The 144179-nt window shown below is 47.1% G+C and overlaps 1 protein-coding gene across 1 annotated transcript; it reads left to right on the plus strand.

Moving 5' to 3' along the window:
• The first annotated feature begins 44153 nt into the window (after window positions 1-44153).
• LOC138293843 (volume-regulated anion channel subunit LRRC8C-like) lies at window positions 44154-109814 on the plus strand. The gene is made up of 9 exons (XM_069233154.1): window positions 44154-44291; window positions 59021-59079; window positions 67875-68106; window positions 89768-90481; window positions 91675-91708; window positions 98741-98776; window positions 102776-102809; window positions 107612-107863; window positions 107939-109814. The coding sequence occupies exons 1-9, from the start codon at window positions 44154-44156 to the stop codon at window positions 109812-109814; spliced, it is 3375 nt and encodes a 1124-aa protein (XP_069089255.1).
• Window positions 109815-144179: the final 34365 nt, after the last annotated feature.

Genomic DNA, 144179 nt, shown 5'->3' on the forward strand with positions numbered 1-144179 from the left:
CTGCATCCATCAGGAACTCTTCATCGGCTCCAGGGCTGCAGTGCTAACCTGTTCTTCATCACAGTCGACCAACTCCTGCATCCACAGCTGGATGGGTAGTACCTCCTACTCCTCCTGGACTCCACTGTGACTCTTGGACTTGGTCCCCTCTCTCCACAGGTCTTCTTTCTTCAGGAATCCACTGCTGGTTTTCTTGCAGTCTTGTCTGGGTGCCTTCTTTTTCTTCTTTTCCTCCTTTTGGATGGTTTGGGAAAATCCAGTGTTTTACTCCTGCATTCCTGGTTGCTGAGGGGGTGGAATACTGTGTTACTTACCTTTGTGGTTTTCTGGTACCCCCAGCTCCCCTCTACACATTATGTTTACCTAGGTGGGGGTACCTTGTTCGCATTCCATTTTTTAGTATATGGTTTGTGCTCCCCCCAGGGTCACTATTGGTTATTGCTATTTGCACTGTTCTCTAACCTTTTCTATGCCTGTTTCTGATTATTAGTGTATATATTTAGGCCCTCATTCTGACCTTGGCGGGCGGCGGAGGCCGCCCGCCAAAGTCCCGCCGTCAGGTTACCGTTCCGCGGTCGAAAGACCGCGGCGGTAATTCTGACTTTCCCGCTGGGCTGGCGGGCGGTCGCCTTCAGACCGCCCGCCAGCCCAGCGGGAAAGAGGCTTCCACGATGAAGCCGGCTCGGAATCGAGCCGGCGGAGTGGAAGCTGTGCGACGGGTGCAGTTGCACCCGTCGCGTATTTCACTGTCTGCGCAGCAGACAGTGAAATACATGTAGGGGCCCTCTTACGGGGGCCCCTGCAATGCCCATGCCAGTGGCATGGGCACTGCAGGGGCCCCCAGGGGCCCCGCGACCCCCCCCTACCGCCATCCGGATCCCGGCGGTCGGACCGCCGGGATCTGGATGGCGGTAGGGGGGGTCGGAATCCCCTCGGCGGCGCAGCAAGCTGCGCCGCCTTGGAGGATTCAATGGGGCGGCGGTACACTGGCGGGAGCCCGCCAGTGGTGCCGGTCCGACCGCGGCTTTACCGCCGCGGTCGGAATCCCCATTGGAGCACCGCCGGCCTGTCGGCGGTGCTCCCGCGGTCCTCCGCCCTGGCGGTCTTTGACCGCCAGGGTCAGAATGACCGCCTTAGTGTATTACTTACCTCCTAAGGGTGGATTACCTGTCTAGTATTTTGTGGTGATTTGTTCCAAAAATAACGTACCTTTATTTTTCTACAACTGAGTGTTTTCTTTCATGTGCGTAAGTGCTGTTTGACTACAGTGGTATTGCATGAGCTTTGCATGTCTCCTAGATAAGCCTTGGCTGCTCATCCACAGCTACCTTTAGAGAGCCTGGCTTTTAGACATGGTGTACACTTCACTAAGAGGAGATACCTGGACCTGGTATATGGTGTAAGTACCATAGGTACCCACCACACACAAGGCCAGCTTCCTACATATATTGGATGAAAAGGGGTAATATCCAGTTATGTGGGTGAGTGTTTTACTAGATTAAGATGGCGGTATTATTTGAAGTTGGAACGCCACATGATACTAATTAATTTTACCTCACACCTGCTTTCGCTTAAGTAGGTAGAGAAGTAGTTCCCAAACTGTGCGCCGTCAATACCAGCTAAGGGCACTGTGAACCAAGCACATAGTTTGAGAACCAATGCAGGGATAGCTATAAACATCTCTCCGCTGTCACTCCCTTCCCTTGTTATACCCTGCAGTGCCTTCTCGCTAACTGCAGTGTTAATGGATGACACAGAACCATAAAACCATCTCCCAACTCCATGTTATGTAAAAGGTGCTCACCCTGAGCTAAACAGTTCAGATGTGCTACTCAAGTGGATTTCAGAAATCCTTTCATGCAATTTAACGTAAATCTTTTTGTGCAGTGTAATTGAAGTATGCATGTCAATTCTTATATCCTAGGTAAAGAAGCAAGGAAGACTGTGTTATAAAGGCTATTAAAGTTAATAACATAAATTTTGTACACATTCTCCTAAAAAAATATTTTAACGGTAAAGGAACATGCAGGACAGTGCTGTAAATGGCATTTGTCCTTCTGAGCTAGTACTGCGCATTCAGGCCCTCATGGAAGACATACTGTCACATACAACTAATTCTGCCCCTTCAAAGGGAGAACACACACCCTTCACTCGGAATAAACCACCCTACGACAAACACATTTGTAAAATGCTTATAGTAAACATTATTGTCTTGGGCACTTTGTTTTTCTTTTCAGCAGGATCCCTCAGATAGCCAGTTTATCACACAGCTAACACCTGTCTATACATGGAAGATCATAGGATATCCAGTCTAATGACTGCCTGTGAAACCGTGGCTGGATGCTCGCTAATGTACCACATTACCTTTTGCAGCTATGTACATGTGATATTTAACCAACTGAAGCAGGTTACAACAGTGCTTAGTTAAAGGCCTATAGTTCAGTGTGATCTGTGCATGAAACACAAAGCACATCATGCTTTATTAGCAGAGATTATTTCTTAGAAGTAAATTAAAGAATTTGCTCTCTTCTCATAATCTTTCTTCAATTTATTATCTCATGTGTTCAGCACTTTACTAGCAACAAAGTTTCTGCTTCCTCCTAAAGATATTTCTTCTTACTCTTGCTTCTATTCACTCATGCTTTCTGTTACTCTGCTACAAATTCCTACTCTTAACGACTTCCTTCTCCTTACTCTTAATACTCCTATTCTTCCTCCTAGTGAGTCCTTCCCACCTGCAGCAGTGGTTCCTGCTCTGACCAGCTTTTCAGCAAAGGAAGAGATCAGAACCTCAAATGCTGCAGCTTTGCAAGTGTGAGAAAGGGAAGGATGGGAGAGGGGCTTAGGGTTCAGGTAGCCATCTTGAAAGGTGCTCATAGGCTTGCACTGCCATTCTTCTCCTTTAAGGAAACCTGCCTGCTGCTGGAGAAGGGGTGGCTTCCTCAGAGTCAGGTGCATGTCTGAGGGTATATCATCTCCTTTGTGTGCTGGCTCTAAAATAGATTGAATAGGATGTTAACTCCCATTGTATTTTAGTTGTAGCTCGGCTATATATGGCACTTGGATGCCATCTGCCACCAGACTTTTCCATTGAAGGTCCTCCTGTGAATGTAGCCGACACTGCCCTTTTCAGATTGCTGATGTTAATGCCACACTTCCCAAGAAATTAAGGCCCTCATTACAACCCTGGCGGTAAATCCCGATTACCGCTGTGCTGAAGGCCGCAAACATACCGTGGCGGCGGCAGAAATCTGCTACAGGTATTACGACCCACATCTCGGAATCTGCCACAATACAGACACCCACACAAGTCCGCTACACCAAGGGTCAGTGATAAACTGGCGATACCAAAACCTACACCGTCACGCCAACAAGAATACGCCCACACTATCACAACCCACGAATCAACGCAGTGGTCTTTCAACCGCGGTAATCCATTGGCGGTACACACCGCTGCACTCAAAATACACACACACTTACAAAACACAACTACATTGGACAATTTGAAATACACACACCTGATACACATACACACACCACACCCACACACTCACAACACTATAAAACACACACCCACATTACCCACAAACCATTACAATGACATTTATTTGAAAAAGCTGAGAGAGAGAGAATAGCAAACACAACACCAGCATCGACAGGCACACAACACCATCACTCATACAACATCCACGCACCTCAAACAACACACCCCAACACAACACATCACACACCACAACAAACAGCACCTCACACATCATCCACACCACATTATGGCACCTCAAAGACACCCCAGGTTTTCTGAGGAGGAGCTCAGGGTCATGGTGGAGGAAATCATCCGGTTAGAGCCACAGCTATTCGGATCACAGGTGCAGCACACCTCCATTTCTAGGAAGATGGAGCTATGACGGAGAATCGTCGACATGGTCAACGCAGTGGGACAGCATCCAAGAACACGGGATGACATCAGGAAGAGGTGGAACGACCTACGGGGGAAGGTGCGTTCAGTGGTATCCAGACACCAGATTGCTGTACAGAGGACTGGCGGTGGACCCCACCTCCTCCCCCACAACTAACAACATGGGAGGAGCAAGTCTTGGAAGTACTGCATCCTGAGGTCCTCGCAGGAGTAGCAAGAGGACTAGACTCTGGTAAGTCAAATCTTTACTATTATATCTCCCACCCGCATGCCATCACATACCCCCCCCTCACCCTCACCCCCATCACTCCAACAACTCACATATGCCCCACTATCACAACCCAGCCATCCCAATACCAAGGACCTGCATGCAACACCTATACATGGACCCCCATCACCAAAACATGTCCAGTACAGATACCGACCCAGACCCCAAAACAACAATCACACAAGGGCAAACGCAATAATGCAAGCACAGGAGTAGAGGGTAACTCACCCAATGCACAAGATGGCACACACATATACTAAAACTATGCATTTACACCCCAACAGGACCCATACCCAACGTCACCGGACAGGAGGTGCCAGACATATCCAGACCCCCCACAGAAGAGGCCCACAGTGATGACAGCAGCTCTGTACGCCTGGATCAAGATGACCAGCCCGGCCCATCAGGGACCGCTAGACAGTCGGTTCCACTGCCACAAGCCACCACAGACCCTCCCCCTCAGGAAACACCACCACAGCACCCACCCAGCGGGCCCATGCCACTGTCCCCAGGACACGTCAATCGGCAGTGTGTCCATCAGGGACCCCAGGAAAACCCACCAACCCAAGACAATCTGGGAGCTGGGGACAGTGGCAGTGGGCACACGGTTCAGGGGGCAGAGGCACAGGACAATAGGGAACCTGGGAGGACTGCTGTGCGACAGGGGGAGGACAGGCCCAGGGAACCCACTCTCCACGAGGCACTCTCAAACATCATGGGAGCATACCACCATTCCCAGGAGACAATGGGCACAGTACTGGCCAAGTTTCAGGAGACCCAGCGGCTGCAGGAGGAACACTACCTTGCGATCAGGGAGGACATGGAGGGCCTGATTCTAACTTTGGAGGACGGTGTTAAACCGTCCCAAAAGTGGCGGATATACCACCTACCGTATTACGAGTCCATTATATTCTATGGAACTCGTAATACGGTAGGTGGTATATCCGCCACTTTTGGGACGGTTTAACACCGTCCTCCAAAGTTAGAATCAGGCCCGAAGTCCATTAACACCACCCTGGTCACCATTGCAGGGGTGCTGGCAGAACTGGCCAACACCATGAGGGACACAGTGGCACACAAATGGGCCCCTGACACTAGCCTGGACGATGAACAGCCCTCCACCTCTGCCGGCGCTAGTGGACAGGAACCACCGCCACAGGACCAACAGGCCACCAGCACTTCACCCCCTGCAGAAGGAGAATGAGCCCGCAAACGGTCCCTGAGATCCAGGAACAAGACAGATAACATTGCCAAGACCCCGCCAGGAAATAAGACCCTCCTGATTGTCACCCTTCTGTCCCACTTTGTCACCCTGTCCACCTTAAACTGCCATTGCTCCCCTTTCTATGCCCCCATGGACAATGCACCTGTGAGACCAAGAGCCTGAACTCTACCATGGACATTCTTCCACCATCACCCCAGCCCATTGCACCCCCCCCTCCACTTATTAGCGCAGAAATAAACACCCTTGAATCACAAATCAATCTGGAGTCAGTCTGTACTTTCACAAATGTGTAATAGCAACCTTTCAGAAATATAGCAATGTCAATATACATGTTCACATACCAATGTTACACAGTTGTTGGGCAGCAGTAAACATAGCAGAGGGCACAAAGTGGGACCCAGATCTGTGAAATGGAAAGGCAAAGTGACATGTCAGGGTCCATACACAGAGGTAAAAAGGCAGATTTATGCAATGTCCTACAGTAGTATGAGATGTGGGAAGCAATGCCATCCTCTTACCTGTGTCTCACTGGAAGTATTGCATGGTGATATTGTTTTGGTTGTCTATATCTTCTTCTGCCTCCTCTTCTTCACTGTCCACAGGCGCTACAAGACCAGCATCAGGCCCATCCTCCTGCAAAAAAGGCACCTGGCGTCGCAAAGCCAGGTTGTGCACCATACAGCATGCCACGATTATCTGGCACACCTTCTTCGGTGAGTAGTATAGGGATCCACCTGTCAGATAAAGGCACCAGAATCTGGCCTTCAGGAGGCCGAAGATACGCTCTATCATCCTCCTAGTTCGCTCATGTGCCTCATTGTAGCGTTCCTCTGCCCTTGTCCTGGGATTCCTCACTGGGGTCAGTTGCCATGACAGGTTGGGGTAACCTGAGTCACCTGCAGATATCGAGGGACAACTGTTAGACATCCTCCAAACATTAGGGAATCTCCCATACCCAGACACCTTTTTAAACTGTGTGGGGATCTTGGGCTCACCTATTAGCCACACACAGTGGCTCTGGATTTGCCCCATCACATAATGGATGCTGCTATTCCTCAAAATGTAAGCGTCATGCACTGAGCCAGAATACTTGGCATTCACATGGGAGACGTATTGGTCTGTCAAACACACCATCTGCACATTCATAGAATGGCTGCTTTTGCGGTTTCTGTACACCTGTTCATTCCTGTGGGGGGGGACAAATGCCACATGTGTACCATCAATGGCATCAATGATATTGGGGATATGTCCCAGGGCATAAAAGTCACCTTTCACTGTGGGCAGATCCTCCACCTGAGGGAAAACGATGTAGCTGTGCATGTGTTTCAGCAGGGTAGAAAACACTCTGGACAACACGTTTGAGAACATTGGCTGTGACCTCCCAGATGCCATGGCTACTGTTGTTTGAAAAGACCCACTTGCCAGGAAATGGAGCACTGACAGGACCTGCACTAGAGGGGGGATTCCTGTGGGATGGCGGATAGCTGACATCAGGTCTGTCTCCAACTGGGCACACAGTTCCTGCATTGTTGCACAATCAAGTCTGTAAGTGATAATGATGTGTCTGTCTTCCATTGTCGACAGGTCCACCAGGGGTCTGTACACCGGAGGATGCCACCATCTCATCACCTGCTCCAGCGGATGTGCCCTATGGAGGACAAGGGTGAGCAGAGGGTCATACACCACATAGGTTTCACAAGGCAGTTTAGCACAATCGTGAAATTATCTGTATGTGCCTTTGTCCGAATTCCTACCCTAAATAGGTGTGACGCAGTTAGTTGGCCTGCCATGTGGCCCCCTGAAATGGCAGCTGTCTGACCTGTAAGGAGGGACAAGGGGAAATGAGGTAACTGCGCTGGCGTTGTGCAGCCTCACGGTAGGCGGTCGAAAACCGCTGCACAATTCAGCATTGGTTATCATTGGGCCCTATGGGTTCCAGGAGCCAATGGTGATGTACGCCGGCGGTGACGGTACGCACCGCCGCGGACTTGACCGCCATTTTCTATCTGTTCCCTCACTTGATACCTGATCTTCAACAGGAGAGGACCTACATTGCAAGTGCTGCTGTGACCTGAGTCTGGAAGCAACAATGGCTACAGTGTCTGGGGAAAGGGCCCCTGCCTTCACTGCGGAGGAGTTGGATAAACTGTTAGATCGGGTCCCCCCCGTACACGCTACTCTGGGGTCCTCCAGACAAATAGGTGAGTGAACCGTGTGCATGGTGGATGGGACATGATTGTATGGAGTGTCATGGATGGAAGAGACGGGGGGGGACAGACCTGCATGTGAGGATGGTGAGTGTATGTTTTTCTTGGACAGGGTGGGATGTTTGTGGCCAATGTGTGAGAAGAACTGTATGGGAGAGTAACATCCTTTTTTACTTCACTATTTCTCTAGGTCAGCACCCACCAGAAGAAGGTTATTTGGCGTGCCATCGCCAAGGGAGTGCAGACCCTGGGGGTCTACCATAGACGGAGCATCCACTGCTGGAAAAGATGGGAGGACCTGCGCCACTGGAGCAAGAAGACGGCGGAGGCCCGGCTGGGGATGGCCTCCCAACATGGAAGGGGTGCCCATCGCACAATGACCCCCCTGATGTACCGGATCCTGGTGGTGGCATATCCTGAGATGGATGGGCGCTTGAGGGCATCACAGCAGCCACAGGGGGCTGAGTACACTCATTTAGCTGACTCTGCTTGCCTGACGAGGTGTCTGGGTGGGGGAGGTGGGCTGTGGGTTCCCCTAGGCCAGGGCAGACGTGCAAAGGTAGATCCATTGATTTGCATGCTCATTCCCACCTCAACCACAAAGGTGGTATTTGCCCACTACACCTAGTCAGGCTCCCATGGGTTCCAGCTGTGAATGAAATGGGTCTAGACAGAGTCCCCCTTGGGCATGTGCTTTTCCCCTGCACTGTTAGTGCATGGCTTAGTGCATAGGGCTGCTCCCTGTGTGTTGTGTCCGCCAACGGTAGTGGTGTTGCAGGCATTGACCATTTGTCTCCTCTGTCTTTCCCCCCCCTTTTTGTTTTGTCACCCTGTCCTTATGTGCATTAGCATTATCTGGCGGAGGAGCATTGGCACCGGAGCAGGAGGGAGCTGCAACCCACATGGCCCTGAAGTGTGAAGTAACAGAGTCAGAAGGCACCAGTGGGACGGAGGGCGAAGTGAGCTCCACGACGGGGACAGGAGGGGACACCAGCGACAGCGACTCCTCCTCTGATGGGAGCTCCCTTGCGGTGGCGGGCACCTCTGTGCCCACCGCAACAACAGGTACATCCGCCACCCCCCCCTACCAGCACCGCCCTCCCAGCAGCCCCTTATCGAGTTTCCCGTGCCCGCTCACCCAGGAGGGGGGGCATCTCCTTCGCCCCAGGCACCTCAGGCCCTGCCCCAGTCAGCCCTGCTGCCCTCAGTGAGGAGGCTATTGACCTCCTGAGATCCCTCACTGTTGGGCAATCAACCATTTTGAATGCCATCCAGGGTGTTGAGAGGCATTTGTAGCAAGCAAATGCATACCTGGAGGACATTCATTCTGGCGTGACGGCCCAAAAGAGAGCATTTCAGGCTCTGGCCTCAGCACTGATGGCAGCCGTTTTCCCTGTGTCCAGCCTCCCCCCTCCAACTTCCTCTACCCAGACCCAATCCCCTGTTCCTCAGCCTATCCCAAGCACATCATCAGACCAGCATGCACACTCATCAACACACAAGAGTGGACATGGCAAACATAAGCAACACACATCCCACAGGCACTCACACAAGCACCATCCCCATGCAGAAAAAGCAATATCCACTGCCTCCACTGTGTCCCCCTCCTCCACGTCCTCCTCCCTCCCTGTCTCGTCTCCACTCACACCTGCATGCACTACATCTTCATCCACTACCTCCATCACCAGCACGCCCATCACCACACAAAGCTCACGTGCAATCACCACCCCCACTACCATTCACACATCCCCTGTGTCTTCTCCCAGTGTGCCTGTGAGCCCTCCTCACAAAGTACGCAAACGCAGGCACACACCCACCCAATAGCAATCCACCTCACACAGCCTACGGCCCATGCACCTTAACCCAAAGTCAGCAAACATACACCTCCTACAACCACTACCTCTTCCTCCACTCCCAAACCCCCTCCATCTACCCATCCCAGTGTGTCTAAAAAGCTTTTCCTGTCTAATATTGACCTTTTCCCTACACCCCCCCCTCCCCCCGTCCGTCCCCTAGGGCCCGCCTTTCCAGGTCCCAACCCAGCACCTCAGCCACCACATCACCGGGCACAGTGGTGGCAGCAACTGCGGGCTTTTGGAGTGCGCCAAGCTCAGGGCTGCCAGTGTTCCACGGAGCGAGGGCAAGGACATTCCGCCACCTCCAAAATTAAAAAAGTTGCCCACATCCCAGAGGGAGAAGGCGAAAACACCTGCCACCAAGGGCTCAGGCAAAACAAAAGTGGATAGTGGCAAGACAGCTGCGCCACCATCCAAGGTGGGGAAGGGCCAGAAAATCAAGGGCAGGTCCACGTCGATGCCAACCTGCACAGCGGACAAGACTGCCACCAGCACCGCCACCTGCACCGTCACCTGCACCGCCACCAGCACCGCAGTCACTGAGCCTGCCACCAGCACCACAGTCACTGAGCCCACCACCAGCACTTCAGTCACTGAGCCCGCCACCAGCACCGCCGCCACAAAGACCGGCACCAGCACTGCCGCCGCCAGCACCGATGCCACGGAGCCCGCAGCCAGCACCGATGCCTCTGCGACCGCCGCCAGCACCAATGCCATTGAGACCGCCGCCAGCACCGATGCCACTGACACCGCCGCCAGCGGCCCTGTGACATCCTGAGCCAGTGGCACCAACGCAGACATGGCTGCCATCCCCAGTGGTCAGTCATACGAGGCTGGTGGTCAGTTCCAGGAGCCTGGGCAGCTTGCATGTTGAACCACCGTCAGTGGACTATCACATCCACTACCTCAGTCCTTCGCAGGATGAAGCACTCTGAGCACAAAGCCCCCCCCCCAGATCGAGTGGAGAAAGGTATCCACTATCTCAGTCCTTGGCAGGATGAAGCACTCTGGGCACAAAGCCCCCTCTAGAACCAAACACTCTGGGCACAAAGTCCCCTCCAGAACCAGTGGAGTATCACATCCACTACCTCAGTCCTTGGCAGGATGAAGCACTCTGGGCACAAAGTCCCCTCCAGAATCAGTGGAGAAAGGCATCCACTACCTCAGTCCTTGGCAGGATGAAGCACTCTGGGCACAAAGCCCCCTCCAGAACCAAACACTCTGGGCACAAAGCCCCCTCCAGAACCAGTGAAGTATCACATCTACTACCTCAATCCTTGGCAGGATGAAGCACTCTGGGCACAAAGCCCCCTCCAGAACCAGTGGAGAAAGGCATCCACTACCTCAGTCCTTGGCAGGATGAAGCACTCTGGGCACAAAGCCCCCTCCAGAACCAGTGGAGTATCACATCCACTACCTCAGTTCTTGGCAGGATGAAGCAATCTGGGCACAAAGCCCCCTCCAGAACCAGTGAAGAAAGGCATCCACTTGAGAGACTGTGGCTTGGCACTCCCCAGGATAAAGCAGTGGGCAACCCACCCACTTGAGAGACTTGTGAGACTGTGTCTTTGCATTCCCAGGATAAAGCAGTGGGCAACCCACCCACTGTAAAGTCTTGAGAGACTGTGGCTTGGCACTCCCCTGGATACAGCAGTGGGCAAACTACCCAATGTAAGGACTTGAGAGACTGTGGCTTGGCACTCCCCAGGATAAAGCAGTGGGCAACCCACCCACTTGAGAGACTTGTGAGACTGTGGCTTTGTACTCCCCTGGATAAAGCAGTGGGCAACACACCCACTATAAATACTTGAGAGACTGTGGCTTTGCACTCCCCAGGATACAGCAGTGGGCAAACCACCCACTGTAAAGACTTGAGAGACTGTGGCTTTGCACTCCCCAGGATACAGCAGTGGGCATGGAGCCCCCTCGCGGAGCGGGCGTCGTGCACTCATCTGGCTGAGGTGCCCCCCCTTACCTTCCCCCTGAGGTGCCTGTTTCATTTCGATCTGATGCCCCTGCAGTGTTCTTTCCGTTTGAAGTCTGGTATTGAGTGTGGGCCTCGCCCATGCTTTTTGGGCCCAGTAGTCCACGGACTATGAATGGTGCACTATCCGGACTTGTGTAGTTGGTGTACATCATTGTATATACTGTAAAGTTTTGACTAATGGATTTTTATTTATTACACTTGTTCAACTCATTTCCTTTTGTCCTTGCGTTCTTGAAGGGGGAGGTGGGGGGGTGTAAATGTAATATTGCAGCATGTATTTGTGTGTATGTTGTTGTGGGTGAGGGTGGGGGTTTCGCATGTTGTGTGTACGTGTCACTCTCTTTTCCCTCCCCCCTCCCCTGTGTTGTAGGTGCAGTACTCACCGTGGTCGTCGCCCCCGTCTTTCGTGCTCCTGGTAGAGGAGCAGGAATACCATCGCAGGGAGTATTTGGAGTTCTGGCTCCATGGCGTCCTGGTTCCTCGTGGGGTATGGAGAGGTGAGTGTTTTCCCTTCCAAGTCCTGTTTCCGCCGTGTTTTTGTTTGCGTTGGTTCCACCCCGGAAAAGGTTGTGGATTGGCCTCTCATAATAGTGTGGGCGGTACATTGTCTTCCGCCTGTCTGTTGGCGGTGACCGCCGGGGTGTTTGTTTGTACCGCCGTGGCGGTCGGAGTGTTAAAGTGGCTGTCTATGTTAGTGGTTTCCGCTATGGTCGTGATTCAATTTTTTTTACCGCCGGCCTGTTGGCGGTCTTACCACCGCTTTAATACCGACCGCCAGGGTTGTAATGAGGGCCTATATTTGTAAATTACACACTGACCCTCATATATTAGATCTTTTTAAATTTTATTTAGAACAAACCCCATGCGCATATTTGAAATAAGTTAGGTTCTGAAGAAGGTGGTGTCCTGTTGTCTATGCCACAGAAACGTATGTTGAATGTCATTTAAACCACCTGGCTAAGACACAAGAATGGAAGATTAGAAAAATAATGAGCTCCTTGTCAGGTTGATGAGAAGATTTCTGGAGGAGGAGGAATGCTTGATTGAGAGTGTGTGATCATGAGTGATTGGTGTGAAAGTGTGATGAGTGTGATTTTATTAAAATAATGAAATAATAAATATTGTGGCAATATATGCACTAATGATGTGTTGTAAACTGTAAAGTAAAACAATAAAGTGTTAAAAAATACAGTAAATTAAATAAAAAGTATTGTGGACATTAGTAGGTCAGTGTTTTTGAGGATTCATGCACAGTGAGAAATATATAGACTGGGTGAGAATATATTTCATTTTTTTTATGTGAAATGTCCCTTGTTCCCGACCCTGAAAGTTTTTTGGGGATGCCTCTTGTGACATGGTCTTTACAACAAACCTGACTGGACCCAGGTCAGGTTGTGAGTTTATAAAACGGTGAGGTTGCACAACCACACCATATAATAAACTGCATTTCCTCACAGAAGCTAACGGTTGATAGGCTACATATGCCTTCTAGCCTCCTTCATCAACATTATCAACATTATCAACATTTTTGCAGGGAAACCTAAGCAAATGGGGTCTGTAAAAGCCAAATCAACTTGTAAATAAACTGAGAAAGGAAGGTTTTGAATGGTTGTGCATGTACTATGGCCAGTCAAGTCCATTTTGTCAAGGGCTGACCACATTTACCTGAAAACTCCGTAGCTCAGCCTTGAATAGCAGGACCCTGTGGCCATAAGACCTATTGAAAATAAAGCACATATTTTGTTGACACCGTGCTCTCTCTGTCTACTAGAGTTAGGTTCAGATTTAGTGGACTCAGAATGCTCTGGGTCCTTGATCAACCAGCCATTTCCCAAAAGATGCTTATTCCCTTGGTTTCAAAAGGTAAAGCAGAACATATAAGGTTGGTGGATGGAAAGCCCTTGACTTCTAATGATTTAGTGAAAGAAACAATGCTGCTACTTTTACCTTCTGGTTTTAGGTGTTTGTCAAATGTTGTGCTTCATATCTGAATACAATAACAGAAAACTCAGGGAGAAACCAAAATTCCCGCCGTGCCACAGTACTGAAATCATAGAAATTGAGTTTTATGTTTAAGCCAAGTTCTTAATTACATAGGCCACGCTGCCATCGTAGACATCCTCCCGCCCCACAACCCACACACACACACACTTATTTCATCCCACTTAAACTCATGAGTATCGCCCTGAATCCACATGTAAACACAGATACTCTGTCTCGTAATTTGGAATAGACTGAATCTACTCTCATCCATGCAGTATTACATTAAAATACTAAAACACCTGATACCTTCCTAGATGAGATAAGTTTAAAGGTTGATATTGTAAACAAGATCAGGTGGATACTGGATACTGGAGCAAATTTTAAACAGCAAATGTTAGCTTTCTGCTCTAGCAGAATAAAATATGTTACCTCCATCACGCATACAAGAAGAACTGATGCAATGATATTAAAATACTTTTGTGGCAGGCCAGCCCAGAAACAAAAGATGTACTAACATGCAATTTTTGGAGGCGCCATCTATTTGAATATGTATCACTGTATATTTCCATCTACACAGTATGTCAAAGGGCAAAGAACAGCCATACCAATCCATTGTTAACCCTCTTACATTGCCTATGCAACCATGAAAAAAAATATCTGTGGATTATATTGTTGACATTTCAGCCTTCTATATATCATGACCAGCTTTTGAGTAGTGCATCAGGGTTTCTGTAAGGCGCTCAGGCAGTTACTGAATGTCTAGACTAATATCTCTAATACTGATCATTTACAAACCAATGAACAGCTGGATTTGCTGCATACCACAGACCGAATTCACGTATGGCAGCTCTTAACACAGCTCTCGTCATTCTTTTGTACTTAACATTTTGATATGGCAATTATTCCTCTACAGTTACTTCATGTTTCCGTTCTCTCAGCTAAACCCCTAATACAGTCGCTAGGAGAAATACATTAGACCATTATACAACATCTTCAGTTTGCTAAGACTGCATATAAGAAGTTTGTAGTCTCATCATGTCCCTGCTCCTTGCTATAAGGTCAGAGATTCTTCTTGGCTGTCTATGTGCTTCTTAAATCTTCCTGGTTACCATGGAAAGCAAACCTTGCTTTGTTGGTCTTTTTGTTATCTTGAGAGTGGTCAGTCATGTAGCTGTGTAATTTCTCCTACCTGATAGTTGGAACATCCATCCTGTTTCTCTGCTGAAACATTTAGCCAAATTACTTTTGTGTAACTTCTCCATTTCCTGCAGTGAGGAACCAAAATATGAATTAGAGGTGAACCATGACTGTAGTGACCAGAAAGGATATGGATCGGCTGCTCGCTCATGGGAACCTTAATCGTTTGTGCGTGCTTCATGTCTTGTACATGTTTATCATCAGTAATTCCCTACCAATCTAGGGAAAAGGGGCTATGGACTGGCATCCTTCCTGTTCCATCAGGGTACCTCTCTTGGTTTGAACAGCGAGATTTTCCTGAGCAATGACAGCGGAGGTGTATTACTTCGGGGTCGAGCACCACAGCTGAAACTAGATAACTTGTGCCTGCCAACTTTGGCCCTCATTACAACCCTGGCGGTTGGTGATATAGTGGCGGTAATACCGCCAACAGGCCGGCGGTAATTACTGCCAAATTATGACCATGGCAGAAAGAGCTCAGATAGACAGCCACTTTACCACACCGACCGCCAGGGCGGAAACAACAGGCACCACGGCGGTAGCCGCCTACAGCCAGACGGAAGTCAATGTTCTGCCCACCGTATTAAGACCCTGCAATCCACCACCTTTTCCGAGGCGCTACCAACGACATGAAAAGCCTGGCGGAAACACTGCACAGAAGGGAAACGACTCACCTTTGGAGAGACAGGCAACAACCATGCCGCCATGAAGCCGGAGCTGCAGATCTTCCCAATGATCTTCTATGTCCTGCTCCACCACGAACACCAACAACGGCAAAGACGACCACGGTGAGTACAGCCGCCTAGCACACAGGGGAAGGGGGGGGGAAAGAGAGTGACACACACACGCACAACACCCCCCCACCCCCAACACCATACACGCAATCAGATGCACAAGAATTTTTTTTTACCCCATACCCCTCAGGAATAATGCAAGGACAACACCAATAGATGGAAGTGAGTGTAATAATATAAATACATCAAAAATACGTACATCCAATCTAAATTTATATACATATGTACAAATCAAGGGGCACAGCCCAGTCCTCAGCGTGTGTGGGCCACACTGCCACATCACAAAGTCTAAGGCCCCACTTTTTTCCTGCAACAACACAGAGAGAACACTGCAGGGGCATCAGTTCGAAAATAGGCAGGCACCTCAGGGGGACGGGGAACGGGGGGCTTGCACCACAGCCAGCAGATGGAACAAGACCACTGGTTCTGGAGGGGAAAAGATGCCCATTGCTCTTTGTCCTGGGGAGTGCAAGGCCACAGTCTCTCAAGTGGGTGACTTGCCCACTGGCTCTGGAGGGGGTAACATGCCCATTGCTTGGTCCTGGGGAGTGCAAGGCCACAGTCTCTCAAGTGAGTGACTTGCCCACATGCTCTGGAGGGGGCAACATGCCCTGTACTTGGTCCTGGGGAGTGCAAGGCCACAGTCTCTCAAGTGGGTGACTTGCCCACATGCTTTGGGAGGGGGCAACATGCCCTGTGCTTGATCCTGGGGAGTGGCAGGCCACAGTCTCTCAAGTGGGTAACTTGCCCACATGCTCTGGAGGAGGCAACATGCCCTGTGCTTGGTCCTAGGGAGTACAAGGCCACAGTCTCCCAAGTCTGTGCCCTACCCACTGGTTCTGGAGGGGGCATCGTGCCCTGTGATCTTCATCCTGGGGAGGATGGGGTGAATGGGTGCCATGTCCACTGGATCTGGAGGGGGCATCGTGCCCTGTGATCTTCATCCTGGGGAGGATGGGGTGAGTGGGTGCCATACCCACTGGTTCTGGAGGGGGCATCGTGCCTTGTGCTTCTGATCCTGGGGAGTGCAAGGTCACAGTCTCTCAGCTGGGTGTCATACCCACAGGATTTGCAGGGGGCAGGCCGCACAACAGCCCATGGATGTAGGTCTGATGAATGTCCGCAGGCGGTGACGGCTGCTCGGTGGTAGCAGTGGTGGTGCTGCTGCTGGCGGTAGAGGGGCGAAGCTCCAGCCCATCCCCTGCAGCCTCGGACGGCTGCCCACTGCTGGTGGCGGTGCTGCTAGTGATGCTGGTGGTCGTTGTGGGGGGAAGCTCCAGCCCATCCCCTGCAGCCTCGGACAGCTGTCCACTTCTGTTGGCGGTGCTGCTGGTGATGCTGGTGGTGGCGGTAGTGGGGGGAAGCTCCAGCCCACCCCCTGCAGCCTCGGACTGCTGCCCACTGCTGGTGGCGGTGATGCTGGTGGTGGTTGTGGGGGTAAGCTCCAGCCCATCCCCTGCAGCCTCGGATGGCTGCACAACCATGGTTGTTGATGGGGGCTCCGACAGAGGCTCTGCACCAGGCCCCTTCTCCATCTTGCCTGCTAGTACAGGCCCCTTGCCCTTCCTGGCAGCAGCTGGGTATGGCTCCTTTCTCTTCAGGGCACCAGCTGGTGCAGGCCCCTTGCCCTTCCCGGCAGCAGCTGGGGATGGCTCCTTGCCCTTCCTGGCAGCAGCTTGGGATGGCTCCTTGCACTTGGGGCAGGCACCCTTTCCGTGAGGCTGGCTGGTGGCCTGGATCCTTTACCACCACAAGTTGCTGAGGACACTACTGGGCCCATGGACTGGGTGGCTGAGGTGCTTGCCTGGGTTTTACACACCCTGGCCAGATGTGAAGGACGGGGGTGGGTGGGAGGGGAGGGGTAGGGAAGAGGTCACTGGTGGAGAGGAAAAACTTCTTCGGGATATTGGGGTGGGAAGATGGAGAAGGTTTGGGAGTGGTTGTGGGAGGTGTCTGTTGTGTTTGGGTGCAGGTGAATGGGCTGGATGCTGTTGTGAGGTGGATGGCTGTTGGGTGTCTGAGTGCTTGCGTTTGTGTACCTTGGGAGGGGAGGGGCACAGACACAGTGGGAGAGGACACAGGGGACGTGTGCATGGCTGTTGGGGTGGTGTCTACCAGTGAGGTGTTCTGATAGGTGTGCTGGTGATGGCGGTAATGGCTGAGGATGTAGTGCATGCAGGTGTGAGTGGAGACACAACTGGAAGGGAGGTGGAGGAGGAGGAGGGGGACACAGTGGAGGCAGTGGATGTTATGTCTTTATCTGGATGGTGTTTGTGTGAGTGCCTGTGGGATGAAGTGTGGTGTTTGTGTTTGCCTGAACCACTCTTGTGTGTTGTCTTGTGTGCATGCTGGTCTGCCTGTGTGCTTGGGATAGGTTGGGGTTGTGAGGGAATGGGATTGGGTAGAGGAAGATGGAGGGGGAGGGTGGAAACAGGGACAATGGCTGCCATCAGAGAGGAGGCCAGAGCCTGGATTGATCTCTGTTGGGCCGCCAAGCCAGTGTGAATGCCCTCCAGAAATGCATTGGTTTGTTGCATTTGAGCTGCCAGCCCCTGGATGGCATTCACAATGGTGGACTGCCTAACAGAGATGGATCTCAGGAGGTCAATAGCCTCCTCACTCAGGGCAGCAGGGCTAACTGGGGCAGGGCCTGAGGTGTCTGGGGCGAAGGAGATGCCCACCCTCCTGGGTGAGCGGGCACGGGCAACTTGCTAAGGGGCTGCTGGGCGGGCGGCGCTGGTACAGGGGTGGTGGCTGTACCTGTAGCTCCGCCGTGGTGCTCCCCTTGCCCTCCGTCCCACTGGTGCCCTCACGGTCGGTGGACTCTGCCTCCTGGGTCCTGTGGAAGCAGTTCCCTCTATCACCTGTGCCTCTGCTCCTCTACCAGATGATGCTAATGCACATAAGGACAGGATGACAAAACAAAAAGGTGGGGGGAAAAGACAAAGGAAACAATTGATCAATGGCTGCACCAACACCACCGTTGGCGTACACAGCAACCTCACACACAGGGAACAGCCCTACGCACTATGCAGTGCACTACCAGTAAGAATGCTAGTCACCAGGGCATGGGGAGGGACACATACCGCCAACTGCAGCATACTTGGGACCCACACAGCCCTGCCCAGTAGTAGATGCCTAGCAGCTAGTTAGGAGGAATATCACTTCAGAACCCTGCCCAACATGGGACCTACTCTGCGATGTCAGGCGTAGGCTGGGGCACCCACAGACACACATCCCCCACTTGGATACCACCCTACCATGCGTAAGTTGTAATGATGGGCACTGTACTCACCCCCTTGTGGCTGCTGTGATGCCCTCATGCGCCCATCCAGCTCCGTATAGGCCACCGCCAGTATGCGGGCCATCAGGGGGTCAGGGTTCGAAGGGCACCCCTTCCTCGTTGGGAGGCCATCCCCAGCTGGGCCCCTGCCGTCTTCCGTGCCCAGCGTCCCAGGTCCTCCCACCGTTTGCGACAGTGGGTGCTCCGTCTGCCATAGACCCCCAGGGTCTGCACGTCCTTGGCGATGGCACGCCATACACCCTTCCTATGCCCCCTTGGACCAAGCACCTGTGCTACAAATAGGCTGGAACAATACCCTGGACTTTCCTCCATTATCACCCCAGCCCATTGCACTTCCCCCTTTTCTTCTTAGCACTGCAGTAAACACAATTTGAAAAAATACAAGTATGAAGAATGTCAAATGATTTAAGTATGTATTTGTTGAGCAAGGTTCAAACATTGCAATTCAACTGTACAGTAATGTGCACATAGGATAGACCTGTAGTTTGCTGCAGTGAACACACCAGGAGCTATAGTGGGGCACCAACATCTGCAAAAAGAGTTACCAAATGGTACAGTGAGTGGGCATAGAAGTGGGAAATCAAAGCCTGCCAGTGACAATCTCAAACAATAAAATGACAATGAAATGTGAAGTACCACTGTCTTACCTGTGTGTCATTGGAAATATTGTTGAATCACTACAGTTCTGTTGTCCTCATCCTCATCTTCTGCCTCCTCCGCTTCACTGTCCACAGGGTCCACTGCTGCCACACGGCCATCTCCAGCCTCCTCCTCCTGCAGAAAAGGCACATAGCTTCTCAAGGCAAGGTTATGCAGCATGCAGCATACGACGATTATCTGGCAGACCTTCTTGGGTGAGTAGCACAGGGATCCACCTGTTAGATGGAGGCACCGAAACCTGGCCTTCAGGAGGCCAAAGGAACGTTCAATGATTCTTCTGGTTCGCCCATGTGCCTCATTGTAATGTTCTTCTGCCCTTCTCCTGGGATTCCTCACAGGGGTCAGTAGCCATGATAGGTTGGGGTACCCAGAGTCACCTGCAAATATCGAGGGACAACATTTAGCCACACACTATCCCTTATGGCCCACATCATACCCATACACCAACATCCACTGGGTGGGAACCAGGTCTTCACTGTTAGACGCACACGGTACCTCTGTAGTTGGGCCATCACATTTGGGATGCTGCTATTCCTCAGGATAAAGGCATCATGCACAGACCCGGGGTATTTCGCATTGACGTGGGAGAAGTACTGGTCCGCCAGGCACACCATCTGCACATTCACTGAATGAAAACTTTTTCGATTTCTGTAGACCTGTTCATTTTGCCGGGGGGACGGACACAAATGCAATATGTGTTCCATCAGTCGCCCCAATTATGTTGGGGATATGTCCCATTGCATAGAAGTCAGCCTTCACTGTGGCCAAATCATCCACTTGGGGTAAAACAATGTTGCTGCACATGTATTTAATCAGGGCAGACAACACTCTGGTCAGCACTATTGAGAACACTGGCTGTGATATTCCTGCTGCCAAGCCCACTGTCACTTGGAAAGAACCAGTTGTCAGAAAATGGAGCACTGATAGGACTTGCACAAGAGGGGAGATTCCAGTGGGGTGACGGATAGCAGATATCAGGTCAGGCTCCAGTTGGGCACACATATCCGTGATTGTGGCCCTGTCAAGTCTGTAGGTGAGGATAAAGTGCCTGTCTTCCATTGTTGCCAAGTCTACCAGGGGTCTGTACATGGGGATATGCCTCCATCTCCTATTCATCTGCAGCGGTTGCAATCTAGGGGGTAAAAGAGTGAGGAGCGGGTCATCAACTGTACATTGTAGCTACAACAGTACAATGCATGATGTTATTTTGAAATGTATATGTGGCATTTGTCCAGATTGTACATTTGTGAACTGTGATGAAATTTTAATCCAGGGCCTGCCCTCTCCCCCCCCAAATTGCGTCCACCTGTCCTGTGTGGATGGACAGGTGGAAGTGAGGTAATTCCACTGACGTTGTGCGCTGTTGTGGGAGGCGGTTGGGAACCGCTGTGCAACGCCTCATTGGATAATATTGGCCCCTATGGGGTACAGTGGCCAATGGTGATGTACGCTGGTTGGTGGCGCTATGCACCGCCGTGGACATCACCTCCATTTTCTATCTGTTCACTCACTTGCTACTTGACCTTCAACACGAGAGGACCTACACTGCATGTGCTGCTGTGACCTGTGTCTGGAACCTACCATGGCTCGTGTGACTGGGGAAAGGGCCCCAGCCTTCACCTGTGCGGAGTTGGAGCAACTGGTGGATAGGGTCCTACCCCAGTACAGACTGCTGTATGGGTCTCCAGACCAACAGGTGAGTACACTGTGAGCACGATGCGTGGGGCATGAATGCATGGAGTGGTGTGTATGAAGGCCTCGTGGGGGAGGGGTTGGTGGATGTCCCCTGGGCGACGTGCAGCTTGTGTGCTAGGCCATGTCTGTGCAAATGGGGATGGGAAGGGGTATGGTGGACCATGAGTGTAACAGGCAGGACGGTCTGAGTAATACCTTTCCCTGTGTGTATTTTCTCTGCAGGTCAGCACCCATCAAAAGAAGGGTATATGGCGTGCCATCGCCAAGGACGTGCAGACCCTGGGGGTCTATGGCAGGTGGAGCACCCACTGTCGCAAACAGTGGGAGGACCAGAGACGCTGGGCACGGAAGACGGCGGAGGCCCACCTGGGGATGGCCTCCCAACAAGGAAGGGGTTCCTGTCAATCACTGACCCCCCTGATGGCCCGCATACTGGCGGTGGCCTATCCGGAGCTGGATGGGCACTTGAGAATATCACAGTAGCCACATGGTGGTGAGTACAGTGCCCATCATTGCAACATACGCATGGTAGGGTGGTATCCGGGTGGGGGATGTGTGTCTGTGGGTGCCCCTAGGTCAGGCCTGACCTCGCAGAATAGGTCCCATGTTGGGCAGGGTTCTGATGTGATATTCGTCCTACCTAGCTAGTAGGCATCCACTACTGGGCAGGCCTGTGTGGGTCACAGTTATGCTGCAGTTGGAGGTATATGTCCCTACCCATGCCCTGGTGACTAGCATTGTCACTGGTAGTGCGCTGCAAAGTGCGTAGGGCTGTTTCCTGTGTGTGAGGGTGCTGTGTACGCCAACGGTGGTGTTGTAGCAGCCATTGACCAAGTGTTTCCTTTGTTCTCCCCCCACACCTGCCTTTTTTTGTTTTGTCATCCTGTCCTTATATGCATTAGCATCATCTGGCAGAGGAGCAGAGGCACAGGCGCTGGAGGGAGCTGTATCCCACAGGACCCAGGAAGTAGAGTCCACTGACGGTGAGGGCACCAGTGGGACGGAGGGCGAGGGGAGCACCACGGCGGAGACTGGAGGGGACAGTGCTGACACAGATACCTCCTCGGATGGGAGCTCCCTGGTGGTGGGGGACACTTCTGTGCCCACCCCAGCTACAGGTACAGCCGCCACCCTCCCGTACCAGCACCGCTCTCCCAGCAGCCCCTCAGCGAGTTGCCCGTGCCCGCTCACCCAGGAGGGTAGGCATCTCCTTTGCCTCAGGCACCTCAGGCCCTGCCCCAAAGAGCCCTGCTGCCCTGGGTGAGGAGGCTATTGACCTTCTGCGATCCATCTCTGTTGGGCAGTCAACCATTGTGAATGCCATCCAGGGGTGGGCAGGCCAAATGCAACAAACCAATGCAATTCTGGAGGGCATTCACACTGGCTTGGCGGCCCAACAAAGGGTGCCTGCCCCAAGTGCTGCCAGGAAGGGCAAGGAGCCATCCCAAGCTGCTGCGAGGAAGGGCAAGGGGCCTGCACCAGCTGGTGCCCTGAAGAGAAAGAAGCCATCCCCAGCTACAGCCAGGAAGGGCAAGGGGCCTGCACCAACAGACAGGAAGGAGGAGGGGCCTGGCGTAGGGACTCATTCGGAGCCCCCCACCACCAATGGTTGTGCAGCCGTCCGAGGCTGTAGGGGATGGGCTACAGCTTCCCCCCACAACCACTACCAGCAGCACCGCCACCAGCAGTGGGCTGCCGACCGAGGCTGCAGGGGATGGGTTGGAGCTTCCCCCCCACAACCACCACCAGTAGCACCACTGCCACCACTGAGCAGCCGTCACCGCCGGCAGACATTCATTAGACCTGCCTCTATGGGCTGTTGTGCAGCCTACCCCCCTGCAAATCCTGTGGGTATGACACCCAGCTGAGAGACTGTGACCTTGCATTCCCCAGGATCAGAAGCACAGGGCACGATACCCCCTCAAGAACCAGTGGGTATGGCACCCACTCACCCCATCCCACCCAGGATGAAGATCACAGGGCACGATGCCCCCTCCAGTACCAGTGGGTATGCCACCCACTCACCCCATCCTCCCCAGGATGAAGATCACAGGGCACGATGCCCCCTCCAGAGCCAGTGGGCAAGTCACCCACTTGAGAGACTGTGGCCTTGCACTCCCCAGGACTGAGCACAGGGCATGTTGCGCCCTCCAGAGCCAGTGGGCAAGCCACCCACTTGAGAGACTGTGGCCTTGCACTCCCCAGGACAAAGAGCAAGGGGCATGTTGCCCCCTCCAGAGCCAGTGGACAAGACACCCACTTGACAGACTGTGGCCTTGCACTCCCCAGGACAAAGAGCAAGGGGCATGTTTCCCCCTCCAGAGCCAGTGGGCAAGTGACCCACTTGAGAGACTGTGGCCTTGCACTCCCCAGGACAAAGAGTAAGGGGCATGTTGCCCCCTCCAGGACCAGTGGTGTTGTCCCATCTGCTGGCTGAGGTGCCCTCCCTGTTCCCCGTTCCCCGTTCCCCTGAGGTGCCTGCCTATTTTCGAACTGATGCCCCTGCAGTGTTCTCTCTGTGTTGTTGCAGGAAAAAAGTGGGGCCTTGGATTTTGTGATGTGGTCCTGTGGCCCACCCACATTGAGGACTGGGCAGTGTCTCTTGATCTGTACATATGTATATACTTTTAGATTGGATGTATTTATTTTTTATGTATTTATATTATTACACTCACTTTCATCTATTGGTGTTGTCCTTGCATTATTCCTGAGGGGTACGGGTCAATATGTTTTGTTATCTGATTGTGTGTATGTTGTTGGGGGTGGGGGTGTGTGTTGTGCGTGTGTGTGTCACTCTCTTTTTCCTCCCCTCCTCTCCTGTGTGCTAGGCGGCTGTACTCACCGTGGTCGTCTTCGCCATCGTTGGTGTTCGTGGTGGAGCAAGACATAGAAGATCATAGGAAATATCTGCAACTTGGGTTCCATGGCGGCGTGGTTCTTCCCTGTGTCTCCAAAGGTGAGTCATTTCCCTTCTGAGGTCTGTTTCCGCCAGGCTTTTAATGTCGTTGGTTCCGCCCCGGAAAAGGTGGCGGATTGGATTGTCATAATACGGTGGGTGGAACATTGTCTTCCGCCTGGCTGTAGGCGGCTACTGCTGTGATGCTTGTTGTTTCCGCCCTGGTGGTCGGTGTGGTAAAGTGGCTGTCTATCTGAGCTCTTTCCGCCATGGTCATAATTTGGCGGTAGTTACCGCCGGCCTGTTGGCGGTATTACCGACACTTCATCACCAACCACAAGGGTTGTAATGAGAGCCTATATGCCATTCCAATAGTTAAAATCAAAATCAACGGTGCATTGTCTGCCCCCTTCGAATTACACCAGGGTTCACGACAAGAGTGCCCCCATTTATCCTTTCACCTTCACTCTTCCTTCTTTCCATTGACCCACTTCTACAAATGATTAACATCCCTTTAGAAATTAAAGGGCTTCAATTTGGGACAACTTCATACAAAACTGCTGCGTACACAGACGACATTCTCCTAAGATATTGTGGAAGCTGTTCCACTAACATATCACTTTGTTTCTCCCAGGTTTCTGGTTATACCTTAAACAAAGACCAAACAGAGGTACTCCCCTCAACCCACACTGTTTGCCTATACACTTGGGAGCATCAGTGCTTAAATGGCAACCCAGGTTCATCATATACCTTGGTATCTGGTTTACCAACAACCTAACTGAATCACTAAGACACATTGAAACTCCAAGAAACTCAAACTCTGACTAAAGTCAAAGACCTTAGCTATTGGACACCCAAACACTTATCTTAGTGGGGCAGACTCCAGACCCTTAAAATAATGATTACTACTTGAACCTCTTGAAATATCTATGACTACTCCCACTGTGACCTCAGATTGATCCTATGTCACCTTAATTAATGCTTACCTAAATATATTTGAAGTTCCATGGATATCTTGTTTGATGACGTTGTTGAGATTTCCTAAGATGCTGACTCACTCAACTCCATAGACGTTTAAATATCTAACAAATGATGACAGAAAAGTCTCAGGAAATTAGGTTTGCAGACATTCAAAGGTTAATTTATGCACTGTACTTAGAATTCTAAGGAACACACATTCGGTTTCTTTTGATCACACTGAAAATATTGGGTTAATATCAAAAGATTATGGTGCAAAGTTTGCATCACTCTGGAAACATAGGGTTAACACCAAAAGATCACAGTACAATGTTTACACCACTCTGCTAACATAGGGTTAATATCAAAAGATCACAGTGCAATGTTTGTAACACTCTGGGAACCTAGGGTTAATATCGATAACACAAGAGATCGGTTTTATCACTGTTACATCACAGCGTAAGTTGAGCTTAGCAATTAAACTTTCAGGCCACTCACAGAATGTTCCGTATCACCAGCACCAATTATGCAAATGTCAACTTAGCGATAACAAACATATTCACAATATATCGTTTTATGGTAATTTCACAAAATAATTTCTTTTCTGCAATAGATAGGAAGCAACAACGATAAGCTTTACTACGCGACTAACGGCGAGCATTCCAGTGACCTTAAATGCCAATGATGTGCCTTCTTGGGCTCATCATGCTCAGAAACATCCGACTTTCAAATATGAAGTCAGCAAGAGTCAAGTTTTCACAAATAAATGCTTTTCGGGCATGTGTAGTGCGTCACCACCTTTTTAGTAGTCAATTCCCTTGATCTCTTCAACTCCCCAGAAGCAGCATTCAGGATACAGGACCGAACATGAAGATCAAACGTGGAGAAGCAGAGACTCCTTTTCCGTAGCCGGTGACCATTACAGCAAGCAATTCACTCAGGCCGGGTGTGGTTTAAATACCTGCTGCATCCAGCCACACCCAGTCTGAGTCATAGGGAGCCACAACCAGTCTGAGTCATAGGGATGCAGGAGGCTTAAGCAAAACATGTCCTAAACAAACATTAGTTCCAACAAGCATTGGTCTTTGTAAATAAGCATTAGTATCTGTATAACATTCTTATAGGGAAACAACAAACATTGGTCCCTGCAAAGGCAAATGATTGGTTTGAGTTCTTTACTGTCTACATCCAGGTTTGCAGGCCTGACAGCTGAGGTAAATGGCCTCGTTCATCTTCATACACCTGAATGCGAGGTTGCACTTGAGGCCTACTCAGCAATGCCTTTAAGCCAGTGGAACTAGCTCTCCAACCACCGGGAGGACAGGTTGATACTATCTCAAGCTGCACGTCAGCCTCTTCCATGGTAAATACAGCAAAGCAATCTGAAGGTAGGGGTGCCATTTTTTCAGGACCCAGCCACTCAGACTCTGGTCACAGATGCTTCCCTCCAAGAGTCGGGAGCTCACATGGGTACTCTTCACACACAGGGTGTTTTGTTGGACAAGGAGAAGACTTACAACATCAACGTGCTGGAACTGAGAGCAGTGTACATTGCTCTGAAGTCTTTCCTTCTAGCAAACACAACCAACAGAGTCTTTGTCCAGACAGACAACACTACAACTATGCATTACTTGAACAAACAAGGAGGAACTAATTCTCACTCTCTCTCTCTCTCTACTCATATCTAGATTTGGCTTCTATCCAGGAATCTTACAATAACAGCCATCCATTTGCTGGGCGTTCAAAACATGCAGGCAGACAACCTTAGTCAAAAGTTTCTAGACAGTCACAACTGGACACTCAACGACAGCGTCTTGGAAGAAATCTTTCACAAATGGGGATATCCTCAGATAGACTTGTTCGCAGATGTCAGCAGCAGAAAATGCCAAGACTACACATCCAGATTCTCCCAGCCAGGGTCAAAGGGGAATGCCCTTTTTATAAACTGGTCAGGGCAATATCGCTACACATTTCCACCAATTCCTCTCATTCCAGAAGTGATTCCAAGCTGTATTGATCTCACGCCAGAATGATACTCATAGCCCCAGAGTGGCCTTGTCAGTGGTGGTTCTCGGAACTTCTACATCTGTCAGAGACCCCACAAGAAGCTCCTCTGCTGACAGGATCTCCTGTTCAAGTCGGGAGGACAGATACTGCATCCCAACCTCCCATCCCTGAACTTGACAGCATGGCTCTTGAATTCCTCCAGTATGGACATTAGGTTTTTCTACATTCTCATGCAGGCTAGGTGTCCTTCCACTAGAAGATTGTATGTATTCAAATAGAAGAGATATGGTGTACACAGAATAGTTACAATCCAATTTCACGTCAGGAAGATGTAATTATTCTGTATCTACTACACTTGGCTAAATCAGGGTTGAGGTTTTCTTCCGAAGGGGTACATCTTGCAGCCATTACGGCTTACAGGAAATCTCTATCTAAAACATCCTTCTTACAAATCCCAGTCATAAAGGATTTTCTTGAGGGTCTCAAAAATGTTTTCCCCTGTGAGGAATCCTTCTCCTCTGTGGGATCTAAACATTGTTTTTTCCAAATTGATGGGCCCTCTATTTGAGCTAAATCAGAATTCCTCTTTGCAACATCTCACCTCCATCCGTAAGGTAAATGAAATTCAAGGTCTGTGTTCAGAGTTACCTTACACTGTATTTCATTCCAATGGAGTTGTTATGAGGACTCATCCTAGCTTTCTTCCAAAGGTAGAATCAGATTTTCACATCAATCAGAACATATTGCTACCTACTTTTTTTACAAATCCTTCTAATCCAGGTGAGATGTCTCTACATTCACTGGCTGCCAAAGGAGTGTTAAACTTTTATTAAGATAAGACCAAGAGTATTAGAAAATCTTCTCACCATTTTGTAAACTATGGTCCCTTGAGAACATGTTTAACTTCTTCTAAATAGTCCATTTCTAGGTGTATTGTTTCTTGCATTACACTGTCATATCAGCTATCAAACAAGACATTACCTGTTAGAACTAGAGCACACGCTACAATGGAAGAACTGCTCCTGGAGCTCTGTTGTGAAATGTTCTGATTGCTTAAATTTGTGAAGCCGCCACTTGGAAATCTGCTTAAACATTAACAAAACATTATTGTTTAGATTCACATGCTGAAGCAGATACTCGGTTAGGACACACTTAACTGAGAAATCTTTTTGGTTAAACGTTGGAACTATTTTAGGCTTCTAAGCCTGCTCTTTGCTATTCTGTGCAATGCTTACTGATGATGATCCCCTAGAAGAAAAGGATAAATTGCTCACCTGTAATCCTAGTTCCCTTCCAGGGGAATCATCCTCAAAGTCATAACCAACCCACCCAACTCCCCGGATGAAAGCCATTACAGTTCTCAACAGAGTCTGTATGCAGGATTCCTTTGTTGTTTCTCTGTAAAAATAACATGTCACAAATGAAGCCCTTGCTCTGCCTATAAGTAGTGATCCCTCTTATACTACCACCCTCTGCTGGTAGGTTCCGTTTCTTGCTCTTTGCTTCCTTTCTTCATTGTGTAGGATTTACTTCTTTGACTCTTAATTTCACTTCTATTGGTATTCGTTCTGTTTTATCCTTCAAGGTGCTTCTTGTATTTCTGTTTGTTCTTGGATGCCTGGGACATGTCTGTTTCACAGATAGTTGCCACATTCCATTTATATGTCAAAGGACTCTTCTTGTGTTCTTTCAAATCCAGAGAAGGTGATTGCGTTTAGATTACTTATTTTTGTCTTTGTCTAGTCTTTCAGGTGGTTGGAGTCCACAAAATGACTCCTATCCTTCCCTTTGGCTTTCGTTTTTGCTGCTCATCTGTTTATGGTTATTATTTGTTCAAACCATTGTTTCTGCTGTTTTGAGTGACAGTTACTGTCTAGGCATTTTACTCTTTTCTTCTATGTATTTTTCTGTTATGGTTGTTTACTAGTGCCCAAAGGTGTTAAGGGGCAATTACTCAGATTAGGCTTGTACCTTGTTTTTGTGATTCTGCTGTTTGAACTCTACCAATCTATCAAGGGGCTTGTTGAGTTTCTAATGATCTTGTGGAAGCCATCTTATTTCAGGTTCCATTTTGTGACACTTAATAAGGAGCTTGTAGAACATCTGAAGACCTGATGATTTGTGCAGAGCTTTCAATGACCCAAGGCCTTGAAAAATAAAGGAAGTCCTGAAACTGAATGTACTGCTGATTTGATTCTTTTGCAGAACATTTCATAAGCCAAAATCCAATTATAGCAAAATTTCTTTTGTTGATTAAAGATTGGATAAAAGTTTGGAAAGTCCGAACTCGGGGTGATACCAGATTGGCTCTTATTTATACAAGATGTTTCAAAGGTATACCAGGTGATGTATGGAAAGCTTGAATTAATCTCAGCAACTAGCAATCGCTCGGGTCGCATCCGAGTCCATCATTTTTTTTGCCCACCATGCCACCTCAGATTGGACCCAGCCAAATGCAAATCAGTCTTGAACGTGCTCCTCATGGGAACAGTCCAGACCGAACTGCCAGCCCAGGTGTTCCCTGAACCAGAACACAAGCAACCTTGGACCGGTTTCGCCCTAGTTAGGGCTCTTCAGCTAGGTATAGCTTGGTTCCAGTGACACTGTGAACCCGGGACCCATACCTTGGCCTCGAACTATCTCTCGTGGCTGAGATTAATTTGAGCATTCTATCCATCGATTTGTTGTTTTTACATTTGCTGCTCAAAAATATAGAAACTAATTTCATTCATTGTACTTTAGGGCAGCTTCCTATAGAGGCTGTCCTCACGTAAATGTGTAACATAAAAGTCCTACTTTGAACTTTACTGCATACTTGCACTTATTGATTTATTGTTAATCCTCTACAGTGAACTTCATGTCTGGCCCTGCCTAGGGTTGGATGGTTTAGCCTAACTGGCATGGTGGTATGCCCTCTGGCCGATCCACCTCCATAAGGAACTGCTTCGGTATCAGTTCATGAGGTGAGAAATCTGCCTGTCAAAGTATCCATCAGAAGAAAGTTATTTTCCTTTGATAACAGTCCTTGTGGTAAATACTCCAACTGCCTATAGATTTGTTATAGACCCGACCGCTTCTCCACTCTGAGAGGTGGTTACTGTGTTCACAGTAAGGCACAGAATTGGCTTTGTGTGCTGCAATATATTAAATTAATCAGACTCCTCTCTTCCTGTGAAGTTGGGTGGGGTGGAGGGAAATGGACATGAACTGAGGTCAGAGGTCTGGGTGGCACCATATGGCTCTGTTACATCATATCTGGGTAGGTACTAGAGTTGACTTGGAACTATGGGGCTGTCTGTCGGTGCAAGAGAGGTGTGTCTAAATATTTCAGTTCCAGCTTGACACCTGGAGTAGATTCATGAGTGAGAAATATGCAGGTAGATAGGGAATCCATCAAAACGATTGTTACCAAAGGCACTTAACTTTTTCTTTTGCTCCACCTGGACTCCTTTGAGACAGCGGAGAGTGGGGAAGATAGGGAAAATACCCCCATACATTTCTGAAAGACTACTCTACACTTGAATCCAGAATGTTTCTGATATTTCAGCGTATAAATAAAAATATAACAACCTTCAATTCTAAATTTACCAGACTTTTAGAATTGGAGGTGTCACTAGAGAATATGGTGAAACAAACTGTAAAAAATGACGTACCCGATCGAGAAAAAAGGAGGTTGCAGGATGAAATCACAAAAAAGCAGGAGTGACTGTTCCTAACACATTCAAAGATATTCTGACGAGAGAAAGGCATCAATAGAAAATGTCTCTGGACCAGGAACTTGCTAGGTGAGAAAGGAAAAGAAGACCTGATAGGGTTTCTGGTACAGTGGATGTCAGAGGAGCCTGGAATCCAGCAGAAAGTAGTCTCGGACATACTTCCTCCTGAGGTCTAGGAATCATCACCTTAGGCTTAAAAATTACATTGGAGAAGGTTGCACAGTCAATTACCTTGAAATTGTGGGTCTTCAAAACAAACAGCTGACTACTTGAGACAGTCCGAATAAAAGTAAGCTGCAGAAAAACTGAAACACGTTCCACTTTTTCATTGAAACCGTCCAGGTCAATAAACAAAACGGAGACAAACCATCCTGCATAAACAAGAATGTGAGGCAAGTGGTGCTCAAACAACCTTTCTGTTATCTGTAAGGCTGAGCATAGGAGAGGCTTGTAAGAGATACGCTTATGAGGTGTGGAAGGTGTGCGGAACCTACGTGCAGCTATGAAAGGAGAGCAATTCACCGGTGCATTCAAAAGGCAATTTGCTGTTTGTGAGTTGTCAGTAGCAGCAGGCGGATTGGGTGTTACTCTTGATGTAATCTATAAATGGTCCACAAAAATCGGTTTGAACTGTTAGTGTGGTAGAAGATCTTCTCTTTAAAACGGCTGAGAGATGGCAACATGAATAACTAACGGACGTGAAAGCACAGGGCACACCCTCCATGTCCCCCACCACCCATCTATACTCTGTACCATACACCTCGGCCTCCAATCCTTGCGTTATCTACTTCTACGTCCGTCCTTGCTCTTCTACACTCGCCTGTTCACTCAATAAAAACATTTTAACTGGGTAATCCAGTTCAGCAACCATTCCCTTTCTCGTTGACCTAACCCTCTGTCCCACGCCACTTCTTTCGTCTCTGGTTCTGCCCTCCTCGTTGTACCTGCCCATCATCCAGCCTTGAAAACTTTTAGTTACTTCCTTCTCATTTGAAGTCAAGGATCCTAGAAAGGGATGGGGAAATCCATACAAACAACTGGTATTTTGTATCCTCCACCGAATCAATTGATGAGAGCTTTGCTTGTGAACTATTTACTTATGTTTTTTTTAACAGTGCTGTATTTGTGTGGCAAATCATACAGGAATAATAAAGTTAAACAAGTATTAGCAAAGTCAATAGGTCTGGCTTTAATATGCTAATTCAGAAACAGGCATGCACAAATCCGCACAGGCTATTTGTGCTACCTTTGTGAAACCCACTGCATTGCACCGCAAGTTCAAAGAACAAAAGACATGGTGTAGTCCAAAGAAGGCACAAAAGAGGCAGGTTGCCCAGAGAGGAGGCATATGTTGTCTGAGCATATTTGTGCATGCCTGCGCTTCCATATGTCAGAATAGTAAAGCCTGACCTGTTGGCCATACAGGTGCTTATAATTTTTTCCTAAGTGAGAGAACGTAAATGTAAAGGATATACCCAGACATGGGTCATGTGCTCTCTGTTCCATACTATTTAAGCTGCACCTCAGTGGTGAGGCTCAACAGGCCAAAAGTAGCCTGGAGTTGCTTGTGTTCCCATCCGAAAGGAACACTGTTCTTGTTGTAGTAGAAATAAGGTTGATTTACATATAATTGGTCACTGTCTGTTGTTAAATACTGAGGAGAAACCGAACATTTGTGATGAGGGGCTGGTATTGATTCAATAAATCCACTCACCCATGTTTTTGTTTTTTCTTAATAGTTTCAACTATGGGTGTTTCTACTTTGCTAGTAGTTGCCATTAAGGTTTTGTCCCTTCAGTGGTAGCAGCTGTTGTTGATTCTGTGTCTCTTGCTGTTGTGGAAATTATTGTTTTTGCAATTGTTGCTACCATTGTTGCTGAGGAGGGGATGGTTGAGGCAGTGGTTAGCGCTGTGTCACTTCTCTTTCTGCTTACTTGGTAACAGCTATCGTTCCCATAGTCATTATATCTGTGGCTGTTGCTGTGATATGGGCTGGGCTCGCAGCTGATGCTGCTGTGACCGATATTGTTGCTGCTGTGTGATGTCTAATGTGGCAGCAGTTGTCACTTCTGGATTCCTGGTGTTTAACAACTGTTGTCCCTGGTTTTGTTTCAACTTTCCTCATTGCTTTTGTCCATACATTGCTGGCAGCTGTTTGCTGTTGTTATTGCTACTGTTCCCATCCATGGTGGCAGCTGTGGCCATGATCGGTTTTCTGATGGTCGCCGGGGTGGAATTTCTAATCTCTCACCACTAGAATTTACACAGTGTGCCAATACAAATTATAAATCCAGTTGCATGTACTGCAACCTATGCACAACCCACTGAGCAGTACTGTGCAGGGAGTGTTTCTTGGTAGCAATAAGTCCCACAACATGAGTTTAGTGACACAGTGGAACTCCAAACTCTGTTTCACTAAGGAATAAAACACTCAAGAATAGTACCAAGAAATGGGACATGTCCCTACATGCTGAGAGCCCACGAAACTTCCATCATCTCTGGAAGACGTCCGCTGCTGAAGAATGTCCCGGTGCGCCTCAGTGCCCCGCGTCGCAACCCTGTGCCTGCCACTCTGAGGAGGAGCTGATGCTGCAAGCGTCAAAATGGTGGCCACCGCGCCGAAGCGATAATGAAGATAGCCCAAGACCCATGGTGCGGGTGGCCTGACTGGCAACCTGACATCGTCGGAGGCACTTGCGGTTGGAACCAACGGACCAGCACTGCAGGGAAGCATCGGGGGGCAAGCACAGCAACTCCGGATTGTCACAATGCGGCCTGGAGTGCACAGGACGCGTCAGGCCAGGCACTGTCTCCGGTCTCCGAGCCCGTTGGGACCAGCTGGTCTGCCCCGCTTCACGACCCAGGAGAACTGCGGTGGAGAGAGCCCTGGACTGGGATCGGCATTAGTGCAGGGGTGGAGAGTGGCCGCCACGCAGAGGATCGACTTAAGGCCACACTTCTGACGACCACCCTACTCAAAAGACTGAGGCGGTAGGGCAGCGCAACACCACGCTTCGCTTGGGCGCCTTAGGATGAGGCCCATAGTCCCCCCAGGGACCAGGGACTACCTCCAGTGCGAAGCAGCCTTACACCACTGTGAAGCATCTTCTAAGGGCACCAGCCGGTAAGCCCACACAGACTGGGGAGTTGATACCAGTGGTCCCCGGGTATAGGGGCACTACACAGACATAATCTGCAGTGGACGGCACCCTGCCTATCTAGCGTGAAGCGCTATTGACACTGTCTCCCTCAGCAATACCTCTGTATGGCCTCTTCCCTGGGTAGGCGCGGCTGCTGCACTTTTGAGCCCTGGAGCCTCAGGCACTGAACCTCCTCCTCGCTGCAGCAGAGTTAGGGGTGCAACGTGCACTTACACATTTCGTGACTTGCAGGAACCGTAGAATGGTACTGGCTGGCACCATGGTGGGAGACCCTGCAGGACAAGCCCACTCTGATTTCCACTACTAATACAGTCCTGTAGCCCCTTTTTGCATTCTCAAGCTAATGTCCTGTTGGGCTATTTGGAAGCTGCACCCTGCTGGGCCCAGTGAGTCTAGTAGACGGTCCAGGGGCTCTAGAGGGCCCCCCTGAAGAAGGATCTGCGGCATTCACATGACCTGAGCAGCGTGCGATCCACCGGCGGAGCACATTGGGTGCATGTTCTTGCCCAGTGGGAGCAAGGGGCCCTGCCGGAGTGCTTGGGATGCAACACTCGCTGTACTCTGATGTGAGCTGGGCTTGGATCCCTGACAGAGACTACACGACCGGACTGTGGTGAAGGGGGAGAAGGCAGTGGGACAGGTCAAGCCCTTATGAGACCCAGGCGACTAATCTGTCCCATAGACTCACTGGTCCCTGCGGAGTTTGCAGAGGCTCCCAGCTCTTCAGTGCAGATTTGTTATGACTTGTTTTTGGGATGTACTTGGATAACGTGCCGATGCACAACACTACAGGTTTTTCCATCCGCACACTTGGCCTGACCCGGGGCAGGACCTGATAAGAGGGAGTCAGTGCTTTACCCAAGGGGGTCACAACGTAGCGCTCAACACCACCTCAACACACACAATAGTATAAAGCTAATAACCCTTAACGTCTAGGGGCACAACAACCCCATCAATCGCTGTGCCATCCTCTCTTACCTAGAACAAACTGGGGCAGCTATCTTCCTCTTGTAGGAGACTCACATGGTCTCATTCGCATGGCACAGGCTGCGCTCCCGCGCCTTTCCGCATCAGCTTTTTTCCTCCGCCCTTTCAAAAACTGCAGGTATGGCCATACTGATTTCTCGTTTCTTCCGTGGCAAGGTGGATACTAAACTGACCCGAATTGGAGACATGCTCTTAGCTTACTCAGTGATTATTGGGGACTATACATTTACACTGGGGTCACTGTATGCTCCTAATGACGGGCAAGAATGGTTCATACGTCGGGTAGTTGCTGATGTAATGGCCTCCCAGGACCCGATGGTTCCTCTGGGAGGTGACCTCAATCTGATATTCAGCAATGACCAGGACCACTCAGCTCAACGATATGATTACACTGGGGCATTATCCAAGTAGGGTGCACAATGGCTTCGAGAGATGGTTCTGAGAGACCTATGGCATGAACAACACCCACAGTCTCAGGATTACACATTCTACAAAACATATGCTTGCTTAGACCACTTCATGAGGACAAAGGAGCTTCAGGCCTTGGTTATGGCTTCAGAGATCGAGCCACGTTCCTTATCCGACCATGTTGCAGTTTCCTTTGCCCTGGCTTCTCCCCCCCATGAGTCACCTTTGTCAAACATGGAGGATGTGGGAAACCCGACTACACATGCCTGAGTTAGTGAAGAGGGTGAACCAAGCCATAGTGGACTTCCTGACTATCAACAACACTGACATTCGCTTGTCACCTTATGGGAGACCCTAAAGGTCATTTTAATGAGGGAACTGCTTGCGTATAAGCGACGGACAACAAACTCTGCCATGACAAACGAGAGAGTTTGCAGTGACAAGTACAGGAACTAGTGCTTATAAACAAATGCACAGATGCCCTGAGGGTCTTGTGACTTTTGGAAGCGATGCAAGCACAACTTGTGGGGCGCAACTTAGATAAAGTTGAGTATGTGACACTCCAGCTCTGAAATGTGTTCTTCATAGGGGTGACAGATGTGTGCAACTTCTAGCCAATAGACTGGGGACACAGAGAAAAGCCACAGGAGTGAACTTCCTGCGGAATAAGGATGATTCTGACATAATGGGGGATGAGCCCATAGCCTTTTTGCCTTCCGGGACTTCTATGTGGAGCTATACACTGAGCAGACATTAGCACCTGAGGGACCAAACCTATACTGCTGGGAGGCGCATATGTGGCAGTTGTCGCCCGAACAGATGGAGAACCTATATCGTCTGATTCGGCTGGAGAAGGTTGTATCTGCCACTGCCCGACATCACCCCCTCAAAGACCCTGGGCCAGATGCATTTCTGTCTCTTTTTTGTAAGACCTTCTGCCCAACTCTCGCTCCAATACTGACCAGACATTTCAATTCAATAGATTGGCCCGCAACAATTCCACCCTCAATGTTAGCGGCCTCTGTTGTGGTCCCAAACATGGAAAGGACATAACACAATGCGGTTCCTTTAGACCGGTATCCCTCCTCAACGTGGATATCAAACTGTTCACTAGTATTTTAGCTGGATCCTCTCATGCCGGATCGGATTGCCCCAAATGAGGCAGGCTTTGTCCTGAGCAGGCAGTGTAGTGAGACGGAGATGCAATTCCCCATCCAATGAGCCGCTACCTCCATCCCCTACTTAGGGGTCCAATTAGCCTCCTCGACAAAGACAACCGTGCCCCTCAACTACCAGGCCTTGCTCCGGAAGATCAAGAGCGATCTCACTAGATGCAGGCTGTATAGACTGTCCTGGCTCAGGCAGGTGACCCCCCTGAAGGTGATTGTATACCGAAGATCCTATTTCTTTTCTAGGCCTTCCCGCTAAAACCTCCTGTAGGCTTCATACAGACCCTACAGAGGGAAATGAACTGCTTTGTTTGGGCCGAAGGATGACAGCGGATGCGGTAAGAGCAGAGCTACAGACCTCCAAAGGAAGGAGGATTGGGTATCCCGAAACTCCTGCAATATCACCAGGCATCACAGCTTTGGAATATGGTAGAATGGACCAGGAAGGAATGTGAGAAACACTGGCTGTTTATGGACAGGGCAGTTGCTGGACAACATTTGTGGAAGGTTCCCTTCTTGAAGACACCTCAACGGCCAAGGAGCATCTATTGCTCCCCCGTTACAATGGCCATGATGGAGGTATGGGCCCAGTTGGCAACATAAAAGGGCTTGTCCTTGCTTCCCTCGCAGCGGATGCTGATTATTGGCAAAAATGACTTCAATCCGAGATTGAACCAGATGGCATTTCAGCTGGGGCAACAGGTGGGATACCGGTCTGTAGGGCACATGTTTGACAGAGAGGGGCCCCTCCCCTTTGAACAGCTCTGCACTGACTATGCACTGCCAGAAACAGAGAGGATGCATTACATTCAGGTTAGGCACTCAGGAGCACAACAACCCCTTACAGTGTTTGAGAATTAGTTGATCATGAAAAAGTCAGATAAGCGTATTATGACGGTGCTCTACAGTATTTTGCACTACACCATTCCACAAACAAAATCAGCAGGACAGACGAAATGGGAGTGACATTTGACACAGAAGGAGTGAGAGGAGGTGCATTATAGAGTGTGATGCACAGCTCGTAACACAGCCAGCATTGAAACTACTACAAAGATTGCCACGTATTGGTACCTCAAGCAAGTGCGCCTGAATAAAGGTCGTCCTGCGAGGAGTGATGATTGCTGGAGGGGGATGCGGATCTCCAGGGACCTTGTTACACTTATTGTGGGAGTGCCCCAAGCTGACCAACTACTAGGAAACAATCCTTGACGACATTGACAAACGCCTGAATATGCAACTATTCCGCTTCCCTGCCTATGTCAACCTGGGCCCCCGAATCCACTCACTTTCCTGCTAAAATCATGGAGAGGATGACAGATAGGTCTGGCCTTAGAGGCAGCCTTTCAAAACATTTTGACACATTGGGGCAAGGGACAGTTCCAGACACACTAGGGATGGCTCGACCACATATGGTACATCTTGGAGATGGAGAAGCTACTCTCACAGCACAGTGACTCCTACGAAGAGCTTTAGCGTTTATATATTAATCTACTTTCAGTGGAGTGTAGGGAATTAGCCTGTTCCCAAATATCTCCCCTTATTACGCTTGACCGACATCGCTGGCCCTCCCTGACCTGATAATGCTGAGTAGAATTACTTTACCTGCAATGTATTGTGTCGTCTTAACCTGTATGCTTTAGCTGTGAGTACCTGGGGGGGTGGGGGATGGAGTGGATAGAGGGATATTGGGGGGTTATTATTCCGTTTTTAGGTCAAGCGTTAGCGTTCGGCCTGCTGTATACTAAAGTATACAATAGAGTGAGTTCCAGTGTTTTGATTTGTTAGTTGCAGTGTCCTTCAAAAATCCTTGCTTGCTAGTGGTCAGTTGTGCCTCTTTGTCCTGCCTTTTTTCACTTTGAGAGTAGCACAAAGTACTGTGTAATTACACTAGGTCCTGTTTTTCTCTTCTGTAAGGGACTTTTTTTGGGACATTTGCCTGTTTCACCTCAACAGTGTGGGTGCTTGTTCAGTCCCTCCTCCCCACCAGCTCCCTCTGTAAACATAAACCACAGCAGAGGGGGGCTTTTCCAGTGCCAGCTCACCCTCGCTCTCTTTCTTTTGTTATTTTCAGTCTGTCTGGCAGTAAAAGTCCAGTCAGTAATTTACAACGCTATGAGCTCTAACTCGACCAAGCACAAGACTATTGCATTCCAAATGCTTGTTTTTAACAGTCACTAAAATTATGTAATGCTCCTTGATTCTTTGGGTCTTCCGCCAAGGTATTTATTAGCCATTATAAACATTTTACATTGTTGCGCTCTGCAGATCTCCAGCATATACAATGTAACACATACAACGAAAGCCAACTAGGAAAAAAAATCTCCATGCCAATATTGGAGTTGGGCAAGTATGTGCAGCGGTCTGTCATTCACATAGAATTGGCAGCGCTGTTCTTCTGCAATAAACATATTGCTTGACTCGAAGATGTCTATAACGCTGACTGACAATATATGCGTAGGAAACGCCCAGTGTACCTTTTTCAGATGACCTCTGACGAAGTGAGTATGCGCGCTCTCGTCTTCCTGATTCGGTGACGCCTCTGATCCCGCCTCTTGGTGCGGACATCACGTTGCCCCCGAGGCCCCCCCCGCAGACAGTCTAAACACCCCGCTATAGGACCGATTCGCGTGGGGACACACAGTGACTTTGGAGCAGGACGACTGAGGGTACTATTACGGGTGCTGCTTCCAGGTGAGCGTGGACCTTCCATCTAGTACGCGTGCCCAAGATCACTTGCAGATGAGGGAACATGCGCTATAAGGTGCCTCCTTTTTGTACAAAAGCCATGCAGGAGTCTACCGGTGAACCACGCAATGGGAAGCACCCCACATGCTGCGATTTGTTTGGATCATGCACAGCATGAGTCGCGGAGTCAGCTAGTGCACGCCACCTGCAGCACTCCAACCACTGTGGCACCAGGCATTTGGGAAGTAGTACATGGTTTCTTTGGGTATTACAGACGTTAATGAGCATGTTTCCTCGGGTGTCCGGTGCTGCAGGGTTCCAGGTGGCGTCACATCTAAGCACCACAGAATGGCGCCCCGAAGCTGGATGTGTGCACACAAAACAGACTCCACGGGAGGGAAAGGCATGGCAGGAGCTTCTGACACTTGTTATGGCATCACTGGAGCTAGGCCTGTTTAGATGCTCTTTGTATGCTCGCTAGCTGCTTACTATGAAACTGTTGGCAGCCTTCCTAAAAGTGGTTAAGCACACTTTTTTGACGCATGGTATACGGGTAAATGACTCCACCAGTCTAACTAATCACTTCTGTTAAGATTTTTTTCTGTGTTTAGTGGATATCTTCAAACCAGAAAGATATCTTCAATAACATGGCAATAAAAGTTCTATGCGTAACTTGTAATGGTGAATGAATACATAAATAACATAGCTCTGTGTAACAATCTCTGCACTTGAATTGGAGACTCCTAATTTCTCAAGTTGCTGAAAACGAAACACACGGCGAATGAGCATCTAACACATATACTGGTGCTTCTCCTGTAGCTTCAATAACTACCTCCGGCTTCGTCAGTAAATCTCTTACAGAAGATACTTGAGTAGAACTGCAGAGTTACTAACAATTTTAATAGTCTCCTTCTATTTAATCCCTGTACTTTTACTAAAAGTTTTTACTCTACCTATCTCTATCTCTACCTACCTTTACCACTACCTACTTCTATCTACACCTATTTCACCTATACCTACCTCTATCTACACATAACTCTACCTACATATACTCCTACGTCTAAGTACACCTACCTCTCCTTCTATCTACACCTAACTCTATCTCTATTTCTACCTACCTCTACCTAACTTTACTCACCACCTACCTTTATTAACACTTACACCTACCTCTACTACCATATACACGAACCTCTACACTCACCTGTACCCACCTCTACCTCATACACCTACCTCTACCTTTCTCTATCTTTACCTACCTCTACTATTACCTACTTTATTTACCCCAGTCTCTATATACACCTATCTCTACGTTGATCTACATCTACTTTACGTACACCTTCTTTGTACCCTTCTTTAAAGCACATACATTTAAAATAAATTACAAGCACCACCCTTTAAAACGACATAAAAATATTAACTAAAGTGCTACAGTTCCTGACCCTGACTACAGCTTCAAGTCTTATGTTAAGCTATTTTTTTTTTATTTTCCCTCCTACATCGTAGGACCTGGCTGATAACTACAATTTTTATTCCACCTAATAAAGCAAACCGTCACAAAAGTAAAAAAAAAAAGGTATATGGCATAACAGCCGAAAAAACTACTTATTTGCAAAAAATATACTTTACTGGTTCCTGTTGAATTAACAGCATAGGTTTATGGACACAAACAATGTGTTTTTATATAACCAAAATAGGTGCTTAAGTAAAGCGACCCTGACTACAGCTTCAAGTCTTATGTTAAGCTATTTTTTTTTATTTTCCCTCCTACATCGTAGGACATGGCTGATAACTACAATTTTTATTCCACCTAATAAAGCAAACCATCACAAAAGTAAAAAAAAAAAAGGTATATGGCATAACAGCCGAAAAAACAACTTATTTGCAAACAATATACTTTACTGGTTCCTGTTGAATTAACAGCATAGGTTTATGGACACAAACAATGTGTTTTTATATAACCAAAATAGGTGCTTAAGTAAAGTGCCCCAAAACCTTCAGGTTTAATTTGCGCTACATATAAATTTGTTGTTTAATTTTAATTGGGCACTTCTGTTTAGGTATTATTACATACATATGCGATTAGTTAGCAACTGTAAATTATTTTTTTAAATCTGTCGGTAAGGGTTTACCATGGTTGCATTTTATGCTTCACTTAACGGCATTATAAACACACAATGTTTACTTTTTATACTCAAATTTAAATAAATTATATGCTTAGAAGAACATCAGGTGCTAATAAACGTTTTAATTGGAGGGCGCAGCATTCTGTCTGTGGGCATTTAACCACGCCCACCTCATGCCCATCACTTAACACGCGTTCGTGTGCTTGCCTTTCAAAAATCCTTTATCATCATTGGTAACTGCTTTGTTTGTCCCTCCTTCGGCAGTTTGGTTACCGCCTTGGACATCGACGCTGTTACATGAATAATTGCATGTTTGCCGATCTGTTTACTGTGAGAGAACTTCTTTTTCCTTTTGTCTCTCTCCTTCGCACTCATGGCGGCCGTGGCACTTTGAATCAGCTGTTTTACTTTTCATTTTCAATTTATGTGGCAATAAAAGTCCAGTTAGGAATTTACAATTTTAACAGCTCTAACACAAGCAAATGCGAGACACATTGCATTGCAAATGCTTGTTTTTCTTGGTATACATATGATGTTCATGAGAAGGGATCATGCCTAAGCGTACTGCAGTCGTTTCTTTACTTCTGAAATGCACTAAAGAGATTTGAACCATAAAATGTTTTTTTCAAAATCCTAACCTAGTGTATGAAATGCAGCTGTAGAGACAAATTTTTATAACTGCTTTGGTCCCGTCTGTTGTGATAGAAGTTGTTGCTGCTGAAGTTCCTGTTGTGGATGAGCAAGGACTAGGGGGCGCATTTGTGCAGGGAAGCTCTGTAATGTGACATTGAATTGGGACTACTTTTTAACCTCTTCAATATTGTAAAGACACAACCCAACAGGCTTTAGCAGAGCCATTGTGCCGTGTTATTTTTAAAGAAACAGTGTCACTCACATTTTCATGTCTTCCAAAGGCTGCAACCAGCACCTACTCCCCAGTATGTTTGACTGTCAGAGGTATTTTTGGTAGGCCTGGTAGGTGTAACAGGTAGGTTGGTTTATTAAGTTGTGCATGGTAGGTTAGGTATGGGCAGTCATAACATTTTTGTCTGATATTTAAAAGTTTGTGCTACTAAAACATTTTGTAGACTTCTTACAAATCATAGCACTGGTAATAAAAACACAAACAGGTCTGGTTATTAATAAAATACATGTTTGTGCTTATAGAGGAGTGGTTTATTATATCTGATGCAGCACAATATTTATGTTTGTTGTTTGGACTACCATGGGGATCCTGATCGGATAGGAGGAGCGTGGGTGAGGTAGGGAGTCAGAGAACGTGCCTTGCTTCTGTGCACTGCATATTTCACGCATTATTCCCTCATTCTCTCTCTGCCTTGTTATTTCCACTTTTTCGATATTTTCCTCTTCTCTCCTCATGTTTTCTTGACGTATCCAGCTAAAAACATTAGTATATACAAGTATTGGTTAATACAATTATTATACCTCTGGTAACTAATCGGGAAATTCCATGCCATCCAGATGCATAGCCTTTTTGTGGTCACGCTCTACTAACCTGGCCTAGAGGTACTCATTGCTTTATGCTGCGTGGCCTCATGTATGAATAGGCTTGTGAGCTCACACACTGCTCACCTGGCACAAAGCTTTATTACTGCATGCTGAGGCTAGCACCTCTGCAGCACAGCACACATGGCTAGATAGACCCCTTTGGTGAGACACAGGAGGCAAAGGAGCGAGCCATCTCCAGCCCACTCCACGTGGAATGACTGAACCATCTGCCTTGGGAGCTGTGGAACTGGCCTTTCTGAAAACCAGAACAAACGGCTGGATTGATCCTTTGTGTGATGTGTAACGGTGTGCAGAATCTAGCCGCACTGCAGATCAGAAGACCTGGTTACACTGACCCTTTGTGCGAGATGAGAGATCCGGAGCTCAGCCGCTCTAAGGAGTAGACCACAGGCTTAAACTGACCCTTTTTGCAAGACGGAAAGTGTTCTGGAGCCCGACATTCTTCATACCAGGACACTCTGTTTAACTAGACATACTCTTTGTGCAGTCAGAGGGAGCTCTGCAGCTTTCCTTTTTGCAGACAAGTGCACAATGCTAGATTGACTACTTATGTAAGATGGAGAAATCAGGGGGATTGCAACTCTGCAGTCAATTATACAAAGGTAGACTGACCTTTTGTACAGGACAGAGGTCTGGAGCCATTTCCTCTTATAGGCTTATCCAGTCTAGCCATATGGCTAAACTGACCCTTTAGATAAGACAAAGGAAAACGCAGCAACCAGTCCCTCTGTAGACCACTGCAGATGGCTCTAGTGACTCTTTATTCAAAGGAGCACTTCGATCCTGCCCCTCTGTAGGCCAGCAGACATAGTGAAATCTGTGTGAGAAAAAGGAAACCACAAGCCCCTCTGCAGACACGTGTGTATGGCTAGATCAACCCTTTCTGCTAGATAGAAAGAACCCTCCTGGCAACCCCTGTGTAGGTTGTTGGACTAGTCTGACTGTTTTTTAAGACCGGGGAAACCTTTGGACCTAGCACTTCTGCAAGCCATTGCTTCTAACTAGACTGTTGCTTTAGGTAAGACAGAGTGTGTTCTTGAGCCAGTCTTTATGGAGACCAGTATACCTGGCTATATCTACCTTTTTGTGCAATGAGCCAGGCTTTCTGAATACATTGCACAGGTGTAAGCTGGCAGGTTGTGTGAGCTAGATACCTCTGGAACTAGTCCCTCTGCAGAGCAGTACACATGGCTAGGCTGACCTTTTGTGTGGCACCTAGAGACTGATAGGAGAACACGTTTTTCCATTGTCTCTTTTAAATTAAAAATCATGTTCTTGAAGCCTCAGATCACTTCATTTCCTTCGTTCCAGTGGGGTTGCACAAAATAAATTGAGAAGAGTTGAATCAAGAATAGTTTTTTAATTTTAAAAAATCTGGTTGTCTATTTTAGTAACAATTAACATTATTTTTTTCTAGGAGATATGGTTACAGTAGATGAGCTGAAATATTTTGGTGATCCGCAAGGAAACTTTAAAATCCTCAAACCTTGGTGGGATGTTTTTACTGAATATCTCACTGTGTTGATGCTTATGATAGCTGTTTTCGGAGCAACATTGCAGGTAAATTATATCCTAATTTTACATTACCTGATCTTGTAAATGTATATGGGTGAGATGAGTCAGAGGACACATGCTGCATCAGCACTAATAGTCTTGGGCCTACTCCTGAACCTTGTGGGTTTGAAATTAACCCATGCAGGGGCCACGGACGGCCCATCAATTCATTTTAACGTTCTGGCTAATCTAATATGTTTTCTTACACAAGGGATCTATGTCAAGAGTCCTTTGATAAGTGTCCTGTGTCATTACTTGTAGGAGTTGTAGATTCTGGAGGCCTGTAAGACTCTACCTTCTCCACAACCAGCTCATAACATGACTAATAAATAGTATATGGTCGAAAGTGCCTACATTGTACACTGTATAGTGTTATAAAGTGTAATATTTGTGCCTAAAAAATTAAAGTGGGTTGTCTGCGTTGTATTACAAAAAAAAAAACAGTAAAGATGTTTTTTGAAAAATGGTTTAAAGTCCCTGGTGTAGTAGTCATGTGTCTCCTGACCACATTTTTTGTCAGTTGCTCACTGACAGAGTGCTGGGGTTACAACCAACATGGAATCTTTTTCCTAAAGAGTGGTTGTTGTTCCCAAGACTAAGCCATGACATGACACATGGTTATGCATTCTCGTTTTCACTTTGAACTTATACATCTGCTGGTAAAAGCCGCTGGACAGAAATCCTCTTCATCAGAAACTGCAAACCACCAAGGAATGGTCGAGAAAGGGCAGTAGAGACCAAACAGGAGAAGCCACGTGCCTGGCCTCTCCCACCTCTACTCTTTCTCCCTGTCCCACTATCTATCCTTTTTATTGTCAGGGAGGAAGCTTTTTACAGCATATATCTCTTACATCCGGGCCACAGCAGTTATACTGTGCATCCTTACTTGTTTTAGTGTGTTCTGCTTTTCTTGTGAAATGTCAACGCATTTTGCCACTGAAATCCTAATTTCAGGGTCCCATTGGGTGGGTTATTGTAAAAAACATGTTATGGTCAATTATGTTTTGATGAAGTAAAAAGCCCTAGTTATGCTGAATAAGGACACTGTGCAATCCCTGTAGGGTCAAATTGGCTCAGATACAAGTCACAGCCGAAGTGATTTTCTTTTGGGTTTATCGGTTGCTCAGTAGGCAGCACAGATGTTTTAATTTATCTTTGAATGCACTGGACTACATCCAAATGCTGGCTCAGTGGCGGCTGGTGACATTTGAAAATGGTGGGGCACAAAAGTTGGGTATGACTTATGCAGCGAGTGAAGGGAGCAAGCTTAATGGACAAACGTAGGGTCCAAGGTGAGTCCTCCTCCCAAGAAAAAAAAAAAATAAAGATTAACAAATGGTGCATTTGAAAGCAAATTAATTTAGTGAGAAAGTAAGGTTTATAAAGCAGTGGGAACGTATAGTCTTGAAATACTAAACACATAAAAAAACTGCCCTTATCGTACTGCATTATTACATACAACAGTTACTTTGATGTGCAATTGTACTTCTGGCCCTTTAAAGTGTGTGCTTGCCCAGTGTCTTGCATCTGCATGCAGCATCAACTTTGGAAGAAAATGCTCTAATCAGGCATCAGGAAGCACCCATAGCTGCTGGCTGCAATCAATCATACACAAATATGTGCAGACAGGTCTTTACATGGGATGAAAAAAGTGGGGGGCTCTCTAAAAGGGAACATGTAAAATACATTTCTTTGATTCCCATAGTGTGCCACCCGGCCTGTATTCTGATTTCTCTCTAAGATGTAATTACATCCAGAAATATAACACAACTGACATACACCTAAAGCCTGTCAGTACTATTGGCTTTGTCAATGATTGTTAGCTGTTTAAGATAAATGAGTTATAACAATGATTAGTTATAAATAATTAACATTGTACATGTTTCATTTCTGAAATTGTGAGACTGTGTCATGTGTGCTTTAAGTTAGATATGTATGCCCTTTTTCTCATCCATCTGCACATTTCAACCTCATCTCTTTTGTCTTCAGCACCCTCTTTTCCCTCTCCCCTGAATGCACACCCTTGCGTCTTCCTCATTTTACCACCCCAAACATACACTTCACTCATTCACATTGAAGCACTATTTCATTTTGCTTTTGCCTTCTAAATATTTTGACTTCTACGCACCCCTTCACACACATTTACACTGAATATAATTTGCAACTGGAATACATGACCATTGTTCTGTGTGCGCTGCCAAAGAGACCAGCCCATTATCAGGCTCTTTGCTTTGCCTTCAGCCTAAGCACCAGTGCTCTCAATGAAAGCCCCTCATATATATACTTGGCACAAGTCAAGGTATGCACCAAACAAGAGTAATACAATGCACAGAAACACAGCATGATGAAACCGCTAACTCTCTTGGGGAATCCAGCAGTAAGTAAAACATGTAAAATAAGGGGAGCTAAATGGCTGACACACATTGCACTCATGTTTACATTCATTGTTCGCATAACAATCCGTGTTTGTAGCATTAATGTTAAGGGCATAAAGATAGGCCAGTTTTATCGCCATACAGCAGATAACTGCCTTTACTTTAAGGACATATTTCTACTTTTGCGCTTGACTCGGATATTTGAATCCATTTTGCAGGAGAGCAAGAACCCTTCTCATTGTTTGGATCAGTTTAACGAGGAACAAAACCAGCAGCTCCACTTCTAAAGGTGCCAGCGATCTGCAGTTAGGGCCTGGGGTGTCACCTGGCAGAGGTTAGCGTGACAAGGACTCTCAGTACAAAAAACCCCACAAGATTAGCATTGTAAAACTTACCGTTACCGAAAACAAGGCACTATATTACACATGCTTGCATTGACTCCTATTGCAGGACGAATGAGGAAAGGGTGGAATCTATGCCTGTTAATGACAGATGGCTGCCCTCATGCAGGGATGAACACTCCAACGCCTAAAATCATGACAATAAAAGTGTCACTGGCCTATAGTGGATACTGTCATAGACCACAATAGAAATGAAGGGCTTTAAAGCAGTCAGCCCTGTGTTGTGCGTCAGAGTATAGAAAGTTGATTTACTGCCTGGCTTCCATCTTGTGCTTCAAAGTGAGGCAGGGCAGGGAGCCTGGGACAGACAGCACAGACTTAAATGCATCAATTTGTTTAGAGATACAATTGTATCTCTAAACAAATTGATCTATTGAATATTTATTATATGAATGTGTAGGAATTTCAGAGGGGCAGAGCCCCTCAGCCCTAAAAGAGAAACCACCTCTGTGCTGGCTCTGGTTTCTGACACACTGTGTTTGCTTGTTACTTGAGGTCCTGCAGACCGGCAGGTTGTGCTGTGGCTGTCCTAGCTGCAGTGAAGCTGTGAGTCACGTTTATTCCATTCCCTTATTTAGACTTGTTAAGGCTATGTGCTTGTGATTACCTGGGGTGATGACAGATTATGTCAAATCAGCATTGTGGGTTGATGTGGATTCCTGGTTTTAACGTATTTGCAGTGTTAAATGCCTGTTGGGCTGGTTGTAGTAGTAGTCCTTTGATGCAGCCATTTTTTAGTCCAGAAGGCAGGCAGTCTTTTTGCCTTTTTCAGCATTGCTGTTCCATGATGGCATTCATCAGCATTTGAAAAGTGGCTGCACAGCGGAGAGCAGATATGCGAGGAGGCACTGAATGATGTTTAGGGAAAGGCTTGAAAAGTGCAGTAATACCAGTGAGCACTCTAAATCCTTCGCAGCTTTATCACTGCATATGAGCTATGGCCTGCTTGGCACGGTAATCTATTCACTGCGTCTTACCTGGCATTCTCACCATTGGGTGGCGTTGTTCGGATCCGCGTTATGTAGTTGGAGCCGTCTGTGACGTCACAGTCGCCTATAAGGGCACCACCCAGGTGTACGTACGTCAGTTCCCTTCCTTCAGCGCCGATTAAATTGCAAATCTGGAATCCAGCTACCCTCTGTCTGCTTTTTGACAGGCCTTTTTCGACCTTTTTGTCAAAGATTTTTTCACTGTGAGAGAACGACATCTAGGAAGACGGGGTACAAGCTGCGCAACGCCTGCCACCGTGCCATGTCGGTGACCGACCACCATAAAGTATGTCTCTGGTGTTTGGACCGAGACCACATCTCGAAGTCGTTTCCGACTGCTGGGCCATGGCTCTGAAAGCTTTCAGGTAGAGGTCCCTGAAGCTCATGGCACCCCGGCAGTCGGTGTCGACTGGTGCGACTCCTCAGATGTCACAGTCCTGGTCGAGGAGGAGGTTGTGGGACTGCCCTAGGAGCCCCAAGTCCTCTTCGTCCTGCTCGAGGTCCTCTGGGCACTCAAGGAAGAGGCACAAGAAGAAGTCCAAACAGACTTCGACTTCACTTTGCCCATCAGCAGAGCCATTGCCAGGGCCGACTTCGAGCCACCACCCCCTTTCCGGGGGCTAGAGCAACCCCTGCTCAACTCAAAGAGTTTTCGAGGCCATGCTTCTTGTATTTGAGTGGGGTGACCTCACTGGCATGCCTTCTGGCCCGCTGGATCGGCAGGGGGCCCATCAGGTTCCACACCAGCGGTTTCAGCACCAATGGGATCTCTTGGATCCAATATCAGATCTGGAAGATGCAGAGTCCACACAATTATCCTCCTCCAGCGTCTTTCCCGACTTCGATGCTCCCTGCGCCATCGCCGTCCACCGGTAGTGCAAGCCCCATTCAATGGGTATAATCAAAATAATTCTAAATACATCATTAAAGCTGAAAATTAGCTTGTTGTATAATTTTTAAAGTATATTTTTTTAGATGTGCTCTTTACAAGGTTGTCAATATTACTTTTTATGTTTGTACTTGTATTTTTTTGTCTCTTCATAATTGTATCGCTCCCTTGTCTTTGTTGCACTCATAATAGGATATTGAGTAAATTATGTAGTGTGTTTTTAAAAACAAAATCTTGTCTAAAGTGTATTTAACCCTTGTATGTGATATTTTGTTTAATCTTATCATGTTTGATGTCTGTACACACTATAAGGGAACTATAACTGTTGTATTTCAGCCCTGAAGAAGTCCTGTCTTAACGGTGAAATGCGTTGGCAGTTTCTGCTATGAATGTGTGCTATTTTTAAAGAAAAGAAGATTAAAGAGAAGGCTTAAATGGACTTATATTAAAGAATTGGCCTTCTTAATATTGTTTAGTGTGGTGCACCATCCATTTTTGAACATCTGCCAGGAGGGTGAGTGAGATGCAGTCTCTCTCATTTAGCCCTTGTATCGCACCATGTCAAGATTGTACTCAGAACTCGTGCCTCTTTCCTCCCCAAGGTGGTGACCACATTTCATCTGGGTCAAAACATCACCCTGCCCACCTTATTTGCTCCACCTCATCCCTCTAAAGAAGAGGAACGACTCCACTGACTCGACAAAAAAAAAACGTTGTCGTTCTACCTTGACCGCACAAAAGTGTTCTGGGTGGATGACCAACTCTTTGTGGGGTATGTGGGTGCAAAGAAAGATCGGCGGTGTAGAAATGAACCATTTTGCGCTGGGTCGTTCTCTGCATTAAGATTTGCTACATTGGCCAAGAAGCAGCCTCCTAAGGGCTTGAGGGCTCATTCCACCAGCGGTATGGCTGCTACCACTGCGCTAGCACAAGGTGTTCCGGTCCTGGCTATGTCAGGCAGCAAAGTGGGCATCATTGCACACATTTGCAAGACACTACTGTCTGGACAATCAGGTCTATAGAGAGGGCATTTTGCCCCTTCGGTCCTCTAGTATAAGGAGATCTGTCTGTTCCCGTACTTCTGCGGGTACTGCCTGCTTCTGCGGGGGCTCTCTGAGTTGCTGAGCACCCCCTCTGTCTCCTCCTCCAAGGGGCGACATCCTGGTCCTTCCTGGTCCCCAGAAGCACCCAAAATCCTCAACCGCGACTCTTGCAGCTAGCAAGGCTTGTTTGCGGTATTTCTTCCTGGAAACACTTCTGCAACCTCCAGCACGCCGTGGGACATCTTCCATCCAAAGGAGAAGTTCCTAGCCCTTTTCGTTGTTGCAGAATCTTCGGCTTCTTCAACCTGGAGGCAGCCCCTTTGCACCTTCATCCGGGGTTTGGTGGGCTCCTGCCCCCCTGGACACTTTTGTGACTCTTGGACTTGGTCCCCTTCCTTTACAGGTCCTCAGGTCCAGGAATCCGTCTTCAGTGTTTTGCTGGTGCTTGTGGTTCTTGCAGAATCCCCTATCACGACTATTCTGTCTTTCTGGGATAGTAGGGTAACTTTACTCCTACTTTTCAGGGTCTTGGGGTGGGGTATCTTGGACACCCTTACTGTTTTCTAACAGTCCCAGCGACCCTCTACAACCTCCCATAGGTCTGGGGTCCATTCGTGATTCACATTCCACTTTTGGAGTATATGGTTTGTGTTGCCCCTAGACCTATGTCTACCTATTGTATCCTATTGTGATTCTACGTTGTTTGCACTACTTTTCTTACCGTTACTTACTTGTTTTGGGTTAGTGTACATATAATTTGTGTATATTACTTACCTCCTAAGTGAGGGTATCCTCTGAGATACTTTTGGCATATTGTCACTAAAATAAAGTACCTTTATTTTTAGTAACTCTGAGTATTGTGTTTTCTTATGATATTGTGCTATATGATATAAGTGGTGTAGCAGGAGCTTTGCATGTCTCCTAGTTCAGCCTAAGCTGCTTTGCCATAGCTACCTCTATCAGCCTAAGCTGCTAGAAACACCTCTATTCTACTAATAAGGGATAACTGGACCTGGCACAAGGTGTAAGTACTACAAGGTACCCACTATAAGCCAGGCCAGCCTCCTACAGTTTTGGCTTGGGTTTCTATAATGAAGTAAGGAATCTGCAGCTAGAAGTCTCTATCAGATGAACAAGTTGCTTACCTTCAGTAACGCATTATCTAGTAGTGACTCTAGCTGCAGATTCCTTACATTCACCCATGCCTCTGTGCTGTGCGGACACGTCTAGTAGGGTCAGGGATTGTCCTTTTCAGGTCCCTAGTTTTTTCTTTTTTGCACAGACAAACTGTTAGTTCTTTCCATGGCTCTGCGCTTCTGGCGTGGAAGTTAGTGGAAACGGAATTGATGTACACGCACCTGGGTGGTGCCTTTATAGGTGAACTTGACATCACAGATGGCTCCAACGACGCCGATGACGCCACGTGGATCTGAACAACGCCACCCGACGGCGTGTGCAAGGGTATTGCTCAGTAAAACTTCCGGATTCTAAGCTGACGCCAGGAAATTCTAAAGTAAGAAATCTGCAGCTAGATAGTCTCTACAAGTTAATGCGTTAATGAAGGTAAGTAACTTGTTCAACATTGCTAATCCGGGCTGATTTTATTTTTCTGGATGACATTTTTAAAAATGGTAGATACATACTTCACTTTGGTAACAAAACATAGGTTTTGGGGGTCAAGTGGTCTTATAGAGACAGAAAATAACTCCTCAGAGCAACCCTTCTGTTATTTTCCAAAATGGCGGCTCTAGTAGAGGAAAAAGAGACCTATCTAAAAATGAAACAAATAATAATGTTTTTAATCCTTTTATGTATACACCAGTGTGTATGATCTGAATATGCAAAAAATAATGTTATCACTCCTGTTTTAGACACATTTTCATAGTTAACTTTATTTGTTTCGGCAATCGCTTGTTGTACATTTGCACAATGTTGAACATTTGCTACAAAAAGATGTCCCTTTCGATATGCTCATCCACAGGTTTTGCAAGTACATAAACATGTAAGTTCTGTGGGTAGAGGCTTTAGTAATGTAATAGACTCTAGCACCCCATCAATATCTTCCCAACCAAATTCACACTGATCTTTCTCTACTTATGCATGATCCAAAACATTTACATATCTTCTGATGTGTCCATATAGAGAATATAACATTTGTGGAAGGTCACTTAGGTGGTCATTCTGACCCTGGCGGTCTTTGACCGCCAGGGCGGAGGACCGCGGGAGCACCGCCGACAGGCCGGCGGTGCTCCAATGGGGATTCCGACCGCGGCGGTAAAGCCGCGGTCGGACCGGCACCACTGGCGGGGTCCCGCCAGTGTACCGCGGCCCCATTGAATCCTCCGCGGCGGCGCAGCTTGCTGCACCGCCGCGGGGATTCCGACCCCCCCTACCGCCATCCAGATCCTGGCGGTCGGACCGCCGAGATCCGGATGGCGGTAGGGGGGGTCGCGGGGCCCCTGGGGGCCCCTGCAGTGCCCATGCCACTGGCATGGGCATTGCAGGGGCCCCCGTAAGAGGGCCCCTACATGTATTTCACTGTCTGCTGCGCAGACAGTGAAATACGCGACGGGTGCAACTGCACCCGTCGCACAGCTTCCACTCCGCCGGCTCGATTCCGAGCCGGCTTCATCGTGGAAGCCTCTTTCCCGCTGGGCTGGCTGGCGGTCTGAAGGCGACCGCCCGCCAGCCCAGCGGGAAAGTCAGAATTACCGCCGCGGTCTTTCGACCGCGGAACGGTAACCTGACGGCGGGATTTTGGCGGGCGGCCTCCGCCGCCCGCCAAGGTCAGAATGAGGGCCTTAGTGCGACTGATCTCTTGAACTCACTGTACCGAAGATGGTCAAATGTGTGACAGTCAAAACCCATTTTCCACATACGCACAAGGTATTTTTCTATGTCTTTAAAGTCACATTCTTCTTCTGTCTCAGAAAATCCTTCACAGGTTCAGCAGTTAAAACTCCTAGCTTTGTTCCAATTTTGCTCATAGTGTCATCACCTGTAAGAATATGTGCCTTGATAAGTACACTGGGCATCTCTGGGTCTAGTACAGAATATGAAGCAGAATTAAGTGTCTTTTCTTGCCTGTTCCATAACGTTTCCATAACTCTGACAATCATTAGCTTATGAGCATTGCAACCAGTCTAAGTAGCACAATAATAACATCTGTGTCGTTTGACAGTACAGTGACTAGGTTGGAACCATTTCGAACAGACCACTCAACATGTGACACAATACAGAGGTCAGCTTCCTCCAATTTGCTGTTAAGTTCTTGAACAATATGGCCCGTACCTTTTGAATATATCTCTGCAGGCATCAACTCCTCATTGAAAATCATTCCACTTGCAGTTATTGGAAATTCAGTGTTCACTGAAGCATCAGCATTGTTTTGGCGAGTTAACATCTCCATTTTCACATACACCCAGCACATGCATATAACATACACACATTGCGCAGTACTTCATTATCCCTGTATTGAACATTCACAGGCACACATACACCCAGTAGATGTGCACAACACATGCCTTGTGCAGCACTACACACCAAACCAATGTAGGCCAAGGATGAGTTAAGCACACAGCAGAGGGACTTTAAATGAATGAGCCTGTATGTCTTACTCCAGTGACCCAGCTAAGAAGGACCTGTTCACTTCTACAGATCACTACACAGTATGCTGCCACCGCCACATTTGTGCTGCTTTACTCCTGGTAAAGGCAGTAGCCTTTCAACACTATGGGGGTAGCGTTTTGGCCACCCCACCCAGACCCACAAGACTGTACTCTGTGAGACAGGCCTAAATCATGGCACACACATATAATCCACGTTTATCTGTGACAGCAAAAAATCAGCATTAGGCCTTCAGACATCAGTACGTTTAGGGCACTCTGGGCAGGCAATACATCAATTACCATGCTGAGAACTTTGCCTTTCCAACAGCCTGGAAATCACAAAACTTGAATGAAGCAAGAGTGATGCTTTATGTTAACCTTTTCTGAACTGAGACAACTCAAGCAGGCCACTCTGCGACCTGAGAGGGAACAACTGAACATAAATCTGGCCAAGGGCATGGCCAAAGCTGCATACGAATGCAAAGGAATGAATTGCCTTTCCATCCCCAATCTACAAAACTCGAGTCATTGTTCCCTTGATAGCATATTGCTATGGACCCGCAGCATTCCGAGGCAGTAGTGCTTTTGATTGAAAGGTTACCCCCAAAGGTTTGGGGCCTTTCCTTTGCCCTGCCCGAGTGGAAATCAGGATGTCTTTAAAAATTAAGAGGTGTGAAGAGGTACATGTGACACTCAGACCTGTTGCATAAGAATAGAGAGCTAAAAGATCCCCTTTTGGGACTAGTTAAATAAACAATAGCAACACCACAGTAACTGTGGAAACACAAGAACTTCATCACCCCAAAAAGGCAATGAAATGAGATTTCCCGATACTACTCCTCTGAACCTCTCAAATGATGAGTGGGTTGTGTGGGTGGGCACATTGCTGCTGCTATATTTATTTCCCAGAGTGTATCTTCCAGAGAGGATAATGTACTACACTTTAATTGGGTCTTGGAATCATAATCTAGGAAACACACCAATAACTGAAAGATCAGATAATGAAAGGGTAACTTTTTTTGTTTCCCAGGGGTTCAGCATCAGTAGTTATAAGCACTAAATAGTCCTGCCCACTTACTTCAATCCCGTAGCACTTTAAAACATATGCATATAAAACCGTGTACAAAGGTACATATACACAGGTTTTCAGGCAATAAAAGACTAAAAATGATCATTGTAATTTATTTTTATTTTAAAAAGAAACTAATTAAACAAAATTAGAAGTGACCATTGAAAATATTCCACAAACCATTTTTTTTCTTATTTTTTTAATGAAGGGCAAAATTAACCAATAGGCTGCAATGCAGAGCACAGGGAAAACATAGATTATATGTAGACATTTTCCTTTATAGAAATTCCCAGTTTTCCTGTCATGATGCCTTCCCTTTTTGTGAGGTGCCCTGCTTGTATGAAGAAAAAGGCCCAAGCAGACACTTGCAGTCTTTATTTTCTTCCTGAGGATCATGTTCTAGAAACCTGCAGCCACTGCCAGAAGTTCTCCAGAAGAACACTTAGGACAGAGAGAGTTTCAGACTGCATTGATGTCAAGAAAAAAGACAGGAAGCAGCTGATAGGTCATCTAAAGGCCATTGGGCCGGTCATTTTTCCACCAGATATACCTCTTCCTGCTCCATGGACTACCAAGGGTAAGATTCAGGAAGAAGAGTCCTTGAAGGTAGAAGCAACACTCCCGATCAACTTCAAGTAACTTGAAGTTGAGTAGCTTACCCACTTGCTTGCCGTTGACAGGTACGATGTTGAAGACATTGTTGAGACCGCACCCAGCATCAAGAGAAGCTGGAAGATCACCAGAGAAACATTCTTTGACGTTGAAACCAATGTTGACTTTGAAAGCAAGACACATGGAATTAAAACCTCACTTGACGTTGAGAACAAAATCACTTTCAACCCGCATTTCGGCGCAGTAGCTGAAGGTCGTGTGGAAGAGAAAAGTAGGTCACCTTTGCTTTTCGGCACAGGGCTTAAGGACCTCTGGAAGAGAGAAGTGACTGTCACCTCTGTAGGAAACTGGCTTTTTATGTAGTGGTGCCACAGTAAGGGCACACTATGCAAAACATCTACACAACCCTTATTGGTTTACAGGGCTTACTTTAATAATCCCAAGCGCTCTATTTGTGGTAGTGTGGTCGAGCAGCTTAGTCTTATCAGAGGGGAGTGTTAAACATTTGTGGTACACACAAAGTCAATGAATGGTTTACTCACTCAATAAGAAAGCCAAGACCAGTTTATAAAAATAAAGGAGACTTTTATCAGAGTTTAGAGACTTAGGGCCAGATGTACGTCCCAGAGTGTCGCAAATTGCAAGTCGCAAAACCACATGTACAACAGTGTACCTCACACTGTTTGCGTTTCCCAATGGGGTTGCAAATGATCTACCTCATTGATATTCTTGAGGTAGGTTGCAATTTGCGACCTCATTGGGTACAGCTGCACTGACAGGGATGATGGCCTGCTGAGAACAGCAGACCACCATGTCTGTGGCTGCTTTTAAATAAAGCAGTTTTTTTTTGTAATGCACCCCGTTTTCCTTAAAGGAAAACGAGATGCATTTCAAAAACAAAAATGAAAAGTTTTCTTTTCATTTTTTCAGAGCAGGCAGTGGTCGGTGGGACCACTGCCTGCTCCGAAAAAATATTTTCACAGACATTCACAAAGGGAAAGGGGTCCAAAGGGGACCCCCTTCCTGTTTGCGAATGGGTTAGCGCCAATTTGAAATTGGTGCTAACTGCAATTGTTTTGTGACTGCATCTATGGTCACAAAACAATCATACATCTCACTGCGGCTCGCAATTAGAAAGGGAACACCCCTTCCTAATTTTGCGATTCGGGCTGCTTGCGACAAGAAAAAAACTACGTACATCAGGCCCTAGATCTTTAGGATAACTTTAGTACAAGTGGAGATATCGATTTTAAATGTAAATAGAAAAATAACGGTTTTGAGCCATGTGCTTCGAACGCTACAATGTTTTCCTGTGGGGGAAAAAAGCACATATAGCAAACATGTACTTGCAGGTGGAGTTTGGAGGATCCCTTTGGAACTTAAGGTGCTAGGTGGCTAAGGTCCAAAGTTCCACCAGCAGTTTCTTTTTACCTGTCCTGCTGTGTCAGGGGTAGAGCTGCTGATCGGCATAGTAGCCTTGAGTGCTGCACCAGTAAAGTCAATGGGGACATGAAACAAAAGCTGCAATACGGGTCTTGGAGACAAGTCCTGAAGAAGCCAAAGAGGGGCTCAAGCCATGGGGACCCCAAGGCCAAGGGGACGTGGTCAGAAGTTGTGGACCAGGGCTGTGAGGCTCAGGTGCGGAGGGTCTTGACTTGCTGGTTATTTACGTTTAAGGCTCTCACGTTGGTTAGTAGATCTGCAGAGGGGAGAAAAACAAAACAGCAGGGCCACTCTTGTTGTGGGTCTTAGCTGTCCTGATGTCCCTAGACATGAAAGAAGGCTTCCATGGTGGTGGGGTTCGGGCTGGTCGCGAAACAGGTCTTGGCTGGTGAAAGTGCCCCGGGTCTCAGGATATTGGTGCAGGGGTGCTCCTGGAGGTTCTAGCATCTAAAAGCTCAGCAGAGAGACAGGGCTGACCTCCAAGAGCCACAAAGTCCTACTCCTAAAGTGGTGCGCCCTCAGTGGACCTGATGGTCAGCAACACGATGGACCAGGCCAATGTGGTTGGTACCTGCTGATGCAGGGGGTGGCCCCTCCACCCCAAGAGAGATGATAGCTGGTTGTCAAAATGCTAGACAGTCCTTCAAGTGTTGGGGAGGATGCACAGCCGCAGGACTAGTCAGGTCTTTGCTATTTTTAAGGAGCAAACAGCAAGGCAGGATTTTTGCCAGTTTCTGTCCAGATCCTTGGTTCTTGCAGTGCAGTTTCTTCTTTGTCCTTCAGTTCCCAGGAAGTCAAATCTGCAGGCCTGGTACTGAGGTGACCCCTAAATACTAAATTTAGGGGTGGTTAGGGGAGTACAGGTTAGTAACCAATGGGCTACCTACCACTGGGGTACTACATGACCACTTCTTGTGGGAAGTGGGCATAACCTTGACTGAGAAGTCCCTATTTTACCAAACAAAATAGTGAAGCCCTTCTCTGGCTGTTCACTTTAGGTAGCCCACCTCAAAGTTGAGGCTAGCCTGTGGGTGAAACAGACCTCCTGAATAACTATTTTCCCACCTGCTCTGGTGCCAAATGGGCTCCAGGGCAGGGGGTGGCATCCCCCGGCCTGGGAGGAAGCCGTGGTTGCATGTCAAAGACAGCAGAGGCTTTGAAGACTCCTGCTTTGACATGCTAAATTGCAAGCCATCCTGCTGGGGAGGTGCGAACACCTTCTGCCGAGCAGGCTTTGTTCCTGACCTCTGAGCACGGGCTCTCCCTTGCAGGGGGGCAGGAATCTGTCTGTTATGGCAGGCTAGAAGATACCAGTCAGATAGTGCACTAAGAGATTGGTAGGGCCACACAGGGCACCTCTAAAGTGCCCCATGGGTGCAGGTCCCAATAAATCTTATACTGGCATTAGTACAGATTTATTAAGAAGAGATGTTTGATACCAAGCCCCGTTACTTTCAGTGAGGCCATCATGTTGCTTGGTAACTCATAATGACCATTGCCCAGTACATATCCTCAGTTGGCTTCCTGAACACTTGCAATGACTAGCAGTGGAACTAGACCTCACAGGGTCATACCTTCTCATGCGGATGTGCCCTCACATGTGAGGCTCTAAAGGCCTCCTGTAGGGATGAGTCACATATAGTAAATGCAGTGTATTTGGGCATTGCACACAGGGAGTGGGCAGTGTTGTGTTTACAAAATGGCTTCCACCATTTCACGCATCCTGCAGTGGAAGTCTCCCAGCAGTTTCACTGTGGATCCCTTAGTGTGGCATAATACATGCTTCAGCCCTTAGGGACCATCTTTGGTACCCGTGCCCTGGATACCAAGGGTACTATTTACCAGGGCCTTACAATGGTGCTAATGCCCTTGCCAATTGGGTTATAATTTACACTAAAGTAGTTTTTAGGGGATGACCACTGACACTGGGGCCTGGTTAGCAGTACCAGTGGGCAAAAAGTGGGGGTGACCATATCTAGAAGAGGAACTTTTCTACAACCTCCAACTCTGAGTACTAACGCTTATTCCTCTTTCCGGGAAATCATCCCAGAAGAACTCCTGAAGAGCTCCATCTACAAGGAGTTCAACATTTCACTGTTTTTTTCTCCAGGCACACCACCTACTACGGTGCCTTTGTCCACTCCTCATCTCCCTCCTAGAATGCCTCTTCCTCTTTCTGACCTTACAAGACCTCCAAGAGATAGGAGTCATCATCCTCAGAGTCCTCCACCTGGAACTCTGCGAAGAGCTAGACGTCTAGAGAGACTGCATAAATCAAACACTAGCTCAAGAGGAACATCTATGAGATCCTCAAGGAGAAGATATATGTCTCATTCCAGATCCAGGCAGTCCAGGAGGAATTTCAGTAGAAGATCACTGGATCATGACTCTCTACTCCTTAGAGCAGACCCTACTCATTAATTGTTGCTGCAGCAAAAAAGTCATATGCAGTAACTCCTTCTTCCTCCATCCCAGCGGACAGAGAGAGCAAGAAGATGGACTCTTGACAGGAAAATGTGTGGGACATCGGTGTTAACAGTGAAAGTTGGCAGCACCACTGCACTTTTGGCGAGATATGATACATCTCGCTGAGATTCTGTTACAATTTGTTGGCAAGCTACAGAAGAAAGACAGACAAGACTTCCAAGAGATCCTTAACAAGGGCATACTTGTCTCCAACCAGTCCAGTGGTGGATACTTATCACTTGGCGGTGCATGGATACTGCCATGGTATCAGAATGAGACAAAGTTCATGACTTAAATTGACTGGACTTAAACCTGAGGTACAATAAAGTGTCCTGACTTTAACGTTCTCAGGGAATTCTCTTTTTGGCACTCATGCAGATGATAAAATAAACTGCATGAAGTTTGTGATAGAACATTAAATCCGTGGGTCTTGGGAAGAAAAGGGGATACAGAGGAAGGTACGAACCCTATGGCAGACATTTCTTTCCACAGATGGTTCAAACCTCACAATATTCAGACCAACAGCAACAACAGAGACAACCTTACCACTTGTATATGACCACCAGAGTTAGAGGAAGCCAGAATGAATATTCTCTTTGATTCAAGTACCCTCCTTCATCTGTACCACAAAGCAAAACACTGGCTTACCAACAGGATTTCATGCAGAAGAAAGTAAACATCTTACTACAGAAAAATGCAGTGGGTTAGGTTCCTTATCAACAAAAAGGATTCAGCATTTATTCCTAATAACCTCTGGTTTGAAACAAAATGGACCAAAAGAATAGGAGTAGAGGCCTATTGTTGACCTCAGGATAATGAACAAATATGTTATAAAAGAAAAAAGCAGGATGCTTGCATGATCTCAAATCTATCCCCGGTTACATCAAAGGGACTTAATGTGTGCAGTAGACCTTCAGGATGCCTATTTAACATCCCAATAATAAGGAAGCATTAAAAATTCCTATTCACAATCCTCCCATTTGGGCTAAAATCTGCTCCTTGAACATTTGCAAAGTGTTATGACAGTCTCTGCAACACACTTAAGTAGGTAACACATCATCTTCCTCATGTCTGGAAGATAGTTAATCACAGGTGCATCTTCAGAGGAGTCTTTGAAGCATTTTAAAATATGCCTCAATGCCCGAGCACGTCTGGGTCACTGAGTCAACCTTAAGAAATCAACAAGACACCCAGCACAAAGTAGATACTACTTTGGTGTGATCTTGGATAATCAGGCTGCAAAAGTGTGTCCTTCGGAGGAGAGACAACCATCTATCCATCTGAAGTGTCTCAAACGAAAACAAACCCTTTAAATAATGGCACAACAGTTATAATATTCCTCAGAATATATGGCATCCTATCTTTGTCTTGTTCCTCATGCCAGGCCTCATATGAAGCCACTGTCGGAAGCTAGATAAGTACCTGTTTTTTTCCCAAACCCGCAGATAAACTTTGTAGGTTCGTTGTGCAAGATTCCAGCAGGACTCTTCTGCAGCGTTTACTTCAACTTCTGGCCACTGGAACCGCAACTGGACTTCACAGGAACCTACAATCTGCAGCTCCAGCAACAACTTCGCTCTGCAACATTGTTTCTCTGGCTCTTTCCAGCAACTGCAATATTTTCCCGGCTGTGCATCCTCTGAGGGCGGCAAGTCTTCGGTCTGCACCAAAAAGCAAGAAGGAATCTCCCTTGAAGTGGAGTCATTCCCCTGCATCAACAGGTGCCAACTGCAATGATGACTGCCCGTGTGGATCCTCTCTCCTGCAACTCTGAGTAGATCCTGCAACAACAGTGGTGGTCTTGAGAGGTCCCCGCTCTGTCCTCTCTAGCAGCTGTCCAACTTGGGATGTGCTGAGTCCTTCTCTTTGCAGGACAGTACTCCTGTGCACTGTGACTCTTGCTACCAAGGCTTGTTGGCTCTTCTTCCAGGGGATTTTCAGGCTCCATGTAGCCCCGGCCTCCAGCACCCCTGCTGCTCCAGCGATGTGGGACTCCTTTCCAGGTGTGGGCCTCGCTGCGACTCCTGTGCCTGGTGGTTGTGAGTTGCTTGTGGGGGCTGCATCGTCGACCTCTGGCTCTCCTCACTGCTTAGGGTTGCCTGGGACTCCTGTCCTTGGGTTGAGTCCTCTCGGACCTTCCTCGTCTCCAACAGCTCTACAGCTCTTGCCTTTGCCAAGGCTTGTTGGTGGTTTTCCACACCACTGAAGGACTGCAACTATTTTCCCGATGTGGGACATCGACTGCATCATTACTGGAACTCTTCTTCCGCTCTTGTGCTGCATAGCCGACTCCTGGTCTTCACCGTCAACCTGGTCCTGCATCTCCAGAAGGGTGATGAGTGGCTCCTGCCCCAACCGGACTTGGTCCCTGTAATAGGGTGGCCTCAGATGCCACAGATGTGGGGCCGACAACCGAGTGCCCCGTGGGCACTCCAAAACAACATCAACAGGAAAGAGAGCACATTAACCCGGAAATAGAGGGTTCGAGTGGAACGTGCGGGAGAGTGAGGAGTGAAGAGGACGTGAAGACGCGGAGGAGAAACCGTCCAGAGGGAAAAAACCCGAAAATGAAGGACCGACTGGAGAAACCACAGAGGAGGATGATGCGACAAACAAGGACACATTAGAGAGAGAGAGAGAAACGGGACGGGCAGCGGACCCCCACACAAGGGAGAAACGGTCTGGGGAGAAGAACGAAAGAGCCTGCCACGTCCCAGGAGGGATGTGGCTCATGCAGGTACGTGGTACGTGCCTGCATTCAGAGTCCCACTAACTAATTGTGGGGGTGGGGAGGAGAGGGAGATGAAGAGAAGGGGGGAGAGGAGGAGGATTGATTTTTGACAAACAGGGATTGCTCCTTAAAACACTTGGTATCCTTGCTTGTGGGCTGCACACCCTCACCAGTACTGGTTTGTTGCACGCTACAGAAATTAAGAAGGACAGCACAGCAACACTGTTTAGCACTATACTTCACAAATCCCAGAGGAGGAGTGTTCCTTTCTGTCTTCTTTTTCTTTCCTTGTCTTTCCTTTCACCACCGCCCCACCTCATTTATAAAAGAAAGCCCACCAACAAAACAATTAATTACCCCTCATTCCTTTGTTCCCTGTTTTCCCTTGGGTACATCCTACGGTGGGAACCGCTGGCAACGAGACCGGGAAGATACCTAAATAAACAAAGGAAAGAAAGAGAAGGACCAATGAGAAGAACATTCAAGAAGTAATCCACTGTAACAAAAGGAATAGAAAGAAACAGAGAGACCCAAAGAGGAACAGTAAAAAGGAAAAGAGTGAATAAAGAACTGTATAGAGAAACACATAAGAATAATAAAGTCAATTCTACTACCATAAACCGTTGTCTGAACCACTTTTGTTCCTCTAGGTTAAGCCCTGACAGTATACCTACTAGCCAACCCACAACATTTTGGTGTCAGGATTGGGATCGTAAGATCCTGTGGAAAACCCCGGGAATATGGAGGGGAAACCCTCTTTAGAGGATATGATACAACAACTTGCTGAGTGACAACAACACTTACAAGTGGTTTGGGAGGAACAACAACGAAAGGCCCGAAACGACCGAGAGACTCTACAGAATGCATTAAAGAGTCAAGCTACTATAATTGCTAATAATCAATTGGTACATGAAACAGTGCTTAAGAAATTAACAGACCCTATCACTACCATTCGGGTACATCCCAACGTCCCCAGTTCTGTACAGCAGAAGTTTCAAGAGGAAGAGGACCCTGATGCCTTTTTTACAAACTTTGAAAGGGTGGCAGCGTCAGCCAATTGGCCTCGGGATCGGTGGGGACAATATGTGGCACCTCTGTTGACGGGAACATTATAAGCCGCCTACCAGGCAGTTCATACCGGGGGAACGACCCCCTATCCAAAGAGAAAGAAGGCTATTCTAGAGAGAGTGGGATTTGATACAGAATATTACCGTATAAAATGGATTCCTATGGAAAACCCTGAGCCCTATATTCGAGAATACAAGACTTGGGATTAAAATGGTTAAGTCCGATAGGTACGGACTGAGAAGAAGTGATTCGGATCATATTATTAGAGCAGACTACCTTTACAAACACGCAACTGGATCAAACAACATCCTAATGTAGATACGAAAATAGCTAAAGATTTAGCATGTGCGTTTCACTGAGCTCCAGAGTTGACAATAGGGTACCAGAAGGGAAAAACTCCTGGAAGGCGTTTATCTATCTCGTCTTTCCGAACACGACCGGTGAAAAGCCCAGAAGAAATACAGATTCCTAGAATAACCGATAGAGAACAAAATCAAACACCCCAATGTTATAACTGTGCTGTGTGGGGACATATTGCACAAAAATATCCCCACAAAATACCAAAACCAGTGCCAATGGAAATAGGAGTTACCCGAGGCAGGGTATTTTGCACTGCCCGAAAGACATCCCAATATATAAAGGAAATGTTAGTAAACTGGAAACCCACTCAGGTGCTGATTGATTCAGGGTGTAGCCAGTCAGTGATTAGGGCAGACTTGGTACCAAAAGATCAAATAAAGAATAATACATTTGTCTCCATCTGCCGTATCCATGGGGACATGCGATAATATCCCATGGCCGAGATTCACATTGAATAGAGAGAGAAAAAGGAATCTCTTATAGTGGGACTGATACTCCATTTGGTTGAAGAAGTTATCATAGGAACTGATTAGGTAAATTTTTCTGACTTACTAGACAATGTACGCACCAGTCAGAAAACAGACTTATGGTTAAGTGAAGATCCGTTTGCCCAAAACCTCATTACTTTGGGTAAGGAAAAAATAAAATGAAGTAGGAGTGAGAAAAAAAAGCAAAAAGATTTTTCCCTATGACTAACCCTTCTGATTCTTTCCCTGTAACCTCGACAGAAAAACCTATCCTGGTGACCTTACCACCTTTCCGGGTCAGTCAAACAGAAGATTCCACGTTACAACATTCTTGGGCTGCCGCCGTTACAGAAAAAACGGGACAGGTGGGTCCATATTTCCTCATGTAGAAAGGTTTACTATACAGGGTTGTACGACATAATAATCAGGAAAAGACCAGCTAGTGGTACCCAATACATATCGCATCCAAGTACTACATTTAGCACACAGTCAGGTGGGGGTGGATATTTTGGGAGAGAGAAAACAGAGGAATACCTCCTTCAACGGTTTTATTGGCCTGGGGTATTTTCAGACGTTCACAAGTTTTGTGCATAATGTCCGAAGTGTCAAGTTATCAACCCGAGAGCAGTTAAAAAAGCCCCCCTTTATCCATTACCTGTCATTGACATTCCCTTATCTAGGGTTGGTATGGATTTCGTAGGCCTATTGACCCCTTCTTCTAGAGGCTATATGTATATTCTTGTCCTGGTGAATTATGCAACACGTTATCCAGAGGCTATCCCTCTTACCAGTATGACCACCAAAAGTGTGGCATATGCCATGATAGGATTTTTCTCTCGAGTAGGTTTTCCAAGAGAACTGCTAACCGATCAAGGAACCCCATTTATGTCCCGTTTAATGACTCAAATATGCCAAATATTAGGGGTAAAACAGATTCTCACCTCTGTCTATCTCCCACAGACAGACGGCCTAGTAGAAAGATATAATTGCACCCTTAAGACATTATTAAAGAAAACAATATCTGACTCGGGCAGAGACTGGGACAAAAAGTTGCCCCTGGTGTTGTATGCCATAGGGACTCACGTGCAAGCCTCGACAGGACATAGCCCATTCGAATTAGTGTTTGGACATCAACCCGGAACCCTATTAGATATGGCCGCAGAAAGATGGGAAGAGAAAGAGACAGAGGATAAAGACATTCTTGAATACACTCAACAACTAAAAGATCAGATCCAAACAGTCTGGGCGGATGTGCAAGTCCATTTAGAGGTGGCTCAAGAAAAGCAAAATAAATATTAAAATAGAGATACTACCTTAAGACACGTACAAACAGGGGATAAGGTGTTGGTGTTATTACCCAGCTCAGAAAACAAACTATTGGCAAAATGGCAAGGACCTTACAAAGGGATAGAGAAAGTTAACCCCGTTACTTACCGGTTATTAATATCCGAAACACCCAGAAAAACACAACTATCATATAAATCTACCAAAGAAATGGGAAGAGACAGACAGCCCCCTTCCCACAGTAGACACTGAGGGCCATATTTATACTTTTTGACGCAAAACTGCGCTAACGCAGTTTTGCGCCAAAAAAATTAGCGCCGGCTAACGCCATTCTGAAGCGCCATGCGGGCGCCGTATTTATTGAATGGCGTTAGCCGACCGGCGCTGCCAGGTGTGCGTGAAAAAAAACGACGTACACCAGGCAGCGCCGACATAGGGAAAAATGGCGTTTGGGCGTCCCAAAATGGGGCAAGTCAGGCTGAGGCAAAAAAATCGTCTTAACCCGATTTGTGCCATTTTTTTGGGGCGCCCAGACGCCATTAACATGACTCCTGTCTTAGCAAAGACAGGAGTCATGCCCCCTTGCCCAATGGCCATGCCCAGGGGACTTATGTCCCCTGGGCATGGTCATTGGGCATAGTGGCATGTAGGGGGGCACAAATCAGGCCCCCCTATGCCACAAAAAAAAATTAAAAAAAATACTTACCACAACTTACCTTTTCTTCCCTGGGATGGGTCCCTCCATCCTTGGGTGTCCTCCTGGGGTGGGCAAGGGTAGCAGGGTGTGTCCCTGGGGGCAGGGGAGGGCACCTCTGGGCTCATTCTGAGCCCACAGGTCCCTTAACGCCTGCCCTGACCCAGGCGTTAAAAAGAGGCGCAAATGCGGGGTTTTTTGCCCCGCCCACTCCCGGGCGTGATTTTTGCCCGGGAGTATAAATACCACGCACATGCCTGGGAGTCATTTTTTAAGACGGGAACGCCTACCTTGCATCTCATTAACGCAAGGAAGGTGTTCACGCCAAAAAATGACGCTAACTTCATGAACTTTGGCGCTAGACGCGTCTAACGCCAAAGTATAAATATGGAGTTAGTTTTGCGTCGAATTTGCGTCGAAAAAAACGACGCAAATTCGGCGCAAATGGAGTATAAATATGCCCCTGGGTTTTTAGTAAATAAAAGTAAACCCCTAGAAATAAATTTATGTCCTCAATCAGAATATTCGGGTGATTGTCTTCCTCACATTAATCCGGATCTCCTGAAAGAACAACAAACACAAATACTGGAAGTATTATGCCAAAATCAAAATCTGTTCTCTTTGATTCCTGGAAAGACCCTTTTAATACAACATACTATAAAGACGCAGGACGGAAAAGTCATCCGTCTTCGACCGTATCGTATCCCTGAAGCACGTAAGAAAGTAGTGGAGCAAGAAGTCCAGAACATGCTACAAATGGGTATAATTGAGCCCTCCGTTAGTCGATGGTGCTCCCCAGTTGTCCTGGTCCCTAAACCAAATGGAACTGTGTGTTTTTGTATTGACTTTTGCCAATTAAATAATGTGTCCAACTTTGACACATATCCAATACCCAGAGTAGATGAGTTGCTCGAACAACTCAATACATGTCCAAATTGGACCTCACAAGAGGATTCTGGCAAATACCCTTGAATCCCCAAGACAAGGAAAAAACTGCTTTTTCCACCCCCTCAGGGTTATATCAATTCACCGTACTTCCCTTCAGTCTACATGGGGCCCCTGCCACCTTTCAACGATTAATGGATAGGTTGTTGCGTAATTATGTAGGTTATTCTGCCGCATATCTCAGCGACATTGTTATATATAGTGAAACCTGGAAAAACCATCTACTTCACCTCTCTATAGTTTTCCATACTCTAATTGAGGCCGGATGAACGGCTAATCCTGACAAGTGTAATCTGGCACGATATACCATCGCATATCTCGGTTATCATATAGGAAAAGGACAAATACGACCCCAACTGGACAAAGTCGAAGCAATTCTTAAGGTACCTCCACCGCAAACAAAGAAAGAAGTGAGATCGCTTTTAGGGATGGTGGGGTATTACCGTCGCTTTATCCCCAACTATTCCACTATCGCAATCTCCTTAACTGACTTTCTAAAAAAGGACCAACCCACAAAATTCAGTGGCCTGAATGCAAAACAAATCAATAATTATGAGACACTCAAACGGTTTTTGACAACTGAACCGGTTTTGCGCTGCCCTGACTTTACAAAGACATTCTGTTTACAAACAGATGCATCTGATGTGGGCATATGTGCAGTCTTGTCACAAAAAAATGAAAATGAGATAAGCCACCCCGTTGTTTACATAAGCAGGAAACTACTACCATGAGAAAAACATTATCCCGTGATTGAGAAAGAATGTTTAGCAATTAAATGGGCTGTCGAACGTTTGCAATATTATTTACTAGGTCATCAGTTTATCTTGAGCACCGATCATTCTCCTCTCACTTGGCTAGCCCGGAATAAAGATACTAATTCCAGAATATTGCAGTGGTTCATGGAGCTCCAACCTTTTATGTTTCAGATTCAACATCTTCCAGGAAGTCAAATAAGCACTGTGGATTATTTATCTAGAAATCCTGTAGAGGCAGGTCTCGATCAGCCCTTCCAAAGGGGAGCGAGTGTAACAGGGTGGCATCGGACGTGGGGCTGACAACCGAGTGCTCCGGGGCACTCTGAAACTACATCAACAGGAAAGAGAGCACCTGAACCCGGAAATAGAGGGTTCGAATGGAACGCACAGGAGAGGGAGGAGTGAAGAGGACGAGAAAGACGCGGAGGAGAAACCGTCCGGAGAGAAAAACATCAAAAACGAAGGACCGAAAGGAGAAACCAAGGAGGAGGTTGACGCAACGAACAAGGACAAATTAGAGAGAGAGACGGGATGGGCAGCGGACCCGCACGCAAGGGAGAAACAGTCTGGGGGGAAGAACGAAAGAGCCCGCCACGTCCCAAGAGTGACGTGGCTCATGCAGGTACGTGCCTGCATTCAGAGTCCCACTAACTATTTGTGGGGGGGCGGGAGGAGGGGGAGACAGAGAGAAGGGGGGAGGAGGAGGATTGATTTTTGGCAAACAGGGATTGCTCCTAAAACACTTGGTATCCTTGCTTGCTGGGCTGTGCGTCCTCACCAGCACTGGTTTGTTGCACGCTACAGAAATTTAAGAAGGACAGCACAACGCCATTATGTAGCACTATCCTTCACAAATCCCAGAGGAGGCATGTTCCTTTCTGTCTTCTTTTTCTTTCCTTGTCTTTTCTTCCCCCCCCCCCCCACCCATTTATAAAAGAAAGCCCACCAACAAAACAATTACTTACCCCTTATTCCTTTGTTCCCTGTTTTCCCTTGGGAACATCCTACGGGGGGAACCACTGACAACGAGACCGGGAAGATACCTAAATAAACAAAGGAAAGAAAGAGAAGGACTAATGAGAAGAAAATTCAAGAAGTAATCCACTAGAACAAAAGGAATAGAAAGAAACAGAGAGACCCAAAGAGGAACAGTAAAAAGGAAAAGAGTGAATAAAGAACTATATAGAGAAACACATAAGAATAATAAAGTCAGTTCACTATTCTTCTACCATAAACCATTGTTGGAACCATTTTTGTTTCTCTAGGTTAAGCCCTGACAGGATACCTATTAGCCAACCCATGACAGCCCCCATCATTTGCAGGTCCTCTTCTGTCAGGATTTATCTTCTTACAGTCTCTTCCAGTCTTGCTTGGGTCTTGCGCAGTTCTTCTACAAAGTTTATCTGTGGGTTTGGGAAAAACCAGGTACTTACCTCTTCTCTCCTGGTCGCTGAGTGGCACTCTGGAACTTACCTTTTGGGGTTTCTACTTTCTCCAGCTCCCCTCCACAGATTCCGATTACCTGGTATTTGGTTTGGTCTCCCTCTAGGGTCTCTATTGTTCACTGTTATTTTACTGTTTTCTATTGCTTTCTATGCCCATTCCTGATTACTAATGTATAGGTAATAGTGTGTTTACTCACCTGCTAGTAGAGTATTGCCTATATAGCATTTTAGTATTTATGTCACTAAAATACAGTACCTTTATTTTTGTAGCACTGTGTGGTCCTTTCATGTGTGTTATGGCTGTGTGACTACAGTGGTATTGCATAAGCTTTGCATGTCACCTAGATAAGTCTTGGCTGCTCATCCACAGCTACCTTCTAGAGAGCCTAGCTTTTTAGATACTGTCTACACCTCACTAATAGGGGATACCTGGACCTGGTATAGGGTGATAACATCATAGGTGCTTATCACACACCAGGCCAGCTTCCTGCAGCCACTACAACAATGCCTAGAGAACCAATGGAATCGAATGAGTTCTTAGGCAGCTGGGAAAAGAGATTGACCCTATCACAGTCCACAATCCAATCATTTCCCTTCTCTACAAGAACATCCTGTACCTTCAAGTGGAAACGTTTCTACATTTGGTGCTTTCAGAACATCCTCATCAATAGTTCTAGGCAGTGAATTTGTATTGAATAGCACACCCATCCCACAAAAGAAGCCAGAAGGAAATACTGCTTCAATAAGCACCCTAAAAGGTTCCTCAAACAAGTCTGCCGTACTTGAGATAGTAATGTCAAGTGAATATGTGTTGTTCTGCACCCAGTTCGCCTTTTTACTTCTGGTTCCTGGTGCCTGAATCTAGCATAATGAGAGGAGTGGGACAGTCTATGGTTGTGTGTTGTTCTTTGCTTGGATGGACTTACGGTTGCTCAAGCATCTGTGGCTTAATAATGGGACCCCTAGAAGTGGTCAAGCCCAATACTGCAATAGCCACAATCTCAAACCACCCCTGAAAGATAACCCTAATGGACCTTTAGTGCCCTTTGCCCTAAATAAATACCCCTAATGGACCTTTTGTGGGCTGCTACACACTTCACTTAAGACACTGTTAAGCACAGACAGGATTTAGCATTTAGGTGCGTGTTAGAGCTGCTGTTGGGGGCTGAGAGCCCTAACAGGTTAACCCTTCGCAGGGCCTTCTTCCATCCCATGGCAATATTGCGTCTTGTTAGTGTAAAGCATAAAAGGACCTCTCTATAAGGGTGCATGGGCATCTTGCTCCATTTTCCATAAGCACTCCATGGGTTCATAAGCCATTCCAGTATACCAATAAATGAACCCGCTACTATCTTCCCTCCTTCCCCCATTGCTAGCATCTTACATCTTTCATATTTCATTCTCTTCATATTGTTCTTCTTATATAGGGGGAGCCTTTTTCGATTCCTTTGATGCTGTTTGGGAATAACATGCTTGAGTGAAGACACATGGAAGATTGGATGGATTCAAAGATGTGTAGGTGATTTTTGATTATTTTTCTATCAAGTGAAGATCCGTGCATTGGAGTTCCAGTTTAGAGGATATCCTAATAGTTTCACATTAGTTGTAGCTACCCAAACGGATTGTCTTGATGTAAAAGCTAGGGTACCTCTTCAGTCTTCCAGAGACTGTTTCAATATAGGTGCTATCTTCTTGCACCCCTTCTTAAGCGTGTATGCAGACCTTTTGCTTCTGAAACCACAGATAGTGACCGCAAGGTAACTTGAAACATGCTTGGATGAAAGACATGTGAACCAGTGAAAGAGGATACTCCTTTTGTCGTTTGCATAGGGTTTTAAGCGAATTCAGCTGCCAGCAATAACCCTAAGTAGGATGTCTCCTGTTGAATATAGAAGTAATATTCAGTCAGTAGTCTAATAGACTGTGCTCATTCGGATTGCTTATCGCTTTGATAATGGTAGGCTGATGAATAGTGCAAAAGTACATCTCAGCAACCAATGGACCTCCTTCCAAAACTGACATAGGAACCTTATGCGTCTGTCTGAAATAGTGCATTCAGGTTGTCCATGTATACAAAATATCTGTTGGTCGAAAGACCGAGCAAGGGTCCGTGTAATAGGATTGCTTTTTTCAAGGGAGCAAACATGCTGTCTTGTTTTACAGGTCTGTCACTGTTAGTATTACCATATTTCCTACTTTAGTGGGAAGGTCAGCATTAAAATCCATCAAACAGGGCTGCTGAGAATAAGAAGGTATTGAAAGTGGCTGGAGCAGAATCGCAAGCTTTTTGGTGGAGGACGTTGACCTACCACAAACAACACAATTATTCTCATACATCTCTTTTTTTCATGTGTTTCTATTCTGCAGAATGGCATAGTAATGCAAAGATTTTCCTCGAACCAACTTGACCAACTACGTATCATACATGACATAATTCTAGCAACGTCTTTTAAGTTTATGGTGTTTTGAAAATGACCACTGTTTGTGTTTAGAATGGGGTGAGTCATGAAATAAAAAGAACAGCCTACTCTTTGGTAGAAAAGAACGGAGAACATTGTGCTCATAATTAAGTCCTTTCTGTGTAGTTTCTTTATGTCGTGCTTGGGCTGTACAACAGGGTCCAGGAGGCCATGACAGTACATGTGAGAAAGGTAGATTGGGAGAATCAGTGTTGGGCTGGAGGAGTCATGGTTTATTTTAGTCTTGGAGGGGAAAGGGGCACTATCACAGCAGTGGCAACTATGAGGCCCCTGTGTGATTGCCAGTTCGTGTGCACACTATTGAGGAACTAATAGCTCCTCTGTTTGATCATCAGTTTGGGTGCAGCCGGTTGAGCAGTATGGGAAGTCAGATAATGCTCCATATGTATGTACTGTATATGAGTATCAACCCTCAAAATCAGTCTCCACTTGGGAAGTCTTAACTATACAGCCTTGTCACATCCTGGAAGTAAAAGCTTACCGCTGTGCTCTATTCACCCCTTGCCCGGAGAACTGGAAATACTTACCTGTTGAAAAAGATCAGTGAAAGGCACATCATTACATTCCAGTCACTGGTTGGGACTGGCTCAAACACGCACAAGCCAAGTGAAAATGAATTAATCTCCCCATCAGTCTGCTACACTGAAAGAAGTGGGTACTTCAATTTCATATTATCCCTGGTGAACTTGGGCATGCTTGGGCCCTGCAATAGGATAGCATCTGAGCCTCAGTCTTTCATCCTCTTCTTTGCCAGGATCTAGTCTTGGCATGCTGACATACTAATGTGTACAACACTTTTCATGGTTCACAAGGGTACACTGAGTTGTGTGGATTCCAAGGCCATCTGTCAAAAGGCCCGATATAAGGTCTGTGCACCAGCTTAACTTGGTGGCACCATCCCATCTTTTTATGTATGGAGGACTTTTGGATAGTATTATAGAATGGTGCCCCACAAATATTTCTGAACTTAACTCCTTATTATTCCATTCTTATCTGAGGTCTTTTTTTCTGCCCCTACCACGCCAGACCATGCTGCCAGACATCCATTCATTGATGCGCAATTTTCTCTTCCAAGGCAAGACCCACAATACTATCTAGAATCTTGGACGAGCTGCCGACTGTCTAGCTATTCATTGATTAGGTTTTTGTTTTTAAACTTTCTTTATTGGTTTTTATGTAACATTAAAGTAATAAAGGTATAGTCATCATTGGTGCAGTATTAAGCAGTACACCAATCAAGTATATAATGTTAAGTGACACTCCCACCTGCTTAGTCCACCCAGATGTAGATGAGGTCAGGATGATATATGTGAGTCTTTAGCACGCTGGAGATACAGAGTGGCTCATGACATAAGTTTTATGAAACATAAATAAATTGTGCTGTTAAACATAAAACGTTTTATCAATTCAGCTGCGGAAGCAGCCAGCGCCCAGTTCTCGAACTCTGCCATGTACCTTCAGTGTGGTGGGCCACCTGGTGATTTCAAGTTCAGTCCAACGTCCCTATGGGTCACACCCAGTGTCAAATCCAGAAACCTATTACCAGCTTTCCGCTCAGCTTGTCTACTATAGAGTCCGAGCAGACGAACATTTACAGTGTGTAGCTGGTATCTATTCAAGGGTTCTTTCTAAGTCTGGCGTGACCTGGAACCAGAAGCACGTTATCACTGGGCAGCCAAACACCATGTGGACAAAGTCTGCATCAATCAGAGCACATGTAGGACATCTCAGTTCAGTAGTATGCAACGTTACATTCAGTCTGTGTTGTGTGAGGTAAGTAGTGTGTAGTAGTTCAACTGCATGAATTTAAATTGTGTGTTTTGTGTGAGAAAGTACATGCATTCAGGGGTCTGTTCCCACTCCTTCCCATGGAAAGGCCTGCCAATGATAGTCTCTCATTTAGTGCACAGGGCCAGAAGGTTATCAGAAATCATGCAATCATTGTTTTGTATAGCCAGGAGATCAAGTGGCAGCCATGCCTGAACGTCAGTAGGGTCTGCAAGTGGTTGTGCGGGGGAGGCTGAGACTCTAGAGCACTGCTGAGTTGACGCATCACTAGTGTCCCATAAGTTAAGAATTGGGTACCCAGTTAGTTGCTCTCTGCAACTAAAGACTCCAGGTTTTGGAAGGAGCCCTCGGAGTAGCAGTCTCCCATTATCACTATGCCCACGTCCATCCCCTCATGCATCCTGTGATGTGTGAAGAAGCCCCTCCGGTAGTCAGCAGACCCACCAGCAGCATCACAGGGGCATATAGACGGATGTGTTCCATGCAAAGAAATGGCCTTCTCCAGCATCCCAAGGTGATAGAGCAGAGTTTTGATTTTTGGGCAGGTACCAGTTTCACACCCAAGAGCATGGCCAGTAAGCCCTCCTCTCTACGAGCTTCTCTGAACTCCCCCATTTCAGCTAACCCGGTTCCCACCAACCAGAAATCAGTCCACCGCAGCTGCACCACAAGGTAATATAGCTCAAAATCAGGAACTCCCAAGCCTCCCCTGTAAGTGACCCTTTGGAGTGTGCAGCCACACGTTTGCGTTGTCCATCCCATATCAATTCCTGGAGTTTAGAGATCTGAACCAGACATGTGGTATCCGCTGTGGGAGGGTTGCAAAATAGTAGAGGACTCTGGGCAGTATAATCATCTTTCCCAATGTTATTCAAGCCATGATGGGAGCCTGACTGTCTTCCAGAAGGCAACATTACCAGTCAGACTGCGCAGGGCGCACCCCAGGTTATCCTACCCAGTGCTTAATTTGTAAATAAAAAGGTGCCGGTGCCCAGAGCCCTCCTCTTATACACGCTGCTGCTGCAATTAAATGCGAGAACACGGAATCCTGAGGCGGCGTAATCCTGAAGCCATCTCAGGCCTCTTCAATCTATATAAAGCCACTCACTGCCCCTTCAGCTCACTTTTACAGCTTTCTACTTTCTCCCTTTGTGACGCTTTTTCGTTTTTCCCTTCCTCCATCCGTCCAATATGTGTCTTTTGCACCGGAAACCACAAGCACAAATTAAGCACTGATCCTACCTAGAATAAGCATCAGAATGATATACCTTTATTCACAGGTACTTAAAAACTCTGGGCTTCCATTGGATTCCGAGGTTCTGTACAGGTCTCGGTGGTTCCAGCAGCTCTGGGCACCTCCGGAATGCATATATCTTCCTCCAATTCGTGCACAGTCCCAACATCCGCTCAAGGTTCCCCAGTAAGTTCACACACCACTAGATCCCCTTGTGGCTTCTCTCAGATATAAGAGCATGTAATCCACACACACTGAGATCACATGCCCTTTGTGGTGTAGCAGGATCCCTCTGTTACGCCCCACTATGCATAGCATACTGGCAAATAGTTGACCTACAGCGCAAAAAGCATAGGGGAGAGGTGGCAGCCATGTAGGGTACCGCAGTAGATTGTGAAGGAGTCTGAAATGCATCAGACTGTGCGAACTCGCACATGTGCATTCGGATAAGGTAAGGTGACCCATTTGTTCTAGCCCGATTCTATGAACACCCGAGTCATGATTCCCTGCAGATAATACAATGTTAATGGATAAAACCACTGCCTCCGGGTACTAGGCACAGAGGGTCTCCTCAAGGACACGGCAGAGGCGTTGTATGTTATAGGAGGTGTTTATGATGAAAACTAGTGTACCAGAGTATGTAGATGAGGCTACAGCCTAGTTTCCTGTACCTTACTGAGGTTTTTATAGGTTAAATTCACAATTAAGTATGCTAACCGGGTGCTCTCAAATCAGTGACATTGTCCGAAGACTTGCTGACAGAGACTTTGAGGGCCTCCTTGCTCGTGTCCGGCAGGGACCTACAGTCAAGCGTTTTTGTGTATATTTCAACCAGCTTCGTCACTAGAAGAGAGGTTTTAGGTTTTAGTTTTTGTCTTTGTTGTAGGATTAATTAAAATCTTCACAATAATAAAACAAACATTACAAAGTAATAAATACCTTAAAACTGCAACATGGTTAAAAAAGATAACAACACGTCCACTTAATGAAGAAAGCGGAAAGGAAGTAAAGTGCAACATTTTTGATGTACAGGTATTATAGCAACATGTCCGGGTCGACCACCTTCTCCGTACCACTTAGTGCAAAGTAAGGGAGTAAAAATGGAAGGTTAAACCTAGAATGCAAGTGTTAAGACTACATTTCAAGTTCAAACCAAAGTGGCAGTAAACAGCATAACAGTTTTTCAAATTCAGACCGGAATATAAAGTGCCTTGATGGGGCTGAGTCTAGTCAAAAACGGTTCTAGTAATGGGATTTATGGTAGGTGGAACAATTCGGGTATTGCCAACCCTAAGCCGGTCCCCTAGTATCTGCACCCCTGGAAGTTCTTAGCTCATGCTGTGGAAATAGCAGCTTCCACAAAATACGTCTGCCAGTTATCAACGAAGACCGGCAGCATAAGAGGTGGCACAGAGACTCAGATTCGTACATACACAGATGATGATGTGTGCTGCCCCTGGTTTTAGACTTCCAATGCACTTGAAATTCACATAGTGGTAAAGCCAACAATCTCATGTAGAGTATATTTTCCAAGGCAGACCTACCCAAGAGGGCCTTCAGGTAAGGCTGAAGAACTACAGTCTTATTTGACTGAGGCAAACCCGGGGCCCACAGGGTGAGCTTTACTTCTCACAAGTCAAGAGCTTTGGACAGTTGCCTTCCATGAGTTTCTAAAGTGCACTTAAACTGATAAGTTATCACCTTATGGAAAGAGAGGCCAAAGTTCAAGTTCAGGGAACTAAAACCCCAGGTCAAATTATCTGAGGAATGCTTTGACTGCTTTGAAATTGCCTGTAGTGTGCTTTTCATTGAACCTTCTAAGGCAGAGGCGACCTGCTAGTAGTATTTTACAATGCCCGTTTTGCACTCGATTACTTGGCGAACCAGGCCAAACTCCAATCCCAGCAAAGTGCGCTGTGTGTGTTTCGGTAGTCCAAAAATGTTCCTGCTGGCCGGCAGTGCTAAAAAACAGTCAGTAGCATCCCAGGAAAGGCAAGGTGCCCGTAATTTATAGCCAGAAGCAATTTAGCCCAAATGGCTATGTATATTCCTTCTGTCTTAAGCAGTGCAATGTTGTTTTGTGCAAATGTTGTTTTTGCTGTATTTTCCTTTATTGCTCTGGACTGTAAGAGTGATTTACTGGTGTTGGATAGCCAAACACCAAGGTTGTTGCATTTACTTGTCGTTATTATGTTAAGCGACCCAAGGTTCCATCTATGTTGATATTTATTTTTACGATGCCCAAATATCAGAACCTTGTTTTTTGAGACATTAGTTGTTAAGCAGTATACTTGATGTTATAAGAGCAGAGAATGCTTAAGGCCCTCTGCATTCCAATACGGTTGTGAACAGGATGACAAGGTCGTCTGCTGATTGTACGACCAGTAATTTTAGTGATCCGAACATTGTAGGGAACAAGTTCCCTTTGGATAATGCCAGCTGTAAATCAGCTGTGTAGATATTGAACAGCATAGGTGATATGACACAACCCTGTTTTAAGCCTTTATTTGTATTAATTTTTGGTGAGGCATGGGTTTGGGTCAGTTTAATTTGGACCTAAGTGTTCGCATATTGAGCATTTTATGGCATTGAGCAAGTTAGGTGGTATCCCCCACTCGGCCAGCTTTGCCCATAAGATGTTACAGTTAATACTGTTAAATGCTGTTCTGTAGTCTACCAAGCATGCATATAGTGCACATGCTCTTTTTTTGCAGCTTTATTTGCCAAGAAGGACTTAGATGTGACATTGTCCATTGTAGATGCTTTGGGCCGGAACCATGTCTGGTAATATGGGATGATTTTATTTTTCTGTTACTCAGTGCTTCAGTTCTCGTAGTGATATCTTTGTGAAGGCTTTTCCTTATGTATCAGATGCAGAAGGGAGCCCCTCCATGATGTTGGAAGATTAGATGGCGGAATACAGTCTTGAAAGAGATCCTGGATTTGTGGGGCCCAAAAGTTTTTGTCGTCCCTAAAGATGGCCCTGGGTATCCATTAAGTCCAGGGGAGCTGTCTTTGTGTATTGCTTGAAGTATGGTTTTTGTGTCCTCCACTGTTAACTGGATTGGATCCTCTGGCTTTTAGAGCCCTACGTAATTTTGTGTTTTGTCTTTGCCTGCTTTAGCTCATTTGTTGAGTGGGCTCCTTTGTGCCTCCTATATCTATTTTCTGCCTTCCTTACACATTTTTAGCTTTAGAAAAGTGCTCTATCAATTATACGGTCTTTATGATGGTTGTTTGTGGAGGCTCGTGATTTGATTGTGGATTTATTATTGGTTAATTTTGAATATACGTTGCTCATTATTCTGTCCCATGCTTCTACTCCTGTGGGTTGATGATCCGGCAAATTTAGCTTTTGTTGTCCTTCCGTTTCTTGTATTGTGATTTGCTGTTTATACCCCATTTTCTTCTTTTCACAAATGAGTTAGCTCCTTCGCTTGCGGTGAAACCAGCTGTTTGGACTGCCAGATGTATACTGCAATTTAGTTTAATTTCAGTGGTCAGAGGGTGATGGTCACGTTCTGCACTACTTTGTACTTGAAAGATTGTGGATCTTCCTTGCAGTTGTGAACTTATAGATAGATAGTCCAAGCTAGAGCTGAGCGGCCTTCCCCGTCTAGTTTACTCTGTTGGTCACAAGTGCACAAATTCAATATCTCATTGCAGGCTTCTAAGAACATCTGATGGGCAACTTTCTGGGGCCCCTTGGGATGACCCAAATGTATTGTGTTAAAGTATCCAAACAGGATAACTTAATGATTGGAATACTGATCAAGATTCAGGCATGCTCACAAAAATCGTCAACAGCCTTCTTCCTACCTGACATGAATGGATTAATGTTAATGTTAATGTTAATGTTAATGTTAAGAGGGAGCCACTTAGGGTTAAGCCAGAGAGGTCTATTGCCTGCATGTTGTTATAGTACGTTCTAATCTCCTTTATTCTAAGTTGTAAGGCAAGCTTTACAAAGAATGAGAGGCCGCCAGACGCTCTTCCAAAGTTATTTTTCCTGTGCGCTGCATTATAAATTGCGTAATACCCAGGGATGGTAGGTGGCTATCTTTTCCATGTTTCCTATAAGCAGATCAGAAGGTCGGGGAGGGTAATGAGCTTGTTTACAATTGCTTCACAAGTACATGATGCCTTCCTTCCCTTGATTTTTTATGTTTCTCTTGATGGAGTCAAACCCCCCATGTGTCTAAATGCGTGAGCATTCAACTTGCAGTCCAGACTATCAATTGTCTAATCTAGTGTGAAATTGTTTGAGCTAACGTTTGTATTAGATCCACTTGGGTCTTCATTTTATGTGACTGCCATGTTAGGGCGTTAAGTGCCAGTAAAGTAGAGTTGTGAGCATTGAGTCACTGGAGAAAGATGAGCCACGCTGTTCATTTTCCTGCAGTCCGAGCAGAGAATACTTCGAGGTGCTCGCCCTCTTCGTGGCTCCAGGTGGTTCAACCACACTTTCTTCCCTTGCAGTTTTGTTGTCTCTCTCAAACAAGGTCATCTCGAATGGCTCTCCTATGAGCTTTTCAAGTGCTTCTGGGTCAAATGTCCGAAGGGTTCCTCAGTTAGTTCGAGTACTGGTGGGTTGTAGAGCTACTGCACAATCTGGTACCGTTTAGTACCGCTGCACTAGATTTTCACAGTCCCTCTCTATGAAGCTTGACTGTTCAAGGGGGGCACTGTGTATTTGTGCGACTGTTATACCTTTTGGCTCGGGAATGCCCACTTCATTGGTGCTCAGTGCATTTATATGATATAATAAGCCCCCTCCATAGCCAGTGCTATCGTACCTCCCAGAGATTTGGTACCCTGCCACGTCCTTCGGGTATGGTCTCATTTTTAGACATGATCTTGTGCATTGCCTACTTTTATAGCCTGTAGTAAATGCACTGTGTGAAGCCGTTGGATAAGTAAAAGGAGGAGTTACAGTTGAAGAACCAGCTTCACCATGATGCCTCGCACTGAAGTAAGGTGTGATGCTTGATCTTAATAAGCATTTGTCCAAAGTGGTTTTTGAATGTCGCCAGTCAATTTTATACACACAGATGGAGGATCATCGCACCCCCTCCCACATTATTGATATCTTGTTTTTCTGACGATTACTTTTCTGATGCTTGCGGCTGCTTTGTTGCCCTATTGGTCCTGTTAGACTGCTTTATCTTTCTATGTGCCATGTTGTTGTTTACGATGCCAAAGACCCTGTGTGAAAATTTCGAGTTTGAAGCAAAAACTGAGTATTGTCCTCTCCATTGACCTCTCTGTTGCAAGGTCAGACGTATTAGTGTGGCTTCTGTTACAGTTAAGGATTCACTCGGTATTTGGACTAGGGGATTGCTTGAATGATCACCAGCAGATGCAATGTCTGGTCAAGCGAGGGTATTGGCTGCAGATATTGGGGCAGGTAGGCAGGTAATCAGGGAGCAAAAGAAGTAGGCAAAATAAGGCAGAGTCAAGCTAAGGAAAAGCAGCCATAAGGATGGAGGTCCTGAAGAGTTACTGCGGTGCTACGGTGTTTGAAGTGTGTGGGCGCCGTGGGGTTGGTATCGACCACCATACCAAGCGCAAGCCGCACCGGCCTAACGCCAGCCACTTCCACGCATCAGGGTCTTACCACCTCTCAGCCACAGCCTGCCTCTCTTATCTCAACTCAAGACCTTTCAAAGTCGTCACCACCGATGCTGGCTTCTGGTGACAACTGTATGGCCAGGGTCCTGATATGGGTGCTTTACTGCTCGCCACTTAACTCTTCACCCCTTCTGCCTTACCACAATGATGGCTGCGGGAGAGGCCATGTCTGCAGCGACTACCGCAGCCAACGCAACACTAGATGCCCTTGCTACATTTCCCCCTCAGTGGAGCTCCACAGACCAGTGGACTTCCCAAGCAGGCAGAAAGCCGGATGCCGGGGGGGCCGAGGGTAGACCCTACCAGATGTGTGCGCTACTGAACCGGAAATGGAAAAAAGAGAGGTGAACGCCTGGTAAAATTCTACCAGCAGTATATTCATGCCAGAAGACTTATTTTGCACCATATCCTTAAAGGGCTTCGTGGTTTCGGGTTCAGTGATAGGCGCACAATGATCTTCCTCAGTCAGCTGTGGCCTTGCAAGAAAGGCATCAAGCACATCCTCAGGTGTGGGTTTGTGTGCCCTTTGGAGCTCTCCACAGTGACTCGTGAACAATGTCATGGATGTCTTGTTGAGAATAAGCCATATCCCCCATTGGTCCTGTTCATGTAAGCAGTTGAACAGGAGCATTCAATTGGGAATGGGTGACACTTGCCTGCATCAGTGGACACCCATAAGCAGTGAGTTATGGTGTGAGAGTGTACGGCTCAGGTACTTTGTGTGTGACCTGGGCAGTGATCCCCAACAAACCCATTAATTTGTCCAGGCAACAAGTCAGTCATAAACCCGGGGAGTAAAAGGCATATTCTCTCTGCCCAATGTTCCTCATTCGCCACACACGGTGGAGGTCCCAATGACCCTAACATTTCCTAAAGCATAGTGCCAGCTGCACTGTTGGGTAGTTAGTTGGGAACAGACCTATCAAGAGTGCTGTAAGTGAATCAGTTATAGTCCCCCACAAATCATTAGAGTGTGGGGATCCTTCGAGAGGACATGTGTAAGCATTGTCAGAAAATGTGTCCTACATTCGGAGCATAAATGCTACAGATCATTATCTGAAACCCGATGAGCCTCCTGGATAAAATAACATAGCAGCTTTTGGTGTCAATGTGTGCCCTCGCAACCTTAAGGGAATCCCGGGTCACCCATATTAGTACCCTCCCGAAGAACGAAGAGTACACTGTAGCATAAATCTGTCCCTGTCACTTCCGTTGCAGTCTGACCATCTTCTCCTCCAAGAGGTGTGTCTCCTGGAGAAGGGGCGCATACACACCCTTGCATCTCAAGAATGCCAGGATTTTGTAATGTTTTCTGGTGTAAACATTCCACACTTCCCCTCTACCTTTGGTCCTTAGAAGGCGCATCCACTGTTGACTACTCCCACACACCCTGTTTATGACCCAATCCATTGTGCCCCGCCAGTCCTGACACATTGTTGACAAAGTATTTTTACATTTGCATGCCAAAACTGAGTACTCAGAAAACAACTATCCTCAACTACCTCCTCCAGGCTTCCACTGATATTATTTACTATCACCAGATTTTCATTTATATTAACAAGTACTGAATATCCCCACCCGTTTGCCAGAGCCAGGAAACGTACTCATTTCACAGACAAAACAGTTCATTCAAAACATTATTGTGAAAAAAAAGTAAAAAGAATATTATGTTGAATTAATTAAAAGTTTTAATTGTACAAAAAATGATGAAGCAGGGAGGCCCTTGTCTAGAGTGCTATGGTGGGCAAAACCAAATGTACTTGAATGCAGCTTAAGTTACTGCCAGTGGTTCGGATACGTTCAAGCATTCTATCCATCACCCAGCCTTTTTTGCAGGATATCATAGGCATCCGACAAATGTGAAAATCAGGACACTTTTATATTGTGCAGTATATTGCCCTCTATTTATACCTATACCTTATAAGCTCTATAGGGAGAGTTTACATGTGCTCTAATATTTATCATTTGAACACATCCATCAGTAGAGTTGTGCCCATGTGTGTTGTTTTTTTCAGCAGATGTAACCATAGTTCTCCTGACTCTCGCAGTCCAAAGTTGCTATTTCCAAGTCTCTCTTCTGCAGACATATAGACAGACATATGCACACTTTTTTTGTCAGCTAGTTTGTCAACCTAGCCATTTCTTTCTTCTTAAAATGCAATTTAGATTCTGAACCATTCCTTCCTCGTTTATAGTATGCTCAACTTTACATGATTGTCTCATCTCAGTCTTATAACTTAGGGCCAGATGTATTAAAAGGTTTTGCACTCGCAAACGGTAAATTCGGCCGTTTGCGAGTGCAAAACCGTGGTCTGCAATGCATGAAATGCATTCGCAGACCACAGATAAGAAATCGCTAAAATAGTGATTTCTTGCATTGCGACCTGGAAATTGCGAGTCGCAATTTGCGATTCGCACTTTCCAAGTCGCAAGACTAGTCTGGAAAAAATCGCAAATTGCGATTTTTCCAAAAATGGCATTTTGCACTTGCAAAATACTATGCTTTGCAACCAGGTGGTAACCTGGTGCAAAATTTTAAAATGCAGTTAAACTGCATTTTTAAATTAAACATGTAAAGCACACATGTCCTTTTGGCATGTGTGTACCTTACATGTTTAAAAAAAAGTTTTGGGAGTGCAGGAGAGGGGGCCTTAGGCCCCCAGCACCCTGGCCTTATGCATTTCCCAAATTGCGATTTCTGGTTCAGAAATCGCAATTTTGGAAATGCAAAATATTCGCAGCTATGGGCCAACAGGCCCATTGCTGCGAATGGGGCCGGTATCGCAATTTGCGATTCGGTAATAGCATTAGCGATTTTTAAGAAATCGCTATTACCGATTCGCAAATGTGATACATGGCCCTTTGCGAGTCGGTAATAGCGATTTCTTAAAAATCGCTATTACCGAATCGCAATGGGCCGTGATGGTACATCACATCACATCTGGCCCTATATACTTCCTATTATACTTGGTTTGGCCGCTCATTTTCTCTTGTTCTGAAAGCCTGTTATTCTCAAAATCCTGTGAAGAATGGCTAACAGTATACTGATACTGATTAAGCTTTCTAATTTCCTACGGTTCTTCAAATTATAACCACCACCTCTTAACTCCTGGTGTAGACAAAATCAGTCAGTATTTTCTGTTTAGCTTTCTGTGCTTTTTTTAAGCATCCAGAGCTTTCTCCTTTACCATCCTTTCAATCTCAGTTTTAGTCTTTAGTCGCTGTTTTACACAACAAGTACCCAAGGCATCTTAACGTATTGGTGTATATAGTTATAAAATATTTTGGGCAGTTTATACTCATTTAACGCATTCAGACATTAGCATATGGTTAAAACAGCCACACACCCTCGATTGTTACTAAGAACTATTAAAGAACAGTTACCTAAAACTTAATTCCTAAATCAACTACTGGAGTGACTCCATTCTACTTTTATATTTCTTTCAGAACATCCAGTAATGACGTAAGGAGAGTGCACCATTCTTAGTGCTAGATAATACTAGTAAAAATAGTTCCCCATGTGAGACAGTCCTCTATGGAACTCGTCCAAATATTTGCAACCCAAATCTGAATCTCATCTCGCTTAGTGGGCAACTTGTGCATAACTGCATTTGTTTTGCATAATGATTCTGTGTATAGGAGATCCTTAACGTCTCTAATATGTATAATGTCACCAGCAAACAGTTACTAATAACTGTTGTATTTGAACAGTAGTCAAATTTTGTACCTGTGGATGCGGTATATAAACCACTAACACCAGCCAGGTAGGTCTTGGAAGACTCAAGGGACCCTTCTAATGGGTTTCACTACATGTGGTAATCGCACATCAAACTATAACACAAGTTCTTTTAGAGACTTCTAACCACAGATTCCTCAACTTTTGAATATTCCCCAGGCATTAGATTTAATCCTGAAACTTTTGAGAAGTATCTCTGCATGCTGTGAGGGGGCGCCGTGTGGCTCTGCACTGACGCCGTTCCGCTCTGGAAATGACATGTGGACCCATACATACACCAGGCTCCGCACGTTTGTCAGTCCCTTTCTCACGTTTGTCAGTCCCTTTCTTTTTGCACCACAGATGCCGTTCCACAGCTAAATCTTGTCCCTTTGAGACAGTTTTGGGCAAAATCCTTTCAGTGTGCAGGGAAAATGTCACTTCCGAAGGTGACAGGGATAAAGCCCTTTAAGGATTGTTGCAATCAAATGTCTGTGACAGATCTTCACCAGATTTGCCTGTGGTGACTGAGGTCAAGCCACTATGAACCCAAAGGCCATACAGGACCGCACTACTTCACCAAGCATTGGAAGAACATCTACATTGTAACAGGTCCAAGGGTTGGTTTCACACCCATTCCCGGTCTAGGACCCATAGGAGTCTATCCGGGGGCACACAAAATCCAAATGGCAGTTGGCTCCCTCCTGTGACTCTCGAACCCCTGAGAAGGCATGCAGATGGTCCCATGCCTCTCAGTCTCGCTCCCAAAAGCCTGTTGATGTCGGTGCCCATCCCTCAACTTGTCCCGGCACAGCTTGAGTTTCCAGGGCTGTCTGAGACGCTGAGGCAGATCCAAGAGTTCTGCAAAGTCATGCTCTGACTCTTCTAATCCTTTCATACACCCGCTGGTGTCCCTTCAGGCCCCATGGAGCGAGTTTCTTCTTCTGGGTTACCACTGGCAGGTTCGTCTTTAACACAAGTTTGGCCCTCTGAACCCATTCACCAGGTTGCTTTTGGCCCCCATACAGACTCTGCTGCTGGCTTCACAACCCATGCCAGTCCCTAGAACGCCAATGCCTACTCCATTAATGCCCAAGGAGTAGGTACTCTTTGTGATCTCCGAGTCAGCACCGCTGTGACCTTGACTGAGAGCTCACTCGTTTTTTGAGGACTCACAGCCTGAACTGCTTGACATTCCACTTCCACAATGAAGATCCAACATTACATTCATTATTTGGCTCAGATTCTGACAATGATTATAACACAGGTGACAAGATTGGCTAATCCTACCATGAAGATAATTGGTAAAATGACCTTGACACTGCTTCTGACTCTGGCCCCTCACAATCCCAGATCCTGCCACCAAACAGAGTGCTTCTTTTGCAGTGGTCATGCATAGGGCAGACGAAGAGCTTGACCTCCAACATAAAGGTCAAAACCAATGTCTTGACTGACATTCTCCAGCAGGTGCAAACTACTACAGAGCCCCTATCACCCTTTAAGAAGGCCCTTACTGATACACTTTTTGGTCTTGGGATAAATGTTGCTCTTGCACCCCGGTAAACCGCCACCCTCCCCCAGTGACATTGCATTTCCCAGAACCCCTCTTTGGAAAGCTAAATGGCGTAGGTACTGACTAGTCTAACTAATCTGAGCACTTTCTTGACTACTTCCCACAACAGGGAGTCCAAAAGAGTAAAAACCTCATGGAAGAGGTTATTTTCTTTTACCACTTTCGCCCGCAGTTCTGGCATTGCTAGTTTCCTGCTTGGCTGCTATCCCCACGCTCTTTAAGATTCTGTGGCTAAAGTCCGCCCTGGTGTTCCAGAAGAAGTCGACCTGTCCTAACCCAAGCTATACAGAACGGTCATGATGCAGCTAAGTTGACATTTCCTTGTGGTTTGAATACCACAGATTCCATCGGACAAACCATTGACACCAACGTCACCATTCGCCACCATGTCTGACTGGGGTCGGCAGGTTTTTAAGGTGATAAGCAATTGTCTCTCATGGACATGTCCTTTGACAAGACTCACCTGTTTGAGGATTAGGCAGAATCCTGTTTTGGGATAGCAGGGTTACATAATGCTCCCTGGCCTTGTCAGAGTTCTGAAGAAGATCAGGGCTTCTGAAGAAGTCATCCTTGTGGCCCTGGATTGGGCACAGAGAGCGTGGTATCCAGAGCTCCTTTGCTTGAGCACCTGTCCTCTGATCAGACTGTCCCTTGGAGAGGGCCTGCTATCACAGTAGGGGGGCAGGGCTCTGCACCCTGGCTTTACAAAACTCTACCTGCATGCTGGGAGACTGAGCAGATACTGCTGAACACTTTCGACCTTCCTCCAGAGGTAGAGGATGACCTCTTCGCAACCAGGCACCCCTTGACACAAACTGTATATGCCTGTCATTAGGACAAATTTGTGGTTTGGTGTGGCACATGACAGATTGACTGACTCCAGACCAAGTTATCTGGCGTTCTGTCGTTTGTTTATAGATGCCAGACCAACCCTCGTTATTTAAATCACCTGTTGTGATGCATTTTTGTTAAAGGCTACATATTTGTTTCCTCCCTTTCCTTTTGTCGTGCCAAAGTGGAACCTTCACTTGGTCCTTACATATTTGATGTGGTCTGCCTTTCAGCTGCTTTACAGCATTGATTCAGCAGATGAGTAAGCTGCAGGCTCCCATACACCACCCTCTTTCCAGGCAAATTGGTTCTGCAGATTGGAGCATCCTTCTTGCCAAAAGGTGTGACGTCATTCCATGTCAGTCAAACCATCACCCTGCCAGATGTCTATGCTCCACCTCACTCTCTTAAGGATGAGGAGAGACTCCGTTGCTTGTACTGCAAAAGAGAACAGAGCTTTTAAATTGATTGTAGCAAAGAACACCAGGTGGATGGTCAGAACGTTTTTGGGGGTTTAATGGAGCGAAAAAAGGCAAGGCTGTACAAAAATGGACCATCTTCCGCTAGATTGTACTCTGCATCAAGATCTGCTAAGCACTATCCAAAATGCAATCTCTGTAAGGACTGTGTGCTTATCCTACCAGTGCCAAAGCTGTCACCACTTTGTTGGCACGCAAAATTCCTGTTCTTGACATCTATTTAGTAGTCACTCTATACGTTCACAAAGCGCTGTTGTCTGGACAGCCAGGTTCATCAAGAAGGACATTTCCCCTCTCAGAGCTACAGGACTTTTTAATTTGAGCCAATTCACAGAACCACTTCCATGTAGGTACTGCTATGGTATCTGTTGAAACGTTGGGGAGTCTGCCATCAGAAGAACAAGTTACTTACCTTTGAAAACACTCTTTCTGGTAGAGACTGTGTGTAACCGCAGATCCCTCATCAACCTTCCCATCCACCCTATTCTGTGAATTGGACTCTATCCATTATTAAGGTCCAAAGTCTAGGAATCTGCACACTTGTTAAAGCCAATTTGTTGTTGGGCCTCTTTGTCTAGGGGGCGCATACAGACTTAAAACCAATTGACGCCAGGGCACGGGCGTGGCACCTATATGGGCCTTCCCCCTTTTTTTTCCCGCAGAAGAATAGTATCAGTACAGGGCTGCACGGCACCACCTACAGGCGCACAGATGTATTTGCTCATAAGTTTCAGATCTGACCTGGGTAATATTCAAACGGTAAGGAATGCGTGGTTACAATTCAGCTTTTCTTCATTGGGTTATTAGTTGTGTGGCCTGCACAAGTAATAGGTCCACCATTCCTCCTTGCTGGAAACCAGGCCATCAATTGTAGAGTTCGAAACTCTCCGGGTAGTGAAGCACAGCAGTATATGGCCTACTCAGGGCAGTTGGTGTGGACAAGTTATCAACATTCACTGACACGCAATAATAACACTCAATAAATGATTGTCCAGTCAGTACTTTTTCTTTAGAAATTGGAGAAGTACATTTATTACACACACACATTACTAAATACAATGTCACCTTTGACCACTCCCCCCTCCTCAGCCCCCCCCCACCAAAAAAAAAATGGTCATGCAAACATATAAGTTAAGTCTGTTGGCTTGGTCAAAGGTTTAAAATAAACACATCACTTGAAAACAATATCACTTTGTGCATAAATACAATCATCAATCATATTAATCTGCTGTAAAGGCACTTATTACTGTTAATAAAACATATACACTGTGTACAGTAATCTTATCTCAATAAAGAATTTACAATGAGCAAAATGTGTCTGGGTATTTTGGTATGAAAATACAATCATAAAACCAACACCCAGAGGGCCTCACATTTCCATACCATAGTTCTACAACCATAGACTTAGCCCGGAACGGGCACATAAATATATGTACCTTTTCTATGCACTTTCAGGTTATAGTAGTTGTAATCAAGCAATCAGCTCCTAGAGGTCCAGCATTCCCTGCTGTAGAGCAAAAGCTCCAGCCTTAGGAGTGCTTGAAAACATTGAGAAAATCTTGATTTTATGACCACTCAAACATAGGGTCATTACTTTAATAAAAATGTCTGGAGTGGGATGAACCCCCCTCCCTCCAATGCCTTCTTTATAACGTTGAGGGTGGTGCCCCACCTTCCCGTTTTGAGGGCCACCACAAGGGGAGAAACACAAGTACTGAAGAGCCCCGCTGGGGATTATGCAGCACTCATCCAGGAGCAGTCACTTCTTATGGCCAGGGAGAGCCACTGCTTTGTTTTTGTCACACAGCCTCTCCTTTTTTTTTTTCTTCTTTTTTTTAGGGGATGTCTGGTTCCACCCAGGCACCCCCATGCCTCCATTCATTGCGGGCAGTGGAGAAAGCCTACGCTTTGCTACCCCCGGCTCTCGCACGGCCCCACGCCTCTGAGTGAGGCCATGGGAGCCTCCAGCATTTCTTATGGATACAACTACCTGTGGATTCCTCACCTAAAGAATTTTCCCCACTTGACAGCTCTCGATGGAAATTTTCTTCTAGCTCTGCACGTCGATGTCACAATTGCCCGACTCCCACGCGACGCCGTATGACGTCATCCAGGCAATAAGAGGTCCTCGTCGACTTGCAGACGTCAGTTCCCTTTTTTCCATGCCTTCAAGTAACGTTTTTTTCTTCGACGCTACCAGGGAGCTACAGTTTCACTTCGGTGTAACAATGTCGCAGCCAAGGAAGTCGGGTTTTAAACCCTGTAAGCAGTGCGGAGGTCGGATGTCGGTCACTGACCCACACGACAATTGCTTGTGGTGTCTTAGTTCTGACCACGAGGTCGAGGCGTGTGGTTCATGTCAACGCATGAATCCCAAGGCCCTGAAGGAACGGGAGGCCAAGTTGTTTCTGGCCCGATCCAAGAAGAAGAAGGAGAAACATCATCACAGGGAATCTTCTTCTAAATCCTCGAGGTCTCATCGGCGTCATCGGGACTCTCGGCGCCAGCATTGATCATGGCGCCGGTCGAGCAGGGATCGCTCCTGTTCGAGGTCACCATCGGCTCGATGTCGACCGACTTGGGAGGTCAGTCCAACTGTTACGCCTCCGACGACTCTGGCTTCACCGACGTCTCCACTGTCGGTGTATGAAGTTGATCCGCATCAGGAGCTGAGGGCTTCTCCGGAGCAGATGGAGATGCCTGAGCCGACGCCGGCTTCACCTCAAGCACTGGCTCCTCAAAGTTATCCGGCGTTCCCGCAATGTTTAATATCTTCGCCACCATGGCGCCGGGAGGTGTGCATGTGGGCCGTCAGGTCCTTTGGCCTTCGACATGGGTGTTCCGGCTTCTTACAGACCGACGGCCTTCGTGCCCTTTCTTCCTTCAGGAAGTACTGGTTCGGCGCCGATGCCTATGGTGTCGCCTAGAAGACCGGTGACGCCGACGACGTCCACCGCCCCGGCACCGATGGGTTCACCACGGATCCAATCGACTTTAAAGATGCCTGTGACGCCGAGGGATCTGGCGTCGGATGACTCCAAGGATCAGCGCCGTCCGAGGTCTTCGGTGTCGGCTGACGCCTTATCGACGCTGGGGATCGAGTCCAGGCTCCGCTCCAAAAGTTGGCTCTGAGGCTGCTAGAGGAGCAGGAATATGAGAAGCAGCACTTGGAGGAAGGGGAGATCATGGAGCCGTCAGGGGACCTGCAAGGTTTGGACACAGCAAGTGGTCTAGACACTTCCCCGGAGTGGGACTTGGCTTCTCTGGGTGAGTATACAGAGGAGGCTGCCTCTTTTCATGCCGTGGTGTGGAAGGCAGCAGACTTTTTGGACCTTCCTCTTCCAGCTGCGGATGTTAAGACCAACATCCTTACTGAGGTGTTGCATCCAGCATCAGCTGTGGGGGAGCCGCTTCTTCCATTCAGTGAGGCTCTTATGAACCCTATTAGGGAGGTGTGGAAGAAGCCTGTGACTTCGACTGCCGTGAACAGGACGGTGGCGAGAAGATATCGAGTGGCCCCAGGTGATCCAGCGTTTTTGTCCAAACACCCGACTTCGGAGAGTTTGGTTGTGCAGGCTTCGTGTTCCTCTCGCACTGCTCCGGGATCATTTCCAGGAGTTCCCGCAGACAGGGAGTCTACGAGAATGGACCAGTCAGCTAAAAAGGCCTTATCTTCTTGTAGCATGGCTTTGAAATCCACTAATGCTACTTCCATTTTGGGAAAATACATTTATGCCCTTATGGACGAGGCTAAGGGGCACCCTGGATTGTCTCAGGAGATGCAGAACCTTTTGTTGGACGCTCAGGCGGCGGCGACCCAGGTGATTCAATCTGGGCTGGACACCTCAGATTAGGTGGCCAGGGCTATGGGCACGTCCATAGCAACGAGGCGGCATGCCTGGCTACGATCGTCAGGGTTCTCTCCTGATGTTCAGACCACACTGCTTGACCGGCCATTTGATGGAGACAAACTTTTTGGAGCGAAAGCCGACTCTGCCTTGGAGCAGTTTAAGGAGAGTAGGGCCACAGCAAGATCTTTGGGACTGCAAGCAGCCACCTCCTCTTCTTTAAGATCATTTAGGAGGTTTAGAGGATTTGGTCGTGGCGCTTCCTTTCGTGGCATGCTCCATGCGGCAGGACAGCATTCTTCAGGAGCTCTCCCTTATAGATCCTTCAGGGGCAGGGGTAGAGTACGCACTAGAGGGGCCGCCCAGCAGCACTCTGCCTCTTTCTCTTCCTCCGGAGGAGTGCAGGAGGGAAAACAACCTTAGTTCTCCATCACTCCCTGTTCACACATCTCTGGTCGGGGGGAGACTGTCTCACTTTCTTCACATGTGGGAGTCAATAACATCGGACTCCTGGGTCACCAATATTGTGGGGAAAGGTTATACTCTTCCCTTTCGGGAGTTTCCTCCTCCCATCCCTCCCCACCCATCCTTCTGTTCGGAAGACCATCTTCTGTTACTGCAACAGGAGGTGCTATCCCTTTTATCAAAAGGTGCAGTGGAGTTGGTTCCAGAGCAGGAAAGGGGTCAGGGCTGTTATTCAGGATACTTCCTGATCCCCAAAAAGGATGGTCGGTTGAGGCCAATCCTGGACCTGAGGATATTGAATTGGTTCCTCAAGCAGGAAAAGTTCAAGATGCTGACCCTGTCACAGGTTCTTTTGACATTGAACGAAGGAGATTGGATGGTGTCTGCCGACTTGCAGGATGCTTACATCCATATTCCTATCCTCAAGTCGCACAGGAAGTATCTCCGGTTTGTGGTGGGGTCGCAACACTATCAGTTTGCGGTCCTTCCGTTTGGTCTTACTTCGGCACCTTGAGTCTTCACAAAGGTGATGATGGTGGTTGCAGCAGAGCTCAGAAGAACGGGGATAGCAATATTTCCTTTTCTGATGGATACAACTACCTGTGGATTCCTCACCTCATGAATACTCCCATGGCGCCAGCCTTCGACGGAAATCTTCTTACTAGTCTCTGCACGTCGACGAGGACGTCACTGTCTCGCACGCGACGCCGTCTGACGTCATACAGGCAATAAGAGGTCCTCGACGACGTGCGGACGTCAGTTCCCTTTTTTCCGTGCATTCGAAACGGTTATCTTCGAGGGAGCAACTGTTACTCTTGCGGTTACAGTGTATATCTTGCTGCGTACTCTTTCTCTGTGGAAATAATGTCGCAGAGAAAGTCTGGATTTAAGCCTTGTCGTGAGTGTGGAGGCAAGATGTCGGTGACGGATCCTCATTCCGATTGCCTTTGGTGTTTGAGCTCCGACCACGACGTCTCGACTTGTGATTCGTGTCAGCACATGAATCCGAAGGCCATTAAAGAACGCGAGGCGAAGCTGTTTATGGCCAAGTCAAAGGAGAAGCATCACAAGAAAAAGTCTTCTCCAAGACATCGGCGTCATCGAGACTCCCGGCGCCGTAGAGAATCTCGGCGTCATTCAAGGGAGGCTCGTTCCAGGTCTCCGGATCGGCGCCGGAGGACATGGGAGGTCAGCCCCACGGTGACGCCGCATCCTTCGACGCCGTTGCTCTCTCCGACGTCTCCAACTTCGCCTGGACAGGCGTCGGTGATTGAGGTATTGGAGCCTCAGGTGTTTTCTCCGGCGCAGACGCCGAGGCCGGCGTCGGGGTCGCCTCCGAGTCAGGCACCCCAGTATCCGGCTTTTCCCACCCCTGGAGCCGATAGTTCCGCATTCTTGAATGCGATGTATGCCATCTTCCAACAGATGGCTCCAGGGGGTGCTCCGGCTGGGCCTTTGGCCTTTTCTTTGGGTGATCCTGCGCCTCTTCGGCCGGCACCCTTTATGCCCTTTCTCCCGTTTGGGAACGTGGGCTCGGCGCCAGTGTCGGCGCCGGTGGCCGCTCCGATGGCTTCGGAGGGATTGGCCCCAGGGATTTCCATCCCGTCGACGTCGAGATTTCGGCCTGTGACTCCGGTGGGTCCATCCGTTTCATCTGCTCTTCAGTCGGCGCCGAAGTTACCTGTGGCGCCGGATGCGGCGTCGGTGGCTTCGGAAGATCGGCGCCGATCTCCGACTTCGGCGGAGGTGTTGTCGACTCCGCGGATTGAGCAACGACTGCATTCAAGGAGGCGTGCTCTCCGGGTACTAGAGGAGCAGGAGTACCAACGAGCCCTAGAGGAAGGAGAGCTAGAGGACTCGGGTGATGGGCTGCGTGGACTGGAGTCGGCCAGTGGGCTGGACACTTCCCCTGAGTGGGACCTTTCGTCCCCGGGGGAATATACCGAGGAAGCTGCTTCCTTTCATACAGTGGTACGGAAGGCAGCTAGTTTTTTGGACCTGCCTTTGCCGGTGGTGGAGGCGAAACAAAACCTTTTGACAGAGGTGTTGCATCCGGCCTCAGCCGCGGCGGAGCCTCTATTACCTTTTAATGACGCTCTGCTGGATCCGGTTTTAGAGGTGTGGAAGAAGCCGGCATCTTCCCCAGCAGTTCACAGAGCCGTGGCCAGGAGGTATCGGACGGCTCCAACTGATCCTGGTTTCCTATCTAGGCACCCTACGCCGGAGAGCTTGGTTGTGCAGGCCTCCTGTTCGTCCAAATCAGCGCCTGGTTCTTTCCCGACGGTGCCTGGGGACAGAGACTCAAAAAAGCTAGAGGCGCAGTCGAAGAAGATTTTTTCGTCCTGCAGTCTGGCGTTAAAAGCCACTAATGCGACCTGTATCCTGGGGAGGTATATTCATGCTCTGATGGATGACATCTCCTCTTCGTTTACAGAGCTTCCCCAGGGTCTTTTGGATCTTGTCTCTGATACCCAGGCTGCTGCGACCCAAATTATCCAGACGGGACTGGATACCACCGACTCGGTAGCCAGAGCAATGGGCACAACTGTGGTGGAAAGGAGACAGGCCTGGCTACGTAACTCGGGCTTTTCGGCAGATGTACAGTCCACATTGTTGGATCTCCCGTTTGATGGGGACAAACTGTTTGGGGCTAAGGCTGATTCGGCCTTGGAACGTTTTAAGGAGAGCAGGGCCACGGCTAAGTCGTTGGGACTCCAAGCTCCTTCTTCCACGGCCTCTTCCAGATTCTTCAGGAGGTTTCGTGGATTTGGGCGTGGCTCTTCCTCCTCTTCCTTTCGGGGAAGATATCAGCAACCTGCCTCTTCCCATCCCTATAGATCTTTTAGGGGGAGGGGTAGGGTCCGCACCAGGGGAGCCTCTCAGCAGCACTCTGCCTCTTCCTCATCCTCTGGCGGGGTGCAGCAGGGGAAGCAGCCTTAGGCTTCCACCATTTCCCACTCACTCCTCTCCTGTAGGGGGAAGATTACAGCATTTTCTCACCAAATGGGAGACTGTTACGTCGGACACTTGGGTTCTCAGTGTTGTGGGAAAAGGCTACACCCTTCCCTTTCGGGAGTTTCCGCCCCTCATCCCGCCCCGCCCTTCGTATTGTTCACAAGAACACCTCCTGTTGCTAGAACAGGAGGTAGAAGTCCTCCTTTTAAAGGGCGCGGTGGAGTTGGTCCCGGAGCAGGAAAGGGGTCAAGGAGTTTACTCAAGGTATTTCCTGATTCCCAAGAAGGATGGTCGTTTGAGACCAATTCTGGACCTGAGGATCTTGAATTGGTTCCTCAAGCAGGAAAAGTTCAAGATGCTGACCCTAGCACAGGTGCTTTTGGCGTTGAACATGGAAGACTGGATGGTGTCTGTCGACTTGCAGGATGCTTACTTTCATATCCCGATACTCAAGTCACACAGGAAGTATCTCCGGTTTGTGGTGGGATCGCAACACTACCAGTTTGCGGTCCTTCCGTTTGGTCTTACTTCAGCACCTCGAGTCTTCACGAAGGTGATGTCGGTGGTTGCGGCAGAGCTCAGAAGGAAGGGGATAGCAGTATTCCCTTACTTGGACGATTGGTTGATCAAAGCCAAGTCCCCGGAGCTTGTGTTGCGTCATCTGCAGTCAACAACCCAGTTGTTGTTCGACCTGGGCTTTTCGGTGAACGAGCCCAAATCTCACCTGGAGCCCTCTCAGCGCCTCCTGTTCATAGGGGCAGTACTGGATACGACATTGGGTCGGGCCTTTCCTCCGCCTCAGCGGATTCAAGATATTCAGGATTTGGTTCCAATGTTTCGAAATGGAGCGGTAGTTCCAGTCCTCAAGGTCCTTCGTCTGCTCGGTCTTTTTGCCTCCTGCATTCTGTTGGTCACGCATGCTCGCTGGCACATGAGGGCTCTTCAGTGGTGCCTCCGAAGGCAGTGGTCTCAACACAGAGGGGATCTAGAGGGTACTGTCAAGATCTCCAGAGATGCTGCTGTGGATTTGAAGTGGTGGATTGCAAGCAACAATCTTTCACAAGGAAAACCGTTCCAGCAGTCGCCACCAGTGGCCACAGTCATAACGGATGCTTCCACTCTAGGGTGGGGAGCTCATCTGGGGGATCTGGAGATCAAAGGTCTTTGGTCTCCAGAGGAACAGATTTTTCACATCAATCTGTTAGAGTTACGGGCTGTACGTCTGGCTCTCAAGGCCTTCCTCCCTTCCCTTCGTGGTCAGTCGGTACAGGTCCTAACGGACAATACTACCACGATGTGGTACATAAACAAGCAGGGAGGAGTGGGGTCGTACCTTCTCTGCAGAGAAGCTCTTCGACTATGGTCCTGGGCAAAGGACCATCGGATTTGCTTGATAGCAAACCATCTGGCCGGAGTCTTGAACGTGAGTGCGGACAGTCTCAGTCGCCACTTCTCGGCAGACCACGAGTGGCGTCTCCATCCAGATCAAGTCCGTTTAATCTTCCAGAAGTGGGGGTTTCCTCGGGTAGATCTGTTTGCCACTCGAGAGAACGCGCATTGTCCGTTGTTCTGCAGCCTTCAGTATCCGATGCAGGAAGCGTTGGGGGACGCGTTTCAAATGACCTGGTGCGGCCAGTTGCTTTACGCGTTTCCTCCCATACCCTTGATTCCTCGAGTATTGAGGAAGATTCACCAAGACCGGGCTCTAGTAATCGTAATAGCTCCGGATTGGCCAAGGAGGGTGTGGTACTCCGACCTTCTCCAACTCTCAACGTGCCCGCCGCTCCGTCTCCCTTTCAGGGCAGACCTCCTCTCGCAGTCGCAGGGGCAGGTTCTACACCCCAACCTCCAGAGTCTGCACCTACATGCCTGGAGATTGAACGGGGCAACCTGAGTTCCTTCTCTCTCCCGCCTGAGGTAGTGGATGTTATATTAGCGGCCAGGCGACACTCCACTAAATCTATCTACGCTAATAGGTGGTCTAAATTTGTTGCGTGGTGTGGAGAGAGGCAGATTGATCCTTTACAAGCTCATCTATCGGACGTTTTGTCTTTTGCTCTATCTCTGGCGCAGAAAGGTTGTGCAGTGGCTACCATTAAAGGTTATTTATCGGCCTTGTCAGCCTTCATATGTCTTCCAGACCAACCATCTTTATTTAAATCCCCTATTGTTATCAGATTCTTGAAAGGTCTTCTAAATCAATATCCTCCAAAGCCATTCGTTATGCCGCAATGGGATTTGTCCTTAGTCCTGACTTTCCTTATGGGGTCCCCTTTTGAACCTATGCATTCTTGCCCCTTGAGGTATTTGTTTTTAAAAACAGTCTTCCTGATAGCTATAACATCAGCAAGGAGAGTGAGTGAGTTGCAGGCCTTATCAGTAAAACCCCCTTATACAACTTTTTATGGGGATAAGGTGGTGTTGAGGACCAAGGCTGCTTTCCTCCCGAAGGTTGTTTCACCCTTCCATTTGGCTCAGGCAATTACTTTGTCCACGTTCTATCCTCCGCCTCATCCTTCCAAAGAGGAAGAAAGACTGCACCGTCTGGATCCAAAGAGAGCGTTGAGCTTCTTTATCGATAGAACAAAGGATTTCAGGCTGGAGGATCAGCTGTTTATTGGATACGTGGGCAAGAGGAGAGGAAAGGCAGTCCACAAGAGAACACTATCCAGGTGGGTTGTTCTTTGCATTAAAATATGTTACTCTTTGGCAAAGAAGGATCCTCCTGAGGGCATTAGAGCTCATTCCACCAGAGCTAAGTCGGCCACTTCGGCCTTAGCCAGAGGTGTTCCTGTGGTCGACATCTGCAAGGCCGCAACTTGGTCGTCCCTTCACACTTTTGCAAAACATTACTGTTTAGATTCTGAGGTTAGAAGGGACGGCCATTTTGCACGGTCAGTGCTGCAGGATTTCTTGGTTTGACCATTTAGGCACCCACCGCCGGGCGTGGTACTGCTTTGGGACTCTATTCATGAGGTGAGGAATCCACAGGTAGTTGTATCCATCAGAAGAACGAGTTACTTACCTTCGGTAACGACTTTTCTGGTGGATACATTAGCTACCTGTGGATTCCTCACGGTCCCACCCGCCTCCCCGTTGCCTTTATGGTCTTGCCAAGTAATCCTTGAGTGCGCTCCTCTTGATCTTTGAGGGTGCAATAGATGTATATATATAATATATTTATATATATATAGGTATAGGTGTATATATCTTTATGTATATACTTGGTGTGTGTATATATTTTAAAAGAAAGAGTTTTATATATATATATATATATATGTACATAAAAAAAGATTTACAGTTATTCATACAATGTGGTGTATTTTTACAATATAATGGATGTTGCTTTGTTCTTTCATTGCATTGCCTGGTTGTTCTCATGCACGTAAAAAATGATTGGTACTGACGTCCGCACGTCGTCGAGGACCTCTTATTGCCTGTATGACGTCAGACGGCGTCGCGTGCGAGACAGTGACGTCCTCGTCGACGTGCAGAGACTAGTAAGAAGATTTCCGTCGAAGGCTGGCGCCATGGGAGTATTCATGAGGTGAGGAATCCACAGGTAGCTAATGTATCCACCAGAAAAGTCGTTACCGAAGGTAAGTAACTCGTTCATCTGGATGATTGGTTGATCAAAGCCAAGTCTCTGGAGCTCTCGCGGCATCACTTGCAGTCGACAACTTAGTTGTTGTTCGATCTGGGCTTTTCGGTGAACGTGCCCAAATCTCACCTAGAGCCCTCTCAATGCCTCCTTTTCATAGGGGCAGTACTGGACACAACATTGAATCGGGCCTTTCCTCCGCCGCAGCAGATTCAGGACATTCAGGCGTTGATTCCAATGTTTAAAAGGTCCTTCGTCTGCTCAGTCTGTTCGCTTCTTGCATACTGTTGGTCACTCATGCACGCTGGCACATGAGGACTCTTCAGTGGTGCATCCGCAGGCAGTGGTTTCAGCACAAAGGGGATCTCGAGGAGTCGATAAGGATCTCCAGAGACACTGCAGTGGATCTTCAATGGTGGGCAGCGGTCGACAACCTGTCACAAGGAAGGCCGTTCTCGCTACCCCCACCAGTGGCCACGATAGTAAAGGATGCTTCCACTTTAGGGTGGGGAGCTCATCTGGGGGACCTGGAGATCAAAGGCCTTTGGTCTCCGGTAGAACAGAGATTACACATCAGTCTGTTGGAATTGCGGGCAGTACGTCTAGCTCTCAAGGCCTTCCTCCCTTCCATTCGCGGTCAGTCAGTCCAGATTCTAACAGACAACTCTACAGCGATGTGGTATATAAACAAACAGGGAGGAGTGGGGTCGTATCTTCTCTGCAGAGAAGTTCTTCGACTCTGGTCCTGGCTTCAGGAACACAAGATCTGCTTGGTAGCACATCATTTGGCCGGAGTCCTGAACGTGCGTGCGGATGTTCTAAGTCGACGCAGCTCGGTCGACCACGAGTGGCGTCTTCATCCAGATCTAGTTCTGTATATCTTCCGGATGTGGGTATCTCCACAAATAGATCTGTTTGCCACTCAAGAGAATGCGCAGTGCCCGCAATTTTGCAGCCTCCAGTATCCGGTGCAAGGAGCTTTGGGGGACGCGTTTCAGATGTCCTGGAAGGGTCAGTTGCTTTACCCGTTTCCCCCCTTACCCTAGATTCCTCGAGTTCTGAGGAAGATCCGCCAAGACCAAGCTCAAGTCATCTTAATAGCTCCGGATTGGCCAAGAAAGGTATGGTATGCAGACCTTCTCCAACTCTCTCAGTGACCACCGCTCAGTCTCCCTTACAGGGTGGACCTCCTCTCGCAGTCGCAGGGGCAGAATCTACACCCCCACCTCCAGAGCCTACACCTTCATGCCTGGAGATTGAACGGGGCAATCTAATTTCCTTTTCTCTCCCACCAGAGGTGGTGGATGTTATTTTATCGGCCAAGCGACACTCCACCAAGTCAATCTATGCTAGTCGTTGGTCCAAATTTGCATGCTGGTGTGGAGAGAACAGTATAGATCCCTTAAAAGCTGGTTTATCTGATATTTTGTCATTTGCACTTTACCTAACACAGAAGGGTTGTGCTATTGCCACAGTCAAAGGTTACTTGTCTGCTCTATCCGCATTTTTGTGCCTTCCAGATCAGCCATCTTTCTTTAAATCTCCCATTGTTTTAAGGTTCCTAAAGGGTCTCACTAACAAATTTCCACCAACGCCATTTGTTATGCCTCAGTGGGACCTTAAATTAGTCTTAACATTTCTAATGGGGTCCCCTTTTGAACCGAAGCACTCTTATTCTTTACGGTTCCTGGTATTCAAGACTGTTTTCCTGGTGGCCATAACATCTGCCAGAAGGGTTAGTGAGCTTCAGGCTCTCAGTGTAGATCCCCCATACCTTTCTTTCTTCAAGGACAAAGTGGTGTTAAGGCCCAAGGTGGCTTTCCTACCGAAGGTTGTTACACTCCCGTTCACCTGGGGCAGTCGATTACTCTCTCTTCCTTCTACCCTCCACCTCACCCAGCCAAGGAGGAAGAGAGGCTCCACCGGCTGGATCCACGAAGAGCGCTGAGCTTCTACGTCGCCAGAACGAGAGAGTTCAGGCAAGATGATCAGCTCTTCGTTGGATACGTGGGGAAGAGAAAAGGTAGAGCGGTCCACAAGAGAACGCTATCCAGGTGGGTCAATCTATGTATTAAGGTTTGCTATTCTTTGGCGAAGAAAGATCCACCTGTAGGGCTTCGTGCCCATTCCACCAGGGCCAAAGCAGCTTCATCAGCTTTGGCTAGAGGTGATCCTGTGGCTGACATCTGCAGGGAAGCGACTTGGGCGTCCCTCCATACTTTTGCCAAACATTACTGTTTGGATTCTGAGGTTAGGAGGGATGGCCATTTTGCTCGCTCGGTGCTGCAGGATTTCTTGGTTTGACGATTCGGGCACCCACCTCCGGAGGTAGTACTGCTTTGGGACTCTATTCTTTAGGTGAGGAATCCACAGGTAGGTGTATCCATCAGAAGAATAAGTTACTTACCTTCGGTAAAGCTTTTTCTGGTGGATACAATAACTACCTGTGGATTCCTCACGGTCCCACCTGCCTCCCCGTTGCCTGACTCGTCAAACCGAGAAGTCCTTGGGTGAGCATCCTTGGTCTTGTACATATGTATATAACTAATTCATGTATATAGTTGTGATAACTGTATATACATTTCCTTTGCAAATTAAGATAGTTCAAAGAAGACATTTTTGGACTTGGTTTATATATACATATATTTCTCTCTTGTATTGAGCATTCATTACTGTTATTTATAATGTGTTTTATAATAAATGTTCTATTTTCATTCATTCTAGATGAATATGTACTCTTTAGGTTTAATCTGTTCGCCTCTATGGCACGTAAAAAATTGTGCTAACTGACGTCTGCACGTTGACGAGGGCTTCTTATTGCCTGGATGACGTCATACGGCGTCGCGTGGAGTCGGGCGATTGTGACGTCATCGTTGACGTGCAGAGCTAGAAGAAATTTCCATTGAGGCTGGCGCGAGGGGAGAATTCTTTAGGTGAGGAATCCACAGGTAGTTATTGTATCCACCAGAAAAAGCATTACCGAAGGTAAGTAACTTATTCATCAGAACCTCGAAGGAGGGGAGACTCCGATTCCTTCCTAGAGGTTTGAAGGCATTGAGCTGGTAAGTGGGCTGGACATGTCCCCTAAATGGGAATTATTATCCGTTGTGGGTATACCCCCACCGGAGGTTACCTCATATCATGGGGTAATCAGGAAGGCAGCAGAACGTCTGGACTTACCAGTGACCAATACAGAATTGAATTTTAGCAGAGGTTCTCCATTCTTCCTCTGAAGCATCAGAACCCCTGCTGCCACTCAATGACGCTTTGTCGGAGCCAGTCCTAGATTTGTGGCAAAAACCTGTTTCTACTCCTGCAGTTTCGAAATCCATTGCCGGGAGTTATAGGGTAGCACCAGGGGATCCTCAGTTTCTGAGCCAACATCCAACACCTGAAAGCCTGGTGGTACAAGCTTCATGCTCTTCGAGGTCTGCACCTGGTTCCTTTTCCACGACTCTTGCTGACAGGGAGTTAAAGCGGATGAAACAGTCAGCGAAAAAGATCTTTTCATCTGGAAGTATGGCGTTGAAGGCAGTACTTGTTGGGCAGGTACATCCATGCACTGATGGATTTGGCGAAAGAGCTCATCACCCAAACTGCTGCAGGAAGTGTAGTTATTTTGCAGAACTCTTGCAGGACAGGTCAGGCAGCAGTGAAGTAGTTTATTCAATCAGGCCTGGATACAGCAGACTCTTTTGACAGGGCCATGGGGACTTCAATACCCAACAGAAGGCATGCATGGCTGAGAGGATGGGGGCTCTCTCCTGATGTGCGGTCTGTGGTAATGGATCTTCCATTCGATGGATCCGGGTTGTTTGGGGCTAAGGCAGATTTGGCCTTGGAGAGGTTTACGGAGAGCAGGCCACCGGCAAGCCCTTCGGTCTTCAATCACTCTCCAGGACATACAGACCTTTGCATAGGTTTAGGGGGTTGGCCGCAACTCCTCCTTTCATGGGAGGCAGCACTTCCAAAAACAGCAGTTTGCCATCCCCCTTTATAGATCCTACAGAGGTCGTGGGAGAGCTAAGCAACGTGGTGCACTCCACCAGCCTTCTTCCCCCCTTCACTTCCTCCTCCTCTGCTAACCTGTCAGGGAAGCAACCCTAGTTCCCCCACCCTTCACGAGCATGTGTTACCCATAGGGGGAGGTTGATTCATTTCCCTCAAGAGTATGGGGCCATAACAAAGGACAGTTGGCTGTTAGGCATTGCAGGATATGCCCTTTCCTTCTGGGAGCCCCCCTCCCTTCCCTTCCAGCAAAGTTTTTGTTCGGAAGAGCATCTGCTGCTGCTTTAGCCAGAGGTACATATTCTGCTTTTAAAGGGTGCAGTGGAGTTGGTTCCAGAGCAGGAAAGGGGTAAGGGTTATTATTCAAGGCATTTTCTGATTCCCAAAAAGGATAGTCATTTATGGCCGATCCTAGAGCTGAGGATTTTGAATTGGTTCCTCAAACAGGAAATATTCAAAATGTTGACCCTAGCACAGGTGAGTCTTGTGCTGGACAAAGAAGAGTGGATGGTTTCCATAGACTTGCAGGATGTGCATTTTCACATTCCCATCCTCCAGTCGCACAGAATGTATCTCCGGTTCATGGTAGGTTTGCAGCATTACCAGTTTGCAGTCCTTCCGTTTGGTCTTATTTCTCCACTTCGAGTCTTCACAAAGGTGATGGCACTGGTAGGTGCACATCTCCGGCGGTGGGGAATACCAGTATTCCCTTACCTGGTCGAATGGTTGCTCAAAGCCAGATCTCCAAAGTTGGTGCAGCATCACTTGCTGTTGACAACGCACCAGTTGTTCAACCTGGGGTTTTCCATCAGTATTGCCAAATCTCACCTGGAGCCCTCTCAGAGCATCCTGTTCATAAGGGCGGTACTGGACACCACAGCAAATCGTGCCATTCCTCCTCCATACAGGGTTCAAGACATTCAGTCTACGATTCCAGTGTCTCAGAATGGAGCGCTTGTTCCAGTCCTAAAAGGTTTTACGTCTGCTCGGTCTGTTTGCTTCCTGCATTCTGTTGGTCACTCATGCACGCTGGCCCATGAGGGCCTTCCAGTGGTGCTTCCGCAAGCAGTGGTTTCAACACAACGGAGATCTCAAGGAGTCTATAAGGAACTCCAGAAGCACTGTGATGGATCTTCAATGGTAGTCTGTGGACAGCAACCTTACTCAAGGGAGGCTATTTTGCCTGCCACTTCCGGTGACCACAGTGATAACGGATGCTTCCACTCTAGGGTGGGAAGCTCATCTGAGGGATCTGGAGATCAAAGGTCTTTGGTCTCCAGAAAAACAGATGTTTCACATCAATCTGTTGGAGTTGCGGGCGATACATCTGGCTCACAAGGCCTTCCTCCCTTCCATTCGCGGTCTGTCAGTACAGGTCTTGACAGACAACACTGGCACGATGTGCTACATCAAAAACAGGGAGGAGTATGGTCGTAACTTCTCTGTAGAGAGGCTCTACGACTCTGGTCCTGGGCTCAAGACCATCGGATTTGCCTAGTAGCAAACCATTTGGCCGGAGTTCTCAACATACGTGCGAACAGTCTCAGCTGTCAATTTTCAGCCGACCATGAGTGGCTCTTCATGTCTTCCAGTTATGGGGGATGCATCAGATAGACCTGTTTGCCACTTGTTAGAACACGCACTGCCCGTTGTTCTGCAGCCTCCAGTATCCGATGCAGGGAACGCACTTATTTGTTTACCTAACTAACCCTCTTTGTTTAAGTCCCCTATAGTTTTAAGGTTTCTTAAGGGTTTGACAAATATGTTTCCTCCCACACCATTAATAATGCCTCAATGAGATTTAAATTTAGTGATAAAATAGCTAATGGGTACTCCGTTTGAACGATTACATAGTTGCCCGTTGAGGCTCCTTGCATTTAAAACTGTTTTTCTCATATGGATCACTTCTGCTCACATGTTAGTGAACTGCAAGCTCTGAGTTTAAAACAACTGTTTACCACTTTCCTTGCCGACAAGGTGGTTTTGAAAACCAGGGTGTCTTTCCTGCTAAAGGTAGTGACTCCTTTTCATTTAGGGCAGTCCATCACCCTTCCTTCCTTTTACTCTCCTCCCCATCCCTCTAAGGAGGAGGAAAGGCTGCATCATCTGAATCCAAAGAGAGCGTTGAGCTTCTAAAGGGCCAAGGCAAGCACATTTAAAATGGCTGATCAGCTGTTCATCAGCTACATGGGCAAAATGAAGGGCAAAGCTGTCCGCAAGAGAACATAGTCAAGGTGAGTCATTCTTTGCATTAAAACGTTATGCACTGGACAATGAAGATCCTCCTGAGGACATTAGGGCTCATTCTACCAGCTCCAAGACTACTACTTCAGCTTTGGCTAGATGTGTGCCAGTTGTTGACATTTGCAAGGCAGCAACCTGGGCTTCCCTCCACACTTTTGCAAAACATTACTGCTTGGACTCAGAAGTGAGGAGGGATGGCCATTTTGCCCGTTCAGTGCTATAGCATTTCTAGGTATCGATAGACAGGGACCCACGTTTGAGTGTGGGACTGCTTTGGGACTCTACTCAAAAGGTGAGGAATCCACAGATAGATGTATCCATCAGAAGAACAAGTTACTTACACTTTTTTCTGGTGGATATAGTATCTACCTGTGTATTTCTCAATGGCCCACCCGCCTCCCCATTGCCTGTCTGAATATACCAAGAAGGAAATTGTTATGTATATGTTGCAAATTGTAAAGACAGAATATATGTTTATATATAAATGTAACTAAATTCTTGAGCTCGCATATGCTGTGTTTGCGATGTTGGTGTTCACCCGTTCGCCTTGAAAGGCACAAAAGAAGTGGATGAAACTGACATCAGCAAGGACTTATTATAGCTCTGATGATGCAGACGGAGTCACGTCTGGAGCCATTCCATTGTGACATCCTCGTGGAGAGCCCAAAAGAAAAGAATTACGACGAATACTGGCGCAATAGGAGTATTCAAAAGGTGAGGAATCCACAGGTAGATACTATATCCACCAGAAAAAGCGTTACCAAAGGTAAGTAACTTGTTCTTCACTGACGCCCACGCCATGGGAGAAAACTCCCATCGTGAAGGGGTCATTGCGTCAAGATTTTCTTTTTAAAAATTAAAAAAAAGAAATTAAAGTGTGCCATTTGGCACACTTTCAATGGATTGATAGGAAATAACATGACAGTTGTTTCTGCCAGTGTAAATACCTACTGGGGCAATGTACATCTCTAAATTTGGAGTGCAGTTATTCTGTCTAAATGAGGCCCAATGTGTATTGGACAACCATCAGATTCTGCCAGAAATAAACAGTAACGCACTTTATATGATAGGTTTACCGAAGCATTTTCCCCAGATGGAAGTGCACACAAGAAATTCACAGTATATTTTTAAAATGCTTGCTTAACAAACTCGGGTTTTAGTGTAGAAAAGATTAAAAGCATATTTGCACACATAAACCGTATGGTTAGAAGGCAGTACATGTAAAAACAATGAAAATTAGGATTGTAATTGGTGGCAATTTTTAGATGAACTCGGAGTTGAATTCCCTTCGTCCTTGCTCATGTCCACATTAGCACAGAAATCTTGCCAAAAATAAGAGGTCCCTTCCTAAATGGCACACATTTGTAAATGTTCATTGTTCATATTTTTCCTGTCTGTAGCCAGCCTAAAGACATAGGCAATCTTCATTTGTTTTGTTGATGTTTTTATATGGAACCAGATAGCAGGCTTCAGAGTATATCTGTGATGCAGAGTGTTTATCGTAGATGTTCCTTCTGGAATGTCTAAAGCTCCTCCTTCCTCGAGAGGCTCCTGCACAGACCTTATGGGCCGAATTTAAGAAAAGTGGTGCTGCATCCAATGCAGTGCCACTTTTTTTGCGTCCTCCCCTAACGCCACCATGTGTGTGCCGAATTTATGATACAGTCCACCATGTCGGTATTAGGAATAATACCGTCAATATTTTTGATGCTATTGTGGCACTTTGCTCCACTAGCGTCAAACATTTTGACGTTAATGGAGCAAAGTGCAGGAGGCCAATTGATTACAATAGGTGCGTCCTTTTAATGCCTGCTTTCAGCAGGCGTTTAAAATGACGCCATATATGCTGGCCTCCTTGCACCAGAACATCCCCTATGAATAACTTATGCATGGCAAATGCATAACGTGTTGCAAAGGGTTACAAAGTGGCACAGCAATTTGCAAGCCTATCGCCACATTAGCGTCAAATAAATGACGCTAATGTGACGCTAGGCCTTCTTAAATTTGGGCCTATGTTTTTCAACATTATCATGAGACAAATTAGCCCCTTGATTTGTAAGGTGTGAATACTTATCTAAAGAGACAGCGTTTAGTTTATAGTATCACAATGCATGTTAATAGAGCATATTAAATAGTGATAAGCTATAAAAAGAATTATAATACTATAAATACTTAGAAATGAAATTGCAAACAACAATAATGCTTATAAAACATGTCTACTTTTTGAGGGGACTCAGAGACAGAAATAAGGCAATAACGATATCTTGGGGCACTTTAGCTCTCAGTAACGGCCTGGTCCACCCTTTTATTTGGGCCCAACTGTTTCTTTTTTAACACATACAATGAAAATGCTACAAGAGCAAATAGGTGTGTTTTTTTCCTTTTAATTATAGTTTAAATTATAGCTCATTTTGGTAGCACTTGTGGCAAAAACTATTAAAGTTTGTTCTCTCAAGAAGTGGGTCCCTCAGAACGAGACAGCAATTTTATTCCTCATGCAAATTCCTTACATTACACTGAATACCAGCAAATTGCAAATTAAACACTTTAATTAAAATTAATGTACCGTGACGCGTCAATTCACTGCAACAAAGGTGCACTGATCTACTTTATGCAAATGGTTTTCACTATCTTGCAGTGTGTTGGATAAATGCCTGTCCCTGGAAATGTGGGCATTGCTGTGGCCTGAAGTGATGCTGCAAGTGATTCCATCATGAGACAAAGGCACACAGTGCAAGTATATCACAGCATTGTGTGAACATTTAGAGACTGCAGCAGGAACTTCCAAGCGGGAGGTCCAGTTGCAGATGCAAGACCAGAGGGAACCATGACTACAGAGCACTACATTACTGTTTTCATTGTCTATAGTCATAAATATATACATGTTTTACTGCTGCCATCAAATCTTAAAGGGAGTGGAATTAGGCCTTGAGATTGGCGAGTGCTGATGTGGGCTGCTTATAAGTCAGAAAGTGCTACGAAAGAAACAACAAACAATAGGGCTGGTTTCCACAAACTAGGAGTACATCTGCTGTTAAACCAAAACCAGCATATCTAAATATACTATACTATGTAGCCCATTGGGGTGTTGTTTGGGGTTGTTTCTCTCCAATTAGATTGTAATCTCCCCTACAATTATGGAAGAGGACATAGGGCAGTACCTTTCCTAGGCACCTAGGATGAAATAAAATATTTGATGGTTTGGATGAAAATGTACGGGGTATTTGAGAAGGTGGCTGCAAACATGGGAATGTGATTAGCAAGGTGAAAGTTAACAAAATCACCTTGTATACGTTAGGTTGTTTGTACGTTGCACACCCCCGCATCGTGGTTCATTACTGTCTTTCTTTCCTTGTTTAGGTACAATAGTTCTTCAAATGATGGTGATAAGTGTAGAGAGGGTTATGATTTCTGCCTTGGCTTTTCCCACTGATAAGTAGGCAGCATGACACAAGTAAAGATTGTCACTTATCTGTTCTAATCATGGTTTGTAACAGATTAACAAATGCTTTGTTGACCATGCTAATTGTAAACACATGCTTTCAACTCAACCTTTCAGTTCTTAAATGTGCACTTTATACTTTTATACTCTTTATACTTAATTAAGGTTGTATTCTGTTTATCTCTCTCAGTGCATATGTGGTTGTTATTTGAAGCACTAATTTGTGGAATATATTATTAATTTAGAATATCTGTCTTCATTCTTTCTTGAAGATGTCTTCTGCAACAAGAATTATATGCATCCCAATGCCACATGGATTTGAAATTGATACTATGTCATGGAATACAACTTTTTTGGCAAAGCTATATAAAACTAATGCAAATCCTAGGGTTCTCCTGGACCGACAACAGTATAATATGGTTGATCAATGGTGTTACGATACAGCAACTTTATGGTACTCCAAATACTTTCCATACATGGTTCTTCTGCACTCACTCATTTTCATGGCTTGTTCTAATTTCTGGTTCAAATTTCCAGGTACAAGTTCAAAAATTGAACATTTTACTGCTGTGCTGGTGAAATGTTTAGATTCTCCATGGACCACAAAAGCACTATCAGAAACAGTATATGAACATTCTGAGATCAGAAAGATTACGAGGGTTCCATCAAAAAAGCAAGATGTATCAGTATCAAGTGAACCAAAACATGTCGATCCTACACCACCTACTGCAACATTACCAACCAAAAGCCCGAGCACCAAGTTTCCATTAACTGAAGATCAAGTATCTTTGTCAAAATCAACCTCAAAGACCCAAGGAGCTGTAGGTGTTTATGGGAACCAGGCTGTGACTATCTTAGATAAAAAAGAAGGGGAACAAGCCAAAGCTTTATTTGAAAAAGTCAGAAAGTTTAGAATACACACAGAAAATGGTGACATTTTGTACAGTATGTACACAAGGCAAACTATCTTACGCTTTACTCAAGCTATTGTTATCCTCTGTTACGTTGCTGTCTTAACTCCTAAAATGAAATATATTATTAGTTGCCTGGATAACCTGTATGTTACCGGTTTTTCACAATTCTTCTGCCTTCATGGCTTGTTAAGAATGTTTACAATGCTCTCATATGCCTATATTGCAGTCATAATTCTATACAATTTTGTTTGCCTATATACATTGTACTGGATTTTCTTTTACAAACTTAAAGAATATTCTTTTGAAGATGTCAGAGGAGAATCTGATATTAATGATATACCTGATGTAAAGAATGATTTTGCATTTTTGTTGCACTTAATAGATCAGTATGATACATTATATGCAAGAAAGTTTGCTATATTCCTTTCAGATGTCAGCGAAAACAGACTGCTACAGATACATTTGAATTATGAATGGACTCAAGAAAAGCTTTTACAGCGTACAATTGTAAATGCCAATGGCAAAAGTGAACTGCATCTATTTATGTTGCCTGGAATTCCTTCGGCTATTTATGAGTTATTTAATCTGGAAGTGTTGAAACTGGAACTAATTAAAGATGTAACCTTAGAACCACTCATATCAAAGTTAACTTTGCTTAGAGAGCTGTGGATTTTAAATAGCACTGTGAAGATGGAGACAAAAGCCATTCAGTTTTTGAAAGACACATTGTATGTATTACGAGTAAGGTTTGATAACGCACTGGAAATACCCCAGTGGATGTATGGATTAAAGAAGCTCAGAGAATTATATTTGGAAGGAAACCTTCAGATTGACAGCAAAACTTTAATTCCATTGCAGTCTTTTCGTGATTTAGAGGGTTTGAAGTCCCTTCATATAAGGTCAAACATCGAAAAATTGCCTGTTGCTGTTATTGACATAGCCAGTCATCTTTTTCATCTAAGTTTACATAACCAGGGTGTCAAGCTAGTGTTTTTAGCAAACTTTAAAAAGCTTACTAATCTTTCAAGGTTAAAGCTTGTACAATGCAATCTTGACCGGATTCCAAGTGCTGTCTTTAGTCTAAGCAATCTCCAGGAGTTGGATTTAAAGGAAAATAACCTCACAACTGTGAATGAAGTTGCAAGTTTTCAAAATCTTAGAAAATTTACATCTTTGAAACTCAACTATAATTCCATAGAGGCAATTTCACCACTTATTGGAAGGGTCACATCTCTAGAAACATTGAACTTCAACAAAAATAAGATTTCTGAGATACCACTAAACCTGTTTAAACTCACTAAGTTACGACAACTTGAGCTAGGATACAACAACATTTCAAGAATTCCTCCAGAGATTTCCCAGCTCCAGGATCTGCAGTATTTCACAATCGAACACAACAAAATTTCTGAACTACCACTGCAGCTGTTTAGGTGCACTAAGCTCCGTATTCTTACACTCTCACAAAATAAGCTAATGTTTATTCCTCCAGAGATTGGACAGTTGACACAACTCCGTCAACTTGAAATAAATGCTAATAATCTAAGGATGTTACCACCTGAACTTGGAAACTGCATGCTTCTAAAAAGGAATCAATTAATTGTTGAAGACGAAGTGTTTAAAACTCTGCCTCAGAGTATACAGGAAAAATTTCTGAGTACCGAACCAGTCCAGCATTGAGGGTTAGTATTCTTTCACATTGTATTGTATATTTTTGTACATTATCTTACTTACATCTTGGGTGTTGGTCTAGACATTTTGAAAAGTGTGTTTTTTCATTTTAAGTTATGGTGTTTTGTATATTGTAGTACAGTGCTTACATGGTCTTTGCACAAATAATGGTGATAACTAAAAAAGAGCAAAAGAAAGCATGTAGATCATAGAATAATATTTAGTCTATTGTTTAGTTTAGTAACGCTTTTCAGAATCGAACCAATTTTGGAGTTTATGCATGAACATCTGGAGGTAGTTTCAGCAACCAATTGGAAGCCGAGAAAATAGGCCCTCTTATAGCAAATCAGTCAAGTGGGTAGAACAAACTGGAAGAATTTGTTGACAGAATGTTCAAGGGAAGACAAAGGTAACAAGTTCATTTTGTACTGAAAGATCTGAACAAATATGCGGATCAGTTGACAGCACCAGCACTTCCTAAAGTAGGAAAACCTATTATATCCTAGCATGCTCTAAATACAATGAAGAACTAGAAATAACAGTCCAAACCAATGTACATATGCACTACAAGTTCAATAAATCCATGGAAGACTCTATATACTCCCTTCTCTTGGCAGTCCTCAGTGTCAAAATTCAGATTAGTCTTTCAGATGTTATCATTATCTGGTGCTGACAGTCACTGTCACTGTCTGCTTCAGTTTCTGCCTATTAAAATAGGAAGGTGAGCAACTTTTCTAAATGTTCCTCTTTCTAGTCTACAGTTTGCTTTCTGGGCCAAATTGTACCTTTTCAGTTCTTGCAGTGTTTTTCTCATTTGGCACATCATGATTAGGTTTCCCTGATAATCTATTTGACAATGTTAATTTTTTCAATTCTATTTGAAGATTTTGAAGTCCATCTGTTGAGGATAGGTCCAGGAACACTTGGTTAGTTTCCAAAGGTTTATTTCAAAGTCTGAAGAGGAGCCCACTGGAAAGCGGCCCTTCGCACAGAAGCCCCGCTGCAACTGTCACCGCAGCACTTTTCACAACATTCATTTTGACATGTAACACATCTCTCCCTTTATAAACAAGACAAATAGACAAAACCTCAAGTACAGAACCATGCTAGTAGTAGCAACATCTATTGATGTACATAAAAATCTTTAAATTTTGAAGGTACACAGGTAACACAAACTGGTCTGTGACTGTCAGAAATATTTGCACAGGAAACACAACCTGGACCATGATTATCAGAAAAACAGGCTTTTCCACCCATATTTTCAGTTAAATTATTACGAGATCCCAACTCAGTTATCGCAGAATTAGTATTTGAAGATGCTGCTGCTATTGGTGAACCTGGAAGAGAAAAAACTGTTGGAAATCTTTGAATTTTGTTATTAAAAGGCATATTGTTTTCCTGTAATTTGCCCTAATCAAACCAGACATGTTTACTTCCATTATCTTTCACTCTGAGTATTTATTTTGCTTGTAAATATGTCAATTAAATCAAATGTCTTCTACTCCACCACTCTTTTTCTGACCATAATGCTCAATTCCTTGAGAGTTTCACATTTTTCACTGGAGACTTATTTTTTGATTCTCTCGTTCTGACTCTAAATGTTTTTTTTTTTTTATTTAAACCCAATCACCAACATTAAATGCCACTTCTTTCACATCTTTTATCAAATTGTTCCTTTGTTAAGGTGTGTTTTTGACACTTTGTCTAACATTTCACTAATTCCAATTGGAAACCTATCCTTACATGACTTCAACTTCTGCACTCACTCTGGATTCACCAATGACTTAGGAGTTCTTCTCCTAATAAGTTCAAATGGTGAAATCCCTGTGGTGGTATTTGGTGTAGTAAGATAATTTCATAATGTTTGCCTGACAAAATATTCAACATCCATATGAGCTGCCACTGCTGTCTGTACTCCTTTCTTAAGATTTTATTATCACTTTCCACCAAACCATTTAATGATGATGAGTATAATGTTACGTGGATATGTTTTATATCTAAAGAATTTACAAAGATCTCTATGCATCTAGATGTGAAATATGTCCAGTTATCAGTAACTAAGTATTTGGATGGACCCTCAATAGTGAAACTTTTCTTCAAAAACTTGATAACAAATTCAGTCCTGTTAGAAGGTACACAGTCCATATATACCCATCAGGTAAAATAATCCACCAAGACAATTGTGTATTTTTCTCTACAAGCAAACACTTGCATGGACCAGCACACGCAAGTGCAACTTTATACCACACACACTTCTGGCATGGACACCATACTCAAAGGATTTCCTCTAGTCTTCCAATGCTTATCAGGAAGCAAACATGTGGTGCAATTATTAACACAGTTAACTACCCGATAGTCCATATCTGGCCACCAAAGAAATTACTATAAATTCTTGGTAGTACTATTTACCCCTAAATGACACTCATGAGCTAGTTCAATTAAAGGGCTTCTACGCTTAGAGGGTGGAACACATTTATAATCACGCATGAGAATACCATTATGAACTGACAATTCCTGTGGTACCTGAGCAAATTTTCTTTGCTAACCAAGTTTTAAAAACTGCAAAACGTCCTGCAAATTCTTATCTTCCTTAAGAGCGTCCAGCCAAACGTCATATGATATCTTAGCATTACCCTCAACTAAATCTTCAACCATAGCTACCATACATTCAACATCCACCTGGCAACCAACCTCATCAACAGCTAAAGGAATGCTAGATAAACAGTCAGCTCTTACATTCTATACTTAATGTCAAAATTATACTGTAGGAAGTTGGCTCTGTATGTGCTATTTCAAAGTAAGGAATAGCATGCACAGGGTCCAAGGGTTCCTCTTAGAGGTAAAATAGTGGTAAAAAGAGATAATACTAATGCTCTATTTTGTGGTAGTGTGGTCGAGCAGTAGGCTTATCCAAGGAGTAGTGTTAAGCATTTGTTGTACGTACACATAGACAATAAATGAGGTACACACACTCAGAGACAAATCCAGCCAATAGGTTTTGTTATAGAAAAATATCTTTTCTTAGTTTATTTTAAGAACCACAGGTTCAAATTTAACATGTAATATCTTGTTTGAAAGGTATTGCAGGTAAGTACATTAGGAACTTTGAATCATTTCAATTGCATGTATACTTTTCAAGTTATTCACAAATAGCTATTTCAAAAGTGGACACTTAGTGCAATTTTCACAGTTCCTGGGGGAGGTAAGTTTTTGTTAGTTTTACCAGGTAAGTAAGACACTTACAGGGTTCAGTTCTTGGTCCAAGGTAGCCCACTGTTGGGGGTTCAGAGCAACCCCAAAGTCACCACACCAGCAGCTCAGGGCCGGTCAGGTGCAGAGTTCAAAGTGGTGCCCAAAACGCATAGGCTTCAATGGAGAGAAGGGGGTGCCCCGGTTCCGGTCTGCTTGCAGGTAAGTACCCGCTTCTTCGGAGGGCAGACCAGGGGGGTTTTGTAGGGCACCGGGGGGGGACACAAGCCCACACAGAAATTTCACCCTCAGCGGCGCGGGGGCGGCCGGGTGCAGTGTTAGAACAAGCGTCGGGTTCGCAATGTTAGTCAATGAGAGATAAAGGGATCTCTTCAGCGCTGCAGGCAGGCAAGGGGGGGCTTCCTCGGGGAAACCTCCACTTGGGCAAGGGAGAGGGACTCCTGGGGGTCACTTCTGCAGTGAAAGTCCGGTCCTTCAGGTCCTGGGGGCTGCGGGTGCAGGGTCTTTTCCAGGCGTCGGGACTTAGGTTTCAGAGAGTCGCGGTCAGGGGAAGCCTTGGGATTCCCTCTGCAGGCGGCGCTGTGGGGGCTCAGGGGGGACAGGTTTTGGTACTCACAGTCGTAGAGTAGTCCGGGAGTCCTCCCTGAGGTGTTGGTTCTCCACCAGCCGAGTCGGGGTCGCCGGGTGCAGTGTTGCAAGTCTCACGCTTCTTGCGGGGAGTTGCAGGGTTCTTTAAAGCTGCTTCTTGAAACAAAGTTGCAGTCTTTTTGGAGCAGGTCCGCTGTCCTCGGGAGTTTCTTGTCGTCGTCGAAGCAGGGCAGTCCTCAGAGGATTCAGAGGTCGCTGGTCCCTTTGGAAGGCGTCGCTGGAGCAGAGTTCTTTGGAAGGCAGGAGACAGGCCGGTGAGTTTCTGGAGCCAAGGCAGTTGTTGTCTTCTGGTCTTCCTCTGCAGGGGTTTTCAGCTAGGCAGTCCTTCTTCTTGTTGTTGCAGGAATCTGATTTTCTAGGGTTCAGGGTAGCCCTTAAATACTAAATTTAAGGGCGTGTTTAGGTCTGGGGGGTTAGTAGCCAATGGCTACTAGCCCTGAGGGTGGGTACACCCTCTTTGTGCCTCCTCCCAAGGGGAGGGGGTCACAATCCTAACCCTATTGGGGGAATTCTCCATCTGCAAGATGGAGGATTTCTAAAAGTTAGAGTCACCTCAGCTCAGGACACCTTAGGGGCTGTCCTGACTGGCCAGTGACTCCTCCTTGTTGCTTTCTTTGTTCCCTCCAGCCTTGCCGCCAAAAGTGGGGGCCGTGGCCGGAGGGGGCGGGCAACTCCACTAAGCTGGAGTGCCCTGCTGGGCTGTGACAAAGGGGTGAGCCTTTGAGGCTCACCGCCAGGTGTTACAGTTCCTGCCTGGGGGAGGTGTTAGCATCTCCACCCAGTGCAGGCTTTGTTACTGGCCTCAGAGTGACAAAGGCACTCTCCCCATGGGGCCAGCAACATGTCTCTAGTGTGGCAGGCTGCTGGAACTAGTCAGCCTACACAGACAGTCGGTTAAGTTTCAGGGGGCACCTCTAAGGTGCCCTCTGGGGTGTATTTTGCAATAAAATGTACACTGGCATCAGTGTGCATTTATTGTGCTGAGAAGTTTGATACCAAACTTCCCAGTTTTCAGTGTAGCCATTATGGTGCTGTGGAGTTCGTGTTTGACAAACTCCCAGTCCATATACTCTTATGGCTACCCTGCACTTACAATGTCTAAGGTTTTGTTTAGACACTGTAGGGGTACCATGCTCATGCACTGGTACCCTCACCTATGGTATAGTGCACCCTGCCTTAGGGCTGTAAGGCCTGCTAGAGGGGTGACTGACCTATACTTGCATAGGCAGTGAGAGGCTGGCATGGCACCCTGAGGGGAGTGCCATGTCGACTTACTCGTTTTGTTCTCACTAGCACACACAAGCTGGCAAGCAGTGTGTCTGTGCTGGGTGAGAGGTCTCTAGGGTGGCATAAGACATGCTGCAGCCCTTAGAGACCTTCCTTGACATCAGGGCCCTTGGTACTAGAAGTACCAGTTACAAGGGACTTATCTGGATGCCAGGGTCTGCCAATTGTGGATACAAAAGTACAGGTTAGGGAAAGAACACAGGTGCTGGGGCCTGGTTAGCAGGCCTCAGCACACTTTCAATTGTAAACATAGCATCAGCAAAGGCAAAAAGTCAGGGGGCAACCATGCCAAGGAGGCATTTCCTTACAGATACTCTTTAAGTTGTGACAACAACCTTAGTAAACATTTAGAAGTCTTACCTGTTCCTGTACCATGAAGAAGGTAGGCCAGCTGGCTGCTTGTTATTCCTATATATGGTAAATCCACCACCTCAATTCCATTGCCCATGTACAAGCCAGAGCCTCCCTTTCAATGGCACAAGAGTTACATTCAGCAGCATGACACAAAAGCAATGGTACCCTATTTGCGATAACACCGCCTCAAGTCCTACTTGACTCGCATCAACTGTTAAAATGCATTTTTACCTGCAGTAAACTGTATTAAAGCAGGAGCTGATACAATTAAATTGATTTTTTAAAGACTTCCTCCACTTCAGTATTCCATGTAAACGTTACAGTAAAGATCTAAGTGGTTGTACCTCAAAAGCATTGCCACTGACAAATAGGGAAGAGTATTCGCATAGTCCTAAAGATTACCTACGAGAATCCTTATCTTTAAGAGCAGGTTCTTCTTTGATGGCCTTACTGAGACAATGCTTTGGTTTGATGCCTTCCGATGTTCTTCTGTGACCCAGGTAATCCAATTAAGTTACCATGATCTTACATTTAGCTAATCTTAAAGTGATGTCATTTTCTCTAGATAGAGACAAAACATTCCTTAAAATACAATTATGCTCTTGTATGTTGTTTGCATAAATCTAGACATCATCCTGGAATGCATGTGCTCCCTTAATACCATTTAAAATGGTGTCCATATGCTTCTGAAAAACACTTGTAGCTGAAGCCAGCCCAAACGACATTCTCAGAAACTTACAGGCACCGCATGATGTAATTAAAGTGGTTAATTCCTGTGAAGCAGTATCTAAATGTATTTGATGATATGCTAAATCAAGAATACTGTAACATTTTGGTTGACCCACTTTGTCTAGTAGTTCATGAATTTTTGGGAGAGGATGGCAATCAATTTTAATATTCTTGTTGAATGTGCGTAAATCCACACATATGCAAATATTTCCCCGATTTTTTCCTCACAATAACAGTGGGGCTGACCCATTCATAAGTGTTAGTTTCTGCTATTATCCCCTCATCACACAAATTCTGTAACATCTTTTTAAGATAATTTCAAGCACTTAATAGAACAGGTCTAACCTTATGTATGACTAGAACAGCATCCAGTTTTCATCTGATGTGATGTTCAAATTTCCTAATGTAACCTATGTTATCCCAAAATACTTCAGCAAACTCCTTTATACATTTCTTTACACCACCTTCTTGATAGTTTTCAACATATGACACATGCATCGGCGCAACCATAACTGGAGTATTACCCCCCAGTACTAACATTAAACCCAGTTTGGCTAAATCTTGCCATCCAACAAGATTCCTACTTGTTGAGGCAACATACATTTTTGTGGTGGCTTTCTTACCCAAGCATGTCAACACATCTTTAAAAACCCAAAGCATTTGAATGTTCTGTACCCCAAAAGGTTTTGGGTTCATATCTGGAGACTGCAGTTTCTTAATATGTTCCCACAATTTGAAGAACATCAAATCTGATAACATTGTAATGGGTGCTCCTGAATTCGCCATCATAGAAAGTGAAGTATCCCCCACCAACACCTCACATAATGTACCTTTGACTTTTACATCCTGGCCACCTTCCACTTCTACATTTAAAAGCACCTTTGGCAAGTCATTAGAGACATCATGCATTAGATCATCCATTTCGACTTCTACACAGTTAACTCTAAGTTGTTTCTTTCCTCCTTTGCAAACTTATTGAAAATGTCCCATTTTTATTACATTTATTACATCGCTTTCCCACAGCGAAACAATTTTCATTGTTAACGAAATGCGATTTTGACCCAAAACGAAAGCAAGATAACTGAGGTTTTCTCATCGGTTTTATATCCTTAACTTGTACCAGATTTAATGTGTCTGAATCATTTATCCTGAATGCTGCTTGTTCTTGAGCCATGAGTTTACTTGTGACCAATGAGCGCTCACTACCTTTTGCAATGTCCACAGCCTCAATACGAGTGGAATCTCTGCATCCTAACAAACGCTCTTGTATTTCTTTTTTCAACAACAGCCATGAACTAACTGGTCCCTATGTACATACCTAAAGTGTCACCATAATTGCATGTAGAGGCTAATTGCCTAAGAGCAGACACAATGGACTTATTACAACTCCTCTGCCCTCCAAAGTCCCACGTATCCCATGTCGGGATGACCTGCTATGCGGCCGTCCCTCCGCAGGCCCTATTACGAGTATCCTGCTGGGCCGTAATCGAGCTGGCAGTAGTGTTGTGGTGCGTCAGGTGTGACTGCCACAATTGTAATGAGGGCCATATTCTTCAATACTCTCCTCAAAATTTTTCTCTTTAAAAAACTGAATCTTTTTAGTAGAACGCTAGGCTCTTCTGAAAGTTCTTCTGCCAGACTATGAATGTTTTTTTTGTGTATTCATATCATTGACCAAAATGATCCAACTGAGTATCCAACTCTGCCAAATTATCAAAAATGTGTTGGCCCTCTTGGCCCAAGTGGCAGAAAACAAAGCTAACTTTCTTCTGGGTTCAAATTTAGTGGCATCCAGAGCCACTAAATAATTCTCAAAACAACAAAACCAGTTTTTCCACTTAATAGATGGTTTCCTGTATGCTGTAAGAATGCTGTTATCTAAATTAAATATTGTTTGGAAGCCATGTTGAAACAACGTTTGACAACCACACCCCAAAAAAACCTAGTTATTACTATGCACATTAACTTTTAAAACTCGTTTTATGCAAAGTTAATGTCAATATATATTGTAGTGTGCCTGTCACAGAATGTGCAGGCAAGCTTGTGTGCCTATCACAGTTGCAAAAGTAGCCAACATTCTAATAGGCTTGCAATTAATAATGGTGTGCCTATCACCGAATGAGCAAGCACTGTAATGTAATTAAATGTTTTCTCACCTGTGTGTCAAGTTCCTTAAATGCTAGTAATATGGGTGTGTCTGTCACCGCATACACATGCTATGGATGTCCACCTATATATAAATCAGTAAAATAGCATCCAAGTTGTTTATGGGCGAGCACAGAGTGCTCAGTCCATTCTGTAATCTCTCTTTGGGCTTGAAACCACGCCCATGCCACGTCAGTCACTTCCATTGGTTCCTGGGCTTGCCTTTTAAAATCCGCTTGCTTTCATTTGTGAAAGGCATGCATACGTCATGCCGTCATGCCTTAGCGCTTCTACCCCTAGCCCCTTAGGGTGTGTGCAATTGGAGTTTATCACAATACCATGCATGCAACATAATAAATGCCAGGGACAACATTTGTGGGTATAATATGTCGCAAGTTTATTGATTACACAGGTTGGGTTAGCTTACGGGCGATCCCGGTGTCGGAGATGAGTTTCTTAAAATTGGCCAACACCCATCCTGAGAAAGCTAGAGCTGTTCCGTCTGGTGTTCTCTGCACCAACGTGCTTAGCATGTTACAGCTCGTTACTTTATCGTGGTTTACCACTTTATTAATTTGTCATGCTCCTGACGAGTCAGAGCGAGACCCCGGCCAGTCTCCACAGTTGCTCAGGATTCCAACTGTCCCTTGCGGGATTAAGGAGTGCCGTCGCGTCATCCCAGGCCCCGCCGTAAAGACTCCCAGTGGCTTGAGGAATTGCTTTTGGCTCCAGGAATCACCATCTGGAGGCCTTTTAATCAATGTTAAAGCTTTAGGATCGCCCTGTAACTCCGCTTTGCGATGGTTCTTGATTCTTCTGTAAAGAAAGTCATGTTATAGATGTATGTTTCACATATGTGACCACCTCTTCCTGTATTCATGCATCCAGCCCCTTGTTTCCGCTGTTGTAGGGGTGGGTGGGAGGTTGCTCGCCGTTCACCCAAAGAGGCCCAGCCCTGAGAGGTCACCCCTTAAAAGACCGCCTGGCCTCACTCCTCCCTCCTCACACCTTGGGGCCATAAACTAGCGGTGGACCACCCTCCCCAAGTACAGAGGCCCCTCCTGACCATTTGCCTCCCTAACAGGGGAGCGACGCTAGGAAGCTGTCCCCCCTATTGTCGCCCTTCGTGCGACGTGGCCAGCTACATAGCGCTGCTACCCCTAACCCCTGAGGGTGTGTGCAATTGGAGTTTATCACAATACCATGCATGCGACATAATAAATGCCAGGGACAACATTTGTGGGTATAATATGTCGCAAGTTTATTGATTACACAGGTTGGGTTAGCTTACGGGCGATCCCGGTGTCAGAGACACCCATCCTGAGAAAGCTAGAGCTGTTCCGTCTGGTGTTCTCTGCACCAACGTGCCTAGCATGTTACATCTCATTCCTTTATTGTGGTTTACCACTTTATTAATTTGTCATGCTCCTGACAAGTCAGAGCGAGACCCCGGCCGGTCTCCACAGTTGCTCAGGATTCCAACTGTCCCTTGCGAGATTAAGGAGCACCGTTGCGTCATCCCAGGCCCCGCCGTAAAGACTCACAGTGGCCTGAGGAATTGCTTTTGGCTCCAGGAATCAACATCTGGAGGCCTTTTAATCAGTTTTAAAGCTTTAGGATCGCCCTGTAACTCCGCCAAGCCTCGGGGATGGCATCTCATGATAACCGAGGCCCCCCACCTGTGCTCATCCCTTACTTGCTACTTACAGCCTGCTATCTCAAGAGTGTCTCTAATATTTAGTAGAAAGATATCCGTGCCCGCGTCAGACAGGTGTACCCCATCTGCTGCAAAATTACCGCTCAGGCGTCTACTCAGCAGGTTATGTCTGATGAAACCAAATCCCTGCCGATTCGCAAATTTTTGTAGCGACCGGTTGATTCTCCGCCTGGACATTTCAATTGCGGCCGGAGACCTGGCTCCCTGCCACACCTCCCGTGGGATAGTCTCAGACCAAATTATTTCCCCGTCTTCCATCAGGGTGGCAATTCTGGCAAGACCCTGCATCATGGCCTGCAACAGTGGGCCCCTCCCACAAGTAGTTAGATAATTTCCACCCAGGTGGATTACAAGAATGTCCGGCTTAAACCCTCTCTTCCCCACCAGCTGGCGAACTCTAGGTTCCAGCATGGCCCATCTCATTCCTGGGGTTCCCATCCAGGCCAGTTTGATGTTACTGAAACCGTGGTTCCAGCCACTCTCTCTGGCCCGGTGTTCTGCTCTGGCCACCAAGGAGTGGCCCATCACCCATACTGTCTTAGCCCCTAGATGGACAAGAAGGTAAGCATTACCACCCAATTTATTGACATCTGTGACCGCATATGTTATGGCTCAACCACGTTACAATATAGTCAACCCATTTAGCACCATAGCAATGCCCTTCCCTCAAATAGGATCCCCCCTGCCCCCTCCCCCCCACCAGCCTCCTGGCCTGGATCACTAAACGCTCTGCCCTTGGAGAGGCTCGTGATGACCACCCTTAGCGTCTCTGGATCGAATGTACAGCTTGTATCTTCCAGACTGCCACCTTCCGATCCGCTTGATGGCCTCCGCCTGCAGGCCCTCCCCAAAGGCTATGGTGACCGCACCGATTCTAAAGGAATGTGTTGACCATTTTCTCCCCTGGTACCCCGCTTTTGCGATTGCCCACCTCAAGACCCTTCTATATTGGAACTGTGTTATAGGCTGGCCATCATGCTGAAGCAATAGGTATCCTGGTTGTGAGGGACGGCATGCAATGTACCTCCTGAGGAGTTCTATTGGGCAACATTTGGGGCCCCCTAGTCCTCTCAAGCGCACCACCACACCTTTTCCTTTCTGGTCAGCTTTTGAGCACTGTACTTTCAGTTCCGCCATGTCCTGACCTGTCTTGAGATCACCCCATCTTAGTGCCCTATCGGAAGTGTCGCTCTTTGACCTTGCCACTAACTCTGAAGTCCGGAATGCTCTGAAGAAAGCTAGGGAAAATGCGACACAGAATAACAGCTCCTCGTACTGTGTGTTACAAATGGCTGGGAGTGCCCACACTAAAGCCCTGAGCATGTCTAGATCGATGGGTGCCCTTTGGTCAGGTGTCTTTCCTTCTTGTCTAGCCCATCCTTTCAGTGCTGCCCTCAACGGAAAGCCCGCCGTCGGATCCCCCTCTCCCTTCAATTTTGAGAAATGGGCGATTGCCGCCAAGTGCCTAGAGACCCACGTGTGTGATTTCCCCTTATCTTTTGCCCACAGTACGAAGCGATGCGCCCCTCTGGCTGGTGGATGGGCGTCTCCAGCAACCCATGACTGTGTTACTGATGTGAACCTGTTGAAACACGCCTTGTAGTTTGCTCGGGTAGCAGGTGCCAGTGATAACTCTCCCAGCGCCCCTATCCTTTGCTCCACTGTACCAAACGCCACCACTCCGCCGTGAACGGTGTCATCTCTGCCATCGCCTGGGGGCAAGCTGCCCGGAATTTCACCCACTGAAAATGAGAAAGAGCATCAGCGGCCACGTTCTTAACCCCTTGCACATGCTGCACGCGAAATTCCACGTTTCTCAACAGGCAACCTCTCACTAGCTCCCTCAACAGCCCTACCAATACTGGGCAATTCCCGGACTGGCAATTGATGGCCTGCACTACGGCCATGTTGTCTGACCAGAATGTAATCCTCTTGTTGGCCAACACTTATGGCCACAGATGGAGAGAGAGGACAATTGGGAACATTTCCAGTACGGTAATGTTCTTTGTGAGTCCATGCCTAAACCATGCATTGGGCCATTTCGCCGCACACCACTGACGGTCCAGTATGACCCCAAACGCCTCTCTGCCTGAAGCATCGGTGACGAGCTAGAGCTGCTGACTGGTGCACCATGGAGTTCGCCACAATAAGGTACCATTGAATTCCTCCAGAAATGACAGCCACATGCGCAGGTCCTCCTTCAGGCCCGCACTGAGGCGCACCAAGTGTCGGGGTTTCTTCACCTTCGCGGTTGCCCTTGCTAGCCGCCTGGCAAATATTCTGCCGGCTGGTATAATCCTCTCTGCAAAGTTGAGCCTGCCTAGGAGGCTCTGAATTGTGGCTCACGTCGCTTTATGCTTGCTCAGCACCTGCCGGATGTCGGCCTGCAGAGCCGTGACCTTGTCCTCCGGCAATCGGCACACCCCTTCCGTTGACTCAATCTCAATGCCCAGGAATTTCAAGCGCGCCGCCGGTCCCTGAGTCTTTCCTGGAGCCAGTGGCACCCCCAGTGACTGACTGAGGTGTTCAAATGCACTGATGGTTGCCCTACAATCGCCAGATCCAGCCCTGCCTCTGAAAAGGAAGTCGTCTAGGTAGTGCAGTGAACTCCCTGGGGGGTGTTTTCTCTCAGGGCCCATTCAAAGAAGCATGCAAAGGTTTCGAATAAGGAACATGACACCGCGCAACCCATGGGCATGCACTTGTCGTAAAAATATTGACCAGCCCACTGCATACCTAGGAGGTGAAAGCTACTCGGGTGGACCGGGAGTAGGCAGAACGCAGACTCAGGGGGTTATTACAACTTTGGAGGAGGTGTTAATCCGTCCCAAAAGTGACGGTAAAGTGACGGATATACCACCAGCCGTATTACGAGTTACATAGGATATAATGGACTCGTAATATGGCTGGTGGTATATCCGTCACTTTACCGTCACTTTTGGGACGGATTAACACCTCCTCCGAAGATGTAATAACCCCCTCATTGTCCTCCTTTGCCATGAGCGCACCTTTGCCTGCTGTGCGAACTAGGTCAATCGCCTTGTCAAACGAAGCATAGCAAACAGAGCATGTTCCCTCCTCGAGGTAGTCGTTCACAGATGACCCTCTGGGGTAAGAGAGATGGTGGATCAACCTATACTTGCCCTGCTCCTTCTTTGGCACAATCCCCAGAGGTGACACAATGAAATTTGGAAGGGGTGGCTGGGTGAAGGGGCCAGCCACCCTCCCCAATTGACGTTCCTTCTCCAGCTTCTCCTATACCACTCCCGGGGCTTCCATGGCTGAGCGTAAGTTATTAGCCCCCCTAGTAACTGACTGGCCAGAATAAGGGATCCTAAAACCTTCACTGAAACCTCTGAACAATAGCTTGCGTTCCCCTGGTCTAGGGTAGTCTTTAAGGATCCGGGCCAAGGTGCTAAAAATTATGGGAGAAGGTGCTAATGTAGTGTGTTGTGACTGCGGACAATTAGGGCTGCTTGGCACTGGCATAGGTACCCATTGGCTTATCCGTCTTGCTCCCTTTGCTGCACTCTGCAGCTGGGTGCCAGCCGTCGCACATGGAGCAGTTGTGGGTGAATTTGCAGACGGCACCCCATGAGCATGCCCCTGCGTTGTATAGCCTGCATGAACTATTGTTGAACCTATACTGATAAGCCCCTCTTCCCCTCTGCGGGGGCTTTCCTCGAAAGGAGGGCCTAAGCTGCTGCTTAAAATAGTATGGCCTTGCTTGTTTGTGTCTAGCGAAACGTGGGTCACTGTTTGCTGGCCTGCTGCCATTGCCCATGTACTGCACCCAGAGTTCAATTTCGCGACAGTCTCATGCCATCTCCGGTGCTTGTTCCATCTTTTGCCTAAATTCTCTGTCGTAGTTCAGCCACCCTATGCCCCCTTTGCGGGTATATTCCTCGTATATGACCAGGTTGTATTTGCATAGAGCTGGTCCCTGTTCAGGGAACTTCTCCATGATCACTGTGGACAGCATTGCGAATGCCTCTAACCAGTTGTCTATTGATTCCTCTGGCTTAACCTTCCTCTTCCACTTGTGCTTCTCTACCTCCTTGCTGGGTACCATTATGTCTGCGCCCTCTTTGGCAAATGTGAGCAGCGAGAAAATGTCAATTAATTCCCTGTTCCATATTCTCTCCCTGGCTTCTAAAGGGACCCTCCAAGCCAGGGATGACCTCCCAGACAACAAGGGGGGATCGGGCTTAACAACAGTCCTTTTGTCGTTCCCACCTGCTAGAGTATCTGTCGCGAGCCCGTCCGAAACCTTGGCTCCAGGGACAGAAGCCTCGCCGGGCACTTTCAGCGGAGAGTTGGTGCCCTGGCCCCACACCTGCCCTGCACATGCTCGCCTGCTACTCGTACCCTGTTCTTCCATGCCCAAACCCGCTAGCGCTTTTGCAGAGGCCACGAAGCTGTGCATCGTCTCCATCATCTTACCCAGTCCCACCTGCAAACCCTGCCCCGATGCTCCTGGGGCGGGGCTGCAGGACACATTCTTTGCGGGCTGGCCGGTTTGCTCCTGCTCAATTTGCAGGTTCGCCCCTGTGGCAAGCCCCCCAGCCGTGAGGGGAACCCCACTTGCACCAGCCACCTCCTGTTCCAGAATGTCTTTCTTAGTTCTCCTCGGCCCGCTGTCCTTCTGCGACGTTGAGGGGCCTTCCGGTAGATTGCTGTCCGCCATGTCCTTCTTGGCCCCTTTGAGTTTGTTCCCAGCCATGGCCCTTGCCGGCCTCTTCCTTTTGGCAGGCACTACAACACTCTCTCCGCTTAGGAGACAGAGGCCTGAGTCTGAAGGCTGCACCTCATCCGTGTTTGACGCAGCAGGGATTTCTGACTGCTGCTGGACTCCTTGTGCAGCCACCATCTTCTTCGCCCATTCCAAACCTTTCGCCTGACCCATGGCCATGAATTTCGCCCAGATCTCAGCTTCTTAGTTATCCTCGGGGGAAAAAAGTGAAGGCGAACCGTAAACGTCCATGATAGCCAATGTGCGTACGGGTTAGGAATTTAGGTTTGCAAGGGAGATAAGACAGCTTCATTATTGCACCCTTGGCGATGCACCCTAGTTCGTTGCTCACCTGGCGTCACCCCTTTCTCTTTCCTTTTGTTTTTTTAATTAAAAACCCCATATTCCCAAGCGGGGTCATCTTCCCATAAATAATGTGTTACCCGCTGTCGGGACTTAATAGCTGCTACCCTCTTACGCGTTGTAACTAATGCCGCGGGGTACCTGGCGTGTGATCCCCTCATCTGTCTGCCCCTCTGACATGAGTCCCCCCCACCCTTGGCCAACTTAGCTTGCATGCGCCGCTGCCGAGCCCGGCCCCTAGCACCCTACTACCTGTGCCTAATCGTTGCTACAATAAAGCGGCCCCCTGGGAAGCAAATTAACAATCAACAAACAACGTGTCCCCAAGTGTATTTCCCTTTATTTCTCTACTTTTTTTTTCTTTTTATATTAATTTTTTATTATATTATTATTATTTTTTTGGGTAAATATTTTCATTTTAAAACTTCAGTTTCACCATGTTTCTTTTTTTATTTTTTATAATTATTCGCGGCTCAGTAGTTATCCAGGATGTACAAAGGGGATGGGGGGGCTTAGTGGGGTGGGGGTCGTGAAGTGAGCCCAGGAAGGCGGCACCAGGAGCAAGCAGACCTGTCCTACAGTGTGTACAGGTGTAGTATATACGTTAACGGCTGGTGCCTCGTGCCACAGTCGATGCCTGCGCTGAATGCAGCCGGACGCGCTGCACGGTGAAGCCGCATGCCTGGCCACACACGTGCGCCCGACCGGACATTACTCTGTGGTGGGCGGGTGCTCGGGGGGGGTGGCGGCCAGCCGTAGTATTTGCATTAACAGCTGGTGGTGACCCGCAGAAGGATGCTTACTCCCCTAAAGGCGCCCGACGCTGTTAGCCCCTCATGACGGCATCTCCCGGTCGTGCGGTAGGCCGGCAAGGGTGCGCTGCTTGAGGCTTCCTGCGTGCCCCGTGGCCCAGAGCGCCCGCACCTCGCCGAGACCCACTGGGCTCAATGCAGGCGCAGCGTGCCCCTCCTTCCGGCATCACCATGCCGTTGGTGCAGGCCGGCGAGGGCTCGCTGCTCACTGCCTCGTGTGCGCACTCCCCGGCCCTACCCCTAGGACACTGACGCAACCCTACTGCTTGAGCTGGTCGGAGCAACCGGCTCAACGAAGATGAGGTATGTGCGTGTGGGTGAGGCCACGCGCGCCAACGGAGGGTGCGACGTGAGAGGGTTGTTTTTCAGTTTAAAAAAAAAAATAATTGTGTGGTGTGGGGGGGCAGGGGGGATGCGGTGAGCAAGGGGGTGAGATGTCTCCTTACGGTTGGCGAGAATCTGCGATTTGGGCCAGGCTATTTTGGCAGGCCTTACTTTATAATCGCCCCGCGCACATTTTATTTGTGTCTCGGCCCATCGCCCAAGTATCCCACAGCATAAAAATTAGCCGTCATACCCGCAAACCACCCGATCGCCGTCAAGCATCCCACGTTACACTCCCCCGCCCTAACCCTCCCCTGCTTCTTCCGACTCACCGGTCTCGACTTGCTCCGGGTGCCCACCCTCCGGTCTCCCAGCCACTCTCTCATCCTCGCCATTCTCTGCTCGCCGTTCGCCCAAAGAGGCCCAGCTCTGAGAGGTCACCCCTTAAAAGACCTCCTGGCCTCACTCTTCCCTCCTCACACCTTGGGGCCATAAACTAGCGGTGGACCACCCTCCCCAAGTATGGAGGCCCCTCCTGACCATTTGCCTCCCTAACAGGGGAGCGACGCTAGGAACTGTCCCCCCTATTGTCGCCCTTCGTGCGACGTGGCCAGCTACATTTCTGGTGTTTAGCCCACCTACACAGCACCGGTAAAGTACCAAAAACATACGAGGCTCAATGTTTTCAGGCTGGAGTCCGGACTACTTTATCTGTTTATTTTACATAGCGCGATCGCGCTGCGTTTATTTTTTTTGCTTTACCACGCTAATAGCTCGAACTCGAACAAACGCGAGACCCGTCGCATTGAAAATGCTTGTTTTAAAACAGGTGTGCATATCACCAAATACAAAGGCTTGAAAGAGCACTGAAGAAACTTAATAGTAAAATGGCCGTTGCAGTGACTTGAACATGCTGACTTGCCTGACCTTGGAGACAACCACACCAACTCAATTATGCACTCTCGCCTAACCTTTGAGCTTACCCTGATAGGTTGCTTTCTCCGAAGACAAATGCTTCCTCAATGACGCATACTGTTTTGAGCGCTCGTGTACGTGTACCTGCACCCGCCATCCGACCAGGCAAACCAAGCCCAAAGCAATAGAGGCCAGGATAATCCGCCAGAGAACTCCAGCTCACCACACAGCCAGATGACGAGGACGGTGAGGAACAGTTAACTAAAAGAAATCTTGAAGGCCCGCACACAGGGAAACGAACAACTCAAACTGTCACCCAAAACCGTTGCCTGGATTCTTCCATGGAAGAGGGTTCGGGTGTGCCAGCAACATTCATTTCATAACATTAATGTTGACATTTGACACCGTCATCAGTACCCGAATTGGGTTCAGAGGTGTAAACCGACGCAGGGCCTCTGGTTTCTTAGGGTGCAGCGGCACATGAGGAAGGAAAAACATGTTTTGGGTACTTTTGCCTATTATAATAAGAGAGCATGGCAGCAATATATTTTCAGTATTGCACAAAGAACCCCCGCCGATAAGAACAAATGCTAGCCCCCATCCAACCAGCTGCAGTTCTGTCCATTTTACCACCACCTGCCGAAGATGTATAACTCTAGACTCAAACCGGTGGCACCTGTCCATTTTAACTCATGTGAACGCTTGCTCTGATGTGCAGCAAAGCAGTTCTTCCGAGGCACACAGCCTTTTTTAGTGATACTTCCCAGGTCAAGCTGTCTCAGACCGTAGGCTGTGTGGTGAAAGAATCTGTTTGAGACTGTGTTTTTAGATCTCAGCTAGGTATAGGCTTCCATCTGGAATTATTGCAGTCAGATTCGGGAGACCTTCTTCCTTGGGCGCTATCGAACATAGTTGCAAACCTTCTGGTTACAAGAAACACAAGATGAGAAGACCACTGCCTGTTCTGCACAGTGTTTTCTGTTACAGTGTGCACTTACACAACTATCGCTGAAAATCAACTCATAGATTGGAAGTGCATGGCTTATTTCACTGATCAGTTTATTTTCGGAAAGGAACATTTCTGATAGACTTCTCATTGCAGATTCGCCACCTTTTGAATTCTTCCCCAGGCATCAGACTGGATCTGGAAACTTTTTCACAGTAGCTCTGTGTGCCACTAGGTGTGCTGTGTGGCTCTGCACTGATGCCTTTCCACTATGGAAATGATAGGCTGAGCCAATATAGGCATCAATCCGTGCGCTAATGTCAGTTACTTTCCTTCTGCGCGACCACATGTGGATCTGTAGCTACCTCCTGTCTATTCAAGACCCGTTTACCTCAAATTCTAAATCCAGTGTGCAAGGGAAATGTCACATCTCAAGAACCCAGGGTTTATACCTTGTAGGGACTGTCAGAGCAAATGGGTGTGAAAGCTCCCCAGCAGGTTTGCCTGTTGTCCATGGGGTTGACTCATGACTTTAAGGTCTGCATTGACTGTGTGTTGATGAATCTAAAGGCCTTTTACAACCGCAAGGCGAAGGTCTAAGTTGCTAAGCATGGAAGACCCTGCATAGGGACCAGTCCAAGCCAAAGGTTGGTCTAGGTCCAGTTCTTTGTCGAAAAGCAGGTCCTGAGGTCAATTGTCAATACACTTAAAATCCTCGGGTAAATCAACGGAAAAAAAAACAGAAAATCCAATTGGGTCTCTGCCCTTTCGTTTCACTATCAAACACCTGATAAGGTGTGAGGACACTCATTCCTCTTGCTCTCGCCCCTGAAATATGTCGATGGTGGAGCTCATTCTCAACTTCTCCTGGCATGGCACGAGTTTCCGGGACGCTGTGTGACAGTGAGGCAGATCAAAGAGTTCCCCAAGGCCGTGTTGCAACTGTTTGAACCCTATCTGGCTTCCTCTGGCATGCCTGCGGACAAAACAGAGCTGAGAAACCCTCCATCTTGGATACTGCTGGTGGGTATGCTCTCTGCCCCAAATAGGCCCTCTGAAACCCTCACCTGGCCTCTACTGGCGCCTTTACAGACTCCACTTCTGGCTCCACATTCCTAGCCTCACCATTAAGTCCTGCCTCCTTCACTATGGTTATGTGGAGCGTGGCTAAAGCTCCCCACTAATGTTCTAACCAAAGTTCTCCAACCGGGGCTGATCAATCCTGAGCCCCTGTTGCTCTTCAGTGATGTCCGACACTTTCTTAGGGGCCTGGGCCAAACCTTGCCCTGTTCACCCATGAATGACCAGATTTTGTGGCCCATCGTTCTGGAAACTCTGCTTTTTGACACAGCACCCTTCCCTGAGAGCTTGGTGGTGCAAGCTTCCACCAGCAGGACAAAGACAAATGCCTTCCCATCTACTCCCCAGGATAGGAAGTCTAAGAAAGTAGGGACCTTTGAGAAGAGAGTATTTTCTTCCACAAGTTTGGCTGTCCAGTTGGTCAATGGCGGAAGCCTTTTGGGTGGCTATTCCCATGCTGTATTCGACTCTGTAGCTCAAGCCCTCCCAGGTGTCCTGGAAGACGTTGTATTGACCGAGGCCAAACGCTGCTAAATTTACCATCCGCTATGGCCTGAACACCACAAATTCCATTGGCCGAGCCATTGACATTAGCGTCGCTATCCTTCACCATGCCTTATTGAGGTCTACAAGTTTCTCTGGCAGGGTTCAGTTGTCAGTTATGGACGTTCCCTTTGATGGGACTCACCTTTTGGGATAAATCGGACTCCGCTCTGCAGTGATTCAAAGAAAACAAGCGACAACGCACTCTTGAACTTGTCTGCTCCACCACACCAACCGCATCAGCCTTTTCATTTTCTGTGGCTCTGGTAGGGGTACCTGATGCAGACAGCCACTTTAACCTCAGCAGGGTTCCCAGGCATTTCAAGGCAGAGGGTGTGGCAGCCACCAACCCTGCAGTCAAGGACATCATGCAAGCCAGTCTACCACCATCACACCTCCCCCCCCCCACTGCCCCACTTGCCAAACCCCATTAGCGTGCCATTAGTGGAGTACAGCCACCCAATTAGAGGCAGGAGCCAACAAATTTTATTGGGTTGACTCGCCATAACATCAGGCAGGTGGGTCTTGTAAATTGGCCAAAAGGGTTATGCCCTAACCTTTCTTGCCGATCTGCTGCATCTTCCACCGTGCCCAGAACAACTGATGGAGGTCCAGCTGTCTGTCTTATGGTAAGAAGTGGAAGCCCTTTTGACAAAGGGGCTATTAAGATGATGCCTGTATTGGGTGTGGACTGTGGTTTGTTACATGCCCTACTTCCTGATGACAAAAAAGGATAAAGGCATCTAGAGGGTGTAATCAACCTTCCTCCAGAGGTGGTTAATGTCATTTTGGCATTCACCCATCCCTCAGCAAAAACTGTATACACCTGTAGTTGGGATACATTTGTGGTTTTGTGTGGTACACATCAGACTGAAACCCTTCAGGACAGCGTATCTGAGGTTTTGTTGTATGTTCTTCTCCTCGCCCTGCAAGGCTTTGCTTTGAGCACAGATAAAAGGTATCTCTTGGCTCTTTCAGCCTTCTTATGATTGCCAGACCAGCCCGCATTATTGAAGTTACGTTTTTTAAAGGAATCCAACATTTGTTTTGTTTTTCTCCCTTTGTTATGCTGCAGTGGGTTCTTCACCTTGTCCTCTCATATATGATGTACACTTCATTTGAGCTACTACACAGATGTCCTTTGGGGCTTCTCTCCCTCAAGTCCGTGTTCTTCATCGCCATTACATCGATGCAGTGAATAAGTGGCTGCAGGCTCTCTGTGTCAGTCCTTTTACACCACCTTCTTCAAAGACAAATTGGTTCTGTGAACTGAGGCATACTTTCTTCCAAAAGCAGTGACGTCTTTCCACATCAGTCAAACCATCATCTTACGGGTGTTCTATGCTCTGCTTCACTCCTCTAAAGAAAAGGGGACACTCCATCATCTAGACCCCAAAAGGGTGTTGAGCTTTTGCATCGATCTTACCAGAAAACACTGACTGGATGATCAGCTCTTTGGGGGTTCATGTGAATGAAGAAGGGCAAAGCCCTGCAGAAAAAGACCTTCTTGTGCTGTATTGTGCTCTGCATCACAATCTGATACACAGTGGCAAAGAAGCAGCCCCAGGAAGGGTTAAGGGGTCATTCTTCCTGAGTCAAGACTGCTACTCCAGCCTTCATGTCTTGGACATTTGTCAGGGACTATGTGGGCATCTCTCCATACATTTATAAAGCACTACTGTCTGTACAGCCAGGTTCGCAGGCAGGACCTTTTGCCCGCTCTGACCTAAAACAATTTTTGGTTTTAGCCTAGTCGGAAACCTGTCTTCAAATAGGTATTTCTTTGGTATCTATTCCAAAGGTGAGGAATCTGTGGCTAAAAGTGTCTATCAGAAGAACAAGTTACTTGCCTTCAGTAAAGCTCTTTCTGGTAAAGATTCCTATCTAACCACAGGTTCCTTACTGATCCTCCCATCTATCCTGTTCTCCGTCCATGGAAAACGATCCCAATCCTACAAATCTGCACACTGGTTGAAGGTAAATAGTTGCTGTGGCTCTTTGTCTGGGTGTGGGGACAGATTTGAAAGCAGCTGGCATCAGCGCACAGGTGTGGCACCTATATTGGCTTTTTATGTCATTCCTGGAGCAGCACAGCATCAGAGCTGAGCTCCCCAGCTCCACCTGGCAAAGCGCAGAAGTACTGCAAAAAAGTTTCCAGATCCAGTCTGATTCCTGGCGAAGTTTTCAAAAGGTGAGGAATCTGCGGTTTTAAAGAATCTTTACCAGAAAGAGTGTTACTGAAGGTAAGCAACTTGTTTGTTTAGACTTTTGGGTCAGCCACAGATACACACATTTCGTCCTCAAATTGCAAGCTGGCAGAGGCACAAAAGTAGAATATTTTAACAAACACTGAGAAAAGTGCGAAAATGGTGGTGAAAAAATCTGTTTTCCTCTGTGTGCCTGAGATCTAGGAAGAAAACAATCTTTGCTCAGAAAACCTTATGTGGAGATAATTCATAAATAGAACATACAGCCACACCTTATTGCACGTGTTTTTTCAAAATACCAATTTTTTACTATTATATAGCTATTTTTCCCGGCCCCTCTGGTGTATATCACAAACACAGGGTACCTTTACCTTCCCTCATATGTTGGCAAGAAAGAACACAAATTTTGTCTTGGTAAATGTTGTGGAAATAAAGTAATGAAGTCTGATGCGCAAACTGCCTCAAACATCAAACGAAGAGCTTCGCTTTTTAGTGTGAAAATTGGCACCTACATTATTAAAATTAACAATATGTAATGCTTCCATACAAGTAGCTGAAAGATAGCTGGCAGTTGTTGATTTTTCCTGACGATTTCTACTATGCCTAACTAATAATATCACTAGTGAGTTTGTGGTCACAAATTTGTGTGATAACCACATGAAACGCCTATTAATTCACTCCAGGGCAGAGAAAGTGGAAATCAAGTTGTCTTGTACAAACTGAGGGCACAAAAACACCTATTTCTGCTCTGCAAGGTGCTTTTCTACTGCGCACTTCCCTACATGTTGATGTATAGTGAGTGATAGAACTCAAAAGCTTCGGAACCCCTTAAATGCTGTTGTTCTCTGTTTTGATATTTGTGGCAGCTCACTCTTAAGCCTTCAGAAATGTTGGCCATAAACAATATTCAAGCAAACGTGAAACTTTGTCCCCACATTTTTGGGAATCAAAAGGTAACCAGGGTTTGTGAATTCCCCTGGTGTGGAATGTTTTATCATATATGAGAAAAAGTGCTGTACAAGAAAGTGTGTTGTTTTTCTTTTTTTTTTTTTTTACAAAAAATGGCACCAACAGAATGCTTTCTTTGCTACAGTAGTTCTCGTCCTAGGTTTCAGGGACAGACAGAGTTGCTTTCACAATTTTCTAAGTGGTAGTGAATAGTTCCTATATGTGCATGCAGTTTCTAGAGAAGAGAGATATGATCCTACCCATTCCTAAATGCTAAACATCCAGGGTAGTCCAGGTTGATGTGGCTTAAATGGATCCCTCTTGTTTATTTTATCCAGAAGGCCCTGCAAACATTAAACACTGGCTAAGCTAACGTAGGCCCTCATTATGACATTGGCTGTAAATCCCGCTTACAGCCAAGATGACGGCCGCCAACATACCGCAGCGGTGGAGAATATCCGTTCCTCATATCATGACACACACTCATTAATCTGACAGAATACTGCCACATACACAAATCCGCCAACCCAAAGGTCAGTTCTAAATTGGTGGTACCAACACTATACCGTTACGCCAAGAAAACAATGGCCACCACATTATAACCCACAAATCACCAAAGTGGACATTCAATGGCGTTAAACCATTGGTGGTACATAGCGCCGCGCTCAGAATGGACTCCCACATACAAAACAATACTACATTGGCCAATACTAAAAACACACACCTGATACTCATACACACACCACACCCACCCACCCACAGCACCATAAAACACACACCCACATTATCCACAGCTCTTTACAAACAACAAAAAATACCTGCCAGGAGATTGATATGAACAGCACAGAGACAACTAGACACACACACCACATACACCCATACATCCCTCACGCACTCCACATCATACGCCCCACCACATTACTTAACACACTCTCACCAACAAACACCACACAACACCCATGTGCCCACGAAGGCACCCCCGTTTCACTGATGAGGAGTTAAGGGTTCTGGTGGAGGAAATAGGGTAGAGCCACAGCTGTTTGGAGCACAGGTACAGCAAATATCCGTTGCCAAGAAGATGGAGCTATGGCAGAGAATCGTGGACAGGGTGAATGCCGTGAGACAGCATCCAAGGACAAGGGACGACATCAGGAAGAGGTGGAACGACCTACAGGGGAAGGTATGTTCCATGACAGCAAGGCACCAGTTCGCCATACAGAGGACTGGCGGTGGACCCCCACCTCCTCCCCCAGAGCTCTCAGCATCGGTGGAGCAAGTCTTGGCATTACTGCAGCCTGAGGGACTCGCTGGAGTAGCCGGAGGACTAGACACTCGTGAGTCAATATTTACTACTTATCACCCCCATACCTGCATGTCATCACACCCCCTCACCCTCACTCCCGTCACTCCACTCCATCCCACACATTGCACCTACACATATGACTAACCCCAATGCCAATTCCTGCATGCCATACCAATGCATGGACAGCCCTCCCAGCCCTGCATGGACACCCATCACTAAAGCATGCACAGCATAGGAAAACTAACAAGCCCACAGTACATCACCATATATAAACAAAGGTGGCAGGGCAACAGCAACGAAAGAGGGAAAGCCAGAGATGTATACTATGTCACAGACATGAAGCATAATACATCACTTAGATCCCCACTGGTGCCCCAGCCAATCCCTGCGGAGAGGAGGTGTCACGACTATCCAGTCCCCTAACAGAAGATGCCCCCAGTAATGAAAGTAACTCTGGACTTCAAGATCTGGACCAGAAACCTGGCCAATCAGGGACCACTGGACAGTCGGTCACCCCAGCCCACTCACAGTCCACCACAGAGCCTCCCCAACAGTATCCAACACCACAGCATCCCTACCAGCATACCCACACCTCTCCAGGATACGTCAATCAGCAGTGTGCCCACCTGTACACCTCACCCCCAAGACAATCAGGAACCTGGGGTCAGTGGCAGTGGGCACACTGTTCAGTGGACACAGGCACAGGGCAACAGGGACACTGGGAGGACCGCTGTGCGCCAGGGGGAGGACAGGCCCAGGGAACCAACTCTCCAGGAGGCACTCACCGAGATCCTGGGAGCCTACCAACATTCCCAGGGCACAATGGGCCAGATCCTTGACAACGTGCAGAACAGGCGGCTGCGGGAGGAACAGTATTGGGGGGATCAGGGAGGACTTCCAGGCCATCAACACCACCTTGATCTCCATAGCAAGGGTGCTGGCAGACATGGCCAACATCATGAGGGAAGCAACAGCACAGCAGCGGGCCCCTACCACTAGCCATTCCATTGACCAGCCCTCCACTTCTGCTGCAGCTAGTGGGCGGCAGGCCCCGCCACAGGAACCACAGGCCACCAGCACCCCTCCCCCTGCAGAAGGTGAACCACCCTGCAAACATTACCTGCGACCCAGACAGAAGCCAGAGACACTTCCCAAGACCACCACCAGGAAATTAGACTCTCTTGATTGTCCCCCTTGTGTCCCATAGAGTCACCTTGTCCACTTTGAACTGCCTTTGCTCTCCTTCCCATGTCCCCTTGGACACTGGACCTGTGCTACAAACAGACTGGAACAATACCCTGGACTTTCCTCCACATCTCCCCATTCCATAGCACTTTTCCCGCAATTTCATAGCACTACAATAAACACCCTTGAACACAACGTGACTACTAGTATTTTATGTGTTGAAAATGTGCATTTATGGAAACAATCATATCTAGTGCAAATGATCTGAACACTGTGAGAGCATAGAAATAATGACCTGTGCCTGTCTGTAGTCATCACATCAGTACACAGTTGTTATCTCACCAACATCTGTAAAATGACAAGCCATAGGTGACAGTAAGTTGAAATGCAAAGGAAGTTAATGCCATCATGCTACAGCCACACAGAAAACATCATAGTCAGAGGAATGGTCAGTTGCACTGTCTCACCTGTGTGTCATTGGAAGTATTGACGTATAACTGATGTTCGGTTGTCCTCATCCTCTGTCTCCTCATCCTCACGTTCCTCAGGGTCTAGTGCTGCCACAGAGGCATCGCCAGTCTCCTCCTGCAGAAAATGTACATGCCGTCTGAGGGCCAGGTTGTGCAACATGCAGCATGCAACTACTATCTGGCAGACCTTCCCGGGTGAGTAGCACAGGGATCCACTTGTCAGATGGAGACACTGAACCTGGCCTTCAGGAGCCCAAAGGTCCTCTCGATGATCCTTTTGGTTAGCCCATGTGCCTCATTATAACGTTCCTCAGCCCCTGTCCTGGCATTCCTCACAGGGGTCAGCAGCCATGATAGGTTTGGGTAGCCAGAGTCACCTGCAAGTATTGAGGGACAACATTTAGCCTCACAAAATGCTATGGGGATGACACCTGAAGCCATACACTAACATACAGTGGGTGGGGACCATGGCTCACCTATTAGCCACAACCTGTGCCTCTGTAGTTGGGCCATCACATTTGGGATGCTGCTATTCCTCAGGACAAAGGCGTCATGCACCGACCCACGATACTTGACAATGACGTGGGAGATGTACTGGTCCGCCAGGCACACCATTTAAACATTCAATGACTGGAAACTCTTCTGATTCCTGAACACCTGTTCATTCTGGCGGGGGGACTAACGCAATATGTGTCCTGTCAATCGCCCTAACAATATTGGGGATATGTCCCATTGCATAAAGTCAGGCCTTCACAGTGGCCAGATCTTCTACCTGGGGGAAAGCTATGTAGCTGCACATGTGTTTCACCAGGGCAGAAAAAACTCTTGCCAACACGATTGAAAACATTGGCTGTGACATTCCTGCTGCCAAGCCCACTGTCACTTGGAAAGAACCAGTTGCCAGGAAATGGAGCACTGATAGCACTTGCACGAGATCAGTCTATAGGTGAGTATAATGTGCCTGTCCTCCAGGGTAGCCAAGTCCACAACAGGTCTGTACACGGGGGTTTGTCTCCTCCTATTCATCCGCAGCTGTAGGTATCTAAGGGACACAAGAGTGAGTAGGCTATCACAATGGAACCACCACCTGAGTGTACATAGTGCATTTATGTGATGGGACAGTGGGAGTGGCGAGGTATGTGCTAATCTAGGCTGTGACGCAGTTGAGGTTGATATGATTATTGTCCACCACCATGACATGGCGACTGCCTGTCCTATATGTAGGGACAGGTGGAAGTGAGGTAACTCCGCCGACGCTGGGTGTTGTGGCGGAAGGCGGTCTTGCAGCGGCGTGCAATTCCTCATTGGATAATATGGGGCTCTATGGGATACAGTGGTCAATGGAGATCAACGACGGCGGTGACTGTGTACACTGCCGCGGACGTCACTGCCATTTTCCATCAGATTCCTCACTTGTTTCCTGACCTTCAACAGGAGAACACCTACACTGCGTGTGCTGCTGTGACCTGTGTCTGGAACCTACCATGGCCTGGGGAAAGGGCCTCTGCCTTCACTGCGGTGGAGTTGGAGCGATTGGCAGATGGGGCCCTACCCCAGTACAGACTGCTGTATGGGCCTCTAGACCAACAGGTGAGTACACCTTGGACACGATACATGTGTGAAGGATACATGAAGGTGTGTGTGCAAGCATCGGGGGATGTCTTGTGGTGGTGTACATGGTGTGCTCCGGGCGATGTGTGTGTCAATGGTGATGGAAACAGGACTGGTGGGCCATATGTGTGACAGGCTGGATTGTATGTGTAATGGTGTCCTCTTGCCTGTATTACCTCTGCAGGTCATTACCCATCAAAAGAAGGGATTGTGGCGTGCCATCGCCAAGGGCGTGCGGACCCTGGGGGTCTATAGCTGGCAGAGCACCCACTGTTGGAAACAGTGGGAGGACCTGAGACACTGGGCACGGAAGACCGTGGAGGCCCAGCTGGGGATGGCCTCCCAACGAGGAAGGGGTGCCCGTCGGAACCTGACCCCCCTGATGGCCCTCATACTGGTGGTGGCCTACCCAGAGCTAGATGGGCGCATGAGGCAGCCACAAGGGAGTGAGTACAGTGGGCATTCCTACAATAATTGGTAGGTGGCATGGGATCCAGGTGGTGAGTGTGAGTTAGTGGGTGCCCCTTAATGCCAGGTCAGACATTGCAGCGTGATCCAGCTCAAGGGTAAAGGGTGAATGGCAAATGCAGACAAGCATTCCATGTCAGTCCGGGCTTTGTGGGTCCCAGGAGGGGTGCAGTTGGCAGTGTGTGACCCTCGTCTTGCCATGGCATCTACCCAAATCACTGGCAGTGCAATTCATAGTGCTCAATCCTGATCCCTGTGTGTGACGGTGCTGTGTATGCCAACTGTGGTGCAGTAATTGACCCAGTGTTTCCTTTCTCTCCCCCCCTTTTTTTTCTTCTGTCATCCTGTCCATGTGTGCATTAGCATCACCTGGCGGAGGAGCAGGGGCATCAGTGACAGGGGGAGCTGCATCACACAGGACCCTGGAGGCAGAGTCCACCAACGCCGAGGGAACCAGTGGGACGGAGGGTGAAGGGAGCACCACGACGGAGACGGGAGGTGACAACACTGACTCAGATACCTCCTCCGATGGAAGCTCCCTGGTGATGGCGGACACCTCTGTGACCACACCACCTGCAGGTACAGCCGCCACCCCCGTACCAACACCACCCTCCTTGTAGCCCCTCAGCGAGTTGCCTGTGCCCGCTCACCCAAGAGGGTGGGCACCTCCTTCGCCCCAGGCACTTGAGGCCCTGCCCCAATGAACCCTGCTGCCCTGAGTAAGGAGGCTATCGACCTCCTGAAATCCATCTCTGTAGGGCATTCAACCATTGTGAATGCCTTCCAGGGGCTGGCATCCCAGATGCAGCAATGCAGTGCATTCCTGGAGGGCATCCACGGTGGATTGGCAGCCCAATAGAGATCGATTCAGGGTCGGCCTCCTCTCTTATGGCAACCATTGTCCCTGTTCCTACCGTCCCTCTCCAACTAACATTTCCCAGTCCCAGTCTCCTCAACCCCAACCTATCCCATGCACACATACAGACGAGCATGCACACAAGACAACACACAAGAGTGGCACAGTCAAACACAGGCACCACACTTCATCCTTCAAGCACTCACGCTCACGCATACACCAGGCAGTTGCAGACCACAACCACATCCACTGCCTCACTGTCTCCCCCTCCTCCTTCACCTCCCTCACAGTCATGTCCACACTCACACCTGCATGCACTGCATCAACATTCACCACCAGCATCACCACACCAAGCAGCACACACACCTCACTAGCAGACACCTCCACTACATCCATCCGCGCATCCCCTGTTTCTTCTCCCACCCTGTATGTCCTCCCCCTCCTAAAGGACACAAACGCAAGCACTCAGACACCCAACAGCCATCCACCTCACATCAGCACACTGCCAATGCACCTGCACCCAAGTCCAGCAGACATACACCTCCAACAACCACTCCCTCAACCTCCACTCTATCCCTCCTCCTTCATCTCGCCCCTCCATCCCTAAGAAGCTTTTCCTTGCCCAACTTGACCTCTTCCCTCCCCCCCACGTCCTGCCTGTAAGAGCAGGGTCCCAACGATCCAGCCCAGCACCTCAGCCAAACAGTCCACGCGGACAGTGGAGGCACCTCCTAGTCGTGCTGGCAAGACAGTGAGGGATCCCACTCCGCCAGCCAGGAAGGTTAAGGATCCCACACCTCCTGTCATGAAGGGGAAGAAGTCCTCAACTCCTTCCATGAAGGGGAAGAAGCCCTCAATTCCTGCCATGAAGGGGAAGGAGCCCGCGCCTCCTGCCATGAAGGGGAAGAAGCCCTCAACTCCTGCTGGGAAGGCTAAGGATACCACACCTCCTGCAAAGAAGGGGAAGAAGCCCTTGACTCCAGCAGCGGCTGTCAGGGTGACACCACCACCAGTGGTCACGGAGCACTCACCGCCAGCTGAGGAAGTGCAGCCTACTCCTCCTGCAGAGGCTGCACAGGAGGCACCTTCACCTGCTGAGACAGTGCAGCCTTCACCACAAGCGGGGGACATGTAGGCCACCCTCCACGGACTGCTGTACAAGGGGCCCCCTCCAGAAGCAGTGGGTATGTTCCCCACCTGAGAGTCTGTGACCTTGCACCCACTGCAGAGAGGATTGGGCATGGAACCCCCTCCAGAACCAGTGGGCAAGTCAGCCACCTGAGAGACTGTGACCTTGTACTCCCCAGCACAGAGAAATGGGCATGGAGCATCCCCTCCAGAAGCAGTGGGCAAGTCAGCCACCTGAGAGACTGTGACCTTGCACTCCCCAGCACAGAGAAATGGGTATGGAGCCCCCTCCAGAACCAGTGGGCAAGTCAGCCACCTGAGAGACTGTGACCTTGCACTCCCCTGCAGAGAGAAATGGGTATGGAGCCCCCTACAGAACCTGTGGGCTTGTTCCCGTATTCAGCTGAGGTCCCCCACCCCACCCGAGGTGCCTACCCATTCGCAAACTGATACCCCTGCAGAGTTCTATCCCGATGATGTCAGGATTCGAGTTGGACCTTGGACTGTGGCCATGTCGGCCCTTAGTACTTTGGACTTGGCATTGGCACTTTGTGTACATTTGTATATATCTGTTTTACGTACAATTGGTTCATTTGGTAGCTGTTTACAATCAATACATTCTCATTACTGCATTCTTGTTGTCCTTGCATTATTATGTCGTGTGTCGTGTGGCATTGTTTTTCGTCTGCAGCTGGTTGTGTGTATGGTGTGTGTCGGGTGTGTGTTGTGCGTGTGTGTCACTCTCCTTTTTCCTCCCTCCCTCCCTTGTGTGCTAGGCGGCTGTACTCAACGTCTTTGTCGGCATTGGTGTTCAAGGTGGAGCATGGCATAGATGAGCACGGGGAAGATTTGCAGTTCCGGTTCCATGGCTGCTTTGTCCTTTTCTGTGTCTCCGATGGTGAGTCTTTGGTCTTCTGTGATGTGTTTCTGCCAGGCTTCTGATGGCGTTGGTACTGCCTTGGAAATCGTGGTGGTTTCCTGTGTCATGATATGGTGGGCGATACTTTGTCTTCCTCCTGGCTGTTGACGGCTACCTCTGTGGTCAGTGGTGTTAACGCCCTGCTGTTGGTGTGGTACATTGGCTGTCTATGGAAGTTATCACCGCATTGGTCATAATTTGGCGGTAATTACCTCCAGCCTGTTGGCGGTATTACCGCCACTTTATCACTCACCTCCAATGTCATAATGAGGGCCTTAGTTTCCTCACCTTTCTGAAAGGAAATATCTGAAATTTGTAGGAAATGACAAAAATCAACCACCCACCATTCTTATAGTCTCCTGATTAAAATGGGTTCCCCACTTGTGGGTAGGGCTGTCACTCATAACAGGAAATGCAACATGGACACAGACAGATTTTTCCTTTGATGTTCTGTCTTTCTGTGGATGTGGGTAGCTATATTATTTAGGCCCAGGGTCAGCCAGCACTCAGGGAAACCTACCAAGGCCAGGCATTTCAGGAAACTAAACACCTGGAGGTGTCCAGAATGGTGCTCTTGCTTGGTTCCCATCATGTTTCCTGACTCAGAATGCCCTGCAAACCCAGATTTTCCTCCGATTCCTGAGGCGTAAAGTTACAGGATCTGTGGGGATTGACGAAAGTCCCACTATCCAACAATACCATTCTTTACCAGATAAAAACAGAACCCCACTTGTGTGGGTGTGCCTTTCATACATGAGGTAAAGGCCCTAAAATTAACCTGGAGACATCAAGATTATTCCTTGGAATTTCAGTCTTTTTGGGAATTTGAGTGGCTGTTTTGTATTGTTTAGTAATTACATTTATACAGCACTAACGCCACTGACGACGCGAAGCACCAAATATCTGTCAGGGTATCTCAACTACTCCACCCCACTCCTTGTTATTGCTCCTGTTTAGCCCACCTACTGAGTAGAGCTGTCCAATGTGGTATCAAGACTCCTACCAGAAGAATCTACACGTCTGGGGTGTTTCTGATCAGTGATAAGGAATCTTTTAGAAATGTCTCCTGGTTCTTATTGTGGCATAGTTCCTTCCCAAGGTGAAAGTGTGGCCTTTTAAAGATAGCCATACAGCAAGGAATCTCCCTACCAATTCATCAGTAATACTGAGGACTTTCCCCTTGATCGTGTTAGCTAGCACTATGGCTAGTTAACTGTATAAAGATATTGTCTTGAGTCATCTAGTCCTCAGTCTACCTCAGTCCTGTTTGAGGAGGGTGGTTCGTGCAGGAAACATATGTGTAGGAGGAGTCTCTAACAAGGGCAAGAAGTACAATGCAGTTGGCTGGTGGAATAAGGCCCCTGACATTTAGACTTATTATCTTAGTCGTACGAGTTTTGTAATGGGGAAACATATAGATTTGCTATGTGAGTACTGGGCTAGCAGGGTGAAATGGCAGTGAAACATTGTTGGATACATGGAGTACTGAGGTATTCAGAGTCTGTTCTGGGGTGCATATGGAGCAGGAGATCGAAAATAAAACAAGTACTTAAACCCCCCAACTGGAAATCATAAAAACACGTGTGGGGCTAATTAGGTAGCCCGGCAAGTCATCGGGCTACCTAACCTGTGTTTCTTTCTCCACTCTGGTCCTAGCGTGTGGGTGTTTTGTAGTATTTGCCTACCACGTACAAACCCCACCCATTGAACTTATCGTGAGATGGCAGCTGCCAAATATAGATCAGGCTAAGATCATAGTCATTTGGATGCTACAGTGGTTGCAGAGGTCTTAAAATAGTCCGCATGTAACCTCAGTCCCCACTTTGTCTCCTCGCCCTGGAGTTTGTTGATGGCGTCAGTTCTTTCACAGCAGCTTTTTTCTGAAGATAGTCTCAAGAAATATTTTTTGAAGGGTATTATAGTTCATTTCTCCCATTGACTGCTAAGTAGTTGCTGTGCTTTGGAGGGAGCACGAATAGCAAGGGTTTTGGCATTCCACATGAAGATCACACTAAATGAGTGACCCCATCTGTACAGGATTCCTTTCCTTGTCAAAAAGGTGGTGGCTTATCGAAGCAACCAGTATTTTTGCAATGTAATAGGGAACAGGTCTTTGTACATCCACAGTGCCATGCCATCAAAAGTGATCAGGCATGTTAAGGGGGCTGCTGTCATGATAGCTTCCTTCTGCCTGAAATAGTGCACACAGCAGGATGTCCTGACATTGTCATGGAGGTTCATCAGGTGGCATGCAGTGCATTCTTTTGAGAAGGATGTCTGCTTCTGAGAGATCCAGCAGGATATGCATGAATATGCGCTTTACATGGTGATCATTGTCCCCTTTCTCTGCATTGAGTATGGCCCCAATTGACACTCTTGATCTGTTTTTGAGGTCTTTGAGGTGATATTGTAAGTCAGTATTCTGCTTTTGAAGGTCAGCAACCTCTCTTCCAAAAAGGACTTCAACTCTTCACATCCTCCATCGTGGAAACTCCTTGTGCCAGTTCCCCCATGCCACGTTTTACCTCCTTCAGATCCCTGGAGACCCCTTCCCACAGTGTTGCAAAGTCAGTCCTAAGTTTGCTGGACAGGTCTTCAATGAAACAGCGAGTGAGTGGCGCGTAGGAGGTTCCTTACACAGATCTCTAATGAGAGGCATCACAGCTGCCCCTTCCCTCCATTTTGGGATTTTCGCTCAAGTCATGTTTGGTGGTAGTGGACCTGGTAAGCAAGTATTTCAAGGTGTTGTCCCTCTGTGTTTTATGTGTCACTGTTTCTGAGCAGTTAAATGGGGATAAGGGTGAGGGTTTTGATCCCTGTATGGGCCAGTATGGGGTGAACTCCAGTTTCATGGTTTTAATACAACTAAAAGGGCCTGAGGAGTTGGTGCATGATCAAAAGCTTTCAAGTGCTGCATGTGAGGCGCTAAGGTCTGAAGGGCAGGAGCTTCACTCACCCCCCCGACTTCAGCATGGGTGTCTGCAGAATAGAGTGCACCAAACATAGGTGTGGAGGGTCTCAAATGTAGCTGGAGAGGAGAGCAGTCTCCAGCCAGCCACTCTGCTCTGCCAGTCACTCTGTCACCAGTCCAGGAAAGGTTAAGCTTCTGAGGTGACTCTGTGTAGCCCCTGAGTGGGCTCCTGACGCCTGTGTGGCCGTGGAAAATAGTAGCCACACTTCTTAGTTTATGCAAAGAGTGGTAGCTACCCAGAATCACCTACAGTTCCCTTGAATTATATTGTGCCCAGGGGCCATCATTCAGCAGGTACCACAAGTGTGCTGGTTGTAGCCTGCTCATTTAAGTTCTGGAGATAGTGTGCCCAGTGGCCATCCCCTGGCAGGCACCACAAGTGTGCTGGTTGTAGCTTGCTCATTTAAGTTCTGGAGATGATCTTGTTTGAAGGCTTTGTGTGCTCATTAAACGCCAGGGGATGATCCTCGCTTTTACATAGATATCAAATCAAATCAAAACAG

This window comes from Pleurodeles waltl, chromosome 4_2 (assembly GCF_031143425.1).
Source record: "Pleurodeles waltl isolate 20211129_DDA chromosome 4_2, aPleWal1.hap1.20221129, whole genome shotgun sequence".
Classification (NCBI taxonomy): Eukaryota; Metazoa; Chordata; class Amphibia; order Caudata; family Salamandridae; genus Pleurodeles; species Pleurodeles waltl.

Excerpts from the sequence above, each read along its gene's own strand:
- LOC138293843 (XM_069233154.1), top strand. The coding sequence starts at position 44,154 with ATGGTTACAGTAGATGAGCTGAAATATTTTGGTGATCCGCAAGGAAAC. Across the intron at positions 91,709-98,740 it reads CGTCATACAGGCAATAAGAG|AATCTACACCCCCACCTCCA; the intron begins GTCCTCGACGAC and ends TCGCAGGGGCAG. Across the intron at positions 107,864-107,938 it reads ACAGTATATGAACATTCTGA|TACACCACCTACTGCAACAT; the intron begins GATCAGAAAGAT and ends ACATGTCGATCC.